Source organism: Molothrus aeneus, chromosome 17, assembly GCF_037042795.1.
Source record: "Molothrus aeneus isolate 106 chromosome 17, BPBGC_Maene_1.0, whole genome shotgun sequence".
In the NCBI taxonomy this organism is placed as follows: domain Eukaryota; kingdom Metazoa; phylum Chordata; class Aves; order Passeriformes; family Icteridae; genus Molothrus; species Molothrus aeneus.
In genome coordinates this window covers 11654090-11798268 of record NC_089662.1, presented here as the reverse complement: position 1 = coordinate 11798268, position 144179 = coordinate 11654090, and the positions used below count along the sequence as shown (strand labels likewise).

Genomic DNA, 144179 nt, shown 5'->3' with positions numbered 1-144179 from the left:
TTACTACTCTTTTCAAGCTGAGTCAAAAAAAATTGTAATTAATTTAGAAAAAAAAAAGAATGATAATAAAAGATTGAGCTGATACGACTCATTAATAATGCATGATGTTTAACTGGGCAAAAAAGATCTTCATTGATCAAATAGAACACAAAGATTAAGAGTTTAGAGAAAGAGTAACAGAAAGAAATTGTAGTTCTTTTCTTTTACTTCTATCCACACACAAAAAATGTTTACAATGCCAGGAAAAGGACCAGTTTTACCAAATTGATTTAAGCAATGTCAGCTTGCAGACTACATCAGTTGTGCAATGGCACTGGGTCTGCATGAATGGAACCCTGCTGGCAGGCAGATTTCTTGTCTCTCCAGACATTCACTTTTCTGTGTCAGCTGAGCACACAGATATTTCTCCAGCAAAGTTTTCCTGCAGCTGACCTCAGCTGTTAGTGTATACATGGAAAAAGAATTTAAGTTTCTCCTGTGGCCAGTGGCCAGACCCCACTTAGTGCCAAGTCAGGCTGTACTGCTGTGTAATAATGGCAATAGCTGAGAGTTTTACCCCACAGACACAGAACTGAGGACTGGTTTTCATCCACTGTTGGGTGATTCACTGTTTCACTCCTTTATCAGTCTTTGTCAAAGTGTGGGATCAGCAGTCTGAAGCCCTCCAGTCCAGTCCTGCTGGTTTTACTGACACTGAGTTGTGCTGGTTTGACATTCAGCTCTGGCTCCTCAGCCCTGGGTGAGGAGGAAAATGACTGCCAGGGGTGAACAGCAAGGGGGGCACCACCCAGAGCCTCCCCTTTCGCTTCCCTGTCCCTGTGCACGCAGCTGCTCTGCTTTTCATTCAGGACACCAAAGAAATCCTGCTTGATTTGGGACTCACCTGGATGTGTGAAAAATGGACACCCTGCACCCCACAGTGCACATGCCTTCTGTGCAAGCACAAGATTTTCAACCTGGCTGTCTCTTCTCAACATACTTGAAGATACAAATTTAGCAAGTGTCAGTCCCTTACTATCATGGAGCAGCTAAGTCATAAAGATTCCTTCAAGTTTTCAGGTTTCCTTCTAAAACTGCTTTGTCTGTCTTTCACTTTTTGTGGTAAAAAGTATGTTTGAGAAGTGTTCTTGCTTTTCTGACAAAACCTTCCACCTGTCCCTCCCAGCAACAGTGTGTTCATAACTGTTTTAGTCACTGTCACTTGTGTCAGCATTTTTATATCACCTGAAATCCCATTTTCCTCTCATTCCCCATGATGTGACAGGGAACAGCCCCTTTGTCTCACTCCTGTTGGTCTCCAGTAGTTACAACCAATATTCAAGCCGGTTTTCTGCCCCATTTAGATCAGTAAACCTGAGGTGTTGCTGGACTAGTGAACAAAAGTGGGCTGCCAGCATGTCCTGGTTTTTGGCTGTGTTTTGTGGAATATTCAAGGAATAGTCCTGGGCTCAGGTGTCCTGCCTGGCCAGTTGTGGAGTGGCTGCTCTGTCTATTGTACTGTGCTCCTTGATGCTACCAAGATTTAGGCACCTATTTAGCGTGTTCTAAAGCACAAATATAGGTGTCCTGTGAAGACTTTCACTAGGGAAATCTGGATACCCTTCAGGAATACAAGCTTTTGTAGATTAATTAAAAAATAGCAGCAAAAAAATGATAACAAAATATTCATACTCTGTAAAATATAAAACCTTCCTAAATACTCAATTTACCTTTTTTCCTTTAGAGGCTGAGGGAGAAACTTGACTAGATTACATCTGCTAAGTTAAAACAAAGCAACAAAAAACCCTTAGAAAAAGATAAAAGGAGAAAAGTCATAATTTTTCATTTATGCCTGATGGGGTTGTGTGTTTTGGTGTTTTTTTTTTTTTTTAACTGTTTGCAAATCTTCAGTGTAATGGTTTGAAACCCAGTCGTGTCATTTCTTTACGCCCACACACAGAGCTGCAGTAGTGCAGACACTGTAGCAGGCAAACCATATTCCCAGCATCGGCCATTAAAACTCTTCCTACAGCAGCGTGGGCTGCCTGCACCCCCTGCTCTCTCTGCACACACCCCACCACCCACCCTTCACTGTTCAAATGCTTAAAAAAAAAGGAGAAGAGAAAGACACTGAAAAAAGAAAACAGGATGCTTCTTTTGTTTCAACGCTATTCCAGGGACCTGAACCTCTCCACCTGCCTGTGAATTGGCCACCTAAAGGTTAGCAAGTGTTTTGTTGTCATTTTCTATGGACAGAGCGAGAATTCAATTCTAGATGGCAAGACAGAAATTTTAAAGTTACAGTTTTTTTTTTTTTAATTGTGATGGTTCTTTCACTTAGCAACGAGAAAGATTTTTTTCATAAAACACAAAGCATTTCAGTTCTGGCCCCACTTCAGCTTTTCAGAGGGCTTTAATCGGAATTTCTTCATCATTTAGTCCAACCTTCTAAACTTTAAAAGATGGATTAGGGTTATTATTTTTCTGTTAGAGCAACCTGTTGATTGCAGTCTGCTGGCTGGAGGGTGTTAACTCTTTCCTAACACGGGAAATGCACAGGAGTAAATTTGATGAAAGGATAAAAGAATTGAAATCCTTTGAGGTTTTTAAGCACTAAAAATCCTATTTTTTCCTCATTGTCAAGCCACCAAGCATGTTACAAAACGAACAGATATGTTAGGCATGTTTCTTTTTAGAAATAGTGATGTAAATCTAAACTAGAGACATATAATAAACTAGAAAGCATTTCTTATAGCTGGAGCTGAGAAAAGTAGCAGTGTAAGAAGTAGAAAAGGAAATATTCTTGATACAAATTGCATGAAGAGGTCAAAAAGGCTAATACAGTGTTTACTTACGCATTAAAATGTATTTTAGGCAACAATATTTTTACTGATTTAAGCCTTTGGAGTGTTTTCATTTATGGATATTCAAGAAAAGGAACATAGGAAAATATAGAAAGCTGTATAATAATGATAAAACCAGCTGCTATTCTGGAGCAAAGGGAAGGTAAAGCAGATCCTGTTCTTCCTAAAAGATTTTAATACTGTATTCTGGCACAATATTTACAGAAATAATTGTTTTAAAAAGCCCAACCTAACCAGCTTTGCTGATATTATACAACTGTAGAAGTAAGTGTCAAAAATATTTGTCCTTAGGATATGGTACAAGAATTTCTAAGTTCCCCCAGCAGGTTTTCCAGTGGCTTTGTACTTTAATAACACGCTAAGAAGGGCAGAACTTCAGAACAATGACTTGTACCGAGCAGCAAGATTTCCCAAAGTCAGAATTTGAGATGTGACCATGGAAAGACCCTAAAGGTTTCAGGAGATGATGGAATTAAACACTTCCAGCCTGATTCTGCAGGGAACTGAAGCTCCCAACTTTGTTCAGGAGGTACCGGCAGCGTGCGGGCTGCGGGTAGAACTGGCAGAGTTGTGAGATCAGACACAGCCCTTAAGAACAAGGGGAAAGGTGAACTCAGTACTTCTGTTATGAGATCTTTCAAGATAGGAAGTCAAACTGAGAAAAGAGCAAAGGCAGAAATAGTTTCCAAGTAAAATGAGATTAACAGTCATTGCTGGGCTAACCAGGAAATGTGTCGGTTCCATTTTGCTTGATGAATTGAGAACTAAAAATCTCCAGACCTGGGGTACACTCACAAACGTTTTGCTTCCATCACAGAAGGAGTGTTTAAAGTACCTGCACAAAGTTTATTTCAAACCCTATGGTTCACTGTGACTTTATGATGCTAAGATTGAAGTTGAAGTTTTGTGTGGTCTGTCAAGGGAGTTGTGCTGGCTGTCAGTGTTGGATGAGCAAATGGAAATGATAATCCCACTGTCTGCATCTTCCTCTGACAGTAAGATACTGTGTGCTGCTCTGAGCATCACTGCCCTCCCAGGAAAAAATAATAATTAGCAATCCTGGAAGAGACTTTCTTTTCGTTTAACTTTGTGAAGTTCATTAAAACGTGTAGTTGTAGGGTCCTCAGAATCTATTTCCTCACCAGCACAAGAGGAATGTTTATTGCTGCTTTCACTTGCTCTCACCCCTGACAAAACTCTGTAGGTGTCCTTGAAAGATGCAGGGTTTTAAACACCTGGGGTGGGACCTTTTCCACTTGGGACCCAGAAATGTGTACTAATGATGTGTGGGTTTAACTCCTCACATCCTGATGGGGACATGAATTGAGAGAGGAGAGCAGCCCCAGAACTCCCTCCTGTGCAGCCCCTGACAGCAGGCTCAGCTTTGTGCATAGTTTAAATTGACACTGTGCTGTCTATTGAGACAACTGAAGTTAGCTGAGTTTCTCTGAGCAGGACAGTATTTTGTACTTAAATGAATATAAATAATCTTGCTTAGAGATTGCAGCTGAGGAAGCATCACATAAGTAGATTGATTAGAAAGAGAAAAGAAAAACCCCTTAATTTCAAACAGAGCTAATGCAGTGTAATACTGGTGCTCTGAATGTTGTTACTTCTAGCCATTACAGCAGCCTGTTCATCCACATAAATGGGAAGAATCACAGGATGCTGTGAAGGACCCAGAGTCACTTATTCAAGATTTAGAGATTTTAGATCAAGCTTCAAAAGGTTCTGCTAAGCCCTGAAACCTCTGTGATAGTGGCAAATATCCAGACAGCCACTTGCTTTTGTTGTAACTTGCTTTAATTAATTATTGCCTCCTTAAGCCTCTCAGGGTAAACAGTTTGCCATTTTAGCATTTGGAATTCGATACTGAGTGATGTAAATAATGAATTTTAAATGCTTATACATGTTTTCAATTTGATACTAGGTCCAGCATACTGCTGCAATTATTGGTACTGTTGAAATTGTGTCCCTTTTAAATTCACCTTAACTTAATAATAGTCAGTCTCAAAGTGGAATAAAATATAATGAGCTCCAGAAATGTGATCAAACTGAAGACAAACTAATTTTGACTGGTTATGTAAAATGCCCATAATCATCTGTTTGTATGATTTGATTCATGCCAGTGTTCTATTATAAGATGTGCATCTTTTTTCCCCGTTGGTTTGTTGACTGTAGCATGCAGTAATCCTCCAGAAGATCTCACTTAGAGGTGAGAACACATTCCTTTAGGAAAGTATCTCCCAGCAGAGCTGAAACTATTTGCTGCATGTAATTCTCTCCATCTGGACAGACTGAGTCTGTAGAGCAGAAGCATGAGTCACTGTAAAGCAGTTCAGAATGTCAAGTATTTTCTAGATTCACAGATTTGAAGTGTCTGCAGTGCCATTACCAATTACTGGGAGCATTTCAGGGTATGGGAGAAACCAGGAGGATTTTAAGCGGTAATCCTGGGTCCTGTTAAGAGCTTTTCTGCCCCTATGTGACAGGCAAGAAAGATGGGAAGAACAAGACAGAAATATTTCACCACCACCAAAATTAGAGGCCTGCTAAATCAGGGCTCCAGAAATAAATGGAAAGCAATTCAAACAGCAGGCAAAACTCTCCAGGATCAATAAAGCTGTTTGAAATGAAAATCCACTGAGGCCTCTGGCATTAGTCTATCACCAGAATTATTAAAAGAAAGAGCTCCCACTGAAGTGGATATTGGACAATTATAACATTACAGTTTCACCACCACCCAGCCAGGAACAGGCTGCAGGGTCTGGACTGGGCAGCTGCTCATCACAGGGAAAACAAATAAAATAAAACTGAAAAGAAAACTGTATCTTCCAAATACATGGTGTATATATATACATACATATATGGTGTACCTAAGGAAATGATACAGGCCAAAGATGACAATTTTGTAGCATTATTGGGAATGCATATTCCAGTTTGGGATTCACTCAGTCTGCCAGCAGAGGAGGTTGAGCCATCCCAGTCCCTATTTTAAGCAAATGCTTGCATAAAGAAGAGTGGCCCCTCCCAGGACCCCTCAGTGCTGTGCACTGTGTTGTTACCTGAGCACTTCTTAGGAACTCAACACACAAATAAAATCTAATTTTTTTTAAAATTACCTTTTTAACTGCACTTGACTGTGCCTTATCCCGTTCTCCCTGCAGCTTTCCACAAGTTTATGGAGGTTTGTTGAGCATGTCCCAAACACTTTTAACAATCCTGAGGCATTTTCCCACCTGGTTCCTGCTTTCTCCTGTCCCACAGGGCAGGTTAGAAGAAGCTGGTGGACAGCACCCACACTGGATAAATTTAGCATTTCATATGTGCCAAGGGTCTTCTCTCCACCATTGTCTTCTTTCCCAACATATCTTAAGAGAGCCCTTTACTGTAAAATTAAAAGAAGATTAGCTTTAGGAGTACAAATTAAAAACCCTACCATTGCATTTCAGGAAAATACAACTGAAAGCAGAGTACAAACCCCCCACGTTTCAGAGATTCTTTTTAGAGCTCCCTAATTAAATAGTGATAAAGGATACAGAGAGATTGAAATGCCACTTCATTTTCTTCTGTTTCAACTCTTCCTGTTTTCTGAAGGTTGTTAATGTGACACCAATGTAAAAAAAAAAAAAAAGAAAACCCCAACTTCCTACTTCTAATCTGTTTCAAGTCTTTGTCCTCGTTTCTCTCTGCTTGCATCAAGTATTGACAGAAATGAGACTTTTTTGCTGAAATGCTGAAATGCCTGGATCAATCAAAGGTATGTGAACTAGAATTATTTCCAGACTAAAGACTTAATTATTTCCAGACTTCCACTTCTGCTCCCTGGTATTTAATCACTAAAAGCTTTTAAAAAAGGTAAAGACTCCTGGTATAATTGAGTATATTGTGTATGTTCAGAATGTTGAAAACCTGCTTCTGTGGGTTACAAAAATAAAGGGACTCTGTCATGTTTCCAGGTTGTACCTGCAGACCAGGGTGGGGGACTGAGCAATTGAGCTTACAGACTGATGCTCTGCTCAGTACTGTGTCAAAATATGATATGAAAGTGCAGAAAAGAAGCATTTACATGTTTAGCTATTGATTTGGTGTATAATGATGGGCAGTTGACAGAGCATTGCATGTGCCATGCAGAAGACAAAAATCTTTTGGTTGTGCAGTCCAAAATTATACAACAGTGCTGACAAAATGAAACAAGGTTTCTAAAATGTTTGGAATTCAGGAAGAAGTCTATAAAAATGAAACTTACTGGATTTAAAATTAGGAGTTTTTTAATCAACCTCCTGTGTTAAACTACTTTATATTTATAAAGTGACTAAGACAATTTCTGCTACAATGATTTTTTATCTGAAACTGCTCCACTTTCCAGTGTTCCACAGACCTGCCTGTGGTGCTTAGTTAGAATTTCAAGTTAGAATTTCAAATCAGGAACAAAATAATTGTATTTCATGGGATTTTAGTGACCAGTTGTGACAGCTTAAGAAATCAATTTAGAAAATTCTGAGCTGGCCAAATCCTTCATTTAGTTTTGTTTATTGGAAAATTTTCCTTATCTACTTAGGATCAAGTTCTTATGCTGGTAGTTCAGTGCCACAAGTTGCAAACAGCTGAGAACATGGGGTGGATGCTCAGTAACAGAGCCCAGGGCAAAACCAACAGAGGAAGTTCTACAGTTGGGCAAGGACTACCCTGAATCAGCCCTGGGGCAAGATTACTTTGAGATAAGCTATTTTTGTCAACTACAAAGAAATACAGTGGCCTTTTTTGGAATATAAATAACAGATGTGAAAAGTCTGATGGTATTTGCCCCAGTAGAATACAAGTCATGGCAGTTTCACTCAGGAAGAAAGTCTTTTCTTGCTGTGAAAAGCAGCGAACTACCACATCTGGTAGAGATGTGTTATTACATTCTTAAAAGTACATTAAGTATCACCATTAGCTTACTTGTTGAGATTTATCTAAAACTTTATTTTAAATTTTCTGTCGCCATGTAGGTATTTTTGTTGTAGAGCATTACAGAACACCAAAATGAGTCTCAGGCTGTGTCGTTGGCCCCAGAAACTTAACAGCATTAAGTGAAATTACAGAGCATCTGGTACTTGGGAACCACAGTATGATTCCTACGAAAAACATCTGTCTGTGGTGGCCTTGAAGGGCCCATCAGCTCTGCATGGCCTGGAGGAAACCAGAGAGAGAAATAGTTTGTGCCACTGGAGCAGGCTGCTGGGGGAAATGTAAATTATGTGGAAGTGTATTTCCACACTTCTCTCTGGGGGAGGGAGGGGAGCAAAGACGTAGTGACTTGTCCTGTCTGATGTGGTGCTTGTTAGGTGTTCTGCCTACTGGGTATGTAGGCTTCACTTTTCTTCTTGCTGTCTGTTCTCTACAGCATATTTTTTCCCCTAAACTTTTTAAAAAATATTTTGGAAAAAGTACTGCATACTTAATTTGTATCATTGTCTTATTATATGCTGCGTTTAAATTTAAAAGTGACCATATAACTTAGCAACCATCTTAAATGGACTTGAAATGTTGATAACATCACTTTGGAAATTAGAGAATTCCACTTTTATTCTGTAGGGGTAACCACATTGCACAGTATGGATAATAACTTATTTCTTTAACAAGCCTTTTAACATTCTTTAACCATTATAGTCACTACTATAATAAAAAGCCTCTTAAGTGATTATTCCACATAGAAATGTCAGAAGTGCATAAGAAAGGTCCATGCTTGATAACTGAGCTTAATTTATAACATTCATAAGGAAGAAAAAAAGGCAAAATCTAACATTTTGCTGTGCAGAGATCAGTTCATTTTACACGTTGTTGTCTTGGATGGAACCAGTAAAAATTTCAAACCACATTTTGAAGCAATTCTTTTACTGTTTCCCAGTAATGATAACCTATTAAAATGATCCAAAGAAGTTACAGAAACACCACTAGAGATTATGCAGTAAAGCAACAAATTGCTGATTTCAAATTGAGCCACTGATTATGTTATTCCAAATGGGTTTTTAATGGCTATTTGCAAAAGAACAGCCCATTATTCATAGCAGCCAGTGCATCCAGTGAGCATAGCTGAGCAAGAATCAAGTAAATATTCACAGATCACTTGATTTTCACCCAAACTGTAATTACAAGGGGTTATGCCCCTAACTCTTTGAAAGAAAATGTTCATCTTGCTTATTTAGATAGTTTCCTCCTTTGTTTCCTCCTTTGTTTCTAAGAAAGAAATAAAAACAATACAAATTTTTGCTGAAATAAGTAGTCTGGACTGGCACCAACCCTGCATATATCAGGATAGATTTCAAAAGAATAGGTTCACTTTTTTAAAAAGAAGATGTTTTCATTTGGCATTGAGAGCATCTGAAAACAAGCAGTACACCATAGTATCTCCATTAATTATACCAAATTAATTTGGTCTACACAAAAGCCAGCTTTAATTTCTCGCACTATTTTCCTATGATACCATCTTTTCTACTTTGCAGATATTTATGCAAACCTGACTTGTAAAACAGGACATGAGTTTCATTTTGTTCACATATTTCCTTTTTACACCACTGGTTGCAATGTGTTTGGCCTTAGCTCCCTTAAACTGGGGAAGCACAGATAATATGCAGGCAAGTTTAATGTCCTGTGTTTGGAACTGGTTGCCCAAAGAAACTGTGCAGTTTTTATCCCCAGAGATTTTCAAAACCAGACTGGTAACACCCTGAGAGCCTCATCTGACCTCGGTGCTGACTCTGCTGTGAGAAGGTGTTTGGATTAGAGAAGTCCTGAGGTCCCCTTTAACCTCAACTGTTCTGTTAATATTGTTAATGTTAATGAAATTTAGAAACATTATATAAATATGTAATGGGAATATGGTTCCAGAAAATGAAAATTGTATTATTTCTGGTGTTCTTAGAGCCTCCATTTGCAAATCTGAAACTCAGACTTGTTTCCAGTGCTTTGGGTACTCAGTGTAGGTTGTAGGAGCGGTTTTAAGTGCAGCGTTGAGTGTTCTTTACACTGTAACTCCTAGAGGAAAAACGAAAGAGGAACCAATTTAATTGGGAAAGGAAGTGGTGGTTGTCTGTATAATGCCTGCATGTGTGGTATTCTCAGTTGCTCATTTGCCCAGCCCAGGGTGGGCTGTGTGTGTGTTATTTCAGCCTGCAGACCGGTGTTTGTTCTGTGTTCTCCCCGGCAGGTCCGTGAGCCCATGGCAGCCGGGCCCTGCCATGGAGGCCCAGACCCCGCCAGGCCCGGGCCCGTCCCCGCGGGGCCCCTCGGAGCCTGCCCGGGGCCAGGCCCTGCCACAGCCCCTGTACCTCAAGGCCCTGACGATCCCGCTGCTCCAGCCCATCCAGCCTGGCTGCTTCCAGCCCCACGGGCCCTTGGTGGCCGCCAGGAGCTGCGTCCACCTCGATGGCAGCAACGTCCCCCTCATCCTCAAGCCGCTCATCCCCTCAGAGGGCACGGAGCAGCCTCAGCCGCTTCTCCAGAAACAGCTCGGGCAAAGCCTGACCTTGAGCATAGTCAGCACTTTACCAGTTTTGTCATCGCCAAGTCCTTGTGTAAAAGCATCTATTGGGAGCCCGGGCAAATCAAAAAAATCTGGGAAATACATCTGCAAACACTGTGGACGAGATTGTTTGAAGCCAAGTGTCCTTGAGAAACACATTCGCTCCCACACGGGAGAGAGGCCCTTTCCGTGCACCACTTGTGGCATCGCGTTTAAAACCCAGAGCAACTTGTATAAACACAGGAGAACTCAAACGCACGTCAACAACACCAGGCTGCCCTCAGACTCTGACATCAGTGGGGGACCAGAGCAAAATGAGAGATCAGCAGAGAGCACCACCTCTCCCCAAGGCAGCAAAATCTTGAGTAGCACCAGTGAAGACCAGGGGATGCACATCAAACAGCCCAATTCAGAGACCAGTGCAGCAACAGACACTAAGAAACCTCATGAGCTCTCACTGCCAGCGACAAGCTCCTCATCAGCTGCTTCAGAAAATCTAGAAACAACAAATCAATCACTGAATTCAAAGGCTATTCAGGGGGTTCCTGAAAGAGAACCTCAAAGTTTATCATCTCCAGGAGCTTTGCCAAATGGTCCGAGTCTGAGAAAGAAGATGCAGGAGCAAAGAACTCCGACTGCCAATAAGCACATTCAGCTGCAAAGGCAGCAGGCAACCTCTTCAGAGAAGCAGTGGGATTACAAAGCCTTGGACTGCAAGCTGAAGAAGTGTGAGAGCACTGACTCGGGGTATCTGTCACGCTCTGACAGCACAGAGCAGCAGATGACATCCTCCAGCCCCCTGCACAGTCTCCACGAGCACAGCACAGAACTGGAAAATGAAGCTGCCTTCAGCAGCCCAACGTGTGCCTCCAGCAACACTGCAAAGCCAGAGGCAGCTGACAAAGCTACAGCCTCGATGCTAGAGAAAAAGAGGCTGGAAGAACACATTTCAAAGCTTATTTCTCACAACAAAAGTGTGGTGGATGACACCCAGTTAGACAATGTCAGGCCCAGAAAAACTGTCCTTTCTAAACAGGGAAGCATTGACCTTCCAATGCCTTACACATACAAAGACTCTTTCCATTTTGATATCAGAACTTGTGATGTAAATAGGAAAAAGAATATTTCTCTTTGTTCAGCAAAATCTACCTTTGCACCCCTGGAGAAATGCAAGCCAATGTTTTTCCATTCAGTTCCCACCCAGTTCTCCACAACAATCGACACTGTGCCTGTTACTCGGAGCAACTCCTTGCCTGTTGTGGAGGGAGCGAGGATGGTGCATGACAAAGCAGGATGCTCAAAACCACTTTCTCTTACTAAGCACTCTGTAAACACAGGCACTGCTGGTTTGCTGCCTAGCAACGATCTCACTGCCAGTTCAGTGGATTTCCCTAATAGCCATCCCCGAGCTCTAGTCAGACAGACTGCAGTGGATGATTTGCCCCTAAGTAACGTGGCTGATCATCCTTCTCTGTCAGAGGAGCTGAAAGGGACTAAAAAGCTTGGGGCTGGAGAAGTAATCAGTGCTAAAAATAAGAAACACAATCAAAGGAAGTTGAAGATGTTCTCTCAAGAAAAATGGCAAATGTATGGAGATGAAACATTTAAGAAAATCTACCAAAAAATGAAAAGCAGTCAAAATGCCAAGAAAATGAAACAAAGAGAGAATAAGATTACAGATAGTACAAGCCTGACTTCTAATTCAATGGAATCAGCCAGCAGCACTGAAATAACTGAGGAAAGAGATGGCAGGAGCTCTGCAACTGACAGTCCTTCCTCCCTCGTGACTGCAGCTTCAGCCATGGGTAAAACAGGAATGTCTACTGATGGTAACCGTGTTCTGCAGAATGTGTCCTCTGAGGAAACTTCAGACAGAGTGTCCAGCCTAATGGAGACATCACATTCCATAACTTCTGGAGCTGTAACCAGCCAAGCTTCCCCAGAGCTCAGTGGCAGAGACATGGAGAAATGCACAGCTGGCAGCAGCACACTGCTGGCTCCAAGCACTGGTGAGCTCAGGCTTCAAAATCCTGAGTGTCAGCTGAGCAGCCACGGGAGGAATGAGGACTGCTTGCCAGTACAGAGTAGCAACTGGGAGAAACCAAGCCCTGGGAAAGAATCCAGTGCATTTGAATTAGATTGTAAAAGCACCTCACACAATTATGGGAACCAGCAGGGGACTAAGGAAAGTGGCCAGCATGGCCTGATGCCCCTGTGGGTCCCTTGCAACGACAGAGAAACTGCAGGGAAATCCCAGACTCTGCCATCAGAAAGGAAAAAGCTGAAATTCGAAGTGGAGAAGACACAAAATGTGATTTCAGTGCCCTGCCCTAGTCCCAGTAGTGAAACCACTGAAGTAAGTGAAGCAGAGAGAGGCCATTGCTCTGGCACTCAGTGTCTTCCCACAGCTCCAGTGAAATTCTCCACTAAAGCAGAGGAACAAAAATCAAGCACAGGAATTAATGAAGCCACTGGAGGTACTGAGAATGTGGAATATAGGAAAACAATCAAACTTCCCACACAGACTCTCAATTACTGTGACATCAACCTTTTTTCGCATCCTGCAGGTATCTCAAAAGCTTCACTGGTGGGATTTTTAGGGTCTGAATTAAGGAGAAGTGATTCCAACTTGCACAATGCAGCAGATGGAGACAACAAATCATGTCTTGTAAAAACAGGAGCAAAAGTGTCACTTCCCAGTGACAATGCTGTGGATGTGTCTTCTAAAAGCCATCATCTGCAATCTGATCATTTAAGTCCAGTCCCACAACAAAATGCCTTCTCTCCAAAATATATCCTTAAATTGCCCCAGGACAAGAGAGCTTCAGATCTGTCACCTTTGCTTCAATCTGAACAGGAGATGGCACCTGGCACACCTGTGACAGACACCTTAACCACCCCACCCTGCTCTTCCAGCAGCACATCCCTCCATGCTCATTCCAGTGATGCAGTTTGGTCCCCTTTAAAATCTGAAGTGAGACAAAAGGCTGACAAAGAAGAAATTCAATGGAATCTTCACACAAACTGGAAAACTCCAGGATTCTGTTTACCAGTCAACTCAGAAACCGCAAATATCTTAACCACAGCAGAGAACACCTTTCTTAACCAAAACTTCAAGCAGCAGGATATTGCAAGAGAGGATTGGAAAAACAAACAGAACAAAAATAAATTAAATTATCAAAGGCAAACAGAAGAGAAGTGGATGAGTAAAAGTACTTGCTCTATACAGACTCCAAAGAAGAAAATCTGCTTTACTTCTGTGTATACAAGTGGCTTTTTCATATCTGCTGATATTAAAGATGATAGGAAGGCTTTACACCACCTTTGCTCAGGAAGTGACTCTTTGATAAAAACATCAGTTTCTAGCAAAAATGCAGAGCCAACACTCCTGGAATGGGACAGAGAGGGAAGTCCACACATCCTGAAGGACACCCCAGCACCACTGCAGGATCTGCAGCATTCCCAGAGCTCAAGAGACAACCCCACTTATTTTTGCCATTCTTTTGGCACTTTCTACTGCCACACTCTCAGCACTCACTGTAAAGGATTCCCAGTGCTGCCCCACTCTAACAGGACCAGCTGCTCTGGCACTTCTCCAGTGCCAGGCTCCAAAAGCAGCTTCCCATCCCTCAGTGCCGAGCCCCGGCTGACCTGGTGCTGTCTGAGCAGGAGCCTCCCTCTGCCCTCGGAGCAGGGGGGCAATGCAGCCTCTGTCCACCCCTCCGTGCCCCCCTGGCACAGGGAGCCCAGCAGGGAATGCACCCTCTCCAAATACGACATCTCCATTTTCAAAATGAGAAATATTAGCAAGACTGTGGCATATGGCTTAACAAACACAAGCTTGAAAACGTTGGTTTCATCCTTTTCTAAAGGACATCAGATGCAGGAGGTAATATTAATAATTCTGTTTGCTTTCTCAAGAGGGTGTTATTGACTGACAGCCCACCTCCACCCTGTTATTAGGAAAATGAAATAATTATCAGAAGTGTATTTATGAACACTTACAGGCATTTGCTGATACACAATTTACAATTTATATTTTTATAACATAAGTCTATATTAATTTGATGCATCAGAAAGATATATTTCTATGTGAATATTTAAGTTTCTTTCACTTTTCAGAATGCTGATAGTGAGAAGAGTGAATTTCTATTTCTTGATTTTTTCCCCTTTATGGGGATTTTTTAAACATTTTTCTCTAATAGCATCTGTTTTCATTCTAAACGAATATTTGACTTAAATACAGAGTTGTGCTACTTCTATGCTGTTCAGTGCTATTTAAAACATGCACAGATTTCCAACTTCTCAGTCAATGTCATTCACAGTTTTCATGTACTTGATTTTTCCCCAATATTCTCAACAGTTAAGCTCAGACGTTCCCAGTGGTTCTTTCAAAAATATTTCAGAGCAAAAGAAGAAAACAGTAGTTTGCAAAAAGGAAAAACTCTCAACAAATAAACTCAAGAGGAGCCACAAACAGAAGAGGATTAAAGTCACCCCTAAATGGTAAGGAGTATAGCATTCAGGTTCACTAGATATAGACATAATTTTGTTGTAATGCATGTAAAAACTCCACAGAAAAGAAAAAGGTTTACACAAAATTCAACCTTATCAAAACTGTGGGGAAAAAAAGGATAAATCTCTCAGAAAGAGCTGTTCTTATACCAGAGCAAACTTTGGGCCCCAAAGGTAAACTATAAAAATATCAATATGTTGTTTACTATTAGGAACAGACTTTTCTAAGCAAACCAGACATATCCCACAGAAAGAAGATGCCTGGTCAGTTGACTCTCTCTATGATTTAGAATTTACTGGTATCTGCCAAAATTATCAGCATTAACTTTTGTTTGAAGGGGACAAAAATGGTTCTGTTTTTAATCCTGTCCCAGCTCAGAGCAGTGCGTGAGAGCCTTTGTCCTTGGAAGATCCATATCCTGAGGTGGTATTCACAATACCAGGACAATAAATATCAAGTTTAACACCAACTAACAGAACCATCTGTAGTTCAAAGGATCATTTGGTTTAAATAAAAAAGCAGGAAGAATTTGAGCATAAAACTATCAAGGGCACATTGTCTCAATCAGCACAGCTCCTCCCTTTCAATGGGAATTCCTATCAGTGGAACATTTACCCTCTAATCTTTCAGGAGTGTGGGGCAGCAGGATGCCTGATGAATTGCTTCAGTAAGGAACACATATTGTGTGCACACATCCCTCTTTATTTCATGACCAAAATCAGACAGAGTGACTCCCTTGAGGACAAATCAGTGTCAGTAACTTAATCACCATGTCCAGCTCAGCAAACAGCACTGCAATTCTGAAGGGTCATAAGAACAGAAATAGAAGACTCAGGTCTATGTCACCCAGCTGAGTGACATTCTTCTAGGACTTTTTCCTGGTTTGATTTTCAGGTGCTGTTTTGTTGTTGTGTTTTTTTCCCGTGCTGGTCTCAGAATGTGTTTATATCAAATTTATTTAGGGATTTAATTAAGTACAGTGTCCTGAAAGCTCAGGTCATGCCTATTAGTAGGTAACTGGCCCAACTGGTGACCACCAAATGTAATTGAATTTTCTAATACACCAAACACCTGAATAAGTGCATCCTTTTAGATTTACATCTTGGTCTGTGGATAGTGACAGTCTATTGATTTAGGGATGGGACTTCAGTGTCACTCATTCAGAGTAGAAAATAAAGCAGAGTTGGATTATTCAGTGTGGGTTTGCTAAATAACCAAAATCCTTGTGTTGTCCTTTAGTGATGATGAGCAGGTAGCACTCAAGAAGTGAAAAGGAAAAAACACAATAACCACACAGCCTCAGGTGATTCCTGTGTGGTTCAAGTCTTTGTGAAGTATATTGTTTTAAAATTCCTGATATAAGAAAAAGGATCTGTTATTCCTTAATCCTTTTCTCTTAGAAAATCAAGGATTTACTGAATCCTAGAGAGAAATAAAGATCATAAAATAATTGTGGGTCTCTTGCCTAAAATCCAGCTTTTGTTTTTGATTTGACATAAACAAGCATCTCCTTCCCAGTAATAAACTGTTGTTAGACTTTAATGCACCTGATGAGGTGGTGTTGTTCTCCTCTGGCTGCTCCCACATCTCCTGTATTTGTTTATCCCCTCAATGCCCCTGGCACTGCAGGTACAGAGGGAGGCACAGCCATGGATTTGCTCAGCTGAAAATGAACCGGCTGAGCAAGAGGCCCTGTTTTCCCAACAGAGCTCTGGATGCTTTGAGAAAGGGCTGCTCATCCCAACCCCCCAGATTTACTAAGCATAAGAAGTGCCATCCTCCTCAATCCAAGATGCAAGGTAAGTATTTGGAATATTTGTGTGAAAATATTATTTCAGTGATATAATGAGAAATGTAGCAAATTCAAGCCTGGGGGGGGGGGGCGGTGATAAAAATCAAAGTTTAACCAACCTCTTTTCAATAGAAAATTATCTACACCAGCAAAAAGACACATCATATTCCACCTCAGACAAACAACTTTGCAGAAGGAAAAAAGAAGCAAAGAATAACTCAGGAATATCTTCCCATACTGAAAACCTAAACCATGTTAAACAAAAAGACAAAATGGATAAAAAAGTAGGTATTGTACCTTAATTCTTGTATTATTTTTTATTAACAGAAAAAAGAACGGTTAATTAAAACCTGAATTATATTCAGCTATTTTAAAGTTGAAATTGAAACTATTTTGTATCACAGATTTTGGTTAAAATGTTTAAAAATGTGTTAAAGGTATTTTTCGGGGTTAAAATAAAATGAAAACTTACTAATGTTAGAATTAGCTAAAATAACAAGTAAACTTGAATAATTTGTATGAAATTGCTCTGGACTGAAAACTTTATGTATACATTTTTTACCTTCCTAATTTCTACAGGACATTTCTGGGCAAATCAGGGAACACCCAAGAACAAACACCTCTGTCCAGAACATTACAGCTCCTCTGGGAATAGCTGTGACAGCTCATTCCTTTTCCTCCCGAGCTGATACATCCCTGCAGGAGTTCAGCAGGGACGTGGCCATTTGCTGCTGGGTGACACAGCCCCTCGTGCTGCAGCCATCCCTGCCCGGGCAATCCCGGCCAAGCCCTCGGAGCCACCCCCTGGCAGCTTCCTTTGGGTCTTGTCCTGAATTTACAAACACAGACATAGGTGACCAGCCTGACAGCACAAACCCAGAGGCTGCTGCTCCTCTTTCCTTACATCCAGGAGGAAGCCAGGAGAACTTATTGAGGGTAGAGTCAGAGAGCCAAATATTTGGGATATCAGAGCCAGTGATCCAGGCTGCTGGAAGGGAGAAAGCTCCGAGTGAAGAAAACACGGATTCACCTCGCACAGAGAGCTCAGCTCCCAGTTCCCAGCCAGGATGTTCACGTTTGTTTGGATCCCAAGCAGAGTCTGCTCCTGAGACAGTCACGAGGGCTCAGTTACCCAGCGGGGAACACTCACAGAGGGCAAACTTAGCTCAGCATCTCCTGGAGCTGCACGGAAGCACAGACAAGAACAGATCCCACCTGCAGCCCAATCCCTATGGAAGGCCACAGGGAACAGCTACTGCTACCTTTAAGAAGTCCCCAATGACTCTCAAATCCCCTGAGTTCAAGAGTTACTCTGCAACACCCCCCAAGACATACAAAAAGAGAGGTTTAGAGATGATGAGGAAACAAACGCGGGTGGAATATGATGACACGAGCAGTGATGATGAGGACAGGCTGGTTATAGAAATATAGCAGCAGGCTGCTGCCAGGGCTTGTGTGACAGCCTGGAAATGCCAGGGATCTTTGATCCATAGTTCTGAAACACCTTAACATCAGCAAAGCCATTCCTCTGTGCCAGAGGCAACACCCTCTTTGGAAGAGCCCTTCCTTTCAAAGACTCAACCTTTTTAAAAAAATTCTCACTTGAGGCTGGCATGGCACATTTACATGCAAGAGGCAGCCCTGTGCTCCTGACAGGTTTCCAGCATTGTTAATGTTCCTGCCAGTCTCAGAATTCCCACAAGTGCTGCCTGCCCGTGGGTGTGTTACTCCAAGCCTGCAGTGGATTGGGTTTCTTCAACAATACAGCTGCAGCAGCTTCCTCAGCTCAGATTGCCTGCAAGGGTTCACTTGTGTTCCCTTCTCTATATTCCTGTTTCTGTAGTCACTGCCTCTGTACTGGGAGTGACACACTGGCATTAAGGGCAAGATCTGTTCCCTAAGTTTCTGTGATATTGGAAGAGCCTGGAAAAATGCTGGTCTTTTCCATGTTGCACAAATGTCAATGCTTCTGTGTGAGAGATGACACAAGCATGCTTTGCTTTGTGTTTTGTGCCTTTTATGCCAAGATCTACTCAAATATTCTTGATTTTTAGGTGGAGAATATGGGTGTTAGCTGTTGGTATTTCCTTGTGGTAAAATTTCTGACAAGGATTTTCTCATTATATTTGTCACATTGTGCTCCAACTGATGTCATCTGGAATGTTTCATTTTTATTGTAATTTTAACTGCAATGATGCCATTTTATGGAGGATAAAGAAGCTATATGGCAGAGCTTGTTTTCTTTTTTTAACAAGTTTTGTGCTACAAACCCTAAAATTTACTGGTTTCTATGTGAATAAATAATTAGATATTTCAATTTGACCAGTGTGTTGACTTGCTTGATTAAACTGATGAACACTAAAAACATTCCACTTCTACATTATAGTTGAATTCTGTACTTAAACTTCTCCTGCTCTTGTATTCTGATTCATGCATAGGGATTAATGGATTAACCTACATGGGATATTTGGAGTTGCTTTTTAGTCATGCTCAGGCAAAAGATTAAACAGATCATACAAAGAAATATAGTACAAATTATCTGAAACAAATATATGTGTATGTGTAAAAAAATGCCCAAACAGCTCAGAGAGATAAACCACGTGCCAAGTCCTGTGCAATTCCTGTGTGTTTGGATGCCCTACAAATGTGACAAGGCTTGAGGTTGCCACAACATAGCTTCACATTTATTCTTTATCTTGTTCAGTATTTGTGCTCACAAACTGGTGGGTATTGGGGTATTGGGGTGACTCCCAGGAGCACTGAATTGAAATAATGTGAATTCAATGAAGTACACAAATAGAATTTGTGAAGAAAAAGAGGAAAAGAAAGGGAGGAACCATCAATATTCACACAATATTGAACCATTCAAAGTTCTGGAGCTTTTTTTGCTGATGGAATCACTCAAAGCTACAGCTGGATTCTGAATTTGTAGGAAAAGCAGGAGAAGAAGAAACACAAAGCTTATAGAGATCCCCATATCAGTGTTCCCAACAATGCTGTTGGCCAAGCACCTTTAGAAAGCACAAAAATCATGGCACCAAACCCCACCAGCACCTCCACAGCAACAATCTTCACCTCTTGCCTGTGCAAGAGCTAATTATTATAATACATGGACATGTAAGGAATATTCTAAATTTTTTTGCATAATGTTTGTGGCTAATTGATATATTTTAAAGTGGAATTTCTAGATCAGTAATTCAGAAATAATCTAATCACAGACTCAGAAGTGCTGTATAAAGAAACTTTTGTCCTGCATAGATTTTAAGCATGAAAACCAGAAATTTCTGTCTTTCTGCAGCTGTAGCTGGAACAAAAATGGGACAAGGTTAAGGTAGCTGGGAAAGTAAATTTTAAACTCAATTTTCTGACAGAAGTTATCCTTGACATTTTAGTTCCCTATCTTGTGTAACAATTTGACCTAACATTAGTTCTTTAAAAGTGCCACTACATCCATGGTGGCATTTTAACAGGATCACTGCAGAAGGCAGTGACTCCAGCTCAAATCCTTTTAGCCACAACAGCCCTTGGAGCAGCCAGGTCTGAGTCAGGTCTGAGTCAGACTCACCAGTGTGTGAGGACTGGGAGAAATGGTCTTGGTCTAAGTTAGGGACCTCAGGGAGTCTTCACATCCAAATCCAGCTGCCTGTATGGAAAACTGTATTTCAGCTTTCCAGAACACACTGTACTCACAAAAAAACTAAACAGGCAAACTCTTCTGTAGGTTTTACACAGCACAAGAATCAGCCACTGATGTGTTTAATTCACTCCCAAGCAGCTGAACGTAAAAACCACAGGAGGGCACCAGGCACAGAGGGAAAAATCTGTTTCCTTCTCCTCCAAAGCCAGCAGCAGTTCTGATGGATCATCTCTTTGCTATAAGCAAAGCTGAAATTCCTTTGCACATGAATGCACCTCATCAACTTTATCCTCCTTCCAGTGAAGGAAGCAAATTAATAAGGAATGCTGATTACTAATTAGGTCTATATTCAACACCTACATCTACCCAGGCAGATGCAAATTAGTGGATGTTTCAGATTTTGCCTCTTTAACTGGGAACACATTTTCTCTTATTGTTTCAGACTTTTCTAGTAGATCTATTAAATATTGATACTTCACCGATCTGCCTGGCAAACCCCAACTCTTACACAAAGGTGGGTGAGAGGGGTGTGAACCAACCAGAGCAAGCCTGAAATCCCCAGCAAATACAAAGAAATACCTTGAATAAAAGTTCTGGCTTGGAGCTGCTGGAACTGGCTCTGTAGGGGAAACTTCCAGCAGCTTTTCACAGAAGCAGCCTGCAGCCCCCCACTACCAAAACCTTGCCACACAAACCCAATACAGCATCATGTTATTTAGGACTGGAGGAGACTTTCTTTCTAGTCCTATTTTTACCCATAAAATCTTGTTTGTCAACATCTTCCCCAAAACACAATTCCTAATATATTTAGTGCTTCAGTATATGCCCTCTGACACACACAGGGAGCAGTACACACCTAAACCTGGTTTTGGATCCTGCCTAGGTTTTATTTGCATCACCAAATTTGGTCCCATTCATCAGTGTTCATATTGAATTAGTTTTCCTGTTGTTAAGTAGCTTTGTTAAAGCATTAATTTTACCTTAAGGATTTGTGTGGTATTATGGCCACAGATTAAGGCTTCTGGCCTGTATTTTTCATTTACTATCATCATTCCATGAGTCACATGGATGAAAGGGTCAATAGTGGGTTTTTTTTTTAGACTTTAAGATACTTTGAGATTCTTGCAGCTGATTTAAAGTGTCCTGGTGGAACTGGACAAATGTCACGTAGAGGCTGTGTCTTCCAGGGAGCTGTAATGTTACCACAATTTGGTAATAAGGCATCCTCTTAAGTACTTAAACAGAAAAAATGTTTTTCTTTCTCACAATCAAGGTACCTATTGACTACTCATGACAATTTCCTGAATATGTTCTGATTTTATGTAATGCCTGAGGTGTAGAGGGGCAAGAGCCAGTTAAACAAGGGATGAACTCTCTTGAACAAATTTGTGGGTGCTTTGCAAAGGAGTCAAAGAGAATTCTTGTGCCATGGCTGTATAGATTATTTTAGCTTTAAAATCCTCACTATGAAAGTCTCATTACCAGTCCCTAATGATTGTCAGGGTTCAAAACCCAGTGCTAAACAAGGTGATTCTCATAGAGTCAATTCATTAATCTCTAATCCATTTTTTAACCATCAGAAGGTTTGTGCACGTGCATCTGCCTCATGTTCTTGATTCACTGATTGACAAACAAGCAGTGCTGAGTACAGCACCAGGAGCATGTTCTTAATCCAGCCAGGACTGGAAGTGTTTCAGAGTGAGCTAGTTGGGATATATTAGACTGATTCTTTTCAAAGATTCTTATGCCATTAACAAAAGGAGGGATTGGATGAGAGCCATGGGAGCTGTTTCATAACCTCCTGTGGTCTTGTTTTCCAGCTGACTGTGGCGGCCACTCAGGTCCTGCTGCTCAGGTCAGACATTCTGGACCAGCACTGACAGTTAAGCCTTGATAGAGTCAGCCTTCAATTACACTTTCTGCTTTACACTTAACTCTGCAAAGCAAAGCCTCCTACACATTACAGGGGTATTCACTGGGCAAAATTTAGGTCACATCAACAGCCCTCCCCACTCTTTTTACACTAATAGAGCTATAATCAGTGTTTGTATCTGAAAATCTATGATTTATCATTCTTGAGAGTCAGATTTTTCTTGAAAACATCCTTATTTCATTGCACATGCCCAAATTAAACATTCTGTCTCAAACACAGCTGGGAGTATGACAGGCTCGCTCAGCTGAGCTGCTGTCCTTTCTCCTCTGTAAAAAGAAGCCATTACAGAGATTTCCTCCTCTCCATCCAAATGGTTAATACAAAGAAAAAAAAAAATCCAAATTGATTTCCGTAACATGCTTTGGCAGCTACTGAGGTGAGCAACTACATGGGGAAAAGGGAGCCAGGGTTGTTCCCACCTGTGTTAGGAAACCACAGTCTGAGAAGAGCAATACTTTCCTGGGAAGCTGAGCCAGGACCGTAACAGTTACCTCAAATCTCCAAACTTGTAAGTACAAATGCAATTAGGAGATTGGCACAAGCAGCAGTTCAGAGGGTTCTGTGCACATACACGTTTGTGTCTTGGCTGGGAGGAGAAACAGGTAAAATTACACTCGTTAAAAAAAAGTAATTCGATCATTAGCTCCACAATGTCTCTTAATGCTCCCTTTGCTCACAGGGAATCGTTTGCTTTGAGCTCCTCAAATGGAAAGACACAAAAAGCCATCACAGCCTCTGCAGCCCATGAGTGCTTGGTGTTCCAACTCATCCCACTTATGAAAAAGTTTTGTATAACTTTTTTGGTTCTAGTTATTTATGGGTTATTTTAGCTCCAAATGGAGAAAATGTTGAAAAGGAAAATTATACAAAAGTCTCAGACCTCAAATCACTGTCTGTACAGAAGCAAGAAAGTAAATACAGCAAAGTAAGGCATAAAAAAACTGCCTCATCCTGCCCAATATTATAAGGTTTAAGAGATTATGTGAAAAAGGATTTACAAACTTTGATTTAAAAATAAGAACAAAAGCAAAATGGTCATTATTACATGTTTGATATGGAAAACACCAAACCTTTTTTTATTCATACCAGATGTGTATAGGCAGATGTGAACTGTTGGACAATATTCACAGAAGTGGAATTAGGGAAATATCTATAATTAATAGCATGCCTGTGGAAACATGTTCTGTGCTTCAAAAAGAATTCAGGTGGTATTAGAACTGGAAGAACCTCCTTACCCTGAAGATGTTGACAAATCTGAAGAAATTCCAAGCAGTGAAAAAAATCCTGATGGGAGAAACAGATTACTTGTGCAGAAACATTAAAGGAACCAGTCTTCTGCTCTCAATTACACCAATGTGGTCCAGTTAAATTCAGTGGCAGTCTACCAATAGAACCAAGAGAAAAACTTGATTATAACATATGATATAAAGGATTTGCTTAGAAATGATCAGAGGAAGAATTCCCTTTAGGAAGGAAAGGAATTGGTAAAACATTTTGGGAAAACAATAGGTCCTGTAAGATTTAAAGTGCAAAGAAGGAAAATACAGCCAGAGAATGTTCCACTGTAATAACATCTTCTAAATACCCAGGTCCTCTGGGAAATTTAACAGAAGTTAAAGCACAGTTACTCACTGTACAGAACAATTACGGTCTTCGGAGAAAGCCATCAGGCTGTTCTTCCCCTGGATATCCATGGAATCTTCCTTCCTGTTATCCATGGAATCCTCACAACATCTATGCTCATCTTTTCTGTGCCCACATCCATTGTTTCTCCCCACCTTAATTCACACAGTAGTGACTAATGCATTATGAAAATTCATCCATGCTGGATCAGTTATAAAATGTAGTTGCATTGCCTATGTGCTCTGTCTACCAGATGTTTCCTTTTGTGTTCATCAAGAACACATTGTGTAAGAAGAGCTCCTCTAAGCAAAACACCCTCACCATTCTTGCTTTAATTACAGTGACACTGCAAAAAATGGGGCCAGAAAAAGAGAACTCTTATCCTTGGCTCATGGACAATAGTATCAAGAGAGAATTTCTAGGATAGATCTGACAATACTTATATAGAATCAGAGAATCACAGAACCCTTAAGGTTGGAAAAGATGTCTAAGGTCATCAAGTCCAACAATCAACCCACCACCTTGTTCACCACTAAACCATCTCCTCAAGTGCCATACCCACACATTTTTTACCCGCACATTTCTAGGGATGGTGACTCCACTACTCTCCTGGGTAGTCTATTCAACAACTTGTCAAGCTTGACAACTCTTTCAGTGCAGAAATTTTTCCTGAGCTCCCATCCAAACTTCCCCCGGTGCAACTTGAGGCCATTTGCTCCTGTCCTGGCATTTGTTACCTGGGAGAAGAGACCAACCCCCAGCTCACTGCACCCTCCTTGTCAGGGAGCTGTGGAGAGCCAGAAGGTCCCCCTTGAACCTCCTTTTCTCCAGGCTGAGCCCCCCCAGCTCCCTCAGCTGCTCCTGTTAGATACATTTACCAGTTGCTGGTCACAGAGTGCATTAATTTGCTCTCAGAGTTGGTGGGCTTCTTCTTGAAGCTGCAACACCCTCGCAGCAGTGCGCGTTCCCTGGGCGCTGGCTCTCCCGTGGGCACCGGGCCAGGGTCTCTGTCGCTGCCCTTTGGAACGTGGCACCCGCGCTGTGACACAGGAGCTGCTGCCGGCAGCCCCGGGCAGCGGGAGCCACCTGCGGGAACCGCCAACAATTACAGCCCTAACCTGTCCCCTGGGAGGTGGGGAGGGGACACCTTCCCCAGGGAGAGGACACCTTCCCGTGTCATGCCATCACAGTGGCCTTTGAGGATGCTGAAAGCTCTGGATATCCCTGGGATGCTGAAAACAGCACAGTCCTATTGCTGGGTACCAATATGTGGCCAAACATGTTCCAAGTCTTGCTTAGGGTTAAACAAGTAGTTAAGGACCACCAGGTGCTGTTCTGGACATGCTGGACCTTTAACATGAACTGGTGCCACAAGTGTCACTCCTCGTGCACCTTCCTCAATCCCTTTGGCAGGATGCAGTTTGCTGTCCCCTGAGGGGTGTCCAGTGCAGCTGGAATTGAGTGTCCAGGGGTGCAAACACAGCCTGCCAAGGATTCCTACGGGAGGCTCCAGGGCACCTGCACTGCACTGCTGCCATTGTCTGTGGGTAACACAGCATGTCCTAGCCTGCAGCAAGGCACACACCCCACACCAGATCTCTTGAGCCATTCAGATGACTGTGCCACCCACCCCTGCAACTCCCTGATGTTTCTGGCTTCAGAAATTGATAGAAATCTCAAGGCAAAACAAAACCAAATCTGGAATTTAGCATAGCAAAGAATTGATCTAAAATTAAATGGGATTTACTTTGCCTCCCAAGCTCTGGATGTGACAAATTTCAGAACAATGAGATACGGATCATTTAGAAGTCAGTGATCAAAATAGCATTTCTGATGGAAAGATTCCAGATTGGACTGCAGCAACAGTAACTATGTTGCAGTAAGGCCAAGTCTAAAAAAGCCCCTAAATCCTAAAAAAGCCCCTAAGATATACAAAAGGAAAGAGCCATTTTTTCGCGTGAATATCCCCCCCTTGATCACTGCGTGACAATAAGAGAGCTGGAGTAAACACAAAACTATTTAGTTGACTATCCCTAAGTTCTTTACATAGCTTGTATTGCTTTAAATATCTTTGCCCCCTGAAAAGTTAAATTCATCCCACATTCTTCTAGGAAGGCTCAGGGCTGGCATTCCAGCAGAGTTCCTAAGGGGAGCCTTACAGAACTGGAATGTGTTCACAGGTACTCTCCCTTCCCCACAAGTGAGAAATCACAATTATGGGATGCAGGGAGAATTAACATCATTTGGGAGACAAAGGTTTCATAGTACAGCACAACTTAAAACAGACCACAAGTCTGCATTAAACACAATCAACTCCAAAATAAAAAAATAATACAGAGCACAGTAAATGGCTTCAAGGCAACCTCAGCCTATGAGTCTTTTTTTTCTGCTGTTGTGGGAAATCATGTGCTATTCTCCAGAAAAACCCAGGAGTGTAAAGAAGTCTTAAAAGCAATGAAATCCTAATAGTTTTTTAACAGACTAAAAGGATTTGAATTCTCCAACTAAATTGATTGATCATAAGACTGATTCATAAAAAATCATACTTTAACCCTGCTGGTCTGCAGGGCTGTGTGACTCTGGCAAGCACAAAGGTTGTGGTCAATGAAATAAGACTTGTTCTTCCACTCAAAGCTGCAGATCCCATCATGCCTCAGGTTGTTCCTAGTGCTGGCATGTGCTGGTGTTTGAGATGAACGCAGAGAGCAGGTTTACAAAATTTCCAAATCCTGATTTGGTGAAAACTCCTGTTACCCACTTTTCTAATGATGTTTTACCAACACAGTGAATTTAACATTGTATTTTCCTCTAGGCTCTGGCTGAAGGGGGTGTGAGCTGCAAATAAACATGTATAGAAAGATTTTCAGACTGAAAGGAGAGAATAGATCTCATCTCCTTGGGGCTGCACAGAAGTCCTTCCTCTATGAAAAGCTCTCAGTGGCTTGGAAAGGTGTAACTGCCAATATTTTCATTTTACTAATGCAGCTCAGACTTCAGCAGTTCAGGTGGCAAATTTACAGTAAATTTGATATACCCGGCCTAATTTCTACTACATTCACATTATTCAAAAACAAGATGCTTTTCTACTCTTCTTTGCCCTAAAAGAAATGGAACTCTGGCAACAGCACCTTTTGAGAGCACTCCACAGCTGGTGAACATTTCCAGTTCATTTTGTTCAACAATGGAACAGAAATACTTGTTAGTCACTGCAGCTAATCCACTTTATAACTGGCATAGTCATAATTGATAAGAAATCAATTCCTTTTGCCAGCTGCATAATTTCATTCATAATTTTACTTCATCTTTCAAGCAATCTCAAAAGCCCTCAGGCCCTTCCCAGATGCAGAAGAGAGAAAACCTCTGTTCCTCTGTTTTGAGAACACTCTCAGCTGCCAGTTCAATTTAACACCATGGATTTCTGGATTGCACATCCTTGGTTTTTGGGCTGCCATCACAAAACAGGTGCTTTTACTCATAGAACAGAATTATCTCTTGCAATGCAGAACATCTGACTTGCACATCAGACTGCAGAGTAATTTTAGAATTTTCTATTAATATTTCTTTACAAACTTTTGTTTCAGATAATCTTGTGTACAAGGTGGTTATAGCCAGTGGTATTTACAGGCTTTTTATCTACTCAATGAGCTTTTTTAGTTCTACCTAAAGCTGGATTTTCCTTTCATGAATAGTTAATGTCACACCTATCAGCTCATCGGTTTGATCTTTATCTTTTTCATACAGGCCTTGGCATCTCCTGTGGCATTTAACTATAGGGGAAGAATCTGTTTCCTTATGAAAAATATAAATTGCTTACTTGATCCTTGATTTCTGAGCTATTAATGTGCTAAGAAAGAACACTTTCAATTGAAAGTAAAGATTTTAGGCTTCTTCAAGGATAAAATCTAAACCCCCAGCATGACATGACTGTAATCCTGTCCAACAACACACACAAACCACAAGTTTCCAGTTCTCTGTTGACAGAGAACAGCCATCCACAGTGCTAAAAAAGCGGTTTCTCCATTAGGTGCCCTAACAAAGTTTTCAAACTATTCTAACACAGAGGCATAAATCAAGAAAACAAAGCTTTTGCAAGATGTTACATGTAAGTTATACTAAGAAGTTAAAGAAAACCATCTGGGCATAAAATGTAAATACAGCCAGCATAAAAAAATTAAGAGGAAAATAAAACCAACCATGCATTTCAAATGCCCCAAAGACAGAGGTTTCATTCTGTAAGACCACTGAGGTTTAACTCCAATCACCCAGCTTGAACAAAACAGTCATTTTTCAAAATACCAATGAGCCAGGGCACTAAAGCTTATGCAAGATGCAGCTCCTTTCAACTTTTTGGCTGATTTAAGATATGGTCCTTCAAGGTAGGGAATTATCAGCATCTCTTCAGTGGCACCTATGAATCAAAGAAAGAGATAGTGGCTTCCTAAATCACCATGGAAAATATCTATCAGGACTAAACCAATCTAAAAGGTTTGGTTCAGTTTCCTGTATTGCCAAATCTTCAGTTTCTGAAGGGTAAATAAAGTACCCTGGACTTTATAGACCCAAGAGATTCTGAGTAACCCCAGGAGGAAGAAAGAGAAGAAAGTCTGAATAAAGTCCCAAAACCAGGGCTCTGCAGTGTTGGAAGGAGATTAGAAAAGGCCTCAAAATCCTCTATCCCTGTACAGCAGCTATCTTTCAAAGGAGTCTACAATAAACCAGGAAAAAAGTCTTTTAAAAATCAAAACCTAGAACATACTGGTATAAAATGCCCAAACTCGGGATTTTTCATGCTGACTTAGTTCAGATCACTTACATAAGTAACATACTTGAGATTTGATTACATAGCTAGATTTTTTGTATATTTATTTACTTTTAAACAGGATGCTTGCTTGGGTTTAAGTTAGTTTGGGGAAGGAGAAGTAGGAAGATTTTGAAAACAAACAAATTACTTACAAACAGACAAGCTAAAAAAATAAACCTGTAGTGCCAAAGCTCTCCCTGCCTCTCGAGGCTGGTACCTCTGGATTCCCAGCACATTCCTGAGCTCATGGAGTGTCTGGGAGGGACCAGCAGCCTGGAACCCTTGGCAGAGCCCAGCTCACAGAAGATGAGACTCAGTTTATCACCGATTTCAGAGATAATTATCAAGATAGGGATTTCTGGCTTAATTTCCTGATTCGAGAAGGGAGTACGTGATCCCAATCATAAACCATCCTGTGAGCAGCAAATGGTGTCTTAACAGCATTTATAGCTGAGGTTTAAAATACTCATGGAGTTTGTATAAAACAGATGTGAATTTTCAAACTAAACTAACAAACTATTTTCCTAAGAGGAAAGAAGTTGAAGCAGCAGAGGGAAGCTCTGTGTCTTCCTGTGCTTCTGAGGAATCACAAAGGGAGTGATGGTTCTCTCACAGTTAATGTATGGAGTTTCAGTTTTCCTGCTGATCTGTTTTTATTCTCTTCTTCCCAATAATTTTTTCATAGTCTGCCTTTCACACTTCTGGGAAATTCTATCTACACATGCTTTCTTGAAAGGGCTCATCTGTTTATTTAAAAAATACGTGGTTTTTTTTTCCCTGCAGATATGATATTTTATTAGTCTTATGTGTTGAAGTTATTGTCCCAGATATTGTATTTACTTGGGCCTTTGGCCTGAAATGTGCATCTGTTCTCAATCCATCCATAGGAGCCCTAATCTCTAAGAGGCTCTGGAATCCCCAGTGTGTTGGGTTTTTTCTTCTCTCCTTTCCTAAACCAGCTAATGTGGAATAGCCTGGGCCATAATTTCCCTGGTTTAGTCAATATTTTCTAAACTATCTGACCTTCAGTTTCCCAACTGTGTAAGCCTGTCTTGACCAGGAACAGTCAGAACAGAGGAAAGTAGCAACCACTTCTTATGCATATGCAGTGGATCAAACAAACACATCCTTCTCTTTTGGCCCTTTAAGTTGATGCTACAAACCAAACATTAAAATAAATAGAATAGCTCTATGTCATTTTCAGGGAGGCCAAATGCTCATAGAGTATCTCCTTTAGCTCCAAAAAGCATATACTGAAAACTTTGTCATAGAATCATTGTGTGGAGTCATGGTGACTGTCAGGAAGGCAAGAGCAACTAAATAAAATAGTGAATAAAGTTTTTCACTGAAAACTGGCAAATAAGTCTGAACTTTAATAGAAAACCTCAGGCTCAGAGCAGAATTTTCTTCATAGAAATAAAACATGCTCCTTTAATTACAGCTTAACATGTTCCTGCCAAGGCACTGCTGTGAAACACAGGCTGGAAGCACAATGGAGGCTTCCAGCGCCTGGTGTGGCATTGCCTCGAGTGGTGATGGACTGGAAAGATGCAGTTCTTCCCAAAGAGTGAGAACTGTGACCCAGCCTCCCCATGAGTGGCAGTCTCAGAAATCACAGGAGCTATTTGTCTGAAAGAAAATCTCTCCAGAAGATCAGGCAAACAACTTTTAGTTTTTTGCAAAGCAGACACAAATCCCAGTGGCCCAGTGCCACAGTGCCAGAACTCTGCAGAGTGAGAGTAGAAGAAATGCATTAATTAACTCAACATTCAACCCCTCCCCTCAAAACCAAGAAAACTGGCCTCTGTAGTAAATAATCATGGAGGATTTACCACATTTGAGAGGAGCACAGAGTTTAAACAGTGTCATGCCCTTTATCCCACTGCGAACTGCAGTATCTGGACATTTGGCACAGCTGCTGTCCTTGTGTACTCTCACAGTTTGGTAACAGGAACCACAATCTCAATACCCCTGAGAACTGTAAATTTGTTACTTTATTTGTGTTGCTGCCTCATAACTTCTCCTTGATCTTGCTTTCTCTACTTATTTTACTGGCAGTAAAACTCAGTAGATTAATAATGCTATTAATACTTTAATTTCTCTGCCAGATCTTCTTGGGTGGCCAGTTTCCAGCTGTGTAACAATCTTTGCTTGCTCACATTTCCTTGTTCTCAATTCCACTGTTTTTTACCTTTTTTATTGTATCCTCCAAATCTGAAGGCCTCAGTGCATTTTCAGAACTCAAGATAGAAACTATTTCAAAGCAGTGGCTACAATTCATGAATAACTCGTGCATCTTTTCTCAGAGTAACTAAAAGCAAATAAAGGCACCTGAATAACACTCTAGCTGGTCAGACATCTATGAGATTTAGTGGAAAAGCTGATAATCATGATTTAATTAATATTTTATGCTTATTTAACTGGAGCCTATAATAATCCTCATTGCTTTTTGCAGCTACCCTGTAGTCAGTGATTTTCTGCCTGTCACTATTATGGCAATGATGGACGTATAAGATCCTTGCCTGCAGATTCTGACTGATCCCAAAGTGAATACGAGTCCTGTGTCCTCTTCAGCTATTTGTCATTATAGAGCCACTACCAGTCTGACTTTAACTCATACACACATTAAGTTAAACTTTGCTGGCAAATTTACAAATATCAAAAGCAGAAACTCTGCCTCCTACTCCTCTATTCCTTGACTGAGAAAAGATAAAACAGTAAAAGGAAAAATGTCAAAACAATAATAAATTACCCCAGAGCCAGGAATAATAAATTACATTATGGCCTTTCTAATGTGTGAAATGCTGTTTCTCAAAACTGGAAAGGCATGGAAACAATTGCACTCCAGAGTGAGAGAAGTATGATCCCAGCTCTTTTGTTCCAGTTCAAACACCACACACGACCCTTGCTAACAGCTTTGGTGCATTGTGCCTCCTTAGGTCAGCAAGGTATATCCAGGCTCCAGAGAACAGCTTGAAGCATCATTGTTTCTTTGGAAGTGAGAGTCAATAAAAATACTGACAAAGGAATGCAGCCAGCCTCTTGGAGTTGTACAAATTCCAGTTCTCCTTTATCCCCTCCCTCATCAAGTCCTTCAAAGAATAAAACAGCTTTTTGAACTTGCCTTTTTTTTTCTATTTTCCCTCAGTATTCTTTTCAATGCTTGCCACAATGTATTTTCTAAAATACATGAAAAGTAATACCGAAATAAGAAGTGATCCCAGACTCTCTATTTTCTCCAAGCCTGTAACAACACAACCATGGCCTGACAATGTTTGCAGCTGAAGAATTTTCAGCAGGGAAACTGCAGAGTACCTGGGAAACTCAAATGACAGGCAACCACTTTAAACAGCCTGGTGCCTGCTTAGCTCTTTGCTTTAAAGAAGCACTCAGAGGCAAAAAACAGAAGCAAAACCCCAGCTATGCTGTTGGAGGGATAAACTTTACCCTAGGCCAGAGATTAACATCTCATTTTCTTCCTTTACCATGTTTCTTTATTCCTTTTCTCTACATCCCCTACTTATGTCCTGTTGTATCTTTTTACTTTTCATTTATTCCTCCTCCTGTTTGCTTCTGTTTTCTTTATAATAAAAAAGATACTTCTGTGAAATGTGAGTTAATTAGTTAATTGACTTTCTCTTTTCCCCACTCTTTGTCTATTGTTTTTCATCATTATCTTTCCCATTTCCCCACAAAACTCTGCTACCCGCCCTGTCCTATTTTGGCTGATGCCCTGGTGTTCCCCCACTAGGAGCTCAGGGAGTGCACTCTTTTGGCACCCACTCTTTCCTTATAATCTGATTTACTGTAACTTGCTTTGCCAACCCTGATAAAGGAGGTTGAAATGCAGTTGTGGAAATGTGAGAAAGCCCCATCAGCTGCATTCAGAACTTGCATGCAGGTTGTATGGACAGTTCCTGTCCCTCTACCTCTCAGGGTAGGAATACCCTCCTGTTTCAGCCACACAGAAGGTAACTCATGTACTTAGATGTACCAAATGTAAGAAATCCAGCCATGCCTGAAGTTCTGCACTGCTGTTATTCCCAGGCTTGTGTTCTTAAGCTGAATGTGAGGTCAAGACCCTCCACAATAAGCACAACCATGTCAATGAGAACAGATAAATAGATTCAGAATTCCCATGTTACGTTAGGTTTGTGCTCATCTCGTAACTCCCTGTGTTTACTTTGCAGCCCTCTGCCTCTTCTGGAAAGGGCTGTTCCTTTTGAACCATCAAGGAAGATGCTGTCAACTCTTGTTCTTCCAACAAGCCAGACTAAACAAGACATTGCCACAGAGATGAATTTCATAGCTGGGGCTGCTTTGGATATCTGTGCCATCTGGTATTTACCAGCAGCACCTCGAGCTGAGAACAGCTGGGTACCTGGATGTGCCTGCAATCACCCTTTGCCATAGGACATGCTGGGTCTGTAATCACACCTCAGTGGAATTTTCGAATGCACAAAGCCAGCTGTGCACCCTGAGCACTGCAGGAAGGGCTGGAACACTGCACAGGCACCTCAATGCATGAGCTCCCTTAACCTCCCCTGGTGAAAGCCACCCCAGCCCCAGCCCCCACAGCCTGCACACCAGGTCTGCAGGTGTTACCCCAGGCCTCACTCACAGCCCCTGAGCCCCCAGCCAGCCTCTCCAGGACTGCAGTGATGTGACTGCTCAGCCCCTGCACCAAACTGGAGTAGCCCCAGAGGGCTGACAGCACTCACAACACTGATGCCAACTTGGCCTTGTCTCTGTGTTCAGACATTTGTGCGATTTCATCCCAACAAATCTGGAGAATTATGATATCATGCCACTGCAAAATGTAATTTATTCACAAAAATAGGTTCAGTAACTAAAGGTTCAGGTTCAATCAAAGCTTATCAACAAAGCAAGCTGCTCTCAGAGGGCTAGGTGTGAGCAGCACTTGCAGTTTGTCATGTCACACTGTTTAAATAATACAAGTTCATTTTTCATTTTATTTTCCCTTTACTAGTTCATACAGGCAGACACTTGTTTATTTCTCTCTGAAAGTTTTTTCTTAGTGAGAGATAAGTTACTTGGGGAGAGGAAAGGTTATATATTCAAACATGGTGTCAAGGTTGTTGCTAAACTGATGAGTCTCAGCTGTGGATCCTTCCAAAAAAGAAATGGTCAGACCTGTATTTGTCTTTAAAATTGGATTTACCAAGAAGTTGCAATAAGGATTCACTAACTTCATTAGTAGCTGGTAACTGCTGCAGAACTTTTCTTTATTATACAAGGCAGCACCAGAAACATTAATCTCTTACAAATGTTGTTAAGTACAAATTTGAAGAGGAGATTTGCTACAGAATAAAGGTGGTTATGACCAACCTGTTTGGTTTTTGATATAGGTGAATAAATTATTATCACACAATATTCTGACTGCTGTACAATAACAGTCTGGTCCACCTGGGCACATCATATACAATAAATCAGTTTTTTGCCATCAATGTGCATATTTTTTTTGCACCACATATTACATTAAACTTTGCTTTATAATAAATCAGTTTTTTGCCATCAATGTGCACATTTTTTGCACCACATATTACATTAAGCTTTGCTCCAGACTGCCCTAATTATGTAACAAGACTGGCTGCTAGAAAACACCTGTCTCACCTATGGATTTGTAAATAGATTTTCCTGTCTATCAGGGCTCCAACACAGGGTATTTTTAATACTTGCAGTCACCTGCAGGTCACATCACAGAGCCACAGCAAGAGAAAAGCCCCAAAAGTGCTTAACTAGGCAAAAAGGAATCAGCAGAACCCAGAGAGGCCAAGCTTTTCTGCAAAATTCATGCTCTTAATTAAAAGCCAGCAGATGTTGTAAAGCTCTTCACTGCCAGAAGGGCTATGAACCACAGATTTGCAGAACAAGCTTTAGGCTTTTATTCCACCCAAGCTGCTGCATCTCTGCTCAAAGAGAGCTGAAAAAGTGCCCCAGTACCCCCCAGTGCTGTTCCAGGAGCTCCCAGGGCACCACAGTGGCACTGGCCAACACTCACCTCTCCAGCAGCCCAGGGCACCCCTCCCTGCAGGCTCTGCTCCAGGCAGGACTGTGGATTCAGGGCTTGTGGTCCTTTGGCTTTCCAACAAATGCAAGAAAAGCCTCTTCCAAGGCATCCAGGCAGGCTCCAGCTCCAGGAAAAGGAGCTCCCAAGGAGGAGCTGTCAGAGAAGCACACGGATTTCACTTTCTCTATAACAACCTGAGGATCTGCCATAGCTCTGGGGACATCCTTGGTCTCAAGCCCCCTTCCTCCAGCTTATCTTCACACCTCCCTCTCCTCCCAGGACTGCAGACTCCCCCAGCCACTCACACTTCAAATGATTGACCACAAGTTTCCTATCAGTCTGCTGAGGAAGGAAAACCAGGCCAGACCCAAACCCTTATACATGCACACCACTCCTCCCTCTCCACAGCACCCTCCAGACTGGCTTCTGCCCAAAATGATTTGTTTTGGAGCTTGAGTTTTCCTCCCTGCCATTGCACCTCCAGAAACAAGCTGTCCCTCCCAAGTCCTTGCTCATTTTTAAATGTGTGAAGTTCTTTTGGCAAGACAACCTCCTCAGTTTTTCACCTCCAGCTTCTTATTTGCTGGCAGCTCCCTGTCCATTCTTTACAAACACTGGAAGTGCTCAGATTGATCACATTTTGATATGAAATTCTCTTTGTTCAGTAACATGCCCAAACATGAACAAATGTGAAGGAAAAGAACTGTTTCACTTAATAATTATAGAAAATTCTCTTCCTGTTAAATCCTGTTATTTTCACAAAGACAGAGATTGTTTGGATCAAGGAAGAGAGGTCAGGTTCAGATCCTGGGGAGAGTGGTGTGTAGTGATAATAACACTTAGGATTTCTGCAGCATTCCTTATCCAGAGATCTGAGCCCTGTCTCCAGTACATTACAACAGCAGGATATGTTATCTTATGCAAACTCCTTCCTAAATTTCACAATAGCTGTAACAAGCAGGAATCATTAAATTAGTGTGGCTGAAAAACAGCCACAGAGCTCCTTCTTTACTTTGCTTTTATCTAAATAAAGTGAAGCAGTTAGAGCAGATGTATTAGTCCTCTTCACTCTTTACCGAGTATCTACATTACTCTTAATGGGATATAAATACTAAAAGTAATAAAAAAAAGGGGAAAACAAAAAGGAATATCCAAACTCTCCTCCTTTAAGCAAGTTACCTAGTTGCAACCCCTACAAATGCCCAGTTGCCCTTTTACTACATCTGGTTCAAAGGCCACTAAAAATGGGATTCTTTGCACTGACATCAAAGGGCTTGAATGGGACTGTCTGAAACACGGGGGGAGACAAGATTAACTTCAGCTTTCTGCCTATAGAACGCCAGCAAAAAGTAACAAATAATAATCAGAAGATAAGGTTTTCTTGAGAACCTACTGATTTCAGCACATTTTTCCAACATCAGCTACCACTATGAAGTTGCTTGCTTTGTGAGAGTGGTGCAGAGTGTGCTACTAAACACAGTTTGCAGCTTAATATGACCTTTTTTTTTTTCAATAACACTAAAGAACACGGTGACTAAGAAGGAAGCAAGAGGGTGGGAAAAGAAATATGAATAGTTTATAAAGCACTAGATGGGTTGTCTTTATTTAGTACCATATCTGTATTGATCAGGCTTTCCTCCTGGCCTGCTGTGAAGCTGTAAGAACAGGCATCAGCGCCAAAAATCCTGCACTGCTGCTGAAACCTTACCCTACCTTTTAACTACAGGCTTTATTACTTGTGTAAATACATCCTAGGAACTCAGCTTTTAAAGTGGTTCCTCTCAGTAACCAACTTTATTTTAAACACATCTGGAACTTCTTTGTAACTCGCAACTGCTTTGTGTAGTCACCTGTATGATGAAGGTTAAATGCTGTGGAATTACTGCTGGGGGCTCTGATTGCCCCACAATCACAGGAGTGGATGTATAAAGCAGGGATACAAGGGGCAGAGGAGTCCTAAACAAACCTAAGATTATGTTCCTAATTGAAATGGCAGCCCAGGGTTTTCGCATATAAAATCTGGAATCTGAGCTTACTTGCCTTAACATCATCTGTTTCAGCTGCTCCACATTCCAGGACTCCTTCAGCCTTGACCTCATCCCTGAGATTATTCTCCCTTCAGTCAATTAGAAGTTCTCAAATATACAATATTTATACCCAGCAATGAGGCAGATCTGCTGATTGTCTTTCTTCAGCTGCCTGGGTGGCCCTAAGAATGAAGAAGTGTCCCAGGACTGGGGAATTCCCATTGTCTGAGCAGGGCTCAGCACTGCCAGGGCTGCACAAGGGCACAGGGGATGTGGTGGAGTTGGGAAGATTGAAGGTATAAAGAGAAGGATTAATTCTACACATTTTGAACACGGCTCTCAAGATTTATGCAAAGTACCCATCCACCTTAATGATCTTGAAACTGGAGAAGAAAAAGGAATCTATGGAGTTAAAACAACTTTAAAGGAAAGGCTGAAAAATATTATGAATTAGGTCTGTTGGCTTCCAATCTCTGCCTGCTACTTCCAAGGCTACTACCGTTTTTACTGTTGTTTTTTTTGTTGTTTTGTTTTTTACTAAATGAAAACACAATCATTAAATAGATTTACAAAACTATTTTGCATCATATGTGAATATTATTGACAATGGTATCCAGATATCTTTTATTTCTTATCCCAAATCAAAACAGACCCTGGATTTAAAAAATTTATTTGTTGATATTTCCTTAATCGTGTTTCTTGTTTTGAGAGTGATGTACTTATGAAACAAAAAGTTCTCAAGTCATTAGGTAATATATGACCCAAACAACTTGATGATCAATGTGAATCAATAAATGAGAATCAGGCCTACAATACCAGAAGCATTAATTCCTTTGATGAGAGTATCTTTCTTCCTGTAGAGTCTCTGTCTTATCTTCTACTAAAACCTACATTAGGTCATTTGGCCAAACCCTTGCCCTTAATTTCTGAACCCTGGTAGCTAATTTAAGAATATATTTTATTACTCCTTTTGTTTGCACAGCAGTGGGTGCTGATATAGTCTCCCCTGGCTCTTCAGAGATTAAACAGCACACGGAAGAAAAAGTAGAGCAATGTAGAAGATGCCTTCAAAATTTCATGTAGAAAACACAAAAATAATTTTTAGGAAAATGCTGTTAAATCAGTTCACACGCAACAAATTTTTTTTTGTCATGACATATCTATATATATGATACAGTTATACATTTCTTATTTCTATGATAAATTTGCATTATTATAATAAAAAATGAGTAACGGTTGCAATAAGGAAAACGAAATAAACAAATCAGAATTTAGATTGATGTAATTGTTACTTATGATACCTGCAACATGTAACCAGTACTTCCTACTCCCTCAGTTTCTGTTAAACAGTAACTGCACAATAAATCTTCTTTTTCTTTTCCCGATGAGTTTAAACACAATCATAAGCATTTGCCAAAATCAATCCTGTATCCAACAGCATGAGAGTACAATATCTAGAACTTCCTGATCTGAAACAATTAATTTTTTCTAGGTATATAAGAAATGGCAATAACTTCAAACCAATTCCTTTTTTCAGAGCTGTTTTGTCACAATATTTTTCAAAACAGAGCACCCCTAGAACTGTGAGGCTGAACTGTAACTCTGCTGATGTTGGGGAGCTTGGCTTGAACACACACAGACCCCCCTTACCCCAGCAAAACAAAGGGTACAAACATTCAGGTCACTGCAGTTCCTCATCCCTCAAGGTGAGCAAGCACTTCTTTCCCAGCTATGAACTTCAATATACTCTTAAATTCAGTAATTTACAGGGGTTCTGTAGTAGTTTGCAGGTTTAGTAGTTTACAGGTTCCCCCCCGTATTAATTACGAGAACATCTTGTAATTTGCACAAATAGTGTGAAATAAGAGCAATTTAAATTTCCACAGAGAGCTGTGGGCTTGCCTGAGGCTATTGCCCTGCCTGGTGACCACCGTGCTTTTGTGAGCAGCTGGGAACACGGTCCACTCCAAAACTCTCAATCTTCAGGCACTGACAAAGGCAAGGCTTGACAAGCTGACAAAACATGACATCTTAATGAGGTTTCTTTGCAAGTGGTACTGGACAGTCCACACCAGAAGCTGGAGTCGGGGGCAGGGCTGGAGAAGAATGTGAGGTTGTAGAGAACAGTGTTCATCAATTGGACAATTCCTGGGTGATCCTCCAACCAGTTTCTTACAGATTTTAGTGGACATGTTAAATTGGCATGACACATAAAAGAAATTTTGGCTGCAGCTCTGTTAGTGTTGAAACATTCTTAAGTGAAACATTTTGATTTAAAATAGCCACAATTAAGTTTGCAACATGTCTCAATGTGCTCTCTATAATATGTGTTTTTCAAAACAGGATATATTGTACATACTACTATAAGAAAAGATACAGCCAATTGCCTTAAACCCTTACTTATTATCGCTTAATAGCTGCTACTATGATAGAAAATGGGGCCACAAGCTGGAGTGTTCTCCTAGGTCAAGCTATCAGGTATTTCACACAGTACAAAATTTGTCTTAAGTGTTGCACTCTAGGTGGGTTTGCCTGCAAAGAGGTGCTCATAGGTAAGTAGGGAAAAGAAAGTATGAATAAATTGGTGACTTAATTTCACCCACAGAAATCAGTGGCAGAGTCTTGGGGGGAAAAAAAAAAGAAAAAAAAGCCCTCAAAACAACTCTCAAATCTGTAGCCCAGCTTTAACTCAAAAAAAGCTGCGTCTTTATTACACAAGCGATTCCTCCTAGAATCAGACACGGAGCAACAGGATCAGGTAATTGAAAAGAGCTGACGGCAGAGCAGCACAGCGGGCCGTGGCTCTCCGGGAGGATGTGCTGCCCCAGCCCGGCTGTTACCTGCCCGGGGAGAGGGGCGGTGCGGGGCCGTGCCCGCCCCCGGCCCGCGCCCCGGGGGAGGCCGGCAGCTGTCGGCGGGTGGGAGGCGTCTGCAGCTGGAAAACAGCAGCTCCGGTTGCTGATCCGATTTGGGGGTGGGGTGGGAGGTGTGTGTGGGAAAAGCCGAGCGATGGATCTTCCCTTCTTTTGATAACACTCTCCCCTTCAGGACTAAGTCTGCACTGGAGGAAATTAACTGCGAGGGAGAAGCGCTAATCACACCTCCGAGTGGGAGCCAGCTCCCGGGAGCAGCGTGTGCCGCCGGCCCCAGGATATTCCCTGCCTCCAACCTGAAGCGATCCCTCCTGGAACGGTTCAGTCGCGCCTGCAGTTCACCTTTGCCTGCAGTTAACCAGCGTGCAATTTGGGTTTAATGGAGCTGGGTTTATTGTTCCTCTTTGGACTTACGATTACGTCGACTGCAGGTAACGTGAATTTCTTTCTTTCTTTGCCCACTTCCACGCATGCACACAAAGAAAGGCTGGGTGGTTTTTTTGTGTTGCCTTTTTTTCCCCCCTCCTTCCAAAAGGCTGCAAGCAGCAGCCCACTCCGGTGCGCTGCAAAGAACTGGATTGCGAAGCCATCCTTTGGCCGCCCGTAGGTTTATCGCGAGCCCCGCGGGCTGGCGCTGCAGCCCGGGGCGCACACGAACATAACGGTGCTCCCGGCGCCCCGGGACTCCCGGGGAGCGGGGCCGGGCCCGGGGGGGCTGCGGGCGGGGGTGTGCGGGCTCGGGGATTCGCCGGGATTTGCCGGGAGCTGAGCGCGGCTGTTGCAGGGACCGCGCTGCCCCGGCCCCGCTCCGCGCTGCCGGCGGCCGGCCCGGGACACCGCGAGCGCGACGAGAGCGGAGCGGCGGCGGCCGCGGGCGGCAGGGCCAGGGCGGACGGCGGAGCGCTGCGGCACCGGGCCCGGCGCTGCACTTGCTACACCTACAAGGACAAGGAGTGCGTGTACTACTGCCACCTCGACATCATCTGGATCAACACCCCCGAGTGAGTGCGGGAAATGGCGGGCGGGGAGGGGCGGGGGAGCCCCGGGGACCCCGCGGGGGCAGCCGGAGGCGGGGCCGGGGGAGCCCAGCGCAGCCCCCCGAGCTGCCCCCGCAGCACCTGCCCGGCCCGGACCCCGCGGTGCGCCGGGATGGGTGACAGGAGCGATAGCGGTGATTTCCCACGAGAAATGTGTTTCTAACAACTCACCCGCTGCCAGAGCGGGAATAGTGTGCGTGCGTGCAGCTGTACTAGTTTTGATACCAATTAGCGTGGAAAAATACCGAGACGTTAAGATAATGTTTGAAAAATTCAATATGCCAGATTTTAAGATGTTACAAAAGAAAGCCTTTTATAACTGTGCTCTGCGGAAACGCAAGCTTTTGTTTGAACTCGTAATAAAAACAAATTTTGAAGCCGTTTCCCCTGGATTGGAAGTTCTGAGCTCCACACAGGGCGGCGGGGGTGCAGCACACGTGCAGAAAAGCTGCTCTGCTGTCTGCCTGACAGTGCTTAATGGAAGAAAGCATCCAGGAAGAGTGACACTTTGCCTACATCCCAAAGGTTAGGGGCCTCCTTTTCCTACACCACTGTATATATCCTGTCTTGCCGAGTAACCAAAACAGACCTCAGATTTGTAAAGATTCTCCCAGGCTAATAAGTTCCTGTAGCAACCACAGCGATCAGTTCAGTACAAAAATAATCAGGACATCAGATGAACCTGACAACAAATGACTTCAGGAATTCAAGATTTTCAGACTCTGGGATGTGAACTTGAAGTATTCCGGTGACTGAAGTCTGGGAACAGTTGTAATGATTTAGATCTGCCTTTGAATCGATTGCAAAGCTTTTAATGAGATTAAAATAACAAAAGGAGTAGAAAAATAGAAAGTAGCCATAAACTAGGTTAAGTCAAATGGGGTTTAGGGCACTTAATTTGTAAATTCACGTGTGTGTCCTGGCTAGAGGCCATGTCTGATGACGTCTTTTGAACTTCTACCAACCTGTGAGTATCATGCATTCACACAAGTCATTCAATTCTTTGAGTTCCATACCTGCACTAATCCACCCCAGGATTACTTAGGGTTATTTTAGCCAAATATTTATGACTCAGTAAATTTAAGTCAGACCTCACCAGTGAAAATGGAGGAATGACATTCCTTTTCCCCTACGCACTGAATAAATAGACTTCTGCTAATTTTAAACATACACTCCCCTTTTTCTTTATGATTTTTTTTTTTTTAGGATATCCTTTTTTAAGTCTACAGGACTTACAATTTTCATTCCACTGCCAAAATTATTTCATGTGCATTAATTCAGTGACATGGAGAGTTTTCCTACATGAAAATTTTGTGCCAATATCGCTAAAGAAACAACAACAAATTAGGAAACAAGGCATATAATATTTTCATGATACCTGTAGAATTGACAATGAAGTCTGTATATAGTAAACAGTTGGGGTTCTAAGTCTTTGCTTTCTTAACTGAAGTCAGTTGTACATAAAATAGCAGCAGATCTGTGAAGTCTACCCCCACTGGGTATAAGTTAACCTGAAATGATTTAATGTGAGGACTAGGAAATTCTCTTTTTATAGTTTTTATGCCATGTGCTGAGATGTTTCTATGCAAACCATGGAATGAATACATTCAATTTCAATATTAATTATTCACACAGAATAATACATTTTTAGCTCCAAAGACATAAACTTGTACAACCTAACAACACTGTTGGAACTGGGTGAATTGAACCTCTGAGGCTGATAAAGAGTGGGCGTATGATGGTAAATTAGCCTGGAATCAGTCCAGCAGGGACTGAATTTCCTGAAATCTGTCTGAACTGGGCAGCTTTGCTGTCCTGCTCCATGGACAGGTGACAGAGGTACAAAACTCTCACTGAAACAGCACAGTTGTGATTTTCGGAAATCTTTGGATTCTTCCTAGGAATGCTCCCAGGGCAGAGGTAAACATTAAATTAAGTGTATTGGGTATTTTGAACCCTTTCAGTGCAACAGGAGCAGGATTTAAGATTCCATGTGCCATGAACAGGCACTAATTCTGCTCTGGTGATTGATTTGGAATAAAATCTCAGGAAGTCAAGAGGTTCTTTGGGATGTGAATGAGGGGAACCAGGCCTGCTCGGGCAATTTAATATCCTGAGCAAGTTACACTACTTCTTTGAAATGCAAGTAACCACGGGATGTGTACAGACTGGCTGTTTGTAAAAGGGGCTTTTACATTCCTCTTGTACACATGTTGTGGAAAGTTTTTGTATTTACTAAAAGTTTGGCTCCAATGCAACTTGGAGGATCATATACACAGTGAGAGGCCAGAAAGTTGGTGCTAAAGTTTGGAGAAGTCTTCCTGACATCTGTTGATTCTGGTATTTTTCTTGCTTATTTATATTTTTTTCCCCACTACATCAAACCCTAAAATTGCTTCTTATTTTTTTCTTTCTTTCCCCTTGGCTTATTTATTTCACTTTATCGCTTCTTGTTCCCCACAAAATTTCCTCAGTACTTTCTGTTTTCAGGCTACTCTTGCCTCTGTACTGTAAATACAAACTTCAATTCCTCCTCTGGTTTCTTCTGCTTTTCCCAACAGGAGCTGTTAAGCATTGTTGTAATGTATTCAAAACAAATCTTGGTCGTGGCCTCTCCTCCTTTTCTGGAAAAGCAGTTAAAGTTTTTATTGAAGCTGTTGGAGACAGAGTGACAATAGAAGGTCTATTTCTATCCCTGCTGAGGAACCACTTAGATCAGCAGGGTGACAGTTGTAGAAAAGCACAAAATTGCAGAATGTGGAGCCTCTGACTCCCTACAGCTTTCACCAATTAAATGAGAAATTATCTCTGCACACATGTTTTGAGTATTGCTCTATACTTGACTGTGAACCACTGCTGTTAGTCCAGCCCATGAGGAGCACCAGTGTTGGTTTGATATAGTGAGTCTTTCATTCTGGCAGCAGTGGGAAAGTGGAAAAGAAGATGACCTAAAGAAAGGCAGGTAAGTCAAAAGACAATAATGCAATTATGTGGTGTAGACAAACAAAGGTTGCATAACAAAGGTAATTAAAAGCTGGTAAACTGTTCTCACTGATAAGATTGATTAGCCAGGGATTAGTTTGCAATGTATTTTTTTTTGGTCAAGTGATTAATTATGCTTATCTTGATCTATAGCTACAGACACATTTTAAATAATGAATTGTCTTTTAGACAGTACCCACTGATGTAATACAGGCACAGCTTGATGCTTAATTTTGTAAGTTAAAGAAGAAAATATAGGCAAGGAAGAAAATATGGGCAACACTACTTTTAGATCTGCACTTCAGAGGGATCCTATATTTCAATAAGAACTGAGATTGTACATTCAACAGCAATAATAACAAATATAGTTCATTCAGTAAATAACATGAATGTTGTTGCATGAAGCTCTATTGATGCTCAGAATGATGAGTGATAGATTAAAAAGGTGACAACTCCTAAGAAACTGTTACTGTCATGAGGGCACAGACACTCAAGTGGTCTTCAATTCTAAAATAATTGAGCATCTATGGCAATAATCCAGACATTTCCAAAGGAGAATTTCTCACTCAAACTAAGCACCAAAAATAAGAACATGTTTTTTGAAGGGTCTAAAACAAAGCAAAAGTGTTTTTTTCTTTCCTAAATGACATGTCATTTTGGTATTTGTTATTATGGTCAAAAGAGGAGTGAATGAAATTCTGTGACCACACTGTTAAGACCAGTTACATGATGATCTAAGAGTTCTGTCTGCCAGTTACATAAATTTCTGAATCAGGCAAATTGGATGGAAAAAGTGAAAGACATATTTTGATCTAACACTGTGTTGCTGCTCTGATCCTCTGTACTTAACACAGGTTCAGTTTCCTCTGGGGGAGAGCAAGGACAGGGACAGGACTTGTGTCTGTCTCTGCTGTGTGGGACACACTGGGAGAGGATCTGCTCAGTGTTCCTTGCTGTGGGAGCACATGGGGTCACTGGAAGGATCTGGTATTTTGTCACTTAATAAAAAAAATTTGTTTCTGTGACTCAGGCAAGTCAGATAATCCTTAGCAACAAGTTAGCTCCAGATAGTGCCCAACAGAAATGTGTTTTCCTGACCTCAGGTGACACTGGCTGAGGTGAGAAAGGCTTTTCAGATACTTGTGGTTGTGGCTGTAAGTGATGATGAATGGGTTTGTCAGGAACTAAACAGCCTGAGCAGATCCCAGCTGCACCCAGCTCTCCAACAAATATGAGTTAATGATCTTTGCTCATTATTAACTTAGGTTACCATCAGAAAATCATCTCAGAAAGGAAACAATCTGTAGCCTAGCATTACTTCACTCACAGTTTTGCTCACACACACACAGATGATGTCTCAGGATGGTGTTCCAACAGACAAGATTTAATACAACCCAGTGCTTACTCTGCTCTAACTGCATGTGCTGCTGGCCAATTTTTCCTTCATAGCATCTTTTTGTTACCTGCATCTCTTTGGTGATTGAATTTTGTTGAACAGAAGCCCACATAACAAAATTTAAGATGCTTTTAATCCTTATGGACATTAAGTGATGTTCTAAATTATCATAATTACCCCGATTCTGGATAATTCTATTCATCATTAAATAAGTATAGGTGATGTATTGGTGTGAAGTATTTTAATGGAAATAAAAGTACACAGCTAAAGATCTCTTGTTCAGCAGAACAATTAAGCAGGTGCTCATAAACTCCAGATCAGATTGAAAATCCCTGCTAGTCAGAGGCATGATGATAAAACAGTGGCTGCCAGCCAGGCAGCTCGAATAAGGAAGCTGATCTGTCAGCTGAACAGTGCACATGGTTAACCTTCAGAACCAAATGCCAAAACTGAAATGATGAATCTTTGTTGAGTTGATTTTATTTTTCTGAATGAAGCTCGCCCTGATTTTGCAATCTTTACTGTTCATGGGAATATGTGGAATCTGTTTGTCTTGCAAAATCTTCATGTGAAATGAAGAATATTTCAAATAGATTTACTGAACAGGCTCCTGCTGTAATTGTTATATTTTATTTGATTTTAGGCCTCTCTATTCAGAGATATTATTACATTTTAAAATGTATATTCATCTCACACTTCCAGTGTCTCTCTGTCTGAAGTGTGCATAGCTTGCATGCCCTCCTCAGTCTAGAAGTAGAATATTTCCTCTGAGCTTACTGACAGTACTCCCAGGACTGATGTTTTACAGCAATCTCAGGAAGATCTGAAATGATTTGGCTGTGCAGTTCCAATCCCTGCAGGAGCTGGCCCTGAGAAGATGAGGTCAGGGATGAGACATGCTGATAGCCAGGGCTTTGAAATTTCACCACTGCTGCTCCTGCTGGTCTAATTCTAAGAATAAACACTCTTGAGGGCTGTCAAACCACAGTCACTTTCACCAGTCTTACATTTTAACACCATGTGTTTATTTTCCCCTGGGTTTTTGTTTTATTTGTTTTTAAACCAGCGGTGGGTTTTGAACTCTACAGGCTGTGGAGAGAGGTAGGAACATGCAGTAGTGTGTGTTCCTTGTGTGCACTGCTGGGGTGGCTTCTGAAGCAGCAGTAAGTACTCTGAATTTTAGTTTGAAAAAATCTTAATTTTATTAATTTCATCCATATTTCCCAGCTGCTTTGTCTTTTGGGCTTTACCTCAGTGGTTTTATGCCACTGGTAAATGGTAAGAACCACTTACTGATAGTACTGACTGCCAGTCAGAGGGAGAAAAGGAATAATGTGAATTTGGGTCTGACAGATAGAAGATGCTGCTCCAAATTTTACTTATTTCTTTAAATTAATGATTATATATCTTGTAACGGGGCTGGGAGCAGATTGGGATTGACATGAGGCACCGAAGGAGATGCTGAGAGTTGTTTTGAGAGAGGTATTTCTGTGACACACAGCCTCAGTTTATTAGGGCAGGCTCTCTTTATCAGGGTGAGCTCTACCCAGCCTCTCTGGGGATTTGGGATGTTAAGGGACACCCCCAGGCATGATTCATATTGTTTACCCCAATAAATATACCCCAGCTTTTCCACTCCACAACTCAGATATTGTTCTGACCATATTTGAGAAACAGAACCTGTAACACCCCTTTGACAGCTACAAGAGGAGGATGGAGAGTGATAAAAAGCTCCAGATTCTCACAGAGCCTGACATGGGTACAAGAAGCCCCAGGGGGAGGAAAATCAAAGAACTCACGTGGTCAGTGAGCCTGAGTGGTGAAGCAGGTGTGTGCAGTCCTTGGCTTATTACCTAAGTTTGCTGTAATTAATGAGCTAAAACGAATTGGCATCCTTGCAAATTAACAAATATTAATTAAAAGATAAGATAGCAAGGTCATGGAGGTGCATCTTTTTGGATGATAGGAGCCTGTTCAGTATCTAGGAACACTGAGCACTACTAAATTTAGGATGTGGGAAAGAAAGGTGTGGCTATAAAAGACAAAAAGTAGTTTCATCTGAAAATAGCTTTAACTTCAAAAAGCTACCCAGAAAAAGTGCAGCTTCTGAGAATGTGGACAGGATGACCAGAGCAACAAGTCAGGCATCCTTTGGAGATGTTTTACTCCTTAAATAATGGTAAGGATGGGTGAATATAGGAGGTGCCTCTATTGTGAGCTCCTAAAAACCCACGTCTGTTACAGGAAGAGCTGGAGCCAACTTCCAGAGCAGCCAATGATCTCTTCATCTGCAAAGCTACACAGTGCTACTGAGTGCCTTTATATCAAAATACACACAGAAATATCTGTTATTTCCCCAGGCATCATCCTTCATTCTGGGGACATTTTGTCTCACTTGGAGGATGGTAAATTTTGCTCCCTTTACTCTCAGTGGTCCTTCCAGGGATCCCATGCATTTTGGGATTGTCTGAAAGCACTGGAGGCTGTTGGGAGCCTTGCTGGTCTGGATGTGTGCCAGAAAATATATTGGCTGAATCCTGAAATCACAGCATCTAAGATGATTGCTGCAACCCCCTCATCCCTTTGTTTAGGCTGAAACTCCCCAGTGCCCTGAAGGTATCTGCTGTGTTTAAGTGGCTGGGAAAGTAGAAAATAATAGCAGCTCCTAGATCAATTATAACATAGCATGAGAAACTCAGCCACATGTTATAAAATTAAACCAATTGGATTTGTCTGCCTGAATTCTGAGCCTTCACTGTGAGTGGAGGACAGAAGGAGTCAGGCAAATCTCACTTCCAATTCACCCTGAAGGTATTAATCCTCCAACAGGAAGTTTTCTTCTTTGGAAGATTTTCACTGTTTCAGAATGGCTGTTCAGTGGAAAAATCACTTGGTACCAATTGCTTGGACTTCCTGTCTTATTTCAACAAACAAATGCCTATTTCTGTTAATTTAATGGCAAAACCTTCCTCCAAGAGCTAGCTGGCTCGTAGAGGGAGAGCTTTTCTAATTGTGTTTTGGGGACACAAAGTACACAAATCATCTGGGTTATTTCATCCTCTAGTACCCAACTGTCAAGAACACACTGTGCTATGATTAATTCTGTGCTGCTCTGTTATACATGAAATTATCTTCAGTTCATTATCTGTTGCACTGACTAATCACAATTGCCACACATGGAATTATTGCAAGTACTGAAGAGTTGTGATAGTTTTCTTAGGGCTTTTTTTTTGCATACAGAGTCAAGAACAAATAGCTTATATTGAAGAAGCAATTATTTCCTTAACTCAGACCTTCTCTTTGTTTGTTAGAAAATGCTAAAGCACTGAGCATGCAGACCTTTATGCACCCACTGGCTGGCTGGAGTAATCATAGTGAACCTCCCAAAAGAGTGTAATGCCTCAGAAATCACAGATTTGGATGTTGCCAATCAGATACCAGTTCAAAGGAGTACCTTGGAAAGGCTGTTTCAGAAATGTCTTTGCTTATTCTCCACTTTGTAGAGAAGAAAGGCATGAAGGACTCACAGCACACCTTAGCTGCAAATATATCTTAAACTCAGATTCGTTTACTTCAGGAGAATTTTATTCTCCTAAAGGAAGAAATGCTGCATACTGAGTTAAAAGTCAGGAATTCAAATTTTCTTGTGAAATGCAAACCTTTAAAAAATGAATTAATTAAAAACCTGTGGATGCTGCAGAGAAATTTCCAAAAACATTTAGTAAATGGCTCAGCCAGTACTTTGTCCAGGGACTGGATCATAAAAGACAGTGTAAGGAACTGGTAGTTCAGGATCCTCCCAGTTCTGCCTGTGCCTCACTCCAGCTGATCCTTATATTCACTGAGGGGACACAAAGTGCCCTGTGCATATACAATTCACCAAACTCTTCATGATTATTATTTGAAAGACTTTGGGTTGCTTTTGAAGTGTATTTTGTTTGAGTTTGAATTTTTAGATTAGAAGCCAAAACCAGGCATATTTGGGTTATTGTATTTCTATCTCTGATTGGCAAATCTGCACATTACCTTACACAAAAACTTCATTCTGGTTAAAAGTCTTTGAAACTTGAAACACTTGAAAATGTCATTGCATTGGCACATGTTTCTGGTCCACTGAGAATGAAGTAGCCTTGAATACATTTTCTAAGCTATGAAGCATAATGTACTTAATTAGAAAGATCAGAAGAAGTATCTAAAATATCACTTTCCTCCTTTCGTTAAGGCTGTGATTCATGGCTCTTATCACTTGTAATTATAATTATATCTGCCCTCCTCCCTGTTTGCTGGAATTTACTGTCTCTTAGGAAAGGCAGTAGATTGCTAATGGGCCCCTTCCTCAATCACTGGAGTTCACATAGTGATGGATTGAGGTAAAATCAAAAGTTGATGACATTTCTGCTTGGTCCATTAATTTGCCAATTGCAGCAATTAAGAATAAAACTTATGCCCCTCTTTCTCTCTGGCTATTCAGGCAGAGCCTCTGACTCAGGGAAAACTGTGACTCAGTCCCACAGAGCTTTTGGTAAAACTTAACTTTAGAGTAAAAAAGCCCAGTATCATATTTAAACGAGTGAACTTTTGAACAAGGAACCACTTTAAATAATGAGAATAATATATTACAGTGTTTTATGTCTCATTAGCACAATGTAGGATGACATCTGCAAAAGCTGCAAGAAGCTTCTTTATGCCCTGGCAAACTATCTGTCATTAAACAGGGCTCTCACATTGTCTAAAACACACAAAATTCATCTTTCCATTTTAGTCTCAGTTGGAGCAGGAAGTTGAATAACATAATTTTACCAGACGCTTTTCATAGAGGGTTTGCCACTCTTAAAAAGAAAGGAACTTTCCCCCACTCCTGCCTCTAAATATCAGTTCTTACTTCATAAAAACATGAATGTGTAAAAAAAAATACGACCATGGAGAAATTATTTATGTCAGGAGTTCCCTACATTAACAATTTCACATTCATTATTGTAATGCAGATGTCAGTATAGAATTATTAATACTCTTAAATTATAAAATGGGATTTGCTCCTAATCCTAAAGACAACAAAAAGCTTTTTAAATGATGGTTTGAGAAGGGAGGCCAAAATCAAGTCCTAAAGTCTTTTAAGACAAATGTGGGTGTTCTTGGTCTCTCCCAGTGTCCTGGCATAGGAGCAAAGTGGTGAAAATAAGGAACACTTTCTGCATGGAGGCAGACCAGGACCTGCTGGAGAAAAACCATCCCCTGGGCTCTGAACACAGAAGTATTGCTTGTGATTTTTTCTCTCTCAGGATGATTTTAGAATCAACCCAGCTCTGATGGGTTCAGGCTGTGAAAGACAAGGTGCACTGGTACAAATGCACTAGGAGTGCAGAGGCTTGAATAAATGATTTGCATCAACTGTACTGCTGTTGCATCAAAAACTGTTGTAGAGATTAGGAAAATAATGTTTCTGAACCTTTCAGCCCACCATGTGTGTGGGAAAATGGAAGATTTGCAGCTTTCCCATTAGCAGCCTAGTGATGTTTTTATGAAAGTAGAAATGAAAGAAGCAGAGCTATGTGAAGGTAGTGGTTCCAGACTCCTTATTCAGGCTTTGTTCTGTAACCTTTCTAGACTGACTCTGACTTCCTCTTCCCTGTCTTTTTCTTTTTTTTTTTTTCCCCACTCCTCCCCTCCTCTTTCTTGCTTTTGAACATGAGATTCTCTTCAGATTTTTAGCATTTATGGATTTGTGTCTTGCTTAGCCCATCCCTCAAGTCCTCAGGAACTTTAATGAGTCTCCAGAAGTTTCATGGGGAGTACAGCTGCTGTTGATTGAGATTCTTTAACAGCTTGGAAGAGAGTAATTTATGACATCAATCCAAACTATTCAACTCTTTTGGGGGATTTTAGCAGGCAGTGAAGAACCATGTCCTTTCCTGATAGGAATATTGACCATAACCCATTGAAGAACAAATCATGCAGGAGATAAAGAGAGGTACCTCCTAATGATTTCTTGGTGTGCTGCAGCACAGAATAGGATCTCTCACAGAAAGGTGGAACCATACAAGGAGGATTACCTGGGAGTTTCTTGCATTTTAAACTCCAGGGGTCATGTTCCAAACTTGATGCAGTAAATGAGTCATGCTGGCAGTTTTCTCAATTGCTCAATGATAAAGTTAATGGCAAATCAGGCTCAGAACCATGAACTACATGACAGCTACACAATGTTACTGATCTGGTGAAATCAGCACAGCTCCTCTGTCACTTCAGACCAGCCAAGGCACTGAACGTGACAGATTTTGTGCATTGGCTGGGGAAACCAACACAACACAGGAATAAGGAGTAAAATACATGATAACTTGGGGATGTGTTTGCATCACCTCTTAGGTATTCCAATTTTTTTTTTCTAGTAGTGTATCTGCCAATTAATCCTTCCAGTAGAGCTGAAGGATTTATAACTTGGTAATTTATAACTGCTAATTTATAACTTAGTGAAAGCCTGAGTTGATGAAGCAGAAGTTATGACCTAGTACAGGGAGAACTTAGATGAGCACAGGGTTTAATTTTTCTGCCACTATTTATTGCTTTCCATCAACAGATCTCTTCACTAAACTAGAAAAGAGGTGGAACATAATTTTAATTGGTTCCTGTGTGATTCTCACAACAGGAGGACTGTGCCATATGGACTGTCTAACTACAGAGGCAGCTTCAGAGGCAAGAGGTCCACAGGGCAGACTCAGGGCGCTCCCCAGCCCTCACTGCGATGCTCCTGTTTGGATGCCCATGACAAGCAGTGTTTGCAGTTTTGCAGAAGAATGCAGGACAGAAGGAGGTGAGTGTCTTTTCCTGTCACGGCAACCTGGCCCCATGATGAGGCCATTTCATGGAGATAAATGAATCAAGATGCATTTTTCAAGAGGAACTGATTAAAAGGTATTGATTTTAAATAAACCTCCCCTCTGCAGTTGTGGTGGGTTAACCCTGGCCAGCAGCCAAGCACTTCCACTGATGCTTGTTCACTTCCCCTTCAGTGGGATGGGGGAGTGAACAGGAAGAAAAAAAGCAAGAAAACTCCTGTGTCACATCAGAGTTTAATGAGTGAAGGAAAGAGGCCAGAGCCAGCCAGTACTCCTTGGAATTTTCTTTTTTTCTGTTTCTTTTTATGATGTGGTGATTCTGAAACAGCAGATCTGTCCAGTTAGGGGCATGCTGAACATTGCACTGATCTGGAATGTTTTATGCAGTCTAACAAAGAGCATGACATTGTCATTTCATCTCTGGGGACATTGATGAGAACACAGTGACAAGTTTAGGCAATCTCTATTCTACAGAAATCATGGATCAATGAAAAAGACAGAGGAGAAAGACCAATGCAGGGAAGAGGAACACAATTTTGTTCAGTAGCACAGAGAGTCTGGAGGATTCTGAATAAATCAGGTATGTTACAGATGCTTAATGTTAAAAAGAAATATTCATTTTCCATAAATATTCTTTGTATTGTAGAATCCTTATTCTTTCAACTGAATATTATCACTCCTTCCTAAATTAAGGACAAAATTTGGCCCATGAGTTGTTTGGGTGTTTTTTTTTTTCCTAATTTAATTTTTAAAATAAACTTTACTATACACAGAACTGCTACAGCCTTTCTTGTGTTGATGTAACCCCTTCAAAAGTTGGATTATTTGGCTATAAGCCAATACATATTTTGGCTTTTTTTTTAGGTCAAGGGCTGTTCCTGTCTATCATGTTTTTCCTCATTTAGCACTGCAGCAAATTAAGCTACACATCCCAGCACAGTGCTCCAGTAATAGCTGAAGTGTTAAGGTAAAAAAACAGGAAAAACTTTGTGGAAGAAGTATCTGGAGGGAAAAGTAAATCTGCTTTTGATGTCAGGTATGAGGAGGTTACTGTGACCCAGTAGCCAGTTTCAAATATTGCCACTTCTAAAAAAGTCACACCAATACCCCAAATTCTTTGCTGTGAAGGGAAACACTTGGATTAGAAGTCCCCAAGCTGAATTTGTTGCTGTGATTATTTGAGCAGAGCTAATTAGAGAACTGTGTAGAGCTTACTCTGTACACATAACCAAGGAGGGCAACCACAATTAGCTACCAGGGACTTAGTGCTGAATATTCAACAGTTTGGCTCTATTTGTTTGTTGCTTTGTTTTCTTTAAAGCTTTAACATCTATTTGCTGGAGCTCAGAAACAAGAACTTAAACTACAACTCTCCCTTGAGCTGGACAAACTTGATGCTTCAGTGTGATGCCAGTGGAGAATTCAGCAGTAGGCAACACTTCCATTTCAGCAGTGCCCCTCTGAGGGCATGGGAACCTGTATGAAGAAGCTTTTCTCCCCTCGAGAGAGCCTCAGAAAAGGATAATCTTTATCATGTAACCTGGCAGGGAATGTATCACTATTGAGGAAAACTTCAAAGGCAGACCCAAACTTCAGCAATGCAAAGCTTCAGGAAACGTTTTTCTCTGTGATTTAAACAAGTACAATAGAAACTGTTCCACTCACTGTTTGCTCTGTGTCTGAAGAATCCATCCACAGCTCTGTGCAGGCAGCTGCAAGTGGAGAACGTGGAGAGTTAGAGGGAGACTGCCTCTACATCAGTTCTCATTAAGAATAAACAGATACAAAATCTTTCTCTTGTTAATGTATGCAAGCCCGAATCATCATATTGTAACTTTGTGGCAGATGTTTAAATGACAGTATCTATGCAGAATAAATATGAATGGCTAATATAAATATTATTATAAACTATAGCAAGTTAAGAGTATACATTGAGTATTCAATAGATTACCTAATTTAGGCACAAGTTATTCCTGCACTTGGAAGTTCCATTCAAACACACTTACAGTGATTATTTGGGGATGCACTGTAGCTGGTGAACAGAACTTCAGTGATTCATCCCAAAGAATTTCCCTACAGATGCAAGGCTAGCACTGTGGAACTTGATGCCACCAGAGTCATTTCTGTGCTGGCCATTTGCTGTCCCAGGCCCCTACAGGTCACACCCACAGCACATCCCCTGGGCTTTGCCAGCGCTACAAATCCCACCTTTATCTCTCCATTGAAACAGCAGCACCAAATAACCCAGAAACATGGCAATAAGGATTAAATCCAACCCTGGACATTTTTCAGTGTAAACAATTTCTTCAGAAATTATGGACTTATTTTTGCTACAAGGATGCAAGAGTAAGCAAAGGAAAAAGAGTAACTTTTGCAAATCCTGTTCTATATTATTTAAAAAGAGAGGAAATCCCTTACTTGTTACATTACAATTTTTTGGGGGGTTTACTGACCTTCATGCAGACTTTCCCCAGGGCACATAGGTTAAACAATAACCCCCTGTTGTTAAATTATATTTTAGAAGAAGAAAGATGGAGACCAAAAGAAAAGTGAAAAGAAATCAACAGTAAAAATATCTATATAGGGCTTAAACCAGTGGTAATAGTTTTTGTTCAAAACAAGAAAGGGAGGTCTTTGCCAAAACATATGATATATTTTATATATATGTGGATATATTTCATAAATAAATTATTACAGTTATAAAATTAAATATATCTTTCAGTTATTGCATTTGTATCAGTTTCTTACTTGCTGTGTAACTGATTTTGTACATTTATAGAAAATAGATTATTTATTGTATAAAACCACTACACACACTATTTTTGGTATTCTTTTTTAAAAGACATTGTATAGTTTTGGGGTTTTTAAAAAAGAATCAAACTTTGTTATGAAGAATGCTTAATGTTCCTAATGTTCCTTTGTGACCAAAACCTGGAAATTTCTTCCCCTGACAAATCCCTCCACACAGGTCACACAGCTTGCTGCCTTTAAGGTGTTGATAATTCTCCTGACAGTCTGGGAACTGAGCAGGAAAACAGGAGAGCAAACTCTGTGCTAGAAATTATGCATAAAAAGTCATGTTTCGATTTTGTGTCCCTTTTGCTATAACTGTAACCCTCATGTGTCCCCTAACCCTGGGAGAAAAAAGGCAAAGTTATTTGTCCTGAGGGTCCTTTTAGTGGACAATGTCCCTGGAGTTCAGCTCCAGTCCCAAACACATCCCAGGACTGCACAAGCCTCCAGACCCTCCTCAGCTCAGCTTTTACATGACCTGCTCAGCCTGTGGCTGGAATTCTCCTGTCTTCCCCCATGTGAATTCAATTTAAATGTTGCATTTGAAGATGGATTCACACCTTCCCCAGTCCCAAATGCCTTAATTTAATTTTAAACAAGCACAAAAAAAGATAAATTTCTAACTGGGTTCTTTATTTGACATGGAGGCAGATTTAGCCTTCGAGTGGTGAGCTACAGATGTTACTGTTGTGTTTTCCCCTTAGGAAAGAGAAATCCCTTTTTTTTCCATATGAATTCCACATTGAAGGGGTTTGGTTTTGGGACTCTGGTGCCAATGTACCAGTTAATGTAAAAATCAGTCCATTGTGAATACAGCAAAAGAAAGAAAACTAGAAATAATGTTGTGTCAAGCTCAGAAGTGGGAAAATTTAACTGTAGATATTTCCAAATAAACCTATAAACCACAGAATTTACCTGAAAGTTGTGTGTGCTGGATTCTAGCTTTGAACTATCATTATTCCATCTGGGAACAGTTAACAACCATGAGACAGTTTTTACCTAATTTCATGTTTATAGGAAATGTCACCTATAGCATTCCTCATTGACTCACTTTACCTAATTTTTAATTTGTACTAGAAGGTGTTAAGCTAATTGGAAGTACAACTCTTTAGAAGTCATACATAGAAATAAACTCATATACAACTAATATATGTTTTTAATTAAGAAACAACTCTTAAAATCTGATAAATCATAAAAGGGTTATTTGCAAAAGTTAGAATTAAAGGCTCTTTCATCATCTTTCAACATGTAATGTTAGCATAGTTAGGTGTCTCCAGAATCACTCTTGTTCTGGAACGTTATTTTGAGGACATTTGTACTTTTACTTTTGTAACAACAAATTGGTTCCAGTTCTTACTCTACTCAATGTAAAACCATATATGTACAAATCTGCTATAATTCTGTCAGAGTTCCATAGCATTCATTCTAATTCCCAGTACTAGAAGTTCAGTTTTGCGTTGTTAATAGCAATAAAAACAATAAATGATCAAAAGCACAGAAAACAATGTCGAGAGGAGCTTTGGAAGAATTTAAGTTTTTATCCTCAAGGAGATGTGAGTGCAACCCCCATGCAAAGGGCTGTGAGGGAGAGGAGAGCCCTGTTTTGTTCCCTCTCTTTCCAGAAGGAATTACAAGGAGCTCAGGGCTCACAGCAAAGCCCTTCAGGTAAACTCATCAGCAGGAGAGGGGGAGTGTCATGGAACAAGGTCTCCATCACCACCTGCACCTCTCCTCCTTGGCTGTGCCTTGTGGCAGCCACAGAGAGCCAGGCAGTGACGGTCAGGCAGTGACAGACAGAGGGGACACCAAAGCTGGAAGGGGCCGTGTCCTCCTCCACTGCTGGGTGACTGTTCCCATCCCCAGAGCAGAGCTCATCCCATTCCCTGTCCTTTACAATAAATGGCTCCTTGTTGCTGTGCCTGCTTGTGGGGACACCATTCTGTTGATTCTGATTCTCCCTGCGTCCAAAATTCTTGTGATGCCTGGAAGCCAAGTTCATCTACAGATCCTTCTCCTTTATGTCATCCCTACATTGATCCCCCACTGGCACCATCCAACATTGTTCACACATACTCAGATGCTGTTTTTAGGAGCTGGCTGTCAGAACAGCCAGGCAAAAATAACTCTGCTGTGACAGATTGCTGAGGACAATCATGAAAATTCGATTTAAGACAACAAAATCGTTTGTCTTGACAAAAGTGAAATGCAGGCTGACTTAAGACTGGGTAATGTAACTAAAAGTCATCATTAGAAAAGGAACAAATTCTATCCATGTGAGCATTAAATCTTTCAATCCACAGCTTGAAATCTATTGGAAGAGTAATCAAGGAAAATTGCAAACAGATGACTCTAGGAACAATGTTTGTTTTCACTACTAGAGTTTTACAATGCATAATATATAACCTGATCTGGAGAGCTTTATGCTACAAAGAAATGTCAGGATTGAGAGATTTAACATGCTAAGCAAGTTAAACAAAGCATATTGCACCCTCTGTTTACCTTGCAGTAGTATCTTCCAAACTTTGCTTAAAAGTACATTTTGAAGAGTAGTTTGACTTCCAAGGTTTTCAGCAGTGCTTTAGAGGACAGACGTGCCTTGATGTGCACTTCAAAGCTATCTCTGCAGAGGAGGGATCCAGGGATCCATGCAGATTGTGGGTAGCACAACTGAGCTTCAAGAGAGGTTTGGGATGAGGTTCAAGCCTTGGCTCCAGTTTTGCCATGGGAAACACCTCTCTGAAGCCTTGGGCTCTTTCCAGTAGCCTAGAGTGGCCCCAGTGTTCACATCAAACACCCCTCCCCTTATCTAAGTCTTCTGGATTAGTTCCCTCCTTTTATTTCAGTGGGATCCATTTTATAACAGACCAGGTGCTGGTCATTTCCTGAACGCACCACTTTCAGAAATTAGGGAGATGTGTAGGTCTAAAAACTCCTTGTGCACCTCTGTGTTACTTTAAGGATCTAAATATCTTTACCATGTGCTATCAGTGGTCATTGGTAAGTGGATACCTTGGCTCACACTTCCTGCAGATGTCTCCAGCAACATAAATGGAACTGACTGAAGTTCGAGCCCTTTAACAATAAAGATTAGAAGACTTTGACATTCAGACTCCATTTTCCCCATAAACATTTTTTAAAAAATCCTATATGGTCAAGATAATGTGGATACTAAAGGGCCAACATGTTAAACAATGAAATAATCTTTGAGAAGGTGAGGTTTTTTTTATCTGTTACAGTGGGAATTCCATTAGACTACAAGCCACATTTCTTAAGTAATCATTTCTGCTGAAGCTGGTTCTCAGAGTGTGAAACAGCTCTCCCTTAGGTTACTGAGTATTTATGTGTTTTATTAATGGTACTTTTGCCACAGCTTTCCGGTAAATCTTTGCTCTACTGCAACAAATTATAATAACTGTAATTTTTTTTATAGTTCCTTTTGATTTAGCTGTCTTGTTTTTACAATTATTCCTCTCACCCCCACCACAAAGAACTGGCTGAACTTGGAAATGTTTTAGTGTCTCACTGCTTCCCTTTGGTGTTCCAGGCCTGGCAATCTGCATTGCTCTAGAGAAGAGCTGCCTTCATTTACCACTGCAGGCCCTCAGTTATGCAAATACTTCCAATGCAGATGTGAAGAGGTGGGAGCCTTTTGTCATTAAAAAATAAATGTGCAAACTATTGTAGTAATATAAAATATATATTGAATGGCTAGTGCACGAGGTGAGCTACAAAACCACAGAAAAGCAGATGTAAAAATCAAAGCCCAGAGGCTCCATTAGAAGATACCTGGAATTATGCATATATTTATTCAATTCTGATATCATTAAGATGCAGTTCCCAAAGAGATGGTTTTTAAATCTGTAGTTTGTTTCCCCATATCTATCACAGAAGAGGAATCCATTAATGTCACAATGAAGCCAGTTTCCAGCTCCTTCTGGTGTCAATTTGGATTGTCATGGGTCAGCTAAAGGTCACATTTTCAGTGGTTTTAAGACACTACAACTGAGAACCAGATTAAACCTAAGCATTTCAATTCTTAAATGTAAAAATTTTCTTTATACAAATCTGCTCATGAATTAATACATTCAAAACACCTGTACCAGTTCCCAAGGGTTGTCTTTGATTAACATTCTTCCTTTAAGCAAAGTTCCAAAGAGCTTGGATACTCTGTATTTGCAGGAGCACAGAAGAAAAATGAAAACTGGAGGAGAGGAAATCCTGCACCAGAGTTCAATAACCCCCGAATCATAGTTCTGATTCTGCTATCTCTCTATGGGATCTTGGGTAAATTACTCAGGCTCTTATTGCAGACACTGACACAAGGGCAAGACCCAAAGCTGTGTTTGTGTTAAGATGCCTACAGAGCAAGTCCTAAGCCATGCTTCTCTCTAAGTAACATTTTTACTTATAAATGCTTCTGGTCATCTTTGAGAACACGTGAAGGATCAATGTCTTTTGGTGGAACTGTCTCTGCACCTCTGATTACTTTGAAAGAACTGATCAGCTACTGCCTACCAGAAACAAAAAGTCCCTAAAATACTACCATAAAGTACACAGAGGAGCATGCACACAGCAAAGAGATTGTTTGGTTCTGGTGGTGATTCAGAGCAGAACCAAGGCATAGCACAGGTCTGAGTTGGTCATGGCTGCCTGTGCACTCAGGCACACATTGGCTGTCTTGGAACAACCCAGTATTGCTTTGGCTGCTTGGCTCCAGTCCCCTGCGTGCCTTTGAGCAGAAGGGTCAGAAACACTTTTAAAAGAGCACTGACGTGTTATTACCAACCTAAACTGAGGAACTGTAGCATGAAAGGGCCATGAAGTGGCATAAAAAACTCACTGGCAATGCACATTCCCTGCAAAAACCCCAAAAATCAAACAATGCCCATGGTGTTCACTGTGGCCAGGTGCTCAGAAAAATCTCAGTATTGCTACTGCGACCAGTAATATTGAAATGCACGTCCCACTTGCTTTGTGCATTCTCTGAGGTACCCCTTGGTGTAGGATCCTGCACATCTCCTTGGGGGCAGCCCAGGGGGTGGCACCAACCAGGCTGTGCTTGCCAGGGAAGGGGACAGTGAGGGCACCAGGCCCTGTGTCAGGACATGAACTTCCATGAACTGCGCTAGCCAAGCCAAGGATTCCTGTCAAGGGCGTTTTACTGCACCAGTGTTTATTTCATTGATGTTGCAAATGTGTTCTCCCAAGGATCACAGAGCAAAGGGAGTACACATGTTTTACCAGTTACATGCACTGCCTTCATAACAGTTCTCAGAGCCTTTATTTCCACATATGCAGCACTATGATTTGGTTTATTTAGAAAGGCAAGGTCGGTTGCCAAGCTCTTTCTACTATGCCTGTCTCACTGTGTGAAAAACACCAATTTCAAAACAAACACTGCTTATTGGAAGAAAATGAGTTCAAAACTCCTCTTTCCTAATTTTCAAGAAATGCTGGTAAAGAAAGATCATGGCACAGCTACAGTGTCTGAAGTAAGAATCTTCCAGCATCTGTCACCTCTGCTGCAGCAAGAGGAGCTTCAGAACAATCTTTCAACAACTCCTTTTTTCCCCATTTTTTGCACAACTGCCAGCATTCTTGATAAATGTTTCTTTCCTCAACTGGCCTGAATAAGGTATGACTTTTTTTAAGCAGCACTTTTATAACAGGGTCGTCTAACAGTCTGAACTGGAACTTCAGCCATCCAGAACGTTCCTAAGTTGTCAACTCCTATTTTTCAAGTGTTCCTTTGTTTGTAAACAGTGAGTAGTTTTCATGCCAGTTTTTGTGCTTCATCTGCTTCCCCTACTGCAGATTCCATTGTCTGCAGACCTCACTTCTGGAAAACAGTCGTAAGACGTTTATCAACTACAATTTTCACTTTAAAGCCTCAGAAACATTTAGTGTTGTACAAAACACTACAACATTGATTTCTTGAAAAATTCTAGAAATTTTTCCTTTTTCTGTCAAACTCATGCATATCAGCTCAATCCCTCATGATTAACAAGGAATACGACCACTTGATATACTCTTAGCACTTGAAATGTGCTTTTAAATAACCAGCTGGTTTTGACATAGACCCATTAGAAAGACATAATTCCCATTTTCTGCTACCAGAATCATATTAATGGTATTGGAATTGAGTCATTGTTCCAGTTTCTCAAATACAAAACATTCTTCTAGAAACTACACAGACAAATCCAGTTCTGCTGTCCATTGCTGTATTGTGCCTCTTCTGTACAGAGAGACCTTGCTCAAAGTCAAGCCATAACATTAATAAAAACCTGCCTTTTAGGTAATTAAGGAGAGGAAATACTATGTGACATCACTCAAAGTTTATGTATTACAGCCATAGGAACACTGAGCCATTCATTCTTTGAAAACAGGTTTAAAGGAGTCTGACCTGCATCTGTATACTTTTAAATGACCCTTTTATTAAAATAATGTTTATTCTGTTAATTCCTCACATATTGACACAATTCTTTCCTTCCCCCCCCCCCCCCCCCCCCGTGAAAATCCTGATTATTCAGCGGATTTTGGTAGAAACAGGGAGGCTGGCAAAAACATTGGTGGATGGGTGATTTTGGGCAAACCTGTAAAGGAACTTTCTGTTGCCTGATGATCTGCTTATACTGAACCAGGCATTCAAGGATATCTAAGACTATTAACTCAGCCAGACATCTGTCAAAAGTGGCCATAAGCAGAAGAAAGTTTGAAAAGTTCAAACACTCACAGCATTTGCCTAAAAGGCAGAAGTTTGCTTTCTACAGGAAGCCAAAAATGCCTGGAATTTCAGAAATGTGCCAGACTAAAATAAAAATGTAACATGTTACCTAACTAAACAGCTTTCTATGCAGGCCTTCCCTCCTAAAAATAGTAATTACACCTCAAAAGTAAAATAAAATAAATTCATTTCTGTTACAATTTCATAGAAAATGGCAGCTCAGTCGATGTAAAGGAAGAATTTTATGGTTGAGATGCACTGCCAAAAGTATCCAAGCTTGGGGTTTTTTCCTGAAGTTCTCTTGAAGCAGCCAGAGACTTCACTCTTGTCACTGCCCATAAATACAAAAGGCCTCTGTCACTGTTTGACCATCCATGTCTTGGCATTTTCACACTCTACCTTCCCACAGGTAAAACATCTACACTCTGGAATTTTCCCTCTTGGAAGGCAGGCAAAGACCCCCCCCACCCAGGATGAAATGAAGTCCCATGGGAGACTTGACTCCTCACTGACATCAAAAATCCCTCTATGATGCAGCAGCAGCACAAATATTGCAGGGAGTTTTTGCTGTCCCAGAGTATTTCATCTGAAAGAACAATTCATGTGAATAAAATTTCATTTCTGTTCTCCTTTGTCCTTTTCCTCTGACAGCACCACTGCAGGCAGGTGGCAGTCCTGGGTTTGATTATGGAGATTTATTTATCGCTCTTGGGAAGAAGTCCTCATATGGGAATGATTTGTGATTCATGAATGATCTGGACTTAACTGATTTAGAGGTTGGTCCAAGAATATCTGCACAACTATCCAAATGCTTGTGTAAGTTACTTTCACACACTGTTACATACCACTTCACACCTTCTGCTACAGCTTTTGCATGCAAAACCACCCCCCCGAAATCACTGAAGACAATGCAAAATCAGTTAGATTTGAACTACAATACCTGACAGGCACGTCATGGTCTGTAGCTGTCTAGTAATAAATGGTTTTTATAAAAATCTTTGGAACACTGAAGTTTCTGGCTGTGTTGCCTTTTGTGACTTTTTTTTTTTTTTTGAAAATCCAACTTTTGTAATTCTTGAAGTTTTAAGTGGAAATTTGAAAAACTGGGCAGGGATGTTAAATACCCAAATTATCTTTTTCATCTGTACTTTTATTCTGTAGAACAGGACAAAAGTAACGACTGCATTTCATTGTTCTATTAAGGGCAATCATGTTCAGTATGGTGTGTCCAGCCCTTAAAGCTTCACTCAGTTGTTTTTGTAGCACACCTCACCCTCAGAATACTCAGTGCTAGTCATAACATCTATTGGAAACAATGGCACTCCTCCAGTACGTAAATACAGTTTTTAGCAGACAAAGATACACAGAGGAAAGCAGAAATGGCTGTTTGCTTTTGAAATGCTGCCAGGAATGAACCTATTTAGCTCCCTTGGGAACTGCAGAGATTCTACTGTACAGCCTGGGAGGACAGGATTATCTCACTCTTACATCCCAGAGTTTATCCACAGCTCTCAAAGCAATGCACAGAAATCAGTGTCACCACTTCTATTTCACCAACAACAGAGGCTGTGAAATAGGCAAAGCTTTCCCCAGGTTCACCCACTGGAAACCAGCCCCTTTCCCCACAAAACTGTTCTATCTCTGAGGCAATTGCAGCATTCTGGGGATCAGATTTGATCCAATTTTTTTGGGGGGTGTTTATTATGTAATATCTTGCAGAATTCAAGTTCAGCTTGCAATACTGTGTCTGAATCCAGCCTCTCTTGAATGCAGTTGGGACAGACCCACAAACGCTTCAAGGCATGGGAAAAACGCTGCTCTGGAGAAGTGCATGTTCAGAAGAATAAACAATAACCCTGTCATTACTCATCTGCAGAAGCAGGGACAAGGGGAAGTGGCTGTCCTGAGGAGCTCTGTTAGCTTCCAGAGCAGAATTTAATGCCTGCAAATGTCCCTGAGGCATGGAGCTGGTGGGTTCTGTACTGACAGCACTTCCACAGGGATGGGGTTACACGGGAGCTCAGCAGGAGGAGCAAACCTGAGCAAAGCAGGAATTTATCCTGGCTCAGTGCCATCAGTAACTTTTATTCATGTAGTTCAGGCATTTTTACCTTATTAGTGATTTCCATGAAAGAATCTTTCCCACTCCAGAAAACAGTATCTCCCATATCTACCATAAGTAGCTCCCTAAATCTTAAATAACATAATTTCTAAGACCAGACACAGAACCTTGCAGTGTTTTCACTGAACACAGTAAGATTTAGACATCACTAATTAATTAATTTCCAGAGCAACCTCAACTGGAAGGGAGGATCTGCATTTATAAGCACTCTTGATAAAACAAATATACCTCTGACATTCAGTAGGACTGAGATGACCTTTCTGGAAAAATACAACTGAAATTAAGCAGCTGAAATTGCTTGCACCCCTTACACATCTGAGTACCAAAATTTATGTTCAGGTTCAGTCCAGACTTGGGAATTACCAGGCAAAGTAGAAATGCATTTATTATTATTATTAGGATAACAGAGAAAAACCCCCAAAACCTGGCAAGGACTGCAAATTATGAATTTCCCAAAAAATGGATTACCAAAGCCCAACCCTTCAGTTTCCTCCTCTTTTTCTATCTAGGAACCTAAAAGAATAAAAATTCAGTTTTTATATAGTATTGTTATATACAAGTTTGGGGTTTTTTTAGGAATGTGAAAGGAAGTCAGCATTTCTATTCTAGCTTCATGTTAAAAAAACCCCAACCAAACCAAACAAAAAAGTGTTGGCTTAGTTACTAACATGGAAATTGGAAAGGGGAAAAGGGCACATCATCCCATTTGCAATCATGTAACAAGAGCATCCAGGCTGTTCCCAACACACACACACACACACATATTCTGAGAAAATCTTTGATGTTTAGTATCCAATAAACAAGAGAGTGGAGCAGGAAAGACACGCGGAGGGATGGGCCCAACCAGCAGCCCGGAGCATGAATTACCGGAAACAAAACTACAACAGCCAAGAGCAAATTCCTGCTTGGATCCTGCAGCTTGGTGGTGCCATTCCCTCCTCCTTCTGCCACCCAACCTTCCCTGGGCCCTCTGGAAGCAGCAGAGACTTCAGCTGCTGTGTCAGTTGTGTGGGGGACAGACTGCAAGCAAAGTTTAACAGAGGAGAACACACACTCATCACGCTCCAGCTTTGTCATTCCTGTTCCCACCTACTCATCCTCTTCCCGTCTGCTTTGGGGGAGGAATGAGGAATTATCTACCTTTGACAGCACATGAATTGAAATAACCCTTTAGCTGCATTTTCCAGTCATTATTCTGCCAATTACAGAATTCCTGGCTGAATTCCTGCAATCATCACACCTGACAGAACTAAATCTAGGGACAGCATCGACCCCCAAAGTCACGGATCACAGCAAGTCCACAACTGTTTTGTTCTAGTGCAGCAAAGCAGCTTTTCCACTCAAAAGTGCAATGCTCCCAGGCCTCACACTGCCAGTACTCTGAGGGTTTGGGTTTTTTCAAAATAGAAAAAAACCCTCAGGAAACAGCCACTTCATCTGCTCTTCTGAGCCACTCTCTTTTTGGCCTTTTTTTAATGGTGAAGATGAGAGCGATGAGAAAAATAGGGAAAAGGAAGAAGGAAAACGTGCTCATCATACACTTTTAAATTACTATAAACTGCTTCAATTAAGGAAAAAGTATTTTTTTATGGTAAGGCCAGAAGAAATCCTGCTTTCCTCCCTGAGGTACAGCAGTAGAGCAGACTTAGTCCAGATGCAAACATTTGTTCCTGTAGCAGAAAAAAGCACAGGCAGACAACATCCCAGTACTGGTTTGTGCTTACAGGCCTACCAGTAAAGACATCTGGAATAGAACAGTTCAGAAATTATGATTTCAGTCACTGTGTAGGCTTTTTAATGAGTCCTATTATTACATACAAGAAGACTCCATATGTCCTGCTTTGAACCCCAGCTTATTAAGGTCCAAGAACGACCTGAAAATTGAACATACACCCTTGATTTATTGCCTTTAAAAAAATAAATAAGATTTATATTGAGAATTCCTAGCTTTTAGTATTTACAACATTTTTTTCAGTTATTTCCCTATTTCTGCAGGATTCTCAATATGCCTCCCCACATAGTTACCTCCATGTGCATTCCATATGTGGTTCCTTCCCTTCTCCAATGTGATTAGTGCAGTATTTTTTCTCTTTCTGTCTTTTAAATACAGAGCTATAGGATTACACATTGCTGGGCTTAAATTAAGATGTAAGGACTGGTGTAATGGATAGAACCATGACAAGGAAACATTTATCAGAAGCCAGGATTAAGATTTTGATATTTTTTTGTAGCAAAGCTGGGATGTGGAGTTTTGATGTTGATCAACCCTGATCTTTTTACATGGCCCAGGTCTATGACACCATTCCTGACTTCCCATGCAGAGCTGCCAATCCCTGGCAGATTTAAGCAATTAGTGCTGCAGAGCATGAGCTTGGTCTGATGCCCTGCTCCTGTATGTGCCCATGAGGAGAGTGATCCACACACTCTTGGTGCTGTGGTGGTGCTCTTGGCACAAAGCAGAAGGACAAATGCCAGGAGTGCCAGGGGTGACACCCCCACTTTCTATGAGTCCAGCACCCAAACCTATCCAGGAGAATTCCTTTGGCTGCTGCTTTCTTCTCTTTTCATTTTTTTTTTTCATGCCACAATTACTGTCCCTACACCGGTGCTTAAACAGCCATTTCTGGGCCCACATGGTGAACCAGACAAGTAAAAGGAAAAAAAAAATCTTTCTAAATATGCTGTATCACGTTAGAACTAAAAAATGATGAATATTTTAGAGGAAACCTTTGAAAATCATCTGGTTCAATATCAGAGCTATCTTCAAAGCTAAAGAAAATTTCAAGTTGTGGTCAGGTTGCTCAGGACCTTGCCCTGTTAAATGTTGAAAATTTCCACAGCTCCTCTCAGGCTCTAAGTGCTGTGACTGACCATGCTCACCTGGAAGAATTTTCCCTGCTGCAGCCTGTCTGTCACTGGTCACTGATGGGCCCCCAAGAGCCAGCCCAGCCCACTGCCTGCATGGCCAGGCATGAGGCCACTGGACACTCCCTGCAGCCTCTGCCCCAGGCTGGACAAACCCGGAGCTCTCAGGCTCTGCCTCAGGGCTCTGAGCAGGACCTGGCACTCTGTATGAGTTCAGAATTATCTTTCTCAAGCTTGGCTCCCTCTCAAGCCCCAAAACACGATCTCACAAGTGGATACAGGTTACAACCACCTTCTTGGCCCCTTGGCAGCTTTCTCTGGGCAGAGAGCATTTGGCTCCATTGATAGAAAGGAAGGAGCAGCAAAATTCACAAGAGTAGGGATGCCCAGAACATAAGTTTCCACTGAGACTTAATTCAAAACTTAGTGAAAAAACCATAATCTTTCCTGGCTTTACCCATTGTTCACTGAGATCCTCAGTAGGGCCAAATCCTTCATGCCTGGGGCTTATCTGTATGAACACCTTTAACTCAGAACAAGGTGCATCAAAGCAATAAAAGAACTTTATAAGTGCTTTGATCAAAATGTGCCAAAATGAACCATCAGTCTTCTCTTAACCACAAATCCTACTTCCCCAAAAGGGGGTGGATTTTTCCCTAGGGATATGAAAGGGAAGAAGGGATAGAATGGATTTCTGCAGTTCTTTTTGTTGCTGCCATCTCATAAGGTGGGAAATAACTGGGCACGTTGGCATAACTACAGTGCAGAGGCTGGGATGGTGCCTGGCCACAAACTGAACCTGGGACACACAGCTCTACACTGGCACCAGAGCAGCAGCAAGAGCATTGATAGGCTTGAGGAACAGTATTGCTTGAAACATGTGTGAAATAATCCCTCCTTTTCAGCTGTACCCTGTCTAAAAAGAATCCTCAGCAAATAAAGAAAGAGCCCAGAAGAACAATAAAGATGGTGAAACATCATGCAAATATGCTTGTGAGAGCAGAGTCAAAATATGAAGGTTTTCTGCCCATGGCTTTCCCCATTTTTCCATTCCTTATGCAGAATTTTTTAGATTTATTGTGCAATACTCCCATGCTAGTCTGCTCTTTCAATCAAATAAAAATTAGACTGACCTTCAATTAATTTAAATTTAATTAATACTGCTCTCTCCCCTTTGCTGTGCTTGCATGAATATGTGCATACTTGCTTTAAAAAGGGATTGTCTACACAATTATTTCAAACACTTCTGCAGGCAGAGAAGAGCTGGTTTAATGTAAAGAACAGACAATGGGGGAGGACACACAAGGCAACAGTTGTCAGCTGTGTTTAAAGTGCAAAAAGAAAGATAGTAATTGCTTTCTCTCTTGGCTACTTGAATAGCCTTGAATTACAGCAAATGTTACTCATGCCAAATATTGTTTCAAGGTTTTCTTCTGATGAACTTGATGTCCATATGAAAGTGAGCAAGGAAGATGAATCTTAGGAGGATGAAGACGACAGAATCCCAACGATGCTGTGAGAAATACTCTTTCTGGTACAGCTTCACTCTGCATTCTGCTCCTTCTGGGTCTAAAAACAGAATGTGGCCACCATATGTCAGAATGGTTCTCACACCCACAAGTTTACAAACAGCTTTTGAGTCACAGGATTTCTCACACGGATTAGGGAATGTGAAGATACCCATGTTGTTGTACGAAGCCTTTCCATTCATAAATGGAAAAGGAACAAAGGTTTCAGACTTTGGCTAATCACAATAGGCTTGTTAATCATGGAGCAGCCTAAATGAGGAGCATTTACAACACCAGAACTTTAGAGACATCTCAGTAGTCTTCTACAAGAAGTCAGATGGTTTAGGAATGAGCCAGTCAGTGCTAAATCTACCTGTTGTAGAAGATTTGATGGGAAACTGAAGAACTAATTAGAATTGCTGTGATTAAAAGGGTCTTTGTTTGCACTCCTGGCTCACATCAGCTGCAGGGTGACTCGTGCGACAGTGGGGGACCAAACACAAGTCCTGATGGGACACCTGGAATAATGGGGCAGTGTTTGCTGTGCATCTTAAGGATGTGTTTGCAGAACACATTTCAGAATTAGTTTGTTCAAACAAAAATCCTTTCCCTTCCTGCAACACCAAGATGTGTCTAAATTTTAAATATTTCTGTGAACTTCATGGAAAGCTGCTGTTCTCAGCAAAACCCAGTATAGCACAGGTAAACCCCATAAGCCCATTATTTCCTTGGCAAACAATTCAAAGAGAAGATAGGACTTATTTCTTTGTGTCAAGTCAGACTGTTTCACGTTTCATCTTGAAAAGAGATGGAAAAACTGATAAATGCAATCTGCTGAAGGAGATATTTGTGAATTTATTCTTCTCTAAAGCCACTGGGAGGTTGGCTTTAGAGGTTGGAGGTTAATTTCAGAAGCATCATCATTTACTTTTCAGGAAAAAAGAAGATCATAAAGTGATGAGCACTTAACAGGTTCTTTAAAGCAAAACTTCTGTATTTAACAAAATACAGTTCTGGTATTTTGTTCTTATACCATGCAGCCTTTTTTTAAATTAGGAGGAATCATCAAATATATTAACTCACTTCAGCATTCACATAAATTTTCAAAAGCATAATAAAGGGCACTTATGAACAGCTCTGTTAACATGTTTGCTGCAAAGCAAAGAACCACTTAAAAATAAATGCAACTTTAAAAAATGGGTAATGGAAGGAACAGTGTTCATAACAAGCTTCAAAGTAAACAGAAATTATTAATGAGGCTGTAAATTATCAAGAGAATTTCAGAACCAATCAACAGGTCACATTGTCTCTTCATTCCTAAATATTGGAAGACATTAATTGAAAAATTGTACCACAGAAAGATAAACCTCACACAATTTCAAATAAACTAGCAATGTGGAGTATTGATTTTTTACTAGCACATTACCTCTCCCTTTTAAAATTGTTTTAAACATACAAATGTACTAGCATCTTGAATAAAGAAGTACCTTCCTGATATCGGCATAAAATAAATTAAATTGGAGGGCATAGGAAGGCCTTAGAGCCTTCCTACATATCTCCCCTCAGGAAGTTTCCAAGAATGATAGGCAAAGAAAGGCTTCTTGAGGAAACAAAGAAATTCGAGATACTTAAAGCATGGTGATAACAACAAAAGAGGAGTCGAGTCTTTCAGTATTTCACCCCCAATCAGGAGAGTTGAAGGAGTGATTTAACTTTGTTCAAAACACCTGACATAGCCCAGGACTGCAAATTTACACAGGGACAACCCTGACACCAGAAAGGTGGACATGGAGACACATCAGGCTGATGGTGCTTTTAAATATTGCTTTCTCTGAAGTGTTTAATTTTCAATATGTTGTTTTAAAAACCAAGATGTGGCCTCTGAGGCTGCAGGTGTTGACCTGACCTGTGGCTGGGGATGGCAGTGAGCAGAGGTTTAGTGCCTGAGGGCTCGGATGGGAATGAGCAGGCTGGGAACGCTGCACCTCGGAAAGGGAGGGCTGGAGGCCTAAATGGGGCACCCCAAAGAACTCCAGCAGCAGGGTCAGGAGGCAATTTGTATAGGAATTGCCACACTGCTGACCAGTGTTGGTCAGGGGGTAGAGTGGAATCCCCACTAGTCTGGCAATTCAAATCCCTCGAGCAGAACAAACATTTGGAGCTGCTCTTCCAGCAGAGCCTGCCCTGCACAGCCTGTCTGCAGGGGCCACGAAATGCAGTTTTATGGAAAATCAAATAAATAAGACTTTCCACACTTGTATTGGCATTGTATCAATTCCAAGCCATCATTCTCAGGGGAATCTCTCAACAGGAGAATCCCTTTGCTCTTGTCAGAATGTTCTTTCCAGGCCTTGCTTGCCACTGAACTCCAAAAGGTTGATGAGGTTACAAGCTACTGATGCACCTCCCACCCTTATATCTTACCAATTCTTACCATAAAATGGATTTAAATATATATAAAATGGTAAATGCAGCTGCCAACACTTAGTTAATAGTTTTAACTTTGGAAATAAACCAAGACCATCTGTGTTTATTAACAATACCTGCCCCTCCTAAAACCAGAAGACAAAGCCTAACTGAGAACTTAGAAGGGCATTAATTAAAAAAGCAATAAGCACGAACACTTACAGAAGATTAGCTGTAATGTAGTGTAATGATGGAAAAGTACCAATTTACATAACAATTTTACAAGACTCTTGAATTTTTTTTTTGGCTATTTTTCCAATGCCTGACAAGGTCTTGCTCTTTCATACTTAGAATCTGATTTCAGATTATTTTACTGACAATCACTAACAAACACAGGCACTGGGAAAAGTGCTCATGTGTTGATGAATGCAAAATGGAATATATTTTCCAATAGTTGGTTCTGAAATATTTTGACTGGCTTTGAATAATTTTGCAGGAACAGACACAGAAAATTCCCTCCAGAAGATCATATCCAAGCCCTCTCTGGGCATGGCAGTGCTCAGTCACCTGCACAAGACAGAAATTCTAACTCATGTTCAGGTGGAACTTCCTGGGCATCACTTTCTGCCCGTTGCCTCTTGTCTTATTCCTTGGCACCACAGAGAACAAAACTGAGTTAACTTTGTCAGGATGTTTTTCATTAGTGTATCACTAGAGGCACCAAATGACTAATTTTACAGACTTCATTGAGACTCCTTGAGTTATTCAGTGAAAGGAAGGCTCTCAGAATCGACTGCAAGCATTTCACTCTGCCGAGTCAAAGTCCCTTCTATTTCGCTGGGCTTCAGATCAGAATTGGAAAACTCACAGTTCAATAACCACGATTACTGAGTTTGCCAAGCAATTTTCACCCAGATCCAAAAACATTTTCCTCTTGGGATATCCATCTATATTAGCAGATCTTAGTCAATGCTTTTAATTTAATTCCAGAAATTTTCTGTATTTTTTTTTCCTCTTCTGCACTAAGACATCCATTTAATCCAAATGTAGTCCAAGCAAGTATCTATCCTTACAGATAGACTGATCCATATGATGGGGTTTTCCAAAGTAGCTGATAAAGCTTGGGAGCACACATTCTTTGTGCTGTTAAGCAGCTGGAAGCTTTGAAAAGTCCCTCCCCTGAAGCCATGTTCCTACAACATTAACATCATAAATAAGGCAGTGCCTGATTCCCCAGCACTGCTTCTGAAGTAGCCTTAAAAACCTGCTGTGCAACAAAAGCAGCTGCAGTTAGATTCTTCCCTTCTAAAGTTTACAATATCTGTTCACTCAATAAACACGGCTTATATCAAGAAGCGTGGACATACATTGTCAACATAACTACTGCTGGTTTGAGTGCAAGAGTGTCAAACCAGCATTCAAAGGCAATTTAAAATGTCATTTAGTCATAATATTAAAAAAGCTTCAAATGGAACAACTTTTTAAAGACATTGCTAAGGATTTCAGAAAGCTAAAATGTGAACAAAATTCAAATTGTGGATTTGGGAAGAACATGCTCTTGGTGCTGGAAATGTCAAATTCCTTGCCCTAATAAGAAAAAAAAAAACAAAAGGAAATACAACCCCTCATGAGAAAATGTTACAGAATATCAGCAAGTACAGCCAATAGTAGCAGCCACAGCCCAAGCGGACCCTACCAAGGCATGTCTGTACTGAATCCAGCACCTCTGAGTCCCTGTGTGAGGAACAGGAAGCACTGATTCAAGACCCAGACTAATCTGTTCTATAATGTCTAAATATATTTATTTAAACCATGTCTGAGCCATTCACGGTGCATTATAAAAATGCTCCTTCAGAATGTAATTAAAGCCCAGCCATGTCAGTAACACGAGTCCATGATGTGCAACGTGCACCTGGTTTTTCAGTTTTCGCCAAAGGAAAAAGAGCAAATGGATGAGCTGAAATTGCACAGCGGGATTAACTGAAAAATGAACAATAATGAAATAAAAGTTTCAAACTCGCTGCCACCGGCCAAAGTAGCTTCCAAACCCATAGTAGTCTTATAATAGTTTATTATTCCAATTCACAGAACAAATATCTACAAAGAATTCTCCCACACACAGAACTTATGCCTTATGGGGAAGGTTTTCTCATGACTGGTCCAATTCAAACCAAATGACAAAGCAGGAAATTAGGGTCAGAAAATTATAATAGAACAAGAAAAGAGAATGCTGTCCTGTAAACTCCATCTCAATTAAGTTATTTTTACAGATGGGACCTAAACAAACACTCAAGGAGTTTATCAGTGAACTTACTGGGAGATCAAAACCAAAAAGTCCTTTTATGAGGCTGCCACATTTAAACAGAACTTCCATCCTTATGGAGATCCTGAGTCATGCTGCTCTTGGAACCTGCTCTGTAACTGCTTTCAGAATCCTAATTTTGCCAAAAGTTTGGGACCTGCTTCTCTGAGAGACCTGCTGTTCCCACTGCTACAAGAAAATAATTTGGTTGGCTAACTGCAGAATTTTTAGTTTTTTAATCCCGATACTTTTGGCTGTGTCTGCAGCTGCCTCCTTCTCTGTGGCTACTGAAGGTAACGTTACCCACTGCAGCTGAGCAGCAGTGCAGGGAAGGAGGCTCTGGCTGACAGCATAGTGGGGCCTTTTGTTCAAAAGTTATTTATTTTGTGGAGAAACCAGGGCTCTGTCCCATAACCTTCATGTGGTGGGATATTGTGGAGGCTTATGTTAGAGTACAGATAATCTCTTCCACTTCAGACAAACAAAAAAGAGTATAAAAACAAAAAGAAACATTAAACGGGAATATTAAAAGTTTGGAATACATTACAGTCACTTTCAAAGACTACACACAACCTCAAGGCAAAATTTGTTACGTAATGAAATCCAGTGACTTATTTGCATTTAAACAAAATAGGTTTGGTTTATGCTGTGGGAATATTTAAGAATGATGTACTCAATGCAGGCTAACATTTGGCATATGGATTCAAGGAAAAACAACTGGCCAGAGAAATCTGATTAAAGCTGTGAAAATTCAGAATCAGTGCTAGAGAATTCAACGAGTTTTTTAATCTCTCTGAGATGCCTTGGGGAGACTCCCCTCACCTCAACCAAAACCAATGTCTATCCAACACTCATCAGAATTTTCCACAACATCTGGACCGTGACCCAAAAATTGCACAATCCACAAAATTATTTTCCTTTGAGAATATGAAATGAGTGCCTCACCCAAAAAAAAATCCTTCAACAGATTTTAGTGGTAGAGAGGAAGGGGAAATTAGTTGGTGTCTATTGTGTTATCTTCAATCAATTTTTTTTGAAAATCTGAAAATCTGTGCTTCAATCTTTTGTGAGGATAGTAATTATAAATATTTAAAAAGTCAGCTATCATTCCAACCAAGTCTTAACAATTTCTTCTCCATTCTTGGGTCTCATATCTGGCAAATGTATCTTTTTTTTTTTTTTTTTTTTTTTTTGTGGTGAGGCAAGTCTGGAAAAGGACCTTCTTGCAAGTTTAATATCTTTAATACAGCCTTCTTTTGTCCAAGCTTGTAAATTATATTATCTTTTCTCATAAATTCTCTTCCTAATATTTCCTCACCTTCTTCTTTAAAAAGTCCTAAGAAAAATTCTTCATGACTAATGAAATATTCACATTTATTAGCCTGGTTTCTTTTTATTTTTTCCCCCCATTCTGCTCAGATAATGAGGTTTCTGACATCTGAATAAAATATTTTCTTTGTAGGTAAATGCTCTAAATTATGACAGTGCTGGGAATATTCCTGCTGTTTTACCTTTGGCAATCCATACCTGCAAGAAATCTTCCCAGAGAGGATGGGGTTTGCAGCACACAAACAGTAGCTGGGGGCAGGGGCTTCTGCAAGTTGCCCTACAAAGCTTGTTGCTCTGGGAAATGTGTTTCCAGAGCATTCTGATATTTATTTTTAAATCCTCTTCCCTTCATTTTAATAACAAACCCTCTTGTTTGCTTTCTTCAGGCCCAAGTCTTTCCTCTAATATCATTCTTCTCACTTGGATAGATTTCTACAGTGAATGGATGTGGCCACGTCACCAAGTCTGGATGAGCAGCTTCTATGGCAAATAAAAGCTGCCAGTTGGGAGTGATTTCACACCCTCCTCTTGAGCATTGTATTGGTCTGAACAGACCCCCCATGTCTGCAACCCAGGCCAAAGGTACCATGCGTGTGCAGTGCTTTTAGCACACAAAATTCATTAGTCATTAAAGGAGTTCCCACTTTCTGAATACCTGGTTGCCAGGTAAGCAGCCAGTTGTTTTTTTCCCATATTTTTATGATGTTACATGAAGTTTCTGCAATAAGTGTGTCCCCTCTGGGTGTCCTCACTGGATGCATGCCTTCCTAATTCTGTCCTTTTGTAAAACCCAGGAATTCCCAGGCTGGGTCCTTGCTCTGGCTGATGGGTCATGACACCTCTCTGAAACGTAGGCTGGGGGCCAGGCCCTGTTTGCTTACTGAGTTTTGTAACTTTTGCAATTCTTCAGAGTCAGCTCATCCCTCCAGGCAGTTCAAACATGTTAAACTCTGCCTGCCACCCAGCAATTACCTCCAGAGCCTCAGAACAGCTCCAGCTGCTCTGTGGCTGTGGGAAGAACTCCAAAGAGAGTCACCAGTGTCTCCTGAAAACGACCTGCTGGCCAAGAAGGGGCACTGAGGCAAAAGTCAAGTGTGACTGAAAATAGAAATTGAATTGAGAATTTGAAATATTTCAGTGGCTGATTGTTCTCCTTGTGGAAATTTATACTCTTCTTTCCAGCTGAAATCTCCCCAGAAGTCACTTGTACCCATTACCCTCATCTTCTCCATATGACTACTAGTAAAAAGGGGGTCCTAGTAAAAATCTTGTTTTTAGCCTGGACCATGATAAGGTTTCCCATCAGCCTTTTTACAACCCCAGTTCTCTTGGCCTTTCCTCGTAGAGGTTCCCCAGCCCTTGGATCATTGTGGCCACAGCTGCCACATGATTAAGGAACTGCCCAAACTCAATTAAATCAATGGGTGACTCTACAAGAGTTTAGACCAGGACTTACATCTCAGCTCAGCACTGCTTTTTAAAGTGTGAGTTTTAAAGTGTGAATTTAACTTTTACCGAGATAACTTTGCCATCAAAGGTGACCTGACCTCAAACAACTTGGCAGCTCTCAGGACCTGAGCGATCAGAACACACGGGGCACGTCCGCAGGCCCAGTAAAAGAAAAATCCCCCTCAGGGCAAGGTGGAAATCTGTCAGTACTGGAAGGGCAAAAAATTAAAAAAAAAAAAAATTTAAAAATCTACTTATTAGGGACGCAAGGGGTTTAACCCATCCTGGGATCCCAAACCATTCCCGCGCCACTCCTGAGGGCTAAGGCGACCCCACAGCGCCACCTGGCGGCGCGGGGCGGGGCCGCCCCTGAGGGACCCGAACCGCGGCCGGAGCCCGGGAAGAGGGACGGTCCCGGAGCCCGGAAAGAGGGACGGTCCCGGAGCCCGGGGAGAGGGACGGTCCCGGAGCCCGGGGAGAGGGACGGTCCCGGAGCCCGGGGAGAGGGACGGTCCCGGAGCCCGCGAGAGGGACACCGGCCCTTCCATTGGATGGCTGTCCTGAATAAAGGAAACCCGGCTTTCGATGCACATGCGAGCATGCAATTCCCCCACAGGCCTCCTGGAGCTGGGTGGTCGAGTCAGGGGCTGCTTCTGGGCACAAACTCTGCTGGTGGGAACCAGGAGATCAGGGATTGCTCCCTTTCCATTGTGCAGCAACATGAGGAAGGACACTTGTTGTATGTGTTACAAAATCTCCATGAAGAAGACAAAAATTCTCCGAACCACAATGTTTGAGGTTCCATTTCCTCCCCTAGAATGACTGCACAGAAACCAGACATTCTGCAGCCCAGCGAAGCCACAAAGACTGTTTAGAACAGCTCTGGTTACCAAAACTACTCTTGCATCTTCATTTTTACCAGATTTCCACTAGAACCTCTTCAATGTGCCCATAGAGTTATTTCGCTCAGCCTGTTCCCTCACATGACACAGTAACTTTGATTCAGACTAAGACCCATGATTCAATGGTTCACTGTCAATGCCTTCAATGCAATTAATTCAGCTGTAAGATCTTAAATGGATTGACAAAAATATCTCCATCAATGTTCTATTTTCAGTGGGCAAAATGCTACAGAGCCCACCTGCATTGGTTATAAATATCTGACTCGATATTTAGTTTGGTGTGTGACAAATGACAAAAATTGGAAGACTTAAAGATAGCTTCCATTCCACAAATCAGCATTTCCACTAGGAGATCTTTAAAGAAAAGCTTTGTAATGATTAATGCCTATGTGATAAAGGTGTCAGTCTCATCCATCTGTGGAACAAACTTAGCATGCACCTGGAAGAGATACAGGTCACATCTTAAGTGTTAGGAAATTATCTGGATGCACTTTTTCCCCTGCACGCAGCATTTTAAAATTTAAAAGCCCTTTTTTTCCAAATTTGTTATGTTTTCTTAGAATTCTAGAACTTTTTTTCACTCAATGAAAAACACTCCAAATTCTCTATATCACCTGCAATAAAGTATTCTGGGCTACTGCATAGTTTAGGATCATTTAAAAATAAACTACTCCAAATGCCACAGATTAATAGCACAAACAATAGGCACTACTTGGTCTGCAGGACAAGAACTGACCAAACTTCTCACAATTCCTTCATAGCAAAGATTAAAAATCAAATCAAACAATAAACCCCCCAAAATTCCCTACAAAATCTCCAACACAGAACTGCTCAAACATTACTGACCAAACCCTATGGGAGGGAAAAACAAAAAAAATCTGTTATAATGCTCCTGGGGCTTTTTTTGTCCTCTAATTAGAGCTTCAATCAGAAACAAGCATTTTATACTAGACTGGATGAACAAAGCACCGAGTAAAGTGACTATAGAAATAATTATTTAATGTCATGACTATACAAATCATAATTTAATTTTATGAAATTGTTTAAATGAAGCTTGGACCTTGGTTTTTGAAATATCTTGAGGAAAAAAATACTTTGCACAATTAAGTATGCAAAGTCAGAGTTTGAAAAATGTGGAAAACATCAGAACATGTTTTCTGATCACTGGCACAAAACAAAAAAATTACATAAAATTTGCAATAATATAGTAGGATGGGAAGAGGGCAGAGCACTTCTTGTGCCTCAGAAAATACATTTTATCTCCATCCTCTGTGAAATTTCATACAGAATGTGAAGAGGCAATTTTGCAAAAAGGAAAGCTATGCTTAAAAATTCGCAATGTTTTTTCTCCATGCTGATTTTGTTTCTGTTGATGAAAATATTTCAAAGTTGACTTACTGCTTTTGAGTAGCTAGAGTAAAACACGTTATAAATATTATATATTTCATACTTACAAAATGTAACTGTTATTCTGCTTTTTTCCTAGACTTGACTATTAGCTGCCTGGTTTTGCTATCAATCTTGTATTTTTGCGTGTGTAATAACTCCATGAACAAAGATTCTTTCAGGCTTACTGCAGATGCAACTGGTTACAATTTTAGATCCTTATCTTTTGTCCAAAAGAGCTTTATCACACAGTCTCATCTATATTTAAAAATCTGAAATATATCAGCCACCTTCCTAACCCCATATGAACACTCCTTGCCAGATTGTGTGTTGCTTTTGAGAATACAATGTCAGAACTTTTCATTTCTTCAGAACTGGCTCCAAGGCAGAAGCTAAGAAGGTTTTTTTTTTTTTCTATTCTTGAGTCTCTTGCTTCAAGGGTCACAAAGCAATCAGATAGCAAAGTATAATTACCAGATGAGAAAAAATAAACAACAAATAATTTCATTATGACTGGATTCATACCATTGACTTCAGAGAGATTACTCATGAGCACAAGTAAATGTAAATAAGATTACAGAGCCAGATTGGAAACATGCAGTTTTCTGACTGGGCTGTAATCTTGGCATAGTAAAATTCTGATACAAAATGACAAATTTACCATGTAGTCCAACACAAACCCCAAACCACTGCAGCTCAGCAGCTCTGTGCAGTGCAAGGCTGCTTGCTCTCTTCTTCCCTGAGAAGAAAACCTCCTTCAAGTCACATTTTCATTACTGCAGCTGGGGAGAATGGACAGGGCAAAGGGAGATTTCTGAGCCTCCTGAAACTAAGCTGATGCAAAATGAATGGGAAACAGAAAATAATAAAATTGGACAAAAATATAATGTAAATACATTTCTATTTTGGAGCTCCAGGCCCCTTTTCTGAAATCTCAGCTCTCCCTCAACCCATGATTTTATTTCCAAACTTTAAAAAGCAGCAGAACACCTTGCTTGACACTGAGAACTTTTCAGCTCTGCAAGTAAATGTCAGTATAAGATTTTCTTCAGATTGTGAAAAGAAGGGAGAAAGAGCAGAACCCCACCCTATAACAAATAACTCCCTCAGTCATTACCTTGATTACCAAGGTCTGGATTAATTTGGGAACATAGTGGAGCAAGAAGAACTTTGCGTATTCTCAGTTAAGCCTGAGAGCAACTGAATGCCAATAACAACAGCTCGTGATAGACCTCTGGCTTTGTCTGGCTTTTCCTCTGTCTGTGTTACAGACTGTAATTGCTGACTTTTTCACAGTAAGGCCACCACCGATCCTTATTTTTGAGCATTCCTGGAACTGTGTATCAACACACTGAGGACTTCTGCAGTGTTACAGACAAGAATATTTGCAAATGAATTTACATTTGTTCACAGTTCTTAAGCCAAAAACGTATATCTAATCAAGCACTTGATAGTCTATTTCTATTTTCTCCTTCTCTGAATACAACTCTCCATTCTCTGTATGTGGAGTATAAAAATCATTACTAGAAACATTTTTAATAGGAAACCCAATAGTCTTGCATAACTGTGAGGTCCTTCCTAATTCTTTACCATTTTACCATTAACATGCTGAAGTTGTGTAGAACATTTAAAAACATTTGATTTTAGATGACGGCATAATATGTAAGATTGGAATAAGATAACTGTGTAGTTTACTAAAATTATGAAAAAAAATTAAATTCTTGAGAATTCTTATGAAAGAATTTCTCACTGGCTAATGAATAAACAAACTCATCTCTCCTCTTGGGCAGTGAGCCCACAGTGGTCAAGTCTCCCAAATAACTCAGTGCACTCATTTCAGCTATTCACATCTTTATGGTCTCAGAATGGAAGGCTCAACACTAAAGATGACAAATATATCAAAGATCATGAGGGCTTTGAACAAATGTGTACCAGGGTGCTTAAAATCGCATGCGAGCAGCCCCTTCTCTTCCTGGCCTTGCTTTGTCCAGTTATGAAATGCATTTTGTTCCACAAAGTCTGGAATTCTCCTCACTGATGGGCTCACCCCAAGGGTAAACATGTATAAAACAAATATAAATAAACTCAGTCCAAAACCAGCAAAAGATTTTTGCTGAGGACTGAACTTCTTACCAGAGAAAGAACTGCATTTTGGGAGTAAATGGAAAAATTAGAGGCGTTTTGTTTTGTAGGGGTTTGTGTTTGGTTCTTTTTTAAAAAGAATGAACCACATGGACAAAGGCTTTCAGCCACTTTTCAGCTCCTATAAATATTCTGCTAGCTTGTATTTAAAATCAATATATTTTCATAGTTCTTACATTAGGATCCAAGTTGCTTCAGAGGCTCTGGTTTATGTTAATTTCTAAATAGATGAAGGCTGGATGCATTTAACACTTAGCAATTTTATCTAGTTAGCATCAACTACATTACAATACTATTCAGAACTCCATATTTTGTAATCATTATTCTCCTGCTGGAGAACACTGGGAAGGTTATTTCACAATTATTCCAGCCAAAATGAGAATGCTGAAATGACAACACGACAAAACACTTTGAGACCTATGTAGGACATAACTTCTAATTGGTGGGTCCTTTTATTTATTAAGGATGGATTGAAGTTACATTAGCTGTACATCAGACTGAAAAGCTATTTATCACCTAAAAGAGAATTATTCTTAAAGCCCTCGTTTCTTGTGTGTATTCTTTGAAGAGATCCACTTACTGTTTAAATGTCAAATGACTTTTAAAATACTTGATTCACAGAGCCTGGATTCCATCTGTTAATAAACAGATTGGAGTTTCAGTTGTAAAAGCAAATATTAATATCCTATTAGCTTTAATTTTCCTGTTATTTCTGGTGCTTTAATATTCTTAAAACAACACGTAAAATGAAGAAAACTAAACATACACTAAATTTCATGGCCTTTGCACTAAAACCCCACATCCATTAGAAACAGTCTCTTTGCCTGTGTTTGAGAAAAACCATAACTCTAAAGATGATTTTGATTAATCAGAGACTTGAAAGTAAAACAACTGTCTCAGTGCTTGCACATTTTCTTGGCACAGCCCATAACACCAGAGCTGAAATCCACAGGCTGAGCAGGGAAGGGACAAAGTCATTGTGCACAAACTCTGGTTTTGCTGCTCCACCACCAGTGGCATCCCATGCTCGATGAATATTTGGCCCCAGTTATGGGGAATATCTTTTTCCAGCAGCAGCTGCTGACCTGCACCCCTCAACACTGATTTCACTGAGCTGCAAGTGCTGAGAAGAGACTGAGAGGGGATTTCAGAACTGCAGGAGCTGCTCAAGGACAGGTTGGGCGCTGAATGGCTGAGCAGCAGCTCTACAGAGCAGTTTTGGTCCCAGTGGAACTGGAGGCAGCAGGGAGCTCTTGCACAGGGGCAAAGGACAACTGCACCAGGACCCAGAGCAGCAGCTCCAGCAAACCACTGCTCCCCTCATGGCACACTTGAGGCTCCTCTGGTTCTGGAATAGCATCTCCAGGCTTGGAACACCCACAAGGATCCTGAACCCAGCCAGGGCAGCAGAGGCCACCACACAGTGATGGGACTGGAGCACACCAAGGCCATGAAGTGGCTTCAGGCAGCCTGGGACAAGGGAGGCTGAGGAACCACTGGCATCTTTCCCTGCCTGAAGTGGGATACGGAGAGGCTGGGGCTAAACACTTTTTTAATAGGTCCATGGGGAAAGGACAGGACAAAGATCACAGTAAGGGAGATTTTGGTTGGGCTTATGGAAAAAAAAAGGTTCAGAAGTACAACAATGAAGCACTGAAGCAAGTTGCTCGGGAGACTGGAATCCCCATCCTCAGAGATGTTTGAATCGTGACTGGACACGGTCCCGAGTAACCTGATTTAATTTACAAGAGAGCCCTGCTTTGAGCAGGAAAATCAAGGCCTGGATAGCCTCCACAAATCCCTTCCAGCCAAAATGTTTTTAGGGTTCTGTGATTTCTAAAGAGAGATTAGATTTAAATTAAAAAGATATATACAAGAGATCCTTGAAATGCAATCGTAACATTGCTGCTTTTACATTTCAGACAGCTAATGAGAGCCAATTAAAACACAGAGCCCTTCACTGTATGTGAACTTGGACTGACCAAGCATACTTCTTTATAGGTAAATAATCACCAAAATTCTTTCAAAACACAGTGTATTTCAAGAATAAGAAATTACAGGTGACCTCTTAACCTTTCCTTTACATAACTGATACTATTTTTTCAAAGCATTGGTTTATTGTCATTTTAGGCATGAAGGATGTTCTACATAGAACTGCAAGAAGTGGCAGCATTGTTTCAGCACAACAGATGCTTCCAGGATGGGCAAACACTGATGTTCTTGGCAACAGGCAAACAGTAATTTATAATCTGGGCATAGAGAGAAGAGTATATTCCATTTCTTATCACCAGGACAAGGGAGCTACTGCAGACACCAGGCACGCAGATTGTGTTGTGGATTCACTCTCCCTCTTTTATTTTGCACTAACAATGGAAAAATCGGATTGCAATTATTAGAAAATCTGCAGAACATTTATTTTCTTTTCCACGTGAGTTTTCAGGGCAAAGGGGCACAATGCATAAACAGAGAAAGGCACTACATGAGAGCAGAAGGCATCAGTGTTCTAGATTTCTTCATAATTAAAACTGACCTAAGTTCAGTCTCTGAGAGCAAATTTAGAGGATTTTTTTATTAACGTGCTAATGTGTCAGTGTTTTCCACACAAACTCCTAATTTGTCTAAAAGCCAGACTTGTTACTCATCAGTCCATTTACAATGTTTACATTCATCAGGTCAATGACTTGCTGAGACTGAGCCACACAAAGCTCATTAGTTCAACAGGTTTATTTTCATTACACTTTGGTTCCTAAACTGAAGTGTTTTCTCTGCATGAGGTAAGTAGCTGTGGTTAGGTAATCAGAACTTAAAGGGTTATTGCTGGTATGTAACACAGGAAATCAGTGAGATTTGGATGGTTACTGTGCCAAAAAACACTGCTAAAAGCACTGCTAATACAGATGTTTCTCCATTCTAGGACACCACAGTAACACGGTAATTTAGCACCATGGTGTAGCACATACATAATACTGAAAACTTTCCGTACCATTCATCATAACCAAAAGACTGAAACAAAACAAAAACTCCTATTAAAAAAAGGAAAATTAGTTCAATTTCACAGATAAACTTTTCCAGATAATTTTTCTGGATATATAAACATGGTTAAGTGTCCCATGCTTTGAGAGAGTCACTAAATATTAGTGTCAGTTTATTCCTGGGACTGCTTTCTTGCTGCCCAGATGGAAGCAAGGGAACAGCATAGAAAAGAACACTGAAATGCACTTCACAAAGCCACTGCCACCTCTCACTTCACAAAAGCCTCCAGGCAGGCTGAACAAACTGGGGAGATCCCACTGTGTGAGCAGAGAAGGGGATAAACACTCAACAGTAGAGAACACAGCAGGGAACGTCAGAGCTAAAAGATGGAGCACTGGGAAGGCAAAGGAAGATAGATCAAATTGTTAACTCAAAACAACCGTAACACTGATAACATTCTTCATCAGAAGGAACTCATTGCCAGCCACTGTTATAAAGTTTAAATATAAAAGAATGAAACAAACTTGAAGCTGCTTTTCAAAGAGTTACCCAATCCTGCTATTCATACACATCATAAACAACCTTTGATTTTTCTGGCCATCTTCAGCCAAATGAATAAAGAGCTAGAGAATTTTTTTTTAATATTAGTTTATAAAAGTTTGCAGAACTGATAAGAGGTGCTAGAAACCGGCCTGAAGGGGAACACTTCAGTATCTGCAGCTCAGTGAGAGGAAAAGCAGTGTGGAATGCAACAGAGTGGTGAGTGCCTATTGCCCAACTGTTGGTTTGGGAATTCGGAGGGAGCTGTGGATAGAGGGGGGATATTTTGTGGGTAAACAAAGAAAACAGGAGGGGTTTGGTCACTGAAGCAAAAAGCATTTGATAATGAGAGGCCAGAGACTGGGTAATGCCAAGAGTGCAGTTATGGGAATGGAGTGAAATGCTGCAGGACACTGGGCTGCAGCAACGCTGCTGTTCTGGGAGCAATTCACTGCTCGTGTTCACCCTCCATGACCTGAGCTGCAGACTGGGCAAATGCCACCAGAGCAAGGAAAATGAGCTCTGCAGCAGGAGGTCTAATGCACAGAACTGGAGATGTGATAGAGAAATGAAAGTCACTGACTGATAAGGCCTTCCAGATCTCAGAATGCAACTTTAGCAAAGAAATTCCGAGTTTTACAAAGCAAATTTATTACTGTGCATAGCCCATTAAATTAAACCTTCCCCTTTCCAATTTAGGTAAGATATTAATATTGTCTTGCTTTACATTATGCAGGTTTGTAATTTGTGGGTTCTTTTTCTTGTTTGTCTTGCTTTTTTAAACAGACACTAAGGCCAGGCCTAGGCATTGACAACAGAGATCCAAACAGTTCTGCATTTACCAGTAAACAAAAAAAAAAAAAACAAACCAACTTATGTGGATAGCCAATTTAGAGAATGAAACACCCAAGACTGAGAAGTAAGCAGAGTAATTGAAATGCTGTAATATCATTCATCACAAGGACATTAACCTTTCAACTGTGGCTAAAGCAATTCCAATTTCATTACTCCCTAGAGGATTCACCTTGGCAATACTCTGCAGCCCCTCCAGGCTTTTCTGTGTAGATGTAGGGGGTATTCTTTCATCTTTTCCTCAGTTCTACAGGAATGGCAATAGCCAACTAGCATTTTATGACTGAGTCACACCATTAAACCCAAGATAATGCTAGTAACATATTCCCCCTTGCATTATCATTTTGAATCCTATTTCTCATCTCTACCTTCTCTGATTCACTTCTATTGTTCATCTTTGTCTCTCCAGAAGAAAGTGAATTGCATTTTACCAGTGAGGAAAATGAGGTTTTTGGGAAATACTTGCATTGATGGTAATGAGAACACTGGATAGATAATCCTCCTTTTTGAACCTGGTTACTTATTTCATTTCTCAGTGCATATGGAAAAAAAAAATCACCTCACAAAAGAGATGTGAGAACACAGGATATTTGCCGCTTTTCACTTCTTTCTAAAAACAAGAATAAAATCTCTAGCAGGCAAAGCAATATTAAGATAGAATCAAGAAGAGTTCTTTTGCCATGAGTGATAGCAGCAGAAAACACAGAAACCTTTGATTTACAGGGAATGGATGAGTGGCCCCAGTCAGCCTGTGTGGTTGAAAGGTGTGTTGGGGGAAAAGACTCCAGATAATTTCAATCCACTGTGTCCAAACATGCTGCAGCTCATTTGGCACCAAGGTTGTTTAACTGCCTTCAGCAATTTGGGGTCCTAATTTGTGTTCATTATCAGATCCATCACACATCCATCTGATTTCCTAGTCTACATATTAGGAACAAGCTTTTCTAAATATTTTGTCAGCTTGTAATGCAACTGGCATGGGGACAGTTTGGCTTTTCATGTCTCCTGTCTTACATAGTCTTAAGAGGGAGGATAGACTGAACAGGTCAGTAGATGTTTGCATTTTTTTCCTAATAGCATTTCTGTACTGAACCATAATTAGTTTACTGTAAAATTATATTTTATCCAAAACAACTACCACAAACGAAGCTTGGACTATGGAAAGATTCCATTGCACATAAGGCCTTAATAAATACTGAATTATATATTATTGTACAGCATGAACCAAATATAAAGGCAGCAACCCAGCCCCAAGAATAAGAGCTAGGGAAAAAAACTCACAATATATTACACCTACATAATTCCATTTGTAGAGCAATTCACAAGCCCAAATATTGTTGTATTGTGATTTTTCCAGAAGTCATTGAATTAACAACCCCTAACTCAGCTGTGTGCAACAACATAAAAGAAAAGAGTTGCTCAATTTCACGATTTAAAGTTGGCCCTCCTGGATTTCTGTTTGATGGGACCTGAACCCAAAACCCCTCTCTGTTTGCATATTTAAGTCCTGTGACTGTGCCACAAAAATCAACTAAGCCAACATTACTTACCAAGATGTCATTTTCCCAAGAAAAACATGTAGTTACATAAGTATAGGATTTATGAGAAACTGATGCAAGGCAAAATGTTTATTTAAATATCACAGCATGAAGTCTCAGCCTGTCAGCTACACATGGAACAGGACTAATTCCATCCAAGGAACAGCTCATAGGCTTTTGTTGCCTTTCTAAAAAGAGCAGAGCTGCATATGATTGAGCAAATATTTTAAACAAGTCAAAAGCAGCAGCTGGAAAACAACATAATTAATAAAACAGGTAAGAGCACACACTGTTCTGGTGAAGTACCAGTAATCACACACCAGGTTCTGCCATAACAAAAGGCAAGTTCCACTGGGATATATTTAGCAATATTTTGCACTTGTCCTTACATTCTTACCGAATAAACAAGAAGCGCTTGAAGGCAGCAGTGGTTGTCTGGTGGCTTAAGGAAACCCCATCAACTTCAGACACACAATTAGCAGCCAGGAATGTTGAGTAAACTTGTAACTTCCACTATGAACAAAATTTCAATCAGCTGTATCATCCCTCTCTGAGACAGGACACCCACAAACCCACATTCAAGAAAAAAAATAAAACAACCTCACAAATTCAGCATGAGAAACACAGTTTCAAAAAAAAGATCTAAATATTTTAAACAACTTTCCCCCCTCCCAGAATAAAAGCAGATATAAACTGCTCTGGCTCCAAGTAACTGCACGTGCCAGTCCTAATTCTGGCAACAGCCTCAGCTGCTCCAGGAAAGATAAGGGCATTCCATAAAGTCCTCTTAAAGGTAGGGCAAGTGCTATCAGGGAGCACAAAACCCCAACATCCCCATCCTAAAGGTGCCAGGCCAAGTAAACTTATCAGGCTTGGAATGCCAGGCAGGGCACCAGCAGGGCCTTCACTCAGGATGGGTTATTCGCTCTCTCATTTCCATTTCAGAAGCAGGATCATGGAATAGTTACACTGCTCTGGCCAAGAAGCCACAAAAACTGAAAATCTACAATTTTAGCACCCTATGAGCCAACCAGGCAGGTTTCACTAATGATCTGTCAAAGTGAGCTGGAATTGGTACAACTTTTGCTTCACCTAGACAGAATTTTTCAAATAAAATCCCAGTCTTTGATTTAAACATTTCCAAGCTACTTACTCAGAATATCACAATCCTGCTGTATCACAAGTATCTTTGTTTCCAACTCTCCCACAGAAAGGTTTCTGCAGTGTCACATCAGCTCCCACTGAGCACTCAACTGGCCCAGGTATGTTCCAAAGAAACAGCACTGCTACATTCACACATTACAAATCCAAACCCAAATGTTACTTACAGGCAGGAAGTATTTTCTCCAGGTGTCACAAAGCAGATGATGGCACCTCCTCACAAATGGGAACAGAAACTCTGCAGAGGAATTTCCCAGTGGTCACCCTCAGCCCATTCTCTAATTTTGCCCACCTTGAGAGCTGTGCTCTGCTGGATATTTGCTGCCTCCCTCACCTGTGAGGCTTCACTTGCATTTTAGAGACAACACCTTCCACCTGGAACAGGAACCCTCCAAAACTCCCAGCTGCCTCGCTCTCCATATTCCAGTCTGTCCTAAGGCTCTCATCTTCTACTCTCCAAATCTAAACTCATCTCACAAGAGGAGATACCTGGCATAATATATAAATTCCCTTCCCAATTCAGAAGCAATCTTTTGGTTTACCAGCAGTCTCTTAATTTTTAGATTTTTTTTTTTTTGTTGCTTTGTTTTAAGGGTGTTTCTTTGCCTTTATTTTCCCATTCTCTAGCCAAATTAGTAAGACTTGATTTAAAAGGTCATTCTGGAAGACTGTGCCCAATAAAAACAAAATCAAGTAAGTCTTTAAAGAGTACATTTCAGTCCTTCATATCTAGGGGTGATGGTTGAGAAATTCTTAAGGTAAGTTCCTGATATCCAGTATAAATCTGAATCTTCAGGTGTTCATATATTACATTTGCCTGTCTCCTGAATCCAAAGTCCACAATCATGGCCCAGCATTCACATGTACTCACATCTTACAGATAAATGTTGCCAGTGATTTTAAGATCAGACAGATTCTGACAAACCCAGAGAGGACAAAACTTGGCTTTTAAATATTTTGAGTTGAATAACTGTTCTTGGATGCTCCCTAAAAGAAAGGAATGCATGTTATAAAACCAACATTCTCCCACAAGGGTCCATCCTGGTCCTCTGTAGCTCAGTGATGCAGCTGATTTTATCACCAGCTTATAAAACAGGAGGAAAAACCTCCCAAACCGAGGCTCAGGTATGTTACTCCCAGTTCATGTTTTTATCACCTTTATACAGGCTTGCTTGTCAGAGGGAGCAGTGATTAAAGCACAAGAAGCAGCATGCTGGGCACGCAGCCCTTTCTCAGCTCGTTAAGGTGCTGCTGACATTGGTCTTTTAGCCCCGTTGCCGCGGGCTCCCCCATGAGCCTCTCTCCCCATCTCTCCCAGCACTAACTGGTCACACCAGTAACAGCATGTTTGAACCACTCTGCTGAGGTTTAATTATTGCATTTGATGGCACCTGCATGATACAACTTCACACTGTTATGAAATATTAATTGCTTTCTGTACTGTAGCATGTAATAGATTCAAGAGTGAAAAATAACGCTGTTACAGCCTTTATAATTTTTTTAACCAAGGATTTTAGATTTTTTTCACCTTTATCACTAAACATGTCTAAAAGAGTCTGTGTTTCTCCTGAAAAACATGCATGTTACCCATAGCCCTCTTACCTCTCACTAAAAGGAAATTCCATTATTGCTTGAACAATATTTCTCTTTCACTGTCACCTTCTGCCACTCAAGGCAAAAGGACAGATCTCCTACTATTGTCTCACACAGAGAAAAATAATTTTTCTCTTATATAGGCAATAATTCCTTTACCCCACATGCTCTGTCCATTCTCTCCAGAATGATTGTTATCTTATGTCCTCCCTTGGAGAGCTGATAAATGAGAAATGATAAGAGACAGAGTTTTTGCTTTATGGAAGGGGACGTGCAATAATTTTGTTAAAAAAAAACCAAAATAGACAAGGAAGTCTATGGTCCTAGGAGGAGAATATATCCTTCAAATGATTTCAGACAGCAGCACTCCTGGCAAATATTTAAATCAGTATTGCAGGAGATTTATTGCATGAATACAACACGCATTTCAAGCCTAACTATTAAGTTCAGCTGTTTACACTTCCTAGATTACTTTAATTAGGGACAGCCAACATGTCCAGGCTCAGCTACAAAGAGGGAACCTTGCAGAACATGTAACATGCAAAGTGTTCCCTGAGGACATGGGGAAACCAGGATGAACTTCAGGCAGTGGCTCCAGCAGGGCCGGGATTTCAGGGCTCTGTTTGCAGCAGCTCAACCCTCACTTCTGTCTCATTCATGTAGAGGAGATCCAGCATCACACCAAATCATGGGAACCCTGATTGATTTGCTTCCTCTACAAACCAGAGGGAAGGAAATCCACCAAGTGGTGCATGCAATGTGCCCTGTTCCCCTGGCTCCCCTGTTTGGTGGGAGGAGTAGGAAAGCACAAATGGAGCCTCCTGGGTGAGTCTGCAGAAACCTGAACCTCAGTCATTCATGGAAATAATCTCAAAAAGTAATTAGACCAATCAATGAAAGTTACTGCAAATAAAGGCCTCTCCCACCCCTACCTAAAAGTAAGAAGAGAACATGATTTTGAAAAATTTAACTACAAATACTGTGAAAAAGAAGCATTTGTCAGCGCACTCATACATGTATGCATTTAAATAAGAAGACTATACAGCAATTGCCTCAAAATGAAGCAAGTTTAATGTTCCAAGACTGAAAGGGAAAGAGCAGATTCACACCACACATTTGGGGATGGATCATTAGCCAGTATAGATCACTGCAGTGTCACAATTCAAGAATTATTTTGATGCATTTTTTTCTTCTCCAAGGCATTTATTTCTAAGATAAAGCAGATGAGCCATTGACAGGTATACCTGGGAGGAAGTATCTGGAATATTTTCCTTGAGGAAAATAGATCCAATCTATATGGCTTTCATAGCCAGAAAAAAATAGGAGAAAAAATAAAAAAAAAGAAGAAAGAAGAATGTTTGCCAACCAAGTAGAAAAAGCTAAAAAATTTAGCTGCACTGGAGCACACATGAAAATGTTGTGCTTTGAAAAAAAGATGCAGTGAAGTGGCTTAGAGTGGGCTGGAATGAAGCAGAATAACATTGTAAGTATATAACTGGATAATAAATGAGAAAAAGGGTTGGGCAACTAAACCAAGGTTAAATAACCCACTTGGAATAATTCTTTAGTAATTCCTGTAATTTTCCCAAATTTAAAGTAATAGACAAAATGTTACTGACTTATCTCAATTTTCCAAGTGGGGAAAACATAATCTTACCACTAATTCCAGTACTATATTAAAAAAATCTTGTTTCATTCAAAAATAATTGAGAACATCACCATTAATCTTGATATGGATTTTGTTCTGTAGTTTTTTTTCCTATAAGAGTGAAAACCAAAAATACTTTTTTTTTCAAGAAAAGAATTTAAATTTGGAAGGAGTGGACTCATTTTGAAACAAAAGCAGTTTAAAAGACTTAAAACCTTTGTAAAACAGATTTTTCATTCTTTTCCAAAGTGGGTTAGTAATATCCTTGGAGACATGCAAGAAGTCCAGCCAGAGGCAAGCCATGTTGGAACACAGAGAGCAGACATTAAAAAGGAATGTTGCCATCCCACTTCAAATAGAAGGTTGTTCAGAGTGAGAATTTTATTGTTTTAAGAAGAACATATAGAGACAGATGAGAACTGTGAGGAACTAGACCTTACCAGCTGGGTAAGGGAATCTCATGGAACGAGCCAGAAAATACAAAGAAAAAATACAGAGAAGGAGAAATTCCACTTATATAAAATAATTCTGGACACCAAGAGAAGGAAGAACTTTGACAAACATTACTTCTAAAAAAATTCCCATCTAAGCTAAGGGTGGTAACCAAGTTCATAACCTTGACAATAGCAATTTAAAAGATAAGCTAAAATGCCAGTTTTGCTGTAGAGCAAAATCAAATTAAAAAGTGATGAACAGAAGCCCTCCTCAGACAGTAATCTAAACAGTTTGTGGAGCTAAATGAAAAGCCATGGTTATGTTGTCTAGACCAATAACCCCTTGCTGGCTTGTAACTCCATTATAGTTGAGATTTTTTCAAACATTTTCCAAATTAGTGTATTTTTTCAAACTTAGTAATTACTTCCATTGCCTATAAACAGTACAGACTGCAGGAGATTTAATTATTAGTTGCCCTCAAAAGACAAACCAATTTAGGGATAATTTCTGCTGCTGTCTCAGTCATAGCAATGAAAACTTGATAATGTTGACAGGAATGAATATAAGGCTGGATTAAACGAAAAAAAACCCAACAAAATACCCAATTTTTTTTTCTTTTAACTTTAAGAGAAATTACCATCGTTTCTTTGGCAAAGATACACCTTTTAACAGTAACTGGAAAAAATTGATTCTCTCTCCAAACTCTGCTTCTGCACAGCCAGGTTATTTCTGGGCAGTCAACCTTACTAAGCTAGAGCTTCCAAATTACAAAAAAGCACTGAGAATTTACAATAGAGAATAAAATTTCCTAAAGGAGCTGGACACACAGAAGCAGAAGGAAAAACTCTCCCTTTTTGGTTTTAAATCTTGCCCCAGTTATTTACAAGCATATAATTATTAATTTTCATTTAGTACAAATGGAAACCAAACCCAAACAAACAAAATAAACTTCAAATGGAACAAACAACCCACAAAGACAGCAAGCATTTAGGTGCTTAATCATGCAGAGAATCAAAAGGCAAGCGCAAAAACACCAACCACAATGAAGTGAAAACATATTAAAAAAATAACCATACCTCAGAATCTTTTCCAAGCTTTGTGTGGAGCTTGGCTGGGCCTCACATCAACTCCCCCTGGAGCTGGGCTGCAGGGAAATGCTCCATGGCAGCACCAGCCAAACCTGGGGCAGCAGAGCCATCTCTGCTGCTCAGGCAGGTGCTGCCTTTGGGTTGGTCATTAAATCCTTCAGAGCTCTCTCCCAAGGCATTCCAAGCTTTCCTGGTTTTGCAGGACACTCTCCTCGCCTGCTCCTCCCGTGTTTTACACCAGCACCAGGTTTAACTGCTGGCTCCAGGTGCCACTGGAACCAAATCACTGAGCTGATCACAGGGGAAGCACTGTGGTCCCACTCACAGGGCAGCTAACGAGCCCTGCGATGGATCCTCATTTAAAATCAGTGGCAAATAATCTTAACCCTGCCTTAAATGTAAGATTTCAGAACTTTCAGCATTTGGTGAAGGATTTAGATAGAATGATGGCATTCCTACTTCTATTTTCACATGGATCACCCCAAACCCTTCACACTGTGACAACAGTTTCTAGCTTGGTGTGGGATCACTGCAGTGAGATTATGAAAAAGAAACTGCTTGTTCTCCCTTTTCCTGCCTCAAGAATTAGGTGCAGCCATACAATGGCAGTCTTAAATAAAACATCTCCTTGCCAGCTTGGTTTTCTGCCCCAGGTTTGCCAGCTCCTCACCATTTACACGTGCACAATCCTCTTGCCAGGAAGGGTTCTCAGTAAAGCAGCAAAATCTCCTGCCCAAGACACCAAATCAGGCCCTGGAAGGGACTGTCCCAGCTCCCCTGGACCAGATCCCTGCAGAACCTGGAGGGCAGCTTTGGTCACTGAGGAAGGGCTCCAAGCCTCCTGGACCAGGAGGAAGAAAAAAGGAGAGCCAACCTCTTTTTTCCCCCCAGTTTCTTTCAGCACCCCAATTTACTTGCCCCAGCAAGCTCCACCTCTCAGGGTAATTAGGTGTGCCTTCAGGCCTTGGATTGCAAAATTCACTTTTGCCTGACAGGTGAAATTTTCTTGTTGCTCCACTAGAATGAGTACAAACAACAAAGCCTGTTTCTCCATGATACTCCTGAAAAATATCAATAAATCTACTCTGTACATAGGATGTGGATGAAAAAAACGGGAGAAAAAAGAAAATTCAGGAACCAGGTTTTCTGCGAGATCCCTGGGTAAGCTGAAAATTTACATGTCTCTAAAACCAAGCCAGGCAATCAAGGAATATTTATGCTTGTAGAAATGCCTTCAAGTTTCCACTGATTTCCTGTTTTACAGCTTCTCCCTTTTACAGAAAATAACCAATTAAGATCAGTTCAGAACAGAGCTCAGGCTCTGCCACTGGGCTCCTCAGGAACATAACCTCTTTTTTTTGCCCTGGAAAAGGCAGGGAGAAAGTTGTGTAGACCCAGCAGTCTAAGATATGTTAGGCCAAGCAATCAATGGTCAGGTGTAACATGAAATCTGAGCTGGTTGAGAGTTTTATCCTGCTGAAAACATATTTTCATTCCTTTGGTGTTCATGCACCTCATACCTGAGAGAGGACAAAAGTGCAACTCACAGCAAAGCCCTTGTTCCAGGTACTGGGAAAAGTAAATGTAGCCACTGGTTATTCCTAAGTGAAAAAAAATCTCTGTCCCAAAGAGCATTTTCCCAAGTGCATTATGGAAACCATCTGTCTCAGCTTTGAAGATGAAAAATTCAATACCTGCAAGGAAAGTGATGCTGTAGCAGAGCCACAGAGCTGAGGGTAACAGCTGGACTGATCAGCTCCCCTCAGCTACAATATGGAATTCCCAGCACCATTAGTGTTTGGTTAAAAATTCCACATCAAAAAGAGGAGAGGACTATCCAGTTTTAATATTTCCATCCTTTATAATATATATGGGCAGATATCTTTCTGTAGAGGTTTTACTTGGCCTTTTAGTTTTAGTTGTTTACTTCAGGACATGTCCAAACAGCTCATGTAAAGCAAGAGAGTTCTAAAAACTTAATTGCCAGTTTGCTGGTAGATATTGCCTGATTGCAGCAAGTAAATGAAAGAATTAGGTGAAAAAACAGGGAGAAAAAAAGAGAACTGTTTTATAATGTACTGTAACCTTCATATCTGAACCTATTCACAGAAGTTGCAAAAAGCTCCAATTTGAAAAGCACTCATTTGAAAAATCTACTTCAGCTAACATGTGCTTTTCTTGGGGAAAAATAAATACAATAATTTTAAATAAGATATCTGAGCTAAGGGAAACAGATTGCTGACCCATGTCTTGAGGCTTTTTTTTTTTTGCCAGTAAAGATGCTATTTTAAGGTTATAATTAGAGCTGGTTTGAAAGAAGCAGTGAAAAGAAACGTGTTGGCAATTTGACTAAATTAACTCTGGTTTTGATGAAAGCCAGCTACTTTGAGTAACATCATCTACAGGCATTATAAAGTCAGCGGCATTTACTTCTTAATTTTAAATTCTTCATGTTTCTGATTGTAGTAATTCTCTTGACACAGCAGCCACTCAGTGTAACATTACACCAGGAGGCACAAAAAAGTGGTTTCTCTAACTTGTCATGCCAGTTTTGCAGTTCAAGCTCTTCTCAAATGCTGCTTTTTGGCAACTCATATTGTGCAATGATTATGAAAGAGGCATTTTAGAGTTTCTAAAGGGTACTCCACAAAGGCAGCTGACTCCCTCATTCCTACAGTGCCTCAGTAATTATTTCTTATCCTACAGGGCTTCCAGTATGTAATTTTATTATCAGGATTAATCAAGGAGAATGATTCATGCTTAGTGGAAAGCAAGGGAAGTTCAAGACAACATTAGGACTGAAAAAAATGTGAAGTCATACACTGAACTCACAACAGGATGAAGCTTTAACCACTGGCTCATGTAGACTGCTCTCTCTTCTGTCACTTCCAAAAGTACAGCTCTGTTCCAAGAGTGACAAATAACAAATGGTTCCACACCTGCTTCATTTCAGTGATGGTACAGAAATGGGTGCTTTGGCTCATTTTCCCAAACTCATGTAACACAAAGGGATGTGAAAAGGAAGGAAGGGAATGGAGAAACTGCAACTTTTAATTTTGTTTCTGAATCCACAAAAATTCAAGGCCCAGATCCTATCTCTTTTGGGACATAGGATTATCTCTTTCCTTATAGTGTCAGCTCTAATAAATATAATTTAAAGTTACACTAGAGCAGCTCAGTGCCTTTTTTACTGGGCTCATAAGGGACTGGCACCTCCTGGTGCTGAACACGTGTAGCTGGAGATCACTCCTTGCTTAGGAAGAGAAGAGACCTGCAAGGCAGCATTTACATATTTAAGAATTCTCCTTTTTTTCTTTTTCTTTTTTTCTGCTAGAAGAAAGCCAGAAAAATTTTTCAGGTAGCTCTGACAGATCAGAGTGCCTTGATCACACACCACCACACTGTCCCTGTGTTTCTCCTCCTCAGAAAAAACAAAATCACTTTGCAGACCATTCAACAGACCATTCTGGGAAGAGTGGATTTACTTTCACCTAGACCGTGAAAGTTACCTCAGGACTGAGGGCAACAGCAAGACAGCAGTTTAAAACTCCAGTGCCCTACAGGAAAATATAAAGCATATTTTTCAAGTCCAATTAAGGCTTTGGCTCAGAGCATTTGGCAGAAGGAGAAGAGTAAACATTTTATGACATGCCTTTGCATGGATGGTGGTATGAGGAGTTCATGTATTTACTAACAAGGTCCCTCTGAGGGATTTCTGACTTTGTGAGAGGGACAGGGGAATCAGAGAGGGGAGGGAATGCAGATTGCACCCAGAGCTGATTTATCATCACTCCTGGGGGCAGTGGGTTCAGTAGTGTGTTTTCAGAGAAAAAAAAAATCACTTTTGTGGTAATTGATTTTAAAAGAGGAATTCAAGCAGTTTCTTTGCAGGATGCCTCCAGCTCCTCAGCTCTGCACAGACTGATGCTTATCTCTGACAGCAAAAAATGGGAACAGCTATTTCCAGGCCTTGAAACAAAACCAGGGCATATGGGATGTGAGGACCTACTGCAGTTCCTGTAAGGACTTTTGGAGGCAATTCCTGGAAAGAGTTTAGATCCAAGATTTCCTGGAAAACCTGGGAAAATTCTTGGGAAGGGTCTAAATCTAGGATGGGAAATTCCTTGAACAGTACAGGAACTACTTCAGGTTCTAGACCCAGGAATCCCTATAAAAAGTGAGGAAAGGTCAAGAAATGTTGTAGGTCCAGAAACTCTAAAATTAGTCTCTGTCCAGGAATTCCTGGAAAGATCACACTTGCAAAGCCCAGGAAAACTAGAAAAGATTTAGATCAATTAATTCCCAGAAAGTGATAGGAAATTCTTTGAAAGTTTTTCAGTACACTAAATCATAACAGAGGTCTCAATCTAGAGATTCCTGGGAAGAATCTTGGTCCAGGATGTCCAGGAAAACTCCTAAAAAACCCCAAATATTCCTAAGAAGCTTATAGAACCAGAATTTTTAAAAATACCATATTTTGAATGTTGTTTATTCTAAGTTGTTTAACAAATTTTTTGAGTAACTTTTACATTTCATCACTTGATTTAAAGCCAGTAACACTTTCCATATTGTCAAATCACTTCCCAGCTGAGCACTCTGGTGCTGGCAAGGTGAATAGAATTGGAGTCTCTCTCATGAAGTTTCTTCATTGTTTGTAAAGAAGAACTACAAAAAAGCCCCCAACAAACCCAACAAATGTACAGGGACACCTGTGAATTATTATTTTAGTCAGTTTGGTTCAACTGTCAGAGAAGCAATGTGGGCTTTGTCATCAAGTATTTCAATCCTGCTAATTAGGATTTCAAGTTTAACACTGACATAAACAGATTGGCAAACTAATTTTGGCGTTTGCAGCTCAAGGGAGGTTTTGTTCTAGGTCTGGTCTATTTAGGATGATGTGATGAATGCCATTGTTATGAGAGGGGTCTCTCACATCACCACATATTGCATTTACACAGCTGGCCCAACATTTAATCTCACCAAAATCCAGTTTATTCCCCTCCAGCTGCTCTGACTCAGAAACGCTGACAGAAAGATTTCACTTCAGCAGAACAAGTGGCTCTGCCCCTCAGCACCAATTTCTGCAGGAAGGAAGGAAACACCATTCTGGGACAATTCCTTTGCTGAAGCAGAGCTGCAGACCTGGGGAGGAAAACTTTGGAATTCTGGGCTCTCATTATCTTCTGAGAATGTGTTTTCTTCACAGGCACTGCAAAGTTTTAAGCTACAACCTTCTGCTCATAAAATAAGCTGAAAGATACCAATGATTTCAATGAGAAAGTCCTCCCAAAAACCATACAGGAGCTTTAAAAGGGCAAAGTGTAAACATTAAAGGTCCAGCTGATTTCAGAAGGATGTATGAAAAGAGAAAAAAAAAATCTCAAGGCACAGCTACTTGAAAGAAAATAATGCAATTTTTTTTTTCCTGGGGGAACAGGAGAGATAGGCCATGAGATCTAAAAAAATTCAGTGCCAGTTAGATAAGGAAACATCAAATACTTGGATCAGGAGAGATTAACAGGTTAATTCACACAGCATTTTCCCTTTAAATCACTATTTCTCTGAGTTTATGTATTTTACATAGATACACTCCATTTATTTTTTGCTGATTTGAGAACGATTTGAGGCAGAAGTTTTTTCTAAGGATGAGCTAAAGCAGAACTAGATTCTCCCAAGGTTATCTGTGCAGCAGGCAGCAAAGCACCATCACTCAGCCTTACAGTAAAAATAGCCTGTACATTAAATACTACAGGGACTCAGTGAAACCCCACTGAGGGAGAATTACATGTTGATGAAAAAAGCCACCATGAATAATAGTTATGTAAAGCAAAATGCCAGAGGTGCTAAAATCTTGGTTTAATAGCCACTATTTTGTACAGAACACAATAGGACTCTTCAGAAATGGGAAAAAAGCCTTTCACAGTGTAGCTCACCACACCCTGCTTTGGAAAAGAGACAATCCCGTAGTGCTCTCTAGTGGCTGCCAGTCAAAAAACCTCGGCAGGCTGCACTGCCGAGTTTAAAAATACACAGAATTACCAAAATATTCAATTGCCCCTGTAGTCAGCCACGACTGCCCAGGGAGAGAGCAATCAGTGTTTGCATCAGTGCTCTGCACTGCCCGGGCTTCTTCTTCTGCAGGACTCAATTCCACAACAGAACCGCAAATACTGATGTGCCTGAAATTGCATAGAACAAATGCAAATGTAACACATTTGATGATGATGATGAAGTATATGAGGTGTCTCACAAGCTGGTATCAAAACGTGGCACCTTCTGACTCTCACAAACTCCAGCTGTGCCAGATTTCTTCCTGAGCCTACAAATGGTGAAGGGAAAACCATTTCCTCCTGCTTGATCTGGACTTTGCAGTTGAGACAGCCACTTGCAAAATGGGTGCCTATTTTGGGCTATTAAAACTCGCTCACTGTGCTTAAAACACAATTCATAAACCAATCCTGAGCCATCAGTCCTGTATAAAACCATCTGAGCAGAGACAATTAACCTCTGCCCACAGTTAGTGGCACATTTCATACCCATTGTCAGGTTGCACTGCTCTTGGAAATTGTCTTATTAGTCATAAATTATACATTGATATTTATTACTTCAGATGCCTAAATAAAGCCTAGATGTCAAAATTACCCTTTCAGATAATAAATTAATTCCTAGGGTTGGCATACCAAGAATTTCCTGTCCAACAGCATTTCCTCAGTGGATTCTCTCAGCTCCACAAGACATTTATTCAGCTAAATAAAGAACAAATTGCTGAATGTAAAACCACTACCAAGGGTTTGCAGTATCATCCATTAGCTCCAGGATTTCCTTGACAGCACAAAGGATTGCAGGCTGCCAATTATAATTAAATAGAGCTCCCTATGGTCTTAAGCAGAGCTCCTCATTGCCCTGGATAGGAAAATGCAGGTTAAAACACAAGAGTAATAGAAAATGGATCCAAACCTGGTCACAATAACTGCAATTTTCAGAGCTGGAAATATCTCTGTAAACAGCATGTAGATGACACTTGCCCTGGGTAGAATGCACAGGCTGTGCCATTCCTGTGGTGTCAGCTGAACTTCTACCCAGGAAATCCGGTCAGAGCCATGAAATGAGAATTTCACAAGCACATACTGCACCTTCAGCTGCTCACACAGAACACCTTACAAATGGAAACACAGATTGGTTTTGACACCTTTGGTTTGTAGTGCATTAATAAACAGAATTTTTGCAACAGCCACGAAGCCAAGGGAGAGAGAAGCCTAAATGTTAAAATAATTCGTGACTTCTGAATGATTTGGAAGAAGCAAACCTGCTAGAATCTTTCTTGACAGATCTAATTTGATTTATTTCCACTTTCTAGGAGAAGGGAAAAAACAACATCAGCAAAAAATCCCTGTTTACTAGTTCATTAAGCAAGGGTATAATTACCTAATTATAAATACCACAGGTCATGCAATCAGCTGCATGAACTCCATCTCCATACACAGGCTTACAAATGAAAAGCTAAGCAGCCAATCACGTACACAATGAATTGCATATTTAGCAAAAATTTGTGTTCCCATCTCTGTATTTTACATCAGGTTAGAATAAAACATTTTTAGTCTACATGTTAATAATAATAATAATAATAATAATAATAATTTTTTAAAAAATCTAGTTCTGCAACTGAACCTTAAAACTTGAAGGACTTGGTCTTGCAGAATTATTTCTAGGAGAGAGAGGTTTAAATTATCTATGTGGTTCACAGATTATATTAACCTGATGTTAGGAATTCCTTTGCAAAGCATTTTTTTTTGTCTAGACCTAAAAGGATACATTGGTGAAACAACAAGAGGCACATTTCAGGGACAAGTGAAAACAAAGGGACTCTTTGTGGGAACCATCTGATTCCTGACTTGACTGGAAGAATTTACCAGGCAAAGTCTGCACTTTACTGGTTGGATAATGATGTTAAAGGATTTATTTCCTAAACACTTGAGATCCCAGCTGCAGGGTCTGGAGGTGTTCCTCTCATTACAGTCTGGGCTAGTTGGAAGCAAGGCTGGCAAAGAGAGTTTTTTACAATAGAACAGCACAGAAAATTCCAGGATCCCATTGTTCTGACCGTGCTTATGACAGCATCCATCTCCAGCCTTGAAATCATGGAACAGAAGATCCACCTAATTCTGACCTGGGCCAACTTTACAGGTTAAAAGTTTGTTGTTAGGGCTGATCCTAATAAAATAACCACTGCATCTGTCCATGCAGGAAGCTGTGATGGAGCTGCTGAGCAGCCTGGCCTTCCCCAGCTCACAGCAAGATGGCATTAAAAGAGCACACAGAGCTGCAGCCCCGAGGGGAGGGGATGGCCCACATCTCCTGCTGCCACGGCAATGTCCACAGCTGTCAAAACCCCGTATTTAAAAAGTAACCCAGGTTAGCTGGGTTTTGCTGAGGAATGGTTTCTCAGATGACTCACTGCTCTGCAAAAGAGCAAAGCACAACCTCGCCAGCAGGGATCTTGCTGCACATCCACATTCTGCCTAAATGAGGATGCAAACTAAACCCTTCAGCTCTGAGGAAGCAGTAACTTCACTGTGTAGGAATGGTATGAAGTCCTACTCTTCCTTAAAATCAAACTAGAAATTCTGAAAATTTATTGGTAGCTGTTCTGCTTCCCTTCCCAAGACTTGCTTGGAAATTGAATAGATGGAAGCAGCCCAAAGATGAGTCCATCCCAGGCAGATATAAACCCAACCCACAGGAGCACTCAGAGAAAAATGAAGGTGTAGCACAAAGCCACCACAGCATTTCTGCCTGGGAAAGTTCAAACCTTGAGCTTTAAATCAGTTCTCACACTGCAGCTCCCTGAGAGTGAGACCTGGAAGGGCTGGCTGGCACTGCTGGGCTCTCATGCAATGCACAGCTTCAGTTCAGAAACTGCTCTGCCATCCTGGACCTTGCTCACTGCGAGATCCAACCAATTTGAGCTTTCATTCTCTTGCCTTCAGCTGCTGATCAGCTCTGGACTTCCTATATTTTCTTCCATGGATTGAAGCCCAGCTGAGGTTGTATCTTCTGAGAGATGCTCATAAATCCTGATTATTCTGGTCTTCACTGGATTTCAGGTCCCAAAGAACTGGAAACTCTGACCTACTGAAGGAAGCTCTGCCACCTGTTTCATGTCTCACTGGCCCCTGAAGTATTTCAACTCTCCAACAGCTGAATTTCTTGTGTATTGTGGTCTGAGTGTGAAATACCAGCAGAAGTCCTGCGTTACACAAGAAATGAAGTGACAATAACAAAACGCCATTGAAGTAAATGTTGAAAGGTACTAACATGAGTGGAATCAGGATTTTGTCCTGCACTCTACATCAAAGACTCGTCAGCTCTCATCTAATTAGCACAGAGCACCACTTTTTCCTCTCCACTTCTGCTGACAACTGAATGATCTTCACTGTTGGAATTAATTTGAAAAATGTATACGTCAAAATTATTCCAGATTTGGCAACAAGATGAGATCTGAATCAGAATGTACTGTCTGAATGCAATACATAATAAGAAGAAATGACATCTCTGATCAGGCTACAGGATATCCAAACTTATCTCTGAGGCAAAAATGAGCTGCAGTACTTCTAAAATACAAAGACTTGCAAAGCACAAGCAAATCAGAGGTTCTTCTTTTTCAGATGTACTTTGTTTCCAAATGGAATTTCAGTGCTCCAAATAGTTATTTAAAAAGTCTGGGATCTTACACTGTATTCTTTTATATTTACAGCCAACACCTGTTTCTTGGAGCTATTTCTACTATCCTGAATTGTAGACCCTGCAGGACTGATGTTACAAATGTAACAAGAAACAGTTCACTGGGTTTTTCTGTTTTAATTTAAAGAGCTTGCAGGGTCTCAATTACACCAAAAATGGCTTTTAGAGCCCCCACATATCTGCAGTTTTTTTGTAGTTTTGGGTATTTGAGATAGTGGAATACTTTGCAGATGGAAGTGAGAATAAGGAACTTCCAGCCATGTGCTTTCTTAAGAACACAGTGCCTGTAAAAAACCAAGATATTCCATATACAAGAATATTAATTCCCCAAAATATGGGCAAGAAGGAGATTTGGACCTGCAATGGAATTTATGTGTACATCCCTTCTCCTCAGACATCCTGAGGGCTAATGGGGACAAAACAGCAGAGAAGATGATGAGATTCATCCCTTCAAACAACCTTCATGTGGCACATCAGCTGGAACCTTGCTGGCTTGGACAGCACCTCAGGAGCCCCCAGAGTTCCCCACAGCCTTTTCCCTGCTCCTCCTGCACAATGGCAGCTCAGTGACCACATCCTGCAGCTCTGGGCATGTTGCAGACACGAGTTCACTCCCCACACATGGGGCTGTTGCTGTTATGAGCTGCATAATTTGAAATAAGAGTAGAGGTTCCCCTTCCCATCACTCCAGCATAGAAGGATTGAGTAGAGCTGGGTGTCAGGGCAGGGAGTTGAGCTCAGGGTCCTCCTTTACATTTTTCCCAGCCTCTTTTTCCTGTTCCTTCACCTGTAAAATGGGAGTGAGCACTGGAGCTGGGAAGGAAAGCAAACATGAAAATCAGACGGGCCATTGCCAGAACAGCTCCTGAGTATCAGAAATTGTCAATGTGCACACAAGGCCCCCAATAAACAAGCCCTTGATGCTTATTCATTTTTTATTTGCCTTCTGTAGTAATGCTTTGGAGAAGATGTGCTTCAAGCCTTTGTACTTACAAAGTTGTGACTGCTGGCTGATATTTTATCTCTTCTTGGTGACATGCATATATGGTCTTGACAAACAAAGGCTCAAAATAGGCTCTGTGTCCTCTTTACAAAGAAAGCATCTGAGGGGAAAGAACCCCCAACAAAGCAAATAGAGACAAGAGCTTTTTGAGCATGGGAATGCTCATCTCTGTTGTGGTGAGCACGCTGAGCTACAAGAAGCTGGCATAAAAATCTTAAAAACTAGGTTAAGACTCACAAGCAGCAGAACAAATGCTTTCTGTTGCTGCATCTAAGAAAACTGCTCCTAGCAAGGCTATTTGTGCCTTGGTCATCAGAACAATTTGAACATGAAAGCTGATTCTGTCAATCCAAATGTACCCTGACTTCATTTTTCTAAATAACAACACAAACCCCCCACATCAGTGGTGCTCAGAGATCACATGCAGGCTTCAGATTAAGGAAAATGAGGTTGTTTAATATTCTGCTGATTCGAGAAAAACAGCACTGACATGACTCACCTCTTTTCTTTCTCCCCAGAGAATCATTCCTTTCTAACACAAGTTTGGATTTCTCTTTATATAACCAGCTCATACAACAGGCATTCAGCTGTCTGAGAGAAAACAAACTAATCAAATAATCCATACAATGTATATAGTTGCATTAAAAAAAAAAATAAAAGGAAAGTCCTATCAAATGGGCATGCATTGTTTTGGCTGTGGACTATGCATCAAAATAAAATTATAAAAAAAAATGTTTTCCTTTCTGTGTTTCTTCTGTGGATATTTCATTTCAAGAAGTATTTTCCTGCAACTGAATGAATGCCAATTGCAGAGATATTTGCTAAAAAAAATTCATCATAACTTTTCATCATAAATATAAAAGGCTAGAAATCCTCTGAGAGATAACTAAACAGATCAGATCATTGAACTCTGGGAAAATGCTGAAAATTTGTTTACCACAAGACTCCTCTAGTGAGAAAATAAACCAAACAAAAGGGGAGTCATGTTTCTACTAATAACCATTCTGATCCTGCAAGCAGTTTTGTTTGTGACACCTACAGAATCATATGAAGTAGTAAATGGAAAATTGAGGACAATTTTTCAGGTGCTTTGTACCCACGGGTAGAAACAGGTTTAGTCTCATTCCAATTTCATTCCAATTTCAGAGGGATTTACAAATCAATATACTTGGAATATATTAGTTAGTGCCTGCCTCCATCAGCTTTATTTACCTCTGTGGAAAGGCTCCATTCCTGCTTGGTGTTGGTCTTTCAACACCAAGACAAGACTTTGCCTCACATTGGTTTTTCCCCCTCTAAAGCCCTGCCCCAGAAGGAATGCAGAGCCTGCTTTAAGGAAGGAAGCAGGAAGTGCCACAGATGCATCATCATCACCTCTGACATTTGGAAGTAAAAGACATGCAGACAATCCTACTTTTAACACATGAGACATTATTTAGCAATGTAAGTTTGAATAATTCAACACACATTTTTTTTTTGGTACCTCCTCTCCTAAACATGATGATGGTTCATTTTGGAAAGAACAAGGTCCAGGGGCAGCTCCATCAGCTGGCACAAAGCACACCAGGGATTTATCCCCACACTGAGCCTCTTGGTGCTTGGTTTGTCAGGGATGAGAGAAAATGCTCTTGAAGTGAAAGCAGCAAGGCAGATTCCAGCCCTGTTTGACTGTTTTGTACCAGGCAATATTTTAAATCCAAAGAAATCCTATAAAGTGTCCTCTATAGAGGCAATCAGTGTGGGAGCTGGTTAAAAATACATCCCTCTCATCCTGTGTGCTTCTACAGTTACTAAAGATGTCTTGGAGATATTTTCTTGGGTTGAAAATATTTTAATATATTCGGTCTTATACAAATGCTTAAATCTGCTACGAAACTTTTCAACCCTACATTTTAAACATGAAATCAGTATCATTCTTCATCTCAGAAGGCAGCTATTGATTAATGCAAACAGACTTTCACAGAATTCACTAGAAACCAGCAGCATTTTCTAGCATGACCTAAAAGCTATATAGAGAAAAACCATTTAGAACTTGCTACTTCCTCTCCTTTTAGGACTAAAAATAGATTTGGCTCATTATCTCACTTGGCACCTTAATGTATTCCATGGCATGATGGCACAGCTTAGATTAAACCTCCACATGCTGCTTTTTCCTTGGGATCTACCTTAAACACCTCAAGAAGGGGCAGTGCTTATTGAACCAGAAACTCTTTGATATTTTACTTTAAACCCTTTTTTGGGCTCTGTTCTCAGGACAATATTCCCTGGTGGATGCAGCAGCTCACCCCAGCCACGGGTGGATGTCACCCCAACAGCCACACTTGGGCCTCCCTCAAATGGAATCTTGGATGAATTTTCTCATTAAGCTCCACTATTAAATCCACACCCACAGACTTTTTTTCTTTCCCCCAAAGGTCAGTGGCATAACTGACTCCCAGGGACACACAGCCCAAAAGTGACTCCCAAATCAGATGCATGCACATTTAACTTTGAAATTCCTGCTTAAAGAAAAGCTGCAAGGAGACATCTCAGTGTGATAAATGGGGGTTAAATCCCCCCAAAACACAACAAATCCCACATAACTGCTCTGTTTGCCTCTGCTTTCTGAAATGGCCAAACCCAATTTTCTTTATTTAAGAGTAGCAAAATATTTTCCACATATTAATGCAAAATCAGAGCCAGGCTCTTCTCAGTGGTGCCAAGAAATAGAACAAGAGGCAGAGGTGAAAAACTGATGCTTAGAAAGTTCCACCTGAAGATGAGGAAGGACTTGGCTGCGCAGGTGAGGCTGTGGAGTTTCCCTCCTCTGGAAATATTCCAGACCCCTCTGGGCACAATCCTGTGCCCTCTGCTCTGGGATGACCCTGTCTGAGCAGGGAGGGGAGCTTGGACCAGGTGATGCCACTGTGGTTCCTTCCAACCTCCACCTGTGCTTCTGTGTATGGGAACGAAAGACTGCATTGGTGGGAAATTGTCTGATAAAGGCTCATCCCTAAAATTTTGCAAACTTGCACCTGTCTCACAACAGGAACTTGGTCAGCTGCACATATAACCACTGCTCTTGAGTCAGAAAAAAGTCTGCTTGTAGGTGAATGTATTCCTCAGCACTGGTTCCGTGCAGAGACAAAAGAAGAGTTTAAGGCAGACACGAGATGAGAACCCCCACAATCCCAGCAAGTGCTGAGTGAGCATTCCACAGGACTTTACCGGGAGAGTGATTAAAAGCATCCTTATTTTTTACATGTCAAAACTTCAAGAAGACCTGACCTGCACCACCGGCTACAGACCAGCAGCCCCTCTGCCGGCACCCTGTGCTGCACGGGAGGAGCAAAAGGAAAAAAAATCCATAAAAGCAGCTATTCCCTTTAAACAAATCCTCAAACCAAGCTGCTCAGCAGAGTCGGAGCATCCCGTTTCTGCGGGGTCCCCGTGCGGCACCTCTGCCACAAGGCCCCCGCCCCAGCTCCGGCCGAGCTGCGCGGGGTCCCGGGGGCGCGGAGTGGTTCTCGCTCATCCTGCCGGGAACCCCCGCGGGACACCCACCCCCGAGGGACACCCACCCCCGAGGGACACCCACCCCCGCGGGACTCCCTCCCCCGCGGGACTCCCTCCCCCGCCGGCCCCGGGGCGCGGCGAGCGGCGGACACCGAGCCCCGCGGCTGCCCCGGTGCCGGGGGTCGCGCCGGTCCCTCCCGCGGGGCAAAGCTCCCGGACGGACGGGACGAGCCCCGGGGCGGCTCCGGGGACACGGGCGGGTCCGGCACAGCCGGGGCGGGGCGGGGCGGGCGGTCGCTCCCGCGGGCCGTGAGGCGCTGGGGCGGGGCGGCCCCCGCGCACCTGCGGAGCCCCCGCCTTTGTGCAGTGCAGGTGCGGCGCCCACCCCACCCCCGTGACGTCAGGCGGGCGCTCGCGGGGCACCATGGGAGAATCCCAATGTTTTCCAACGGATGCGCTCAGCAGCGCGGCGGCTTGAGGCGACTCCGGCAGCGGCGCTCGGGGGGGCGTCCCGGGAGGGGGCGGCGGCGGCGGGGGGCCGGGCCGGCGGCCCGCGCCCCGGCTCTTCCCCACCCCGCCAGGCGGCATGGCCCACCCCCCTGAGGCGCCCGGAGCTGCCCCCTGAGCGCCCGGAGCCGGCGGAGCGCCGCGCCGCAGCCGTGCCGACGGCGCCGGGGAAGATGCTGCCGCGGCTGGTCCTGCCCGGCTGACGCCCCGCCGCCGCCGCCGCCGCCGCACCCCCGTCCCCATTGTCCCCCGGCCGCCTCCGGCTCCATGAGCGCCTCCTCCTCCCTCCTCCTCTGAGCTTCCCGCCCTCCACCTCATGGCTGCATCGGAAGAAGGGACCGGCTGCTTTCTCCCGCGAGGCAGGTCGCAGAGTGACCCCAGCATCCTCACGGACCCCGCGGGCCCCGGGGAGCACCCAGGTAACCGCCCCGCTCCCGCCGGCGGCGCTCGGGGCGCGCCGGGAGCATCCGCCAGTTTGTAGGGAGCCCGTCCGCCCCGGGCGGGCAGGAATTGGGAACACATTTCCTGCAGTAAGTGCCGAAATGCTGCAGCGGCTGAGCCGCGCACGGGATCCGAGCGAGAGCGAGCGCGTCCCGAGGCTTTGCCCGCCCGCCGAGCGGGGGGCGCGTCCCGGCCGGGGCTCCCGGGGCCGCCGGCAGCGCCCGACCCCCGCTCCCGCAGAGCTCGTGGATGACTTTGTGGGGAGGGGGAAATGAGCGCTAATAAAGCAGGCTGTTTGCATGGCATCGCCATGGAGACAAGGGAAGCAGAGTCATAATTAAACGCTTTCTGCTCACAAGAAGGTAATTTTCACTTCACAGGGAGAAGCGTAATCTCCTTGTGAAGTGTGGGCACAGAGGGTGGTGCTGAGGGGACACAGCCCAGTCGTTAGTGTATAAATAGAATATTGTGATGAGATTTTTTTTTTACAATGGCAAATGGTGTTTTCATCTTCACTTTAAGGAATAATTCTAAATGTCTGTTGGTGGTGACTCAGTAGTTTCAGATCGTCAGAATCTAAGCAGTGTTGAGACCTTTAGAAAAAAAAAGAAACAAATAGCTACATCACTTTGATGTGATGTGATTGCACGGAAAGGCACAACAACAAGCTGGAAGCAAAGGGTAAAAGCCAGTTTACTCTCAGTTTCCCTGAATAGATGGTGGTCACACAAGAGCTGTCAGGTTTCTTTATGAGAAAAGAAGTAATCAAAACAGCGTAAAGACAATGAATGGGGTGTTGATCATCACTACCCACTACTGATTCCTAAGCCTAGAGATGAGTTTAGGTTTTGGGTCAGGCACTATCAGCCTACAGGAAACAGTCCCTGGATGCAATTTCGGGTTGAACTTTGCTCCCCTTTCTCAGATTACTGAGTAAATAAAATATTCCAGGCTCTATTCATACACCTGCTATATTGCTCCCTTCCGAGCCAATGAGGATATTAATATTTGTATCTAATTTAAGTTCTTCTATTTATTTGCCTTATCAAGCAATTGTGAGCACACTGGTCTGGAGTGAAACACAAATTGAATTAAGGCAAACAGTGGATGATTTATCCCTGATTACCAACTGTTCTGATACCCTAAGTGAAGGGAACAAAGGACTCTTCTAACATGAACTGCTCGACTCACTCCCAAAGGGGCAATCTTGGCTGAAAGAGGAATGTATGTTTCTGCCATTTGATTTCTGCAAGCAGAAGTGACTAATGAAAGGAAGGCGTGTGCAACCTCAGTTTTAATTCCTCTAGATTGTTTTCTGCTAATTGATTCTTTTGGCCTTTGTGAGATACACAACAAAGAAAGTACACAACATGTCCGACAAACAGACAAAGATATAAACATTATTGTGCTTTTTGTTAGGAGAAGGAACTGTCAATACCAAGGAGCATTTTTTCCCCTAATACAGACTCCATCAGACAAACCAGTGTCCCACTGCATGGCAGAAGCTCTACTAAAATGCAAGAGGTGTCTTGTATGTATTCTGTTATTCATGCAATATGTGGAGAGAAACAAAAGGTGTTAAATACATCTGGCTTTTGTCCAGGTAGCTATGAATAGTCAGGGGTAGGATTAGCATGTTTGATGAGATTTTCAGGTTTTAAATTTGTTCATCAAATAGTATTGAACATCTCTATGCTTCCAGATGATAATAAAATGAACCTAAATTGTTTATTTTAGATAAAATTTTACCCTACAGTGTTGTGAGTAATCATTATGAGCAATTTCATACATTTGGCTACTTAAAAATCTGGAATACAATTTATATGATTTTAAGAATTATGAATGCTAGATGACTTAATTGCAGTTTGTATTATTTTACTGTCCTAGAAAATAATTTTATCATTATCATTATACCAACATAATCATCTATGGACTCGAAGTCAAAAGACATTCTTAGGAGTGGGAAATGATATGTCCAAAGTTTGTGTTTACATCCCAACCCTGCTCGCAGACAAACCATGTAGAGAAGTGTGAACATGTAAGATTCTTCCTTAATCTAAACATTCAATTAATGTTATTATCATTTAAGTTACATTTTTAAATTACAGACAGACCAAAATGATACCAAAATATGGGTATAATAAGATGGGTATAATGGGTATAATAAGATTTTGTAGGATCCCTACAAAAACCATTCCTGCTTTTACCTGGCTTTTGAGTGATGCCATATTCTGTTTTGTTTTGGAACAGTTTTTTGTCTGTATGATTGGTCAGGGATTATTCTGCACCAACTCATTTGGCTGTGCCTACTGAGGAAACTTGCTTGAGTGAAATGTCAAAGGGAGTTTCCCCATGTGAGAGCAGAGCTGAAGTTTGTTTGTTTGTGAGGTTTTTGTTGTGTTTTGTTCATTTTTAACAAGGACTCTGTTTTCATCCAGCCAGAGCATGGGATAGCTCAGTAACTGGCTGGTTCAAGTAGCCTCAGACGCTGATTTTTGAGAAGTCCTGCACACTCACAGTCCTGACTAATGCCAGCAGAAGCTGCAATTATTACAAGCCTTGAACAATAAAGGCTTCATGATAAAGCCTCTTATCTAGGGTGTTTTTCCTCACAAAGCATTTACTGTAGAAATGAAAAGCTATTTTATAACCTTGATTTAGAAGAGCTGCAATCTTTACAGACTACAGGGAATTTTATCACATGTAAAAAACTTAGAAAATTACCACATGCCACTACAATCTTACAAATATTCCTGTAATAAGTCAGATAAACAAGATGTTCAGTAAACTAAACCGGGGGCAGTTAACAGCTATTTATTCCAAAACAGTGATACAAATTCACTTATTTAGATCCTTCATGTGCAACTTTAATTAAAAGAGCAGCTCCTCACAGTGATCAGTAAAGATGTCACAGTCATGGTCTAAGAAGAAAAGATGGACTTTAGTTCAGGCTCTGCTGACAAAAAGATGATTTTCTCCAGCATTTAAATGGTGCATAGAGGTCCTATTAGTAATGCAGAGAATACTGGAAATAGTGTTTCTTTGCTTTAATTGGATCAGTCATTTATTTTCTCCTTTAAGATAAAATAATGCATTTCAGCTTATATTTAAGTGAACTATTTCATGGCCACTGAGCAGTATTTTATGAGAATTACTGTAGTACAACAAACACTGGGCTTCATGCTTGAGACTGTTTAAATTCCCTGTCACGCTGAGTGAGCAAGCCTTGAAATAGGAGGATGTCCTTAGTTTGGGAAACTGACATCAAAATACTCATGTCTTACTTAATTATAGACTGTCTCTAGGCCAGGCTGTTGTTAAAAAAGTGAATTTCATCTCATTCATAGAATCCTAGAATGATTTGGGTTGGAAGGGCCCTTCCAGATCATCTGGTTCCAGTTCCCTTCCTAACCTGATTAGATCAGGTTGCTGCAAGCCCCATCCACCCTGGCCTTGAACACTTCCAGGGATGTCAAGACCTCCTTATCTTATATGTCTTTCCCCTCCTCCACCTTTCCAGATAAGGATCAAGAGAGAAAGGAGAGTCTAAAGGGAACAGATTTCAGTATCACCATCTAACTGAGAGACAGTTGCAGGAAGCCAAAATATTGCTCTCATTATATCCTTCCAGCAGTCACAGGGCAGAGGGAAGATTGACAATCTCATTTGATTTGTATCAAAAAAGGGAGGGATGCACAGACTGGAGAAGAACACACCATGTCAAAACTCTGTATTACTTGAGGAGATACAGACAACCATGACAATGTGTGAAAATGTCACCCCCCTCCCCCCCTTAATTTTGGGATTATCCATTTGAATTTGTATAAGTACACATTGATGCCATCACGTTTTGCTCTCTGTGCTGCTGCCTTTCCTTCCTGGCACCACACAATTAAAGAAAATCTTCAGGATGGGCATTGCTGAGCTCTCCAGCAGACCTTGCCAGTGGTCCACCATGTGTTCCTTGTCCTCCAGTGAAGGATCTGTGTTGAGGAGGGAGCTGTTGTGCTGCAGGCAGTGGTGTTAGATGTTGTTAACAGCTCTGTCATCATAATTTCTTACTGCCTGGTGAAGGGGGCTCCTCAGCCTCTGCTCTGGTGTGGTGTGCTTCAAGGCCTGACAAGTTAAAGCTACTGCAGAGTAGCTGCTCCAGAGATACATGATTATGTATTCACCAGACACTAATTCCTTTTTTATTTCTATTGATACCATGTGTCATGAGCAGCACTGTGCTCTGAATTAACTCCAGGGGAGAACAACTGCATAAGACTTAAAAGGTCCTCCATCACTGTTTCTAGTTTTCGTCATTCAAAAGTTCTGTAGCAGGCAGCATTCTTGTTAGCATTCTTCTAGGATGCTAAGAAGAGATACTGAGATGAGAATTGAACTGTTATGTTCCTTTTACATCATATTTCTTTGGGCTGGAGGCTTAGCTAAAACCCAGCAGGGCCTTTCAGGCAGTGTGAGGAAGGACATCAGCCATCCAAGTAACAGCCAGGGACAGTTGGGATGCAATAAACAGCAGGTGTAGGAACACTCTCTAATATGGCTTTTTCTTTCTTGTCCTCTTTTTTGAAGCTGTGACCTTCCCTGGATGGACTGTGCCACTCCATATCTGTCATTGTCTTCTCTTAACATTTTTGGTTTAGCTGCTAAAGATTTTAATTTACTCCTATTTCTGCTGTAGTTGTTCAATCAAACTTGAACAAGTTTGCTCAGTTGGAGTGTTGAGCAGTGGTAGGGAGCCTGTGAGCCACTGGAAAGCTGTGCTGTGCCCTTAACCAGGACACTGGGAACCTCAGAGATGTTGCAAGCTGCTGGCAGGGGATGTTTGGAAACCCAAAAGCAGAGGTTTCCATCTGTAAGGTGTGGTAGGTAGGTTCTGGAATGGAGCAAAGGGAAGGCAAAGACAACCAGGGATTCAGCTGGAGTGCACACAGATTGGTGCCAGCTCTCTGAATCTGCTTGAGTCATTCTTGCTGCAAATCTATTCATGCCAGGCCCATAATTCAGAAAACCTTCTAAGTGTGTGCTTAACTTGCAGCATGAGCTTCAGATGGAAAGAAACTGATGGCAGAGAGATGCTGGGGGTGCCCTGCCTGTCAGCTGGGCTGCTGCTCCATCCTCTGCAGTCGTTTACATCACCACAACTTAAATCAGGGACCTAAAGGCTCATCTGTGATGTCTTTAGTTGTTGCATGAATTTTCAAATTTGATCCTAATACTTGAGCCAGGACATCTGTAAAAAGTTGTTTGGGTTTTGCTTTGTTTTTTCACCAGAAAGATTTTGATTTCTATTTCATCTTTCTCTATCAACAAGTCTGTTCTGTTAACAGAGTTTGTTTCACCTACATTATATTTCTTCTGAAATAGAATTTTACCAGGCCTCCTATATCCTTTCCTTTATTAATTTATGGACAAAATGATCTAGTCAGTGCTTTTGCTCCAGTTTATAACTGAACCCTATATTTTATTTATATGAAACTTAGTGATGTTCTCTCATTCAGAAGTTGCTATTCCTAACCAGAGGGCTCCTTGCAGAAAGTTACTATTCCACACCTAATGGGGGCTGTACTCAGGAATACTCAGTAGTGACTAGAAACATGCAGGCTATTAGTTAATATCCCATTTTCCTTTCCATCAAAATTCAAATTGAATCCTATAAACCTTCCCAGAACATTTGCTGTTTGTGTGAATGTAGAGTTAATTTCTGACACAGCACCTGAAAAGTCATCACCAAGTACTACAATGGGAATTTTATTTTAAGAAATGGTCTGTGCTTTTGAGAAAGCCTTTTCGTTTCTCATCAAATTCCCATCCCTTCTTGGTAGGATCTAACTGGACCCCAAGTCCCTGTGATGCAGAGAAATTCCACTGGAAGCACAGATGTCCCTTTTTTCCTGTGTCCTGCAGCACAGATGTCCCTTTTTTCCTCTTTCCCCAGCAGCCCTTGACCTGGCACCTGATTCATCTCCCCCATGGCAGCTCTGCTCCAGCACTTTCCAGGAGGGGAGAAGGATCTCTCCATCTCTGGAGAGGAGGATGGGCACGCAGTGCTGGGGAAGCTGCAGAGGTGGCACTTCCTGGGCGTGGATTCTCTTGCTCCAAATGCATAATTTTGGTCCTGCACATATAATTTGTGTCAGTGCTGGGGTATGATTACATTGCTCAACATGATGCACACTTAACACAAACTGCTTTTTGCTGTTGCCTGAGTATTTTACTTACTGATACTCAGTTTATTTTGGGAATTGAGAGAGCTTGGTGTTTAAGTTATGTTTTTAATGCTACTTTTGCAGGAATTAAATGAGGTCAGTTAATAAGTATGCTGTTCATGCTGAGGGTAGGATTTAGGCTTTTCCAGGGTTTGAGTGTTCCCAGTGTTTGGAGATTTGTATTTAGCCAAACTTTAGAGTTCTGTAAAGGAAATACAGAGCTTTAACAGGGAAAAAAGTGTTTTAAAGTTGTCTTTTCTTCTAAATCCCAAGTTGGCAGGTAGTCTGAATGTTGCTGAAAAGACACTTAAACCGTTAAAACCTCTTTATCCAAGAAGTGGAAAAACTGATTATACACCATCAAAACCTAGACTGGATTTATGAGAATGAGGTCATCATATTGGAAATACCTGGTTGTTTTTTATATTTATCTTTGTCTCTTTAATTCAGGCTTTCTTTTAAAATAAAAGCAAACCCTAGGTTTGATTGCATACCTTAAGTAAAAGAACTCAGACCTAATTTACACACCTAATAACTTGTGCACACAAGTCGATGCTTCTCTGTGCAAATAAGAGAAACTCCTGTCTGTTAAATAATTAAAGATCTTCTTCACACTTTAGCTATGAATGAAGGTGGTTTAAGATTATTCATTCAGTTAATGTTTGCACCACACTTTGAGAATGGAATTAGTTACACAATTCTGGGAGTCATGTTTATCTGGAAATGTAACTATATTTTAGTGACTAGTTAAGTAACAGTGTTAATTTTTCCCAAAAATCTTTAATTTGGGAATTCTCTTTCAAGACTGCCCAAGTCATGCTGTAATGAATGGGCTACACAATTTATTTATTTATAAAATTGGTTTTTTAAACTAAATTTATGGCTTTGTCATTTTAAAATTCAATATTTAGAATTAATTGTCCTTGCTTCTCTAAGCAGTCAAGTCTGTAAATACCAAGAGTAAGTAAAACTAAATATGATACTTTGATTTTGCTTCAAAACGTAGCTAGTTTGGATGCTAATACAATGGATTCTTTGTGCCCATTAAATCCCTTGCTTTTGTTTGAAATTCAAGTTGATTTATGGCCTAACATACACACAATTTACACATGCCCCAGAGAGAGCCTCATACAGCAACTTGAGGCAGGTCAATAGCTCCGTGCCTTAGCCTGCATAAATATTTCAGTGAGAAGATCTGAATCAAAGGGGTCTTCTCTTGCTTTCTGTAGTACACTGATATTCTGGGTCAGCAATGTGGACCTGTGGTTTCAGCTGAAGGAAGGCTTGTCCTTATGCATAAAGCACTTCAGAATTGTTCATATAATGAAGAGACAGTTTGTGTGTTCATTTCCGTAATCTATTTTTTTTTAACATCCTCAAACTGTTCAGCTGCTGCATAACCAGCAAGTGGACATAGATCACTGCATTACATCAAACCAGTGAAGCCTTCACTGTTTTCTGAGGGCTGCTCCATCCCTCAGGCCAGGCAGCCTTCCCTGTGCCTTGTCCGTATTGATCTGCTGGGAATGGCTGTCACTTCTCATTCAGCTGCTCTCGGAACTCTGCATCTCATCTCTCAAACAGCCTGCACCAAGACTTGGGCTTTTATCCTTTAAAGAACACAAGAAATTCTGCCCTGGCTCAGGGCTGAGGTGTGTCCTGCCTAGGACAGCATTATTGGTGGGGGCTGGAAGCTCAGGACAGGCTGGGAGCAAAGGGAAGGGTGGCTGGAGAAACAGAGATAAATTCCACATGAAATCCTCAGGGTCATTCTCCTGTGCTACCTTCAAACAGCAGCCACAGGGGTTGATGCTTTGGGCAGCTTTGCTCAGCATCTCCAGCCAGCCCTGCTGTCTTGGGGAGCTCAGATAGAACCTGAGTGGAAATCAGCCTCTGAGAGAGTTTCTTGGCTCCTGCAAGTTCATTTGTAATTGTTCCATCATGAATGAGATGGATCTGTGTGGAATATTTAAATAGAGCGAACGTGATAGTGTATGCAACACTGACTTAATTGGGTTTCTCTGAAGTTTATGCTTTGCAGATGGGACTTCTGTAATTTTGTAAGCTCTGCATTTAGGATAGAAGAAAAAAATGTAATTTTTTTTTTTAATTATAACAGCTCTGTAGACTGTGTAGCAGCTTTCTGGGATTGCAGAGGTTTCAAGGAGAAAAACCATCCTATTTTCAGATACAGCACTTCAACTTAACTTCAGCTTAAATGTTTCCTTCCATGACAGTTGCTCATTTGACTTTGCTCAATGTTACAGTGCCTAGAAGGAGAGAATATGTACTCACATTAGACTACCAACTATGCAGAGAAAGCTCTAGAAAAAAGAAAATGGAGTCTTGGACTCATACAAATTCTCCACTTGTCCAACATAAGTTTTAAATGCTTGTTTCTTGTTTAACTCAAGAAAAAGAATGGAAAAATCAGAGCTGAGATATACTGTGAGTATCACTTGAGATTTCACAGGAGATACTTAACTGCAGAGAACTTAATAACACATCTTCCTGCAAGTGAGGAACATAAGAGAGCTCCTGCCACCTGGGAATCCCCTGCATTTAGGAACAAAACAGAGGTTCCTGAGAATGTGCTATTTTACTGTAAACTCCTGATACCAATTCAGGATGGAATGGCGTGACACAAAAATTGTGTATCCTCACTAAACCCTTGATTCTGTTTGATTTATAGTGGGAGCAAATATCAGCTGCTGCCCCAGGCTGGTGCCTTGAACCCTTGCAGCAGTGGTGAACTTAACAGATGACATGATCAGATGTGGGTTTTCTTTAGGCAAACATAGGGAATGTGAACTACAGCTGTCAGGATGGATAGCAGAGAGACTTCTTAGTGTTATGGTGTACATTTGCTGCTGCAATTCAACCAGAAGAATAAACTGAAAGGAAGCCAAGTAAAAGATAATTTTAACATGTAGAAGTAGAAAGGAATGTCCTTCAAAAATCCAGAATATTGTGCATGAATGAAAATATTTTAAGAAGGAACCTTAACTAATAGAAATTTATCCTGTATCTCTCTTTTTAGTCCAAGGAGGTATCACTGAAGGCAGCACAGGCTGGTCTGGAAGGCTGCCATTCCTTCTGTCTCACTGGGTTGGAGCCTCCTTACATTCTCTTGTTCTCACGTGACAGGATAGAGCTTGTTGCACTCTTTTTACTTCTCAGTCTGTTTTCTCTACATTATTTTACTTTTCTGCCATCCAGTCTGAGTTCATTCTAGTAGCTAGCTCTCCTGCCTTTCAGCAGCTCCTGTTCCAGAGGCCTTTCTCCCAAACGGAGAAATAGAATGGGTGTTACTGCTGTACCAGCAGAGAAGCCAGCCAGGCCTGCCTCCCTCCAGATCCAGCATTTTCAGTCCTCAATGTGATCTTAAACTGCTCAAAATCCCATTTATGACTGAGGTCTTCAGCTTGGCTCCTCTGTTGCCTAATGAAGGGTCAGACTGGGTGAACCCTCTTCCCTTGAGGGTCTCACAGCAGCAGCTCTCCTTTGGTGCTTTGGTGGGGAACCAAACCTGACCTCACACCCAGGCTCTGACTGCAGGCAGCACTTTCCAGGGTCACTGTTGTCATTTTTCATCAACTCCATCCTTGGCTGAAAGTTGCCAGTGAGCTCCAAAGTCATTGTGTGTGACAGGAGAGGAAGGGGTTAACCAACCCTTGTTTGTGAAAGAAGAACCCAGGAGCAAAAAGCAGGAGAAGCTGTTTTCAGTAACTTCTTCCATTTATGTTTTTCTCACTCTTGCTCTCACAACACAACTTCTAGGCTTTATTCCAACGTCAAGGGTCTCTAGTTCTACCAACCTTTTCTGAAAAAGCTGCACTATGACCTAGGGCATTACTCATCTCTCTTGTTTGGGAGATGATATTTTATATAATCAGCTATTTGTGTCCTGCACCTGCAGAAAATCTATTCTGCTTTGCATCCAAGAATTTAATTTTCATTGATATTCCTATTTTTTTAGGATTTTAGACATATTTTGCAATAACTTTTTAAAAAAACCCAACAGTTAAAAAACCCCAACCTCTCCAACCCAAACACTTGGCAGTGCCATGAGCTTATGAATTTTCAGATCATGATTTGCTTGGCTGCTCTAATGAAATAATTATAAAAGAGTTAAATTACTGAATATACTTTTAGTGGCTTAGGCATCATAAAATACCAGCAGAGAAATAAACCCAAACTTTCTGAATAGAAAGTTTGGGATGATGTTTTCCCTCTATGCAAAAGGACAGATCTCTCAGAAGGAGGATACACTTCATATATATTTAAAAATATATTTTCTCATTCTATTAATAGAAATGGAAAGCTAATTCTGGTGGGTTTATTTAATTAGTTTTTAATTCAAATTCCCCTCCCTCTCTCAATAAATTCCCCTGCAATTTGCCAGCAGAGCATTGCAGAAATCTTTTTTAGATCTTGGTAGCTGCTGTAAAGTTGTCTGGGAACAAAATCTACTTTTCAGCAGATTAATCTAAATGTACATATCCAAGTAGGGAAAAAAGTGGCAGTAGCTTGAAAACTAACTTTCATTTTAAGTAGGTTTTTGGACAAGGAGGAGAACTTTGGGTATTACATCATGGTTTTTCAGAAATACTCATTTTTTATATACAAGGAATCTTCTTTTTCCTGCTTTACAATAATAATCTGATTTTTAATCAGATACTGTCTGTTAAAATGAAATCACAGAGACTTAGAAATATCTTTTCTGACAGAAGGGGACAAGACTAAGCATATCAGAGCCGACGGGAATCGTGCAGTTTAGAGATTTTGTTGTTATAGATCATAATGTTCTCATAATACAAGAGAGATTACAGAAATATGGCCTAGTCTTATTTTGTCTGACATTGTAAAGAAAGAAAGACTTAAAGGATTAGTCTTGGTAACTTAGCTGTTCCTTTGCAATGTATTGTGATATAATAGGAAATAATGCAGCGCAGATCCTGAACATGAAATAAAGCCTCTGGTCAGAATCTCGTTAATGCCAGAAATGATTTAAAGCCAGCCAACAGCCCCAGTTTTCTGTCCCAGAAATGACAACACAAGATGTGACGCCTCTTACTCTAATGCTGCATAAGAGCACATCATGCATGTGATTAAGATATGATTGAACACGACTAATTCCTCAAGATTCACTTCTCTCCATTGCTAGAAACCCAAGGAGAGCCCAAGAGAGCTGGCTTAGATTTTAGATGGAAGCTGCTACTTTGACAAGGAATCAAACTACTTCCTTCTCCAGTGTCTGTGGAGAGAGATGGGCCAGGGAGGCAAAGTTAAACGTTTTTCACTCAAGTGAGCTGAGCACCTAATTTACACATTCATGGGGCACAAAGCATCACTGACTGTGCTAACAAATCACCGTAATGAGGCATTTGCACACCCACACACATTGATACTCATGCTGCCGCTCAGCTTGCACCTGCAGTGGTGGTGAATAGAAGTGTAATTACATCTGGAGTTGCTGAAAGCAGGGCTGCAGGCAAGGTCTCTATAGCTGGAGTAAGTGGTTGCCTTTTCCCTTCACTTTGCTGTGGTCGGCAGCTTTTGGGAAGCTTTTTTACCACATCAATCCTGCTTTTCTGTTATAGCAGCTCTGAAAAGCTTTTCCAAGGAGCCCTACAGGTGTTGGCTTTGAGTCATGAATGTGTTGGGTGACTCCTCCAAGGGCTCATGTCTCTTGCAGCATCAGAGCACTGAGAGTCCCTCAGCTGATAACACTGGCCCACTATGATAAGCTCAGAGCAAGGGCAAGGGCTAGAGAGCCAAAGCTCAGGCATGCTCAGGTCTTGCAGGTAAAGGAATTTGTGAAGAAGTGGTCAAAAAACTGGTGCTGCAAGATTCTCCTGAGAATAACCACTGTTACATACCGAAACCTGCAAAATTTGTCATGACAGTGCTGATTTCCTGCCTTACAGCCTCAAGATCTTACAGCCCCTTGACACCAGAAATCAGCAATCCCATTTTCAGGGGGACCACTAAAATGAAGTCCTTCCACTTCATTAAACATCCAAGACATGTCCCAAACTTTAGATTCATGACTGTTGCTGTGAAATTTTTAATTATACCTTCTAAAGCCCAAATTTTTTGTTCCCTGATTTCCCTTGGAACATCCATCCACCTGTGCACAAACAAAACCATTGCTAGCTCAGATGTTTTGTAACCTCCAGAAAAAGCACAGAGATTCCATTGCAGGCATTTCACCATTGCAGCCAGCCTGACTGACCCAGTGCTCCTGCTCTCATCTTGTCATTTGGGTGGCTTTCAGAAGCTATGACTTCAAAGGAAAAATGGTGTGTCTGGAGTGGTTTTAAGAAACTGTTTTATTTCATCCATTTTCTGCCCAAAATGCCTTCTGAGATGTGAAGAAGGCTTTATCTATTCCACTGCCATCTAAGTATGCTTGAGGTGAGAGCCTGGTTATTGAGGATGTTTTTTGTGACAGATGAGTTACTTACAGCAATTGTATCCCAAAGATGTGGAAAGCATCATTTTCATAAATTGTCGGCAGCTTTGGGATGCCAAGTATCACATTCAAATCAACAAATTCCAAGTGGCTCAGGAATCAGATTCCAATAACACTGGTGTTTGAATAGTAATTATATATATATATCTTAAGAGTTTTGTCTGAAATGTAACAGTTTTAATGCATTTTTGCTGAGCATTTCACATCTCTGTTTGCTACCACTGACCATCAGTTTGTTGGACTGAGGATAATGGGAACTCACAGTTGCACATCTAAACCAGTACATCACTGTAAAACTATTTGCACAATTTAAATGCCTGGAAACTAAACTGTGATTCCCTTTCAGGTCCTCTGCTATCATATAATCCATATCCATTGAAAATTGATTTGACACGCACAATCACTGTTTAATTGTCATATCTCCCAAGGAGGCTATTTTATAGAAATAAAAATAATAACCTAGGACAAGTATATGGTTTTCTCTAATAAGCAAGTTATTCTGATTACCCTGCCCTAATAGCATAATTGCATTCTGGATGTTCTCTCCTCAGCAATAACTCTGGTAATTACAGTCTATGTGTGGTCCAGGTCCTGGCAGGGGGCAAGGGGGTGGGGTTTGGGGATTTGCTATTGTTGATGTTGCTGCTCAAATCTGAATTTTAAAAATATGTGCCCAGATTTTTCTGCACTGCAGCTATGGTCAGGCTCTAGGATAATCTCCAGGATGAGAGAGAGTAGCTATCAGGTTTTAATTTTTCATTTTTTGCCACTGTTGCTGAAAAAAAAACCCCAAACAATTGCAGCCTTAATTGGTGGAGGGAAGTGAGAAAAGGAGAGGTAAGGAGGGGATGGCAGCTATCACCTGTTTACCTTTGTATTTTGTGTGTTTTCCTGTCAACATATTGTGTGGAAAGCACAACCCAAAGGTATCTGGATTTCTGACATTTTCTTTTTTCCATGGCTTATGCCACTACAAATCCATCAGGCCTGCAGTCACATCTCACAATAGCCTGGAGAGAGCTTACAAGAGGCCAACCTCGAGCACCAATTCTGCCCCTCATATCCATACAGAAGAGGCTGCTCAAACTTCAGCTATATTTAGAACTGAATTTCAGCTGATGCAATACCACTATAAGAGCTCCTTCTCCCAGAAAATGCAGAGCCAAATATTAAGACATTTAGTCATGAAAAGAGATGAGAACAAAGCTTTTAGATCCAAGAGGATTTAAGTGTGGAACAGTCCTGTAGAAGTGCTTGGACAAATCTACTCTGGTAGTCCTTAAGAAGTGCTACAGAACCATCCTCATTTTCCAAAAATGAATTTCCAAAATTACATTTACAGCTGTAATATTCCAGTCCTCCTCTCCTTGAAAAAGACTCCAGAAAACCCAACCCCACCCAAAGTTTGGTCACCTAAAAAAGAGAGAAACCAGGCAATTATGTATGTCTGTAACTAAGTTATTGCTAATGGGCTTATGCAGAAAGCATTCAAATACTCAAATTAGAGCATTAAAAAAAGTGTTGAACAGCCCTAGCAGAACAGCCAAGGTTTGACAGGGCCCAGGTAACCCATCCTGATGGTGTGGCTGAGTCATGATGGGAAGAACAATTTCACTGCTGTTGCATGGGGAATTCTTGTTCTGTAAACAACAACCTCAGTTCCCCTGGGAATGTTGCAGTCCCTTCAGAAAATAATGCAGCTTGCAGTTTGTTAGTTTGTGATATGCACTTTGTTTACTATACAAGAAGAGATTTAGAGAAATGGTTTGGGGTTTGAAATGGGATTTTTCAGCTATTCATAATTTTGAAGCTGATTTAACCATTCACCTGGAATTGTGATGCAGAGCAAGTAATTGCACAAGTTAATGGCAATTACAATAACTAACAGACATAATGAAGTGTTTTGCATATGCACTCATGGGATTTTTGTGCATGCAAATCATTTGTAGATTTTGTACAAAGTTTCTTCATTGTATGTAAAAGAACACTTTTATATGTTGTTGCCATGCCTATTTTATTTAGCAGAGGATATGAAACTAAACATTCAAAGAACCAAGCACACAGCTACCACTGAAATGTGTATTGTAATTGACTGACTGCTAAACCAGATTGCATGAATAATGCTTATTTTTTTAATCAAAGGTTGATTCTTATACGTGTGCTTAGTTCTCTGGTAGATCAAGGGCTGTATTTTTTACTAGAAATACAAAAATTTTAACTGAACTTTGAGAAAATCCCTTTGGGCCAGAATCTGCCGGACTGCTCTTCTTCTTTAGTTTTGTTTCATTATTTCAATGTTTCTTTTTAATTTTTTTGGGACCGAAAAGTCATGCTACTACAAGTCATTAAGGTTATTCACTTTTACTTGCTCCTGGTTTCTCCCCACCCAGTTCCTTTCCAGGTGACCCAAGCAGAGTCCTCCAAGAGCCCAGGCTCTTTGCTTGGTGGAGTAAGGGTTTTTGTACATCTTTGCTTTTGGAAAATTCTGATGCGATTAGCCCTGAGCTCTCTGCATAACCAATTTCATCATGTAATGGAAAAAAAAGAAATGGCAAAGAATCCCTAAATTCAGGGAACCAGCTTGCACAGGAGGACAATCCAGAAGGCTGTAGCTCTATCAGTGGAATGGTTTGGCAGTTCTGTAATGCAGCCCAGACTTCTTCCAGGGAGCAGAATGACTCAGTGCAGAGGAGACAGAGCTAATGATGGCTGAAGAGCCCTAATGATGCGTGTTGTGTACAAACAAAGTACAAATCCATTATAGTCTGCTTTCATTTTATTAATTGGTCATTCATTACCCAATGCACTGTCAATTAAGTGACTCTAAAGAAATTCACGGTATCCTCCTGTTCCTTTTATTCATAATAAATATGTCAGTTTCTGATTAAATGCCTGAGTGGTTAGAGCATGTTTAGAGGATATGACATTGTCTACCTCTTCACAGTATGACCCAAGGCTCTGATGACACAATTAAGGCATGCTCCAGCAGACAGAGCAGCTCCCCACAGTGAGTTTCCTCAGTGGGCTCATCCAAAGTCATAAGGGTTATGATTCAACCTAAAATCAGTCTCCAGGAGTGTCTCAATGTACACCCTGCAGGAGAGTCTCAGTGTGCTTATGGCTCAGAACTCACAGTCTCAGCCTGGGCTGGAGTGAAGCTCAAAGTGAAACCCAGGAGCAGCTACCCATGCTTAATAAAATCACCAATTCTTGTTTCAGAGCATTTGGAAACAGATGATGTTTAAATTCTGACAAGCAAGGTACCGAATAGTCATGTTAGTCTGGGAACACAGTCAAATGGTTCAATCTATTCTAATTTGGCTAATTTCTCCTAAAAATTATAGTGGTCTCTCCCATTTAACAAAATTAGGCAGCATCTGTGCAAAAGCAAGGTTTGAATAGCCAAGCATATGTTTTGCACACATGCTAATAAACTTAATTAAGAGTTGCACTCAGTCACAGAGTGAACTGACATAAGGTATTGGACTAGGACTGAGCAGTGCCACTTGTGTTTGGCTGCTGAGTGCAGACAATACACATTTCAAACACTGCAGAAATAATCCAGCACGTACAGGCTGGTGATGGTGACAGGAAAACTGTGACACAATCAAGGGAATATGCAGATAAAAAATATGGAGGTGCAAATACATTACTCATCATGAACTATTTGCTCAGCTATAATGGATGTCATTGCATCTGACTAAATCAGTAAGGGCTGTGAAAGCAAATTTGGGTCATGCTACCACCTAATTAGTAACTACCAATCTTACTAAGCTTATTGCCTTCTCAACCAGGCAAAAACCCCCAGACTTTTGCCTCCAGTTCCCAGATGATAACTTTCAGATTGCATTTTATTTAACTGATTCTGACCTGAAACATGAACAGGTTTTGTCCTTCTCAAAAAATAGAGAAGCAGCTAAAAATGTGAATTGGAGAGAAAGTTCTTGCTTCTTTTTATAGTCACAGTTTGAATTTCATGCATGGCAGTAGCTCTAAGGCACTGAAGCTATTAGATCATTTTTAGTTCTACCTATTATATGAGCTGTTTTAGAAGAGAGGAAAACCTACTCAAATATATTTAAAGATAAAAGCAAAACATGAAACACAGCATTTTGAACGCATGCAGGCGGCTGCATCAATGGCATTCACGAGGCAAGTGCATTCTGAAACAATCACACAGAGCCTGGATTCACAGCCCAGAGCATTACATAAACTCTGGCAGCTTTAGTGGATGTGGCTGTTTCATCTCCAGAGCAGCACTGGGAGGTGGCAGTGACACGTCCCAGCTATGACAGGTCCCCTTTTCCTTTGTCACTGATTCACACCAGTCCCAACAATCAGTGCCAAGGGTGGCTTTACACCCAAACTGGGGACAGACCCTCAGTCCCTGCACCAAACTGGTACCAAACATAGTCAACCCCTGAGATCTCTGGATTTCCAACTGGTGGAAGATGATTCTCCAGTGGGACTGGGAGAGTTAACTCAAGCTGGGGAACTGGAGTGTTCTCTCTCCTTATCTTTCACTTTCTCCCACATACACCCCCATTATCTTTAAAATGTTTTAACTGCTTCTACTGGGCAGAGGAGGAGAAGAGAGGCAGGGTAGGTTTTTGTTACAGTAATTACCTTGTTCTCTCCATTTTAATCAAGAGGGTAGGCCTATGTACCCTCACATTTGGGAAAGCAATCTTGAATTGCTGTTGAAGAACCAGCTGGGAAAAGTCATCCAGATGTGTATAGTGAAACATAAACTAAATAGGGTGCATAAAAATCTCTAGGGTGTTGCCTTAGCAGAGGGCCATTCATAGAACACAGCCGTGATCCTCACCTGAGGTTGCAAGCACTGCCAAGTGCTGCCCTTTCTGTGCAGGTCTGGGGGAGTTGGACATCCTCCTGCAAATAATGCTTGTTAGAACAAGCTCCTGGGCAGTGGGAAATACTCATGAAAGAGTTGTGCAGCTGCTTGTTTTTATACACTAGAGGTGAAAGGTTTACCTAATGAAGAGATACAGAGTCTACCTGGGATTTTGTCTGTATTGTGCACCTTTTTCTATTCTATTTGTGCTTCCTTTTCTTTAAAAGAGATTTGGGAGTGCTTGGTGCTTTGCAGTGCTTTGAACACAGTGTGTAAGGGGAGTGTGGAATTCAGACTTTGGGAGGACCTGTGAAAGTCAACAGGAGATGGGTTTAGAAATAACCTGAGTGTTAACATTCTACTACAAGGACTGCTTGTAATCCAGTATGGTATTCAATTTCTTCTTATGCTTTCATAACCAGGGAGTTTATGGGTTGTACACATTTTACAACCCATAAAATACTGACAAGTATTTTTAGCCAAAGGTATTTTTGATTCCAGATGCTCCCAGAGGATTGGAATTGGCCTTTTCCTTTGGTCTGGTTCAATCTCTGGGCTGACTCAGCACAGTAATGATGTCTTCCTGAGAGACATCATTTACCTAAGTGACACATTTGTGAGACAAGAAAGGCAAATGTAGAGGGACTCTAGTGAAGATCGAAAGAGTCCATATCTTAAATTTAATCTTTCGTTACTACTATACAAGAATAGAAAAATACTTTTTCCCCATCCTCTGCACGACATGATTTTTTAGACACAAAGCCCTTCATTCTGTAGTAGAAAGATGCTAAAGCAGGTTTCTTGTTAAAAACTACTGTTCACTCTGTTTTTCTAATACAAGAATATCCGTGTTTTCCTGAGCAGAAGTTACATGGTGAAGTAATAACTGAAAAGATCTTTCTGTTTCATTGAAGGAAACGGTTGAAACTTCCATCAACATCAAAGGATCTCTTTCTGTACTCCTGGCCATTTTAATGGTTTTCTCTAGTAAATCTGAAGGCTGGAAGAGCAGTTGTCATGGGAACTGGCAACAGATGACTCAAGAAAACAAAATTAAATGTTGGCTTGATGTCAACAGCTAATCTAGTGCCCTGCCAACTGCAATCACAGCTAACATGAGCCTTGCCCAGCAAGCTGTGATTTGAAAGGAGTTGCAGCCAAAGATAGAGTTTCTCACCCCATGAACAGGAGAACATTTCAAAAACTTAAACTAATGAGGGGACCCAAGAACTTTGGAAACAGTGAAACTTAGAAAAACATGGTTTTTAATTGCTGAGTTAGAGCATTTACAGCCATAAATCAGAGTTTCTTCTTTGACATCAAAATTGTGATGTCAAATTAATTACCATTTCAAGATCTGTCTTAGCATTTTCAGAATCCATATGATTGATTTATGCTGGGACAGAGTCCAAAAATTGTTTCAAATTGTGGTTTTAGTGCATCTGTTATCTAGAAAATCCAATTCCTATTCTATAATCTATTTTGCAAAGAAACGTCTTTAAGTATATAATTTTTAGACATGGAATTTAAAGACTTTTTTCTAAGAAATCATATCTAGCTTCTTTTGCTTGTCATCAGTAGATTTTAAGGCCTAAAGTGCTGCATTGAGGACTGTAATTCAGAGAATATATAAAAAATTGTCTTTTATATCCAGTGATGGAAAATACAGTCTTGCTTAAGAACAATCTGCTAATACTTGGCTCCTCCTAGTGACTGTTAATTTAGCCCATATGGAGTGTAACAGAAAATAGAACAGTCTTGAAATAAAATAAGAGCCTGTTTAGAGCTTGTTTACATAAACACAGCCTATGAAAATCCATGCAGGTTCGCTTACGAAAGCACAGTGGATTAATTAACTATTAAAATCTGTGTGGACACTCATGTTGAGAATTAAAGTGAGCTCAATTTAATTTAGCTTTATTCTGTACCAAAGTAAATGAACCTAAATTGAATTAAGATTACTTTAATTCTAGGAGAGAGTATTCATGCAAATATACTGTGGTTTAATTAAGCTACTTCCAAGCACATGCACTTAGGTAAATTGGATTAGATTTTGCAAGCATTTCCATGTAAAAAAGCCTGTAGGATTCATGGAAAGGACAACTTTTGGGCTGAAATGTCTTTGTGTGCAGTGATGTATCAGTCTGGCCACTTAAGTAAACCTGCAGTGACTGATTTTTCTCTTTGTTCTGGGATCTCCCATGTGCATTTTTGCCATGTTCTCTCTAGTCTGTACACATTACAGGTAACTTAATCAGGAAGATTTTCTAACCTTACTGCAGCTGGGGTTTTATGAAGAATATACCAAAATTGTCTACACCCACAACACCTGGAAGTTGTGGAAATTTTAGACTCCCAGGCCAGCTTTTTTGTCAGCAGTAAATTGTCACAGAACTTATTCAGAACCTATGACAACCTCTTCTCTAAATATTAAAGCTCTCATTAACTTGATACATAATTAATCCAGTAGGACCTCATTTGCCTTTTTACATGTCTAAAATATATTAAGATGCTTTCTGAATGAGCATCTCACACACATCTAGATCAGTTTAAGTCAGGAATAGATTAATCTCAATCTACCCAATGCATCTCCAGGTTTTCCATACTCGGAGGGAATAAAAATCAGCTAAACCTACACAGAACCAATCTCTAGAGCCATCCATCCACTGAAGGAACTGAAAATGTCTGTCTGTCTCACTCTGCATGCATGGGGCACACATTATGGGGGGATGTAGCTGAGGGGCAGACAAGAAGTGGAGGGAGCAGTCGCTTTTTCAGGGGTCAGTGCCCTGCCCTGGTGGCTGAGTGTGTCCAGGGCATTGCTCACATGCTGCTGAATACTCCCAAAAAACCTCATTTGTGGCTGGCCTATCATGAAGCCAAGAGGGAGCTGTACTACAATATTATGTCTTTGGAGATTGTTCAATTTATGATCTTTGTTCAAGCTTGTGCCTAAAGGCACGATTGAGCCCATATATTGTACATAAAGGGTTCAAAGAAAAGTACATGCAAGTGCAAGTGCTCAATTCATCTGGCTTTTCTTCCACTGCAGCTGCATTGTGCACTGCTGAAAGTAAATAGTCTTACAAATAGTGATAACAATGTGTTATCTCACATCTATTTGCATTATATTCCTCGTTGAGTGGCCTATAAAGAATACAGAATGAATAAAACGAGAGAAGGCAGTTAATGAATAAAATATAAGGTCTAGATTAAAAAAAAAAATCATCTCTATTTCTGTTCAACAAGTGTTGAGATTTCTCTGTGGTTTTGATGGGAGTTTTGACGTTTTTGTGCATCAAGGTCCTTTTCTATTGGCTGCTCATAGTCCTGAGCTGACCTTGGTGCTGAACACTGGTGTGGCCATCCCTGGTCCACATTCCCTCATCCCTGGAGCTCCCAGGGCAAGAGATAGCTGTGAGTTTATATAAATAACATGTTGGGATATCCTACCCTTATTATTTGATTAATGTAGAGCCAGTCTCAAATTCTTACAGCAGTTTTGGAGGGAGGCCGATGAAGAGAGGCCCAAAACAACAGTCCATGAAAGCATTAGCAGACAGGAAAATCAACAATTCCTGACATGCTGATTTGGATCTGTGGATATGGATAAAAACTTTATCCAGTTTTAATCCTCCAAGGAATGGAAATGTAGTTCTAAGTCCTGTGCCACCTACACTGTCCTCATATTCAGTTGTTTCATGATTTATCCCATACAGGAAGGACAGTCAGTGTTTTCAGCACTGACTAGAAACAAACTATGTACTTTTATGCAGTGCAGAAATTGCCTTCTCACTGATTATTCTCTGCAAAGACCATCACAACTTCAAGTGAAAAGGCAAGAGAGATTGTGAGGAATGCTCATAGAATGTGGGAAGTGATAAGAGAAAATCCTACAGGGATTACAGTTGAGTGCTACTGCTTTTTCACATCACTCTTTTCACTTTATTTTATGTTGGCTTGTGAAAAAGTGGTCATCCCTGTTTCAAATGATATGCTTTGTGTGGCCAATGTTAGAAGCTACAAAAATCTTATTTTAACAAGTGAGAAGAGAAATACATGTTGTGTGTGGTCTTAGGTAATGTCTGTAAAGCTTCCCTTAAAAATTTATTTAGTGCTCAAACTAGGAATTTCAATTGCAAATAGAGAAATTCATCCCAAGGAGTGGTGCTGGTTACCAACAACTGTTTCACTTTAGTAGTTTTTTGTACAAAATGAACCTGATGTACTGTTTCTTGATTTACCAAAGTTACTCTTGCACTCTGGAAGTGTGGATAATTTACAGACTTCTAAGCTTTTCCAGCTTTGGCCAAGTGGAATTTTCTACTGTGCTTCACTGTTTCTGCCTGAAGGTCAAAAACATATATTTGGGGCATCTGTAGAAATATTGGTAAATAATTGATGGATGTGGACGTGTATTTTATTTGTGGGGGTTACATAAGCAGATCACAGGATCACAGAGTGATTCAGGCTGGCAGGGATCACAGAAGATCATCCAGTCCAATACAAAGATTCTTTGCAAGGAAGCGTTTCTAGTTTCTCAGAGGATGCTGTGGTTGGAAAATAAACTGAATTTGTGAAGTTCTATCTTGTTACTGCAGGAACAAGGGTACAGCATGATGATATGTCTTTGTTCTGTCATATACCTTAAGAAGAGCTCTTATTCCTGTAGAAATCGGTGTTGGTGAAATAAAAACCCTAGTGCTGGGTCTTTCACTGCTTTTGGAGTAGTACTTAGGTGTAATCAGTTCAGGATCCCATTATCCATCCCTCACTCACAGGGCAGTGCTTTGCTCTGTGGTTAATCACACAATGGTCAACAGCAATAGAACTGATTTAGTGACCTGAGGAATCCTAGCGGGATCTGTCATTTGCATTAATTACACCCTCATCCTCACTCTGGAAATAGCTGTACCTGCCGTCACAGGGTGCCACAGTATATTTGCCTCAGTGCCATCTTCACCAGCTGATCATATTTCCCATCCACTGTATTCATTTACAGGAGTACAAACATGTATTGATAGAAAGCCCTCAAGTCCTGACCCTGGTGCACTTGGAATGATGCATTTAATCATTCATCACCTGCACTGATGAATCCAGCCTTAATGATTTTAATCATAGCTCAGCATTGCACTGAGTGGCTTCTGTTGGGAAAGCTCTGTGTTGGAATAATCACCTGAGAGCTCTGCAAAGCAGAAATGGCACTGCTGAGTCCCCTTGGCTACGTTAGGGCTCCAGACTCTCGCCTGGGCATTTTATCCCTGACATCCCAACTTTAGGTAATCTCTTCCCTCTTGCCCTCACAGGAGCTCTACAAACCCACTGACAAAAGACAGAAATACCAACAGAAAATACATTTAAATGTCAGCCCTTCACCATTTCAGTGTTTCCCCCTTACAGTAATTTCTGGGCTTGGACAGGGTTTTATACAACTCAGTTGCATAACAACCTTTCAGTGAACCATTAAATTGCTTACACATACAACAAATTTCTGTGACAGATGATGAAAATAAAAATTGAAAAAAGGCCTTCTTGAGAAAATGAAAGGAACTTATTGCCACATTTAAAACTCCCAAATATCCTAATTAAGATGGAGCAAGACACACAGTGATAGTAGCATGTGAATTTTCTAGCTTTTAAGTATAATTGTTAGGACATTATAAAGATACTTCCAGGAATATATTGGAATCTCTGGTTTCTCTTTTTCTACTTAATGTAACATTAATTTCAAGTCAGCAAAGGTTGCAAATGTTAATTACTGCAGTAGTAACAAAGTTCTCCAAACATGTTAAGTGTATTCAAGTGAAAAAGACTTTAAAATAAGAGAGATTTTTTTCTTTGGGTTCATGACAACAAGAGAACAAATGCCTCATTCTACAGTATTTCTAAAATCTAATCTTAAAGTTTTTGCTTTAAAGAGTAGCTGTTTCCAATTTTTATGATTGTGCCTCTTCTATAGGTATTCATTAAGTCTCATAGAAAAAAAAGTCTCAAAACTGAATCCAAACAAAATTTATGAGTATTTAAGAAATACTGAATGTTGTAGTCCTAATTTCACCTAATTTAAAACCTTTTAAGAAGGATTCCTCAAATGCCAATTTTTCTTCATTGTGAGTGTCTCAGAGAGTCTTCTGATTCTATTTGAAGAGTTCTAAAACTAGCACTCAGCATTCTGATACACAGACAGATTTTTCTCATTATCCTCTTTTCTTGGAAAACAGGATTCAAAAGAAACAGAAAATCCATCTTGGAATTTCAAGAGGTGACCTACCCCATTTGCACCCAGTGACCCCTTCCTCAGTGAGGAAACAATATTTTCAATGGCCACATGCTCTGTGTGCCAGGTTTGTGCTCTGTCAACTGCCCAAGCCATTACCTGGTAACTCTGACAATTTAATCTCGTTTTACTGGAAGACTTTTAAAGAAGTTGCACAGTAAGGCATTGGAAGATGGAATGTTGACCAGCTTCAGTGAAAGGAGTCACAATTTATTACCAGCAAAGACTGTCTTATATTTTAGCTCTAATCCAAAGATCTATGAATCTCATAAATAAATGAATGTCTTCTAACACAGAAATACATTGGCAGCTGAAATATAAACTATTATCCAAAGACACTGCCACATTCACAGAATTTTACATGAGACATTTGGGATGCTTTATGAACTTCACATACTTGAAGCATGTTTGCTAAGAAAATCTTGACTAAAACCTAGTTCTTCTTAAGAAATGGAGAATTGCATTCCATGGAGAATACAAAGTGGATGAATGAAGCTGAGATTCTAAAAGAGATGCTTTAAAAGGGCCTGTATTCACGGTAGAGATGATTTATTCCTGCAGTGCAAGTACCCAGAGGTGCTTCATATCTGGAAGTGTAAAAATGAGAGTCCTGAGTCTCACGCAGAAAGGGAAGATTAAGTCTGAGTCCTGTTAAGGAGGCAAAATTTTATTTATGGCATTGAAAAATCTGAAGTTAAGCCATTCTAGGCTTTTGGGGAATTTTTCCCATCAGCAAGAATACAAAGCATCAGCTTCCTCAAGATATTTATTCATTTGTTTTCCTGTATCCAAAGTTTCCTCTTGCCTTGGCTGCTGCAGTGGCTGTGACACAGCTCCTGCATTGGGTAACTTCTCTAGGCCTGATGATTCATAGCAACTTCTGCACCAGGATAGATTTGTTTATTTTTCACTTGCATTTAAGAAGCTTTTCCCAGATTTTTAAACTTGTGTGCCTAAATTTCAAGTATTTAGAAGCTTAACAAACATAGGTTTAAAACTCAAAGAAGCCTGTTTGGTATAAGGCATCTCCATGACAAATGAATCCTATTAACCTTGTAAAGACTAAGTTCTTGAATTTAAGCACATGTTTGGGAACTTTGCTTTAAGACTCTTTAATTTTTAATAGAGAATTTGCCTAATATTTTTATTTACTTTTGAAGATAGATCTTCATTGGTCATAGCTTTTTCCAGAACTTCAGTAATCAGAAGGGAATGATTTCTGTGCACAGAATGGTGAGAGATGGATATTGTATTTTTTTTTAAACTAACTGCCACTGAAATTAATTAAAAGACTCCCAATGATAATAAGTTGTTGAAACAGTACTTCATTAAAGTTATTCCCTAAAGTACCCCTTAGGGAATAAACAATGGGCTGTCCACTGAAGTCCTATTTATGACTGAAAGCTCTGTTTTACATATGTTCATTGAATTAAACCAAATCAATTTTATATTATCCACATGATTAGTGCACTTTTTTCAGAAGAAGCAATTTACCTGAGCTGCAGTGGATCCTTTAGTCACTGCCTAAACTATTCTGGAAAATAAACGTGGGTGGTTGGAGATGATGCATAAGAAGACTCAATAAGAGAAAAAAACTGTTAATATCTATTTCCTGGGGAAAAAAGGATTGTGATTTACTTTAAATTTATAAGACTTTATCAAAAATGCATTTAGATTTTCTCCCTGGGTTTTAGCAGTTCTCTAGTCTATGCTCAGGGCTCCAAAGTGGAATTGTTTGCCAGACTCTTTCAGGAATTACATGATTTAATATCTACAGAAACAGACAGTGCACAGTTTACTTGAAAAATATTTTCTTTAAGAAGAGAAGAAAATTAACTTTGGAACATGGATTTAATTTCCAGCATTTCAGTGTACTACAGATGTAATGAAATAGTGCTCATTAGTAAAAACAAGGTATTACTGAACAGTCAGTGAAATTTCAACAAAGAGCTGTGAATATTGATTAAAGTGTACAAGAATTCCTGTACCAGTGATTTTTGGCCAGTTCTGTACAGACACCTTGCAAGCAAAGACCTTCTAAACCACTTTGTTTTTCACTTGGATCTCATTTTCTGCATCATTGGCACAGAATTCTTGCACAGAACAGTCATTGTGGTTTTAAGTCTGCTGTTGCCTTCGTGCAGGAAAGCCAGTATTTTTTAAATATAGATGGTAATAATATGTTCCCACTGACAAAATAATGTAGAAAACCATTCTGAAATATGGCTCTCTGGAAGCTGAGAGCAATGCAGCTGTTCACTGAGTCCTCTCCTGTTTCTTTTAAATCCAGAGCATCTGCCTTCCCAAACACTTCAACATTAAGTCTCCCTAATGAAGGCATTTAGGATTGCAGGAAGGAAAAACTGTTTTCCTGCATTCTGGGAACTATCACTAAGACTGGATGGGGAACAATATGAAATGTAAATATTCTAGAAAAAAATAGTAAGGGAAGAGGCCAGGACAGGCTTTCACAACTGTAATTTGGGCTGGAATCTTTTCAAGCAGTGCTGGAGCAGTTTGCTGACAGTGCTACAAGACAAAATTGTCTTGGGGGAAAGGAATCACAGGTTTGATGTGGTAGCTGACCGAAAGTTACGCTGGGGTTGGAGGCATTTTAATGGCCAGAACATCCCTGGTGTGTGTGTTTCTGGTGTTACACCAAGTCTAGAGCTCTGCTCCAGCATTTCCAGTGAAATGTGCTGGTTAAACAGAGATTTTCTGCTGTGGGAGAGAAAAAGAGAAACTTTTGCAACAAAGAGAAGTTGATTTGCAGATTTTCCTCTGGTTCTGCATTTAGAGAGCTGAGCCCAGTTCTGAGCATTCCGTGGGCTTGCACTGTTGCACACAGTCACCATTAATGGTCCCGGTGCCTGTCAGTGCAGACATGCTTTCTGTGGTTAAAGCAGGAAATGCATTCATCTGTTTTACATAATATACACAGACCTGGAGAGAGCCCAAAGGGTCCATCCTCGTGTTTCTGTGCAACTTGAAAGAGAAAGTGAAGGAGTTTCAAGGGAGAGCAGTAACAGAGGGTGGAAGGAAATAACCCTTTTCTTCCTTGGATTGAGCTGCTGCCTTCTGTGTGCTCCGAGCAACAGCAGCTCTTGGAGGTGAGTAGCAAGGGATAAAAGAAATGAATAGAAAGATGGATAAATATTTCCTTCCTGCTATAGATGCCTTATTTTCCTTAACCGATCTGTTTGCTGGGAGTTTTAGCTGAGATGAGTGGGCATTAAAGCTTCGGATGTTTGAAATGTATTTCTGGGGCTCTGTATTGAGGGAATGCTGTGGGCTTTTAACATGAAGGAATTAGGATTTCTTGGATCTTTTGCTTGTGATAAAATATGCAAGAATGTGTTATTTCTGTGATCATTAGGAATAGAGGAAAAAATTCCATTGGCTCTCTTTTACCTAAACAAGTAGAATTATTCTTTTATTCTTAGGGCTCTGAAAATCATCCGTTCCATAACCAGGAATGTTTTCCTCCCAAACTGGGAGCTGGGGATGGTGCTGGCAGATCAATTGCATAACTGTTACATGTGCTGATTTCAGGATCAATAGATACACTTTTCCAACAGGGAGAGGGATTTATGTCTGCAGTTATGTTGCAGAGAAGCTGGAGGGAATGGGGGCAGGAAACAAGGAATTTTTCTCACTGCAAGTGCCACAGTACTTTTGAGTTTAGGATGTGTTGGATAGCTCATTTTTTTCTTCTTAGCACTGATGAGAAAAAGAGTTTTGCTAAAAAAAAAATCCAACAGTGCAAGAAAATTTCTGTCTGTGAAACCTCTAAATCTGGTCAGGTAATCTAACAGTTGTCCAGCAAGCCTCTGATTGCATTTTGCTGTAGTTTGAAGATGCAGAATGTTTCTATGCTGCCTAGTACTTTAGATATTGATGTATATTCATTTTCAAACAGTTGAAAAAACCAGGAAAGAAATGTATTCTTTTCTAGAACATGAACTTTTTCAGTCATGTATATAAACCAACATATAGGAGCATTCAGGAGATGTTTTTCCCCTGTAAATTTGGATCTGCATTATGATTAAAGTGCCTGGTGAAATTAAATTCACATACTTAAAAAGAAGCTATCAATTCCCTTCCTCTCTCACTCTTCCTACACATTATTCATCTGGTATGTGAAAAGCTGTTCTGTGGCTTCCACATAAAAGCAAAGGGAAAAGAAAGCCAGGGATGATTTTGTTAAATAACGATTATTTTCGGGATCCTTCTAAAGCACAAAACAAAATGTTCTCCAGATACAGTGAAAAAATATATGTAATTTCAGATAATCACATGTTATATACCAGAAAGCTGCTATGTTAAAAGCACATTATGAAGATTTTAAAAGCAGACACTAAAAACTTAGGAAGTGCCAGAATTATGGTTGCCTCTACAATTTTCACTTGGTTTCTTGTGCATATGCATTGTGATACAGCCTTAAAGTGCACATCACAAACATTTTTTTCCAGTAATCTGTGAGGGCAGAAGTTATTAATATATTCAGAAGCTTTTATGTAGTGCCTGTCACTACAGCACCTGCTGCACAAAAGCTCTGAGCAGTGTGGGGCTGGAGTGTCCACCTCACAGATTGGAGGGGTGTGCAGGGCAGCAGAGAGAGATTTGAAGATGCTGATTTTGACTGCCTCACTTGAGATGTGTACCTCTGGTTTTCCAGACCCATTAGATAAGGCAGCTCTTTGCATGCTTAGAGAATAATGTCTTACTCAATTCTGTTGTGGAGTCTCAACAACCTGAAGATTTACATGTCAGCTGTGCTGTGAAGATGAGCACCTTGTTTAAATGATTTATTCTTTCCCCCCTGGAAGTCTGGCAGGAGAAAGAAACAGATCTCCAGGGCCTTCTCCACTTCCTTTTTCCACAGTTCCCTGACCCATCCACAACTTTTGCAGCCAAGCCATCATACAATTTCTCAGGGAATGACTGTAGAATATTGTATAAGATTATGTAGCCAACAGCAGCCATGTGAGAGCTCTGGTAAAGACTTCAGAATATCAATTAAAACAGCCCCAGACCTTCTGCCACAGAGTTCAGCACCAGGGTTTTGTCAGCAGAGCTGCTGCAGGGAGTTACAGGTGACAAACTGACCCAAAGGTGGAACCTTCACCAGCACCCATCAGGTATTTCCCAAGAGAGAAACAGTGTCTGAAATCTTGGATTCCATTGGAGCCTCTGGAGGACAGTGTGCTGTGGGTTCAACTTGTTTCATTACCTTCAGATCTCTCCAGCTGAATTTTGTCTCTTTTGAAATTTTCTTCCTCTCTTTTGTATTTCTAATCCTACACTTTACCATTCCAAGGCACGATTTTTCTTCTCTTAATTCTAAGTCTGGGATAGAGTTTTAGGATGTGCTTTGTAGGCCAAACCAATCAAGAAGTTGTTCTGCCTTTAGCTATTTGTTTCCTTTCCCACTTGTAGTCCATCATCCTGCACTCAGCTCCTCGTCCTCAGTTTTGCCCACTCAGTGGTTTCTGAGGCAATGCTGTGAAATGTAGCATTGAAATAACCCAGGTTACTTCTTTAAAAAAGAAGTTAAATAATGCACATTAAAGGGTTAAGGAGATTTTCAGTGTTTCTTTTTAAAGTGAGCCTAGAAAGAATATTTTAATCTCCATTGAAATGAACAGTATGGTTTTTTTGCCATTAGATTTTTAGTATTAGTCAATAGATTGAATCTGTAATGTGTAATTTCTAGTAGTGGTAGCCTTCATAACATAATAATCTATGATGGCTATGCTGTAAGCATTAAATGTTGGACATAAGAGCATGCTATGAGTGCTGCATGATTATTGATATTATGAGTGGGTAAATTATACTTGATTAATTTATGGAGCTCTAATCTTGTCCAGCACCAAGCCCTTGTTTCTGCTGGAAATTTGGCACTATTTTGCAATTATAAAGCAGCCCTGAGCTGACAGAATGTGATTTATGCAGTTTTTAATGGGTTGAAAAGGAGCTGATTTATGGGTTGCATTGTGGTATTTGTTTCAGCATGGTCTTAGTAAAAAGTGCCCAGTACAACTTCAGACTTGTGTGACTGGAGCACTTTCCCTCACTCTCCTGCTGGTGTTTGAGGTGAACAAACCTCAAATGAAAACAAGTAAAGGATTTCCAGTTCTGCATTAGTGTTTTCCTGCTCTGTGGTTTTGACCTGAACACTCAACAGACTCGTGTGGTAAAGGGAGAGTGGAGCACAAAGCTGTTGGGAGGAGAAATCTGCTTTCCTGGGGAAATGGGAATGTTTTCCTTAATGAATGGCCATCAAATGAAATCTGATTAAGCACAGAAGTTATGAAAATCCCAAAGGCCTGTATGGTGAACAGAATTAGATTCCTGTTTGATTTGTAGCAGACACTCTACCTTTGCATTGCATTGCAGTTTGATTTTTCTTTTTCTACTCTCAGAAAGGGGTGTCTGGGAGAGGTAACTTTGCATGGTAGGATATTTTCCATCTTTTTTGGCACTTTACAATAAAGGCTCTCACTAAAGCAGCTGTAGGGAACCTTAGTGAATAGTGAAACTTCCTAAAATAAATTAGATGAATGACTGATCTGATTTACACATTTCCTGCTGTGACCAGAGAACTTTCTCATCGTTTCCAAGCATTGAAAAAAAATTCTATTCAAACTTAATTTTTTTTTAAGTTATGGAATTTTTCATGGCACAAGAATTTTTGTTAATATATCTAGTGTTTATGAAAGCACTTTCCTTTGATTTATATTGTTTAACTTATTTTTACTGGAGAGTCCTGTGGCAGATCCTCAGTTGATATAATCTGTAATAGATCAACTGATTTCATAAGAGCTGGAAGGATTTATAACACTGATACTGGATCTGCCCTTGAAAAGTTATTTTCCAAAGTGCTTGGTTGTCTGTGGTCGGAAAAGGTTTTGTGGTTAGAGAACTGGATTAAGGAAAGGATCTGTTGTTCTCAGTTCTTCAAACTTCGGAAAATTCATTAAAATCTATGCTGTAGTCTGTCTTGTAAAGCTGGGCTAACCTTCTTTAGAATATTTAAATTGCAATCTCTTCAAAAAAAGATTCTTGTTTATCAATTATTTTCTTGGTTGTTTTTCCATCTTATTTTTTGGAATTGTTAAATAGCTCCAAAAATACTCTAGACCTGCCCTGCAGCTTTTATACCAACAGTTTTTGAATTCTAAGTTGGAAAAAATCCTGAAAAATTCTTCTTTGGCAGGACTGTAGAGCCCATCACTGTGGGTGAGCCTGAGCCGTTTACAAATAGGGGCTGGTTTGCTGTGAGCAGTGATCACACAATAATCATGTTATGACAGAGATCTAAAACAAGAATGAAGATGTCAGAGCTACCTAGCAGCAAATGTAAATTTAATCTTAAGATAAAAGGATATCAAATATACCCAAGTGGCTTTTTGCCAGAGATGCTAATTAGAAAAAGCTGGATTATGCAAAGCCATTTGTTCCAAATGGCTCTTCAGGGATCAGGTTAAGGAGGAGTTTCCCCTGTGTGGTTTGGTCTTGTTTACAGAGGTTGTTAATATTTGCAAAACCATCTCAGTGAAAAAAAAAAACCATGTCAAGTGAATAAAAGAGACTTAAATGGAACTTCGGAATTTTCAAGTTTCAGTGAAAAAAAAGATTATGAGGAAAAGCTGTAAATTGCAGATAGTATCAATGGTAGAAGGTTCCCCTCTTACAGCCTGGATCCTTTTCTCTTTGAGACAAGAGGGATGAATAATTTTGGACATAGTAAACAATTGCTGTACCCAACAGCAGTTTCAGGACCCAAAGAAATGAATTCTGAATTTCATCTCAAGTGGTGCTTGGGGCTCACCTCAAAAGGTTTGAAGGAGTAAGAGCCAAAATACAGTTTTATTTTGGGGGGGAATAGGAGGCCCAGTACATCCAGGTGCTTAATTTCTAGGAAAAGGCCCATGTAAAAATGAGGTGATCAGGAAAAAAAGAAAACCCTAAAATAAACAGTCCAGAAAGGAAGATGCCTACAAGATGACTTAAAGTTGATAAAAACTATGTTTGAAACCAAGGTGAAAAACTATGCCCATGACTAAAGATAAAACTGTCATAAACCACAATAAGTGGCAGTGGAAAAATTAAGGAGATACTGCAGGGAGAATGTTGGTATTCAAAAATTAAAGTTTGCCAGGATGGATGGAGCAGGATCGCCTCAGAAACTCTGGGCATATTTCTCCTTCCCCCTCCTGAGCCCTGAAATGGTGCTCCTGTCACAGGGAAGGATCCTCCTGCCAAAGCCACTGCCAGGAATGTCCTCTCTATTAAACACACATCCATCCGTTATCCCAAGACTCCAGAGGACATTGCGAGTGGTAATCATACCTTTCAAAGTAAATTAAATTCCTTGTATCCCTTTTACTCAAAGAGGATAAATGAAACCCAGAGGGAAGGGAAAGGTTGCTCTAGGCCAACAGACAAGTCAATGGTAGGGCTGTACAAAGAAAAAAATCAACAGATCTTCCAGGTTTGGGGTATCTTGACTCATGCACAAGACATTCTTTACGAAAAGTGACACAAGAAATGTAAATAGTGTCCAGTTTATCAATATCTGCCTGAAGTAAACCACACTGAAGCATAAATACCATAAAACTTGGGGTTGAATCCTGAGCTGACAACACTGGCTGTGTGAGAAGCTCTCTAAAATAATATCTAATTAATCATGAATTTGCTGTTGTGCAGCCAGTGGAAATGTATCAGTTTATAAATAGTGTACATAGATCTCCCTGGCTGCATGACAGGATTACTGCTGTGAAATTTTTGCAAATCTTTGAAATCCTGCAAAAGGAGGCATCATCAGGCAGCAGAGGAAGGGATAACAAAGAGAGGAGGAGCCTGGGGAGAGGCAGAAATACAAGACTGGCCCTGTTAGCAGAAAGCTGAATTTTAACCTGCAAATACAGGTTTAAAAACTGCAAATGTGATACTCCATTATTTAAATATGTGGTAGCACAATCCCTCCTCTGACTGTGCTACCTTCAAAGATGTTTCAGTTTTAATAGATTATGTGACATTTAAAAATCCAACTGTGGAGAGAGTTGCTAATATATTTAGACTGGGGAGCTTCATTTTGGTCATCTCTGCCTCCAGCTTCCTCTTAAAACATTTAATGGACCTTCATTCCTCTTGGCTTCTCTGAAGTGGGGACTTTAATTTATTTATGCTGATGAGGAACTTTTCAATATCCTCTTCCCCTCCTGTCATTACAGAGAAGAGAGCAACCATTTTTAAAGGAAACTGTTTTTTATCTAGAACATGCAAAATTAAAAAGATACTGGAAAATGCAGCATAATTCAGGCTCACAGCACTCTCGAGACCTAGTTAAAGAATACCTGTTAATGGATTAATTTTTCATGCTCCACATATGCAGAGAAATGCATTTCAGGGAATATGTAGCCTAAAATATAAAATCAATTTAAGAAGTTACGTGATGAAATGGTAGAAGCTGATGAAAGCACTGATTTGTTTGAGTATCCCATGATTTGTTAATTGTAGAGCAAATTCCTGACCCTTGTGCAGTGGCTGAAGAGGAAAATGCCTCACGTGGCTGATCTGCCAGTTACTGGAATATTTAATTCAGCCAGCTCTCCCTCAACCTTCTGCTTCTGGTTAATCTGTTTTATGTCATTTGGCACCCAAGTATTCCTTTAGAATATTCCTTTAGATTATTCCACATGAAGGATGGCTCTCTCCCTCCTGTCTTCTACTGAGGCTGCTTGTGCCAACTTTGTGCACCAAATTCCTTCAGATTTATTTCCTGGTCTTTCCTTGTTCTTTAATTCTTTCTATAAAAAGTTAATCTCCCTCCCCCAAAAATCTTAAGATTTTCTTAGAAGTCATGTAACTTAAATTAAACCATGGGCTATTGAGCCCTTATGACTCACTTTACCAAGCTCTGCTGAATAACCACGTGGGCCAGAAAATTTAATTTGTTTCTATTGTCTATCTGCAAAATCTATTAATGCTCTTCAAGAAGAAATAAGCTCTGTCACTCACAGAAAACTGAGCTATCAGACCCTAATGTTATTTTTGCAGCACTAAATTTTTTGCCAAAATTAGATCTCAGTCTCTTGCAAGATTCTCCAGACATGATCACCAGGCACCACTTCCTCAGCAGCACTTGGCAAGATGGACAAACACATCCAAGTATCAAAATTTCAGAATGTAAATTTCTGATTTTTACTTTGGAGGAATAAGCCTTGAAAATTTGATGCACATGCACTCTGCTGGTTCAAAAACCAGATGGCCAAGGGGATCCATCCCTTTTTCTTGCCCCCCTCCTCCTGTTAAAATAAAAAAAGGCCAGGGGGATATATGCAATTTTCAAGGGGATGTAATTCACACCTCTGGCAATGGTAATAAAGCCAAAGGACTGTTTCTCTCCCTGTGTCTGCAAGTCAAAAATCTTCTCCCTTGTTTTCAGTGCCAGACAAATAAAACTGGACCTATTTTATGGCACAGGTTCAGTGCCCCATGGAGACTTTACACCTGCACTGCTGCTGGAAGTCAGCTAAAAACACTGCCCAGATTAGAGAAAAGCAGCAGGATCCTCTCTCCTCTCCCTTTACTCCAGATAATGAGAATTTCTTCCATTTTTTCTTATTTTTTTCTTATCTGGAAGATGAAAGATAGGTGAAAATTCCTTTTCAATACAGGATTGTATTGAACAATCATCTGAAAGGTGATAAATGCAATAATCCAGAGAAATTAGTGCAGTGAAACCCAATTAAAATGGGAGAGAACTGTGGTGATCTGCAAATCCAGAGCAGGCAATTTATGCCAAATGACACATCAGATTATTTTCTTCTGAGCATAAAATTGCACAGCAGCTTCCCAAATACCATTATCAATGCCAGTTACTGTTATTTGCACATGTATCAAGACACAAATATATCTTCATTCCATAACTGCTGAAACACTGATTTTTCATTCAGAATTCATAATAGAAAGCAACACACCCCTGAATGACTTTTAGATTTTTATGGACCATAGATAGGTGGCTACTACAGAAATTCCCCACAGTTCAGCTGTATCCTGGTCTACAGAGTTCTCACTTCTCTCTCAGGTGGGAATGGAGCTGGATTCATAAGCAAACCATGAAACAGCTCTTCCCCCACTCTGAAAGACAGAGCCCGGTTTGAGAGGGGGGAAAATCCCTGGAAATTTGCATTAAACATTGCTGAAGATTCAAAATAGCATTTCAAAGATGCTTGTGAAATCCTTGGAATGAAATATTGAACAAGGGTTTAAAAATGAACTCTGATTATTCAAAGTAAGCAGCATAGAAAGAAAATTTGTATTGTAAGAAGAGAAATGAAATGTTTACTTTTTATATGTCTGCTCATTAAAAATGTGATTAAATTGATAAGGTGAGATAAGGAGACCAGGTGTCACGTATCTCACTGAAGAAAGCCAGTCAGCATCAGATTTGACTTCAAACTAAATTCCCCTAACTGTGCATCCTGGCAGGGCTTGGTTTTATTACATGTCCTCATAGAAACTGTTACCTTGCTGTATTTGTAGGAAGTTGTTGCTGGTGCCATCCCATCTTTGCCTCAACCCTCATTAGCCTCTGCTCTCATTTTCTCCAAAGATTAATCTATTTTGGGGAGAGTCATGGCAGGAATTTGTGCTGGTGCAGTGAGGTCTGGCTGTGGAGGCTGAGCCCTGTGAAGTTTCCTCTGTTTGCATGGAATGTCCAGGAGGGGATGAAGAGCTGAGCCTGCAGGAAGGTGTGGACAGGCAATCTCTGCCTCTGCTTGTGCAGCTGAGTGGATCCACATCAGAACAGCCCAAACCCACAGCCATTATATGATTCATACCTCCAGCTGGGGCAGCAAGATCTCAAATTAGGTCTGAATATGCACATCCTTCGTGTACAGCTGCACGCTGCAATCATTGAAAATATTTTTCTGTGCAGTCATTCTGCACAGCATTCAGGTTTGGTTAAAAACCCCAAAACAGTTACATTATCCATTTGTGCACCCTCAGACCTCACAAACTGTGAATTCTACCATGTTCAGAGCAAGGACAGGAGAGCTCTGGGGAACTTCCCCAGCCTGTGACCAGTCAGAAATTGCTGGGCTCTAGGATTTAGCTCAAGAAGCTAAAAGGCAGAGTTCTGGAGCAACATTCAGAGATGAAGTTTCTCTTTCCAGCACTGGATAAACCTGACTCTGGTCCCACTACACATTTTAGCTTTCTTCCTCTGTAAAGCACTTGGGTATATAATTACAAAACAGGATTATGTAAGACTCAGCTGTTATGTTGAGGTAACAACTGGAAAACATGACACTAATACATGATACTAAGCTACTTCATGTGGGCTTTTTATTCTTAATGACTGTAGAGTGCCCAGGTTAGTTTGTAAAACAAGATGTCAAGGACCACTTTAATTTAAAATTTGTGTCTTCAAGCCTCAAGTGGCTTTGCAGTTGCCATGATAAAATTTATTTACTGAGTGCCAAAGAGCATCATGGAAGAAGAGAGTTGTTTTCCTTCTTAAATGGTCAAAACATAAGTTAAACCTGCCTTTAGGCTAGCTCAGCATAGCCTGAAGCCATCCTGGAATGGTTTCAACAAATAAGAAAAGTTGGCAATTTGGAACACAAACATTTGGGTTTTTTCAGCTGGCTTTGCCAGTTTTGGCTTGGGAGATGTCAAAGCTTTTCACTTTTAATGTTGCCTAAATACAAAGTAGCACTGCCCTTCTCCCCTTGCCTTTCTGCCAGCTCTGGGGGCCAGGGGTGGAGAAACATGGGAAAAAAAAAAAAAAAAGAAGAAAAAAAAGAATCAGAGGGAAGAAAAGCCAGGAGGGATGAGGAGACCTGAAGAACCCTTTAATGGAGCTGCAGTTAACTCTTGTTTACAGCCCTTTCACTGTGCATTTAGGCACTGGAGCGTTATAAATATGACTGTGTAAGACAGCGCTGTAATAGATGCCAAAATCTAATTCTAACTCTTGCCTTATCTTGTTTTATTTGAAAATCATCATGCATGCTGCTCAGATGAATGAGATACATTATTGAGGAGGGGTTAGGAGCAGCCTGGCTGAGCGAGGCAGGATGAGCACTGGGGAGCTGGGTTGGGTTTACAAAATCTCTGGTGCTGACTGTGCCCCTCTAAAATCAAGCTCCCAAACCCTCTCCCACTCTGACCTCCATGAGAAGCAGCTATTTTGTAACCAAGTCCATATTATCAGCAGACTCTGTGATGGCTTTTTTTTGATTTTCAACATGTAGTTACATAATATAATGTGTAATGCTGCGTGCATAGCCATATTCAGTATGGACATATTATACAGATACAGACTACAGAATAGCTACTGAATTGTGCTGCATAAGCCAAGAAGAGCAAACATGAGGGCAGGGCATCTCTTCTGCCCTGGAAAAAGAGATGTTCTGCATCCCCCCTGCAGCTGTGAAAATCCAGCTGCTGGTGAGAGTTGAGGTCACTGAGCACAGTGAAGTGCACAGGGGCTGGAGCCACCATGGGTGTCTCGTTTTTGCCACCCCAAGCTCAGGGCTGAGATGTTCCCTGAGTTTCCCATCACC

The 144179-nt window shown here is 40.8% G+C and overlaps 3 protein-coding genes and 1 long non-coding RNA gene across 7 annotated transcripts in view; 3 read left to right on the top strand and 1 right to left on the bottom strand.

Moving 5' to 3' along the window:
• The first annotated feature begins 1994 nt into the window (after positions 1-1994).
• On the top strand, positions 1995-18980 carry ZNF831 (zinc finger protein 831). Its single transcript, XM_066561739.1, has 6 exons — positions 1995-2199; positions 10036-14239; positions 14714-14856; positions 16496-16665; positions 16791-16942; positions 17238-18980. Exons 2-6 carry the CDS (start codon positions 10067-10069, stop codon positions 18087-18089), a joined length of 5490 nt encoding a protein of 1829 aa, XP_066417836.1. The 5' UTR covers positions 1995-2199; positions 10036-10066; the 3' UTR covers positions 18090-18980.
• Positions 18981-34751: 15771 nt separating this feature from the next.
• On the bottom strand, positions 34752-86126 carry LOC136564018 (uncharacterized). Its single transcript, XR_010784672.1, has 3 exons — positions 86057-86126; positions 53494-53540; positions 34752-34836 (listed from the first exon to the last, which is right to left on the bottom strand). It is a non-coding gene; the product is annotated as an uncharacterized lncRNA (long non-coding RNA).
• EDN3 (endothelin 3) lies at positions 39623-55542 on the top strand. 2 transcript variants are annotated; one of them, XM_066561748.1, is made up of 5 exons: positions 39623-40014; positions 40368-40584; positions 51639-51803; positions 52303-52408; positions 53150-53260. In XM_066561748.1, the coding sequence occupies exons 1-4, from the start codon at positions 39963-39965 to the stop codon at positions 52373-52375; spliced, it is 507 nt and encodes a 168-aa protein (XP_066417845.1). In that variant the 5' UTR covers positions 39623-39962; the 3' UTR covers positions 52376-52408; positions 53150-53260. The 2 variants fall into 2 exon arrangements, with proteins under 2 accessions (XP_066417845.1, XP_066417846.1); XM_066561749.1 differs by lacking the exon at positions 52303-52408 and having other exon boundaries at positions 53150-55542.
• Positions 86127-106510: 20384 nt separating the features above from the next.
• The window catches only part of PHACTR3 (phosphatase and actin regulator 3), a 100896-nt gene continuing 63227 nt past the window's right edge, over positions 106511-144179 (top strand). Inside the window, exon 1 of one of the 3 annotated variants that reach the window (XM_066561484.1) lies at positions 106511-106749. In XM_066561484.1, coding sequence (XP_066417581.1) covers positions 106647-106749 — 103 coding nt within the window. In that variant the 5' untranslated portion in view covers positions 106511-106646. Of the gene's footprint in view, positions 106750-133684; positions 133707-144179 lie in introns of those variants that run through there. The other 2 variants (XM_066561485.1, XM_066561486.1) reach the window with 2 other exon arrangements.

Bases quoted from the DNA above. Each gene is read 5' to 3' on its own strand.
- ZNF831 (XM_066561739.1), top strand. From the start codon at position 10,067: ATGGAGGCCCAGACCCCGCCAGGCCCGGGCCCGTCCCCGCGGGGCCCC. The intron at 14,240-14,713 runs GTAATATTAATA...TATTCTCAACAG, and splicing joins AAGGACATCAGATGCAGGAG to TTAAGCTCAGACGTTCCCAG. The intron at 16,943-17,237 runs GTAGGTATTGTA...TAATTTCTACAG, and splicing joins AAGACAAAATGGATAAAAAA to GACATTTCTGGGCAAATCAG.
- EDN3 (XM_066561749.1), top strand. From the start codon at position 39,963: ATGGAGCTGGGTTTATTGTTCCTCTTTGGACTTACGATTACGTCGACT. The intron at 40,585-51,638 runs GTGAGTGCGGGA...TTCTCACAACAG, and splicing joins ATCTGGATCAACACCCCCGA to GAGGACTGTGCCATATGGAC. The intron at 51,804-53,149 runs GTGAGTGTCTTT...TTTTCTTTAAAG, and splicing joins AGAATGCAGGACAGAAGGAG to CTTTAACATCTATTTGCTGG.